Source organism: Saccoglossus kowalevskii, chromosome 21, assembly GCF_978046115.1.
Source record: "Saccoglossus kowalevskii chromosome 21, keSacKowa6.1, whole genome shotgun sequence".
In the NCBI taxonomy this organism is placed as follows: Eukaryota; Metazoa; Hemichordata; class Enteropneusta; family Harrimaniidae; genus Saccoglossus; species Saccoglossus kowalevskii.
In genome coordinates, this window is record NC_140661.1 from 6,160,376 (window position 1) to 6,286,422 (window position 126,047).

The window sequence follows — 126,047 nt, forward strand, 5'->3', positions numbered from 1 at the left end:
TTCTCTTGTTCGAAGTTTGTTTTTGATGAGTATTTTTTTCTATTAGAACGTTGCTGTAATCTTTTTTGTAATACACTAGTATGGTTAATGAGGCTATTATAGATCCAAATAAAAGAAACTATAATCGGGAACATAAAGATGTACGAGTTAAACATATTCGTGTACAACAATTTGAAATGGAAATTGTGAGGAAAACTGAAAAAAAATGTACACTCAGTTGAGGTAAATCATTAACTTGTTCCATAACTCATGTTTTATATTGTGTATAGCATATTATCTGTGTTCAAAATACTTACTTCAAATACTATATATGTCTAATATTATAGGGCATTATATGTACCTCACGAAATCCGTTATGGATGCCGGGTGACCGCCTAATCAATCAGGGACGTGTTTTTTTCTGCTGCATCTGATTACAAAGTAAACTTTTGGCTGTACCTTTATAGTATAAAAGTGAATACACTGAAATGCCATTGTGCAAGGTAATACAACATTGAACATATGGTGCACCTAGAAAAAAACGGCTGATCAAAGGAAAAATATAACAGTAGGACTCGGAAAGCAAATCACTCCTTTGCTAGTATTGTAACATATTCAATTCCATAAACAAGTACTAAAATAAATAGGTGATATTTTAAAAGAACGACATTCCGTCTCCTATATCGTATTACATTTGTCACAAATATGATGTCACTGACATATTTCAACCATCCAGTATGTATATACCATGTCGTGTAACATGCATTACATGTGCTACTATATTATTATACATTCACAAACACACACACCTTATATCTTTTCTGGAGAAAATCACCGCACATGGTTTACAAACAGTACATCATAAAGATTGCTAATATTATTTTAGATCGAATTCGTGACACAAAAATGTTCTTCATACATCTGGGAAATCGGCAATCAATGACGTTGAATTTGTGGATTGTGAGTTGCCAGAGTCCACTCAATCGTGTGACACTGGTAGTCATTTTTGGTGTACAAATGGTGCTTGCATTGACAAGGATTTGTTGTGTGATCTTGTAAACAATTGCGGAGATAACTCAGATGAAATTAACTGTGGTGAGTAGTATATCAAAAGTTGAATAGGTCTGTGTAACTAAAGATTTAGTTTGTGATATTGTGAATATTGTGGTTATACCTCAGAAGGAATGAACTGTGGTAAGTACGAAAGATTGTACATTATTTGTTTTTACGAGAGTCGAGTTGAAAGAAATAATTTTAATATAATATGAGGTTATTACGAGAATACCTTTTTATTATTAGAGGACGCTTACGCGTGTAAACATTCCATATTTGGAATTCGCATTTCCTTATACGGTAGAATGGAAATACCCCGTAAAATACTTACGGCGTTATTTGTTGCAGATGTATGATAATATAATATATTATGAAATAAGTATATGTGTTATGCTGTGTTCTTGTATAATAAATAGCTCAAGGAATAAAACAAATTCAGTGGCAATAATGATCAGAAGGCAATATATTAAGATGAAATAAATGTTCAAACAACTGTTATATGTATAACATTGCCTGCTCGGGTTTGAAACATTATTACTCTATTCAGATTTGCTCCCCTGCTGCCAACCAATACACCACAATTGGAAAAATTGTAAATATCATTAACAATGTACTATATGGTATGCACTACTATATCGAGTACATTTGTCGTTTTTTTTTTCACAATGATCACACGTATTACGATTACTTCATATTAGTAATATACTTCAATTTCTACAGATCCTCGCTATGACCACACACATAGTGTATCAGGTCAAAAACAGAATATAGATCATTCAGATTTCAGATTTGTTTGTATAATTTATAATTCTACTAAATACGATACATATATTGTATAATTAATTTAAGGACAAAACGAACGATAGGTGGGTGATGAATTATTTTTATAAATCTAGTGACGAAACAATTATATGGGATGAATGGGTTACACAAATGCATTAATAATGACTATTTTAGTTTGAGTAATTTTAGGTTAGAAATATTTCACAACTAAAAACGGTGGTCGATTTGAACTTTGCCGTCATCTATATCAGCTATTATGACGTCACATCGACGTTTCGTCAATGCAGAGTGCGATGTATAGTAATGAAGTATTATATATTTAGTTGATGTCATGCATATGTTTCATTTTAATGAACTGTTTGTGAATTATTATATTTTATTGTAAACGGATTATTATGCGTCAATTGAGGCTATGAACAATCAATGTGGTTACAGAGCTCAGCTCATCAGCCCAGTTTTGCACAACGTCTAGGTTATGCAAGGTACTGTATATAATTAGCTCAATATGTAAAACATCAAATATTATAAAAGTACACAAGCGCGAGTTTAGCAGAAAATATAAAATGGTATTTAATTCGAAAAAACAACTGAACAAATGAGGCGAAGAAGACAATTAAAAAAAACCTAACTTAAAAATCAATACAAATAAAAAAGAAACAAAAAACCACAATTTTGAGAATTCTGACCTATGTTATAAACTCCTTTTTACATAGATGCGTTTTACTATTACATGTTTAACCGCTATATTGGTAATCTGAATATTTCTACACGCATCTATAATAGAGAAACACAGGGACAAACACATGTATGGCAGAAGAATGAATATAATAGACCGTTCTGGGACAAAGGCGCAATTGTTTTTGATGTCGCTGTCGAATTTCAGGTAGGAAAAAAATTATAGTTATCTTTGTGGATAGTATGTATTCACAATTCACTAGAATGCCACGCTTTGAATCAACAGTAACGGAGAAGTTCTGGAACGTTCTATGTTTTAGGACAAAATTCTATATGTACAACCGACCGATGGACGAGCAAACTGTGTGGAAATGCTCTGAATTAGTGTACATTGTATAGATACTCACAACCAACACTTTTTTCAATAGCTTCATCAAAACGTTTACGGTGTATTGAGGTTCCTATTTTACAGTCTTTTATACACATCTCATAATATTCAAAATACTTATTCCTTCTAAATTCGGTTTCCTCATTTAACACATGCTGATATTCTGTGTGTTTAGGTAGTTATTGACGCAACAACAGGTGACGTTCGAAATGGAAACATAGCTATCGATGATGTAGCATTCACTGCTATGTGTATCTTTAGTTCTATCGGTAAATTTGGAGACAGTGTTGTGTATTGTTGTGTAACATGGTATAAAGCAGTGCAGTACATTGAGACAGTCGTTGTGTGACGTAGCGTAGTGTATAGTAGTGTGGTGCAGTGTGGTTTGCGACTTTGTTTATAATTGTTAATTTGTTTTCTGCAGATGAATTGCCCAACGCACCAAGAAAAATGCCACCACTAAGTCGTTCACCAGTGACACGCCACCCATGCAGTGGCAAAGAGTTCTACTGTACAGTGGATAACTAATGCATTGCTTCAGAACATATTTGCAACTTCCGTGATGACTGTTCGAATGGTGAAGAGGAAGCAGCTCGCTGTAGTGAGATTCACCAGAATGAACATTAATCACATATATCTCCAACCATACTAACTATACTAAGTATTCTTTATTGCATAACACGTTGACTTTACAATTGTTATATTTCTTTTAAAATGACCACACAATTTTACCATTTTACAGTGCATTACAGCTGTGATTTTGAAAGTGGTGCATGTGGATGGAATGGCGTATTTGCCTCGTCGCGTGAATTTTACGAGATACTAGTACCACAATTTCGATGGGAAATACAACAAGATCGTTCAGCTAAAGATTTTCGGCCACATGTTGACCATACAACATCTCCCGATAGTACATTAGTATTCATAATGTCATAATTATAATTTATGGTACTTGAGAAACATTAATCTGTAGACATCAACGTATTTCACATTAGCATTAACGGACTTTGAAAATCTATTTTATCTTAGGCTTTTACTTATTGGCTGACAACTCCCCCGGAGAAATAAACACAAAACACAATAACAACAACAATAATTGGACAGTCTGGTTCCAACTGCAATCTCGAATTCTGGTATCATGTGGGTAGTATCACTTCTGGCTTACTGAAAGTATTCACAATTTATGAAAATGAAATGTACCTGAAATTTGCTTTAATTGACGTAGTCATGAATGAATGGCAACCCGCATTGATCTTGATGTATAGATGATGTGGTATTTATAGAATGTGCAGCGTCAGATATGTCATATAGCATACATTATATTACTTAAGCAATAAACCACCGCCGGAGGCGGGTATAACAAGAAATAATGCACATTTCACGACATATATGCACGAGTGGTAGCGAGTGCATATATGGAATGAATTGTGCAATATCAATATCGAGCTATACCTATTATATCAACTTCATTTCTGTAGCATTTCCGGCACTCTCGACCTTTTTTACAAAATAAAAAAGAGTCGTTTTTGAACGACGTGTAATGCGCATCTGCTGGTTGACACGGTGATCTGAAGAAATGAGCCCTGGAACCAGTATTTAAACTCTTATCCAACACATTCGCGCTCAGTACACAGAAACGCACAGAAGAGCAAGTTTAGATATCATCACAATCAAAGGAAGTTTATTTCTACAACGCAAGAAACTAGCAAATAATTAGAAATTGAATAAACAAGCTCAACGCTAAATTTACATATGAATAGCTGTGAATAAATTATCGTCAGCAGAAATTACCGGCAGCGCGCACCGAGCGCCATTTTGCTGTGGACTTGTTATCGTTGTCGAATTTTCTATTTTGTGTTTGTTTTGCTGACATTAATTGGTCCACTAAAGGTACAGTTATGAAACAAAGCAGATGCTGCATGTGTACTTTGGTTGTGGGTATTAGAAATAGAAGCGGTGCCAGATTCTGCGGGAGTTGGTCCAGACGCTAATATGCCGGTGTTCTCTGAGGTACGGATGACGTTGTCAGAAACACCCGCTTCGGTCGCTACGATCACTTTTCTATCAGAGGATTTGTTTTTATACCCCAAACTGCGAGACAGAATACTGGACATTCCTTGACTCTGATTATTTGTGAGTTTGTTGGTGTAGGACCGAACACTAGCTTCGTTTTTATGTGCCGTGAAATACATAATGTGTCTGGTTTCAACTCCTGCCGAATCCAACACAGTGCACGCAGTTGCCCTAACACAACGATTTGTATAAACTGTCAACAAATTTGCTGCCATCAAAATCTCTTTCATCACAGACCCCAATTTATTTTTTGACCAAGGGGTGAATTACAATACCAGTTACAATTACAATGCAATTTGTCTATGTTGCAGACAACGAAATCATGTCGCAAAAAATAGCATTCAAAAATTGTAGGTTGTACAATTTTTTTTTATTTAACCACTGCTAAAATAAAATATGTATATAATATCTTTATGCTATCAATATTCAAAATGTCCCTAATATTTAAATGCCCTTCCTTTATTTGTTTACGCATTAAACTTGTATTCATATTCTGGGGCGTTATTTGGAACACCACAACTGTTCATTATGATCTATTTAACCATGACTTGCATAAATTAAAACAGTCTCCCAAGCAGTCACAATGATGCATTCATGGCAGTGATACACTGGTATAATATAATATATGTAGTTTGACATGAAGTTTGTTGCAATATCGTGACAGTACAATATGCACATTTTACCATGTTCATGAGGGTGCATTGATTATTGTTATTATGCTTACCGAAAAAATGGTAAATTTTGGAACGAATTATGTATTTAGTAATTCAAATACAATCAAACTATATCATGTATACTATCAAATATATCTTTTTAGTTGCAAGTAGTAAGACATGCACAGAGGCCGAATTCCGCTGTACTGTTGGGAACTGTATTGACAAAAAGAAAGTGTGTAATTTCGCTGATGAGTGTATGGACTCTTCAGATGAACAATATTGCGGTAATCACTCACGTATATGGGTTACAACTTGCTTGCATATAATTATGTATTATATCAATCCAATACTACATATATATGTGCTAATATATTGTATGGTGAACATTTTTGTATGCGTTTGAAGAGCAATATATTTTTATCAATTTATCAATCTACGAACACATTGAACTCAAATATGATATGTATCGCCATCATATGGTTCGAATACCCTATGTTAAATGTTTCATATTTTCGTTCTTAATATGCAAATATTATGTTAGTATATACCTTACGCCAAATGTTTCTTTAAAGCTGAACGGATTTTTTTGCGGGTAACCACTACCTTGCAGTATTAGAATTGTATATTCAATAGAAGCGCATATGAACATAAAATCGCATCAACTATATACTAAATCTCACTTATATATTTTTAACATTTAAGTTATTAAGGTAGCGGGAGTATTATTTGCATATTTGTTTTCATCTTATAATTGTGACTAAATGACTAAAAAGATCCAGGAACGTATATATTCTTGGAATCGCCAGACTTCAAGCTTTTCAAAAGTGTGTTGTTCATGCCCGTATCTGCATTCTACGAAGTGTTACTCAATCAAACGTAAAAAAATACTTCTTCTGTAAACAAAATAATTACGCATTTATGCTGGTGATATTTTTTTTCACTTTTCCTAGTTGTTCAATAGTTTGGTAAATTGAATGTGTCTTGTCAGTTTTATTCAAGCAATGCGTTTTAAAAAGTAGTGTGTTAAATTTTAATTTCCGTTTTAGTCGCATTGACCTCAACTCAAACCACAACAGGTTGATAAATAATCCAAGACATAGTTTGTCTGGACACATTCAAATTCTTCTCATTGTCATCTTAAAGCTGTGAAAATTTGGTCTTAATTCGACGACAATGAGTATACGTTATTTTTTGTTAAAGAGCTTGTATGTTGAAAGATATGAAGTCACAGCAGAGATTTTCAAGCTTGTTTATCGGCACAATCGGTTTGTTTTCCATTCAAGGTCTGTTTTAACATGTGTAGAGACATCCAAATGTGTACGCCTATTGGAAACCAAACAATTAAAGGAATAGTATAGTTATAATTCGATAAAATCGGCAGATGAGAACACCAAAATCGATGATTTTTTTCAGTGGCTGTGTGACCTTGTGTCTGACACATTCATATGCAAATGGACTAATCTGTGAATCAAACAGGGGCGGAGACAAACTACTCAAATGTTTGGAAACACTCATTGTGTGTCAGAAAGCTACTGATAACACATTCTAACATTGCTTTGTCTAGGCACACAGGCACACAGATTAAACCTGTGTTGTTGATTTTGGAAAACACGACTGAGGCTGCCTTACTTCCCTTCAGAAAATCAACGTTTTAACCAACTTCATCATATGCAATTTTATAGTGCATTTCATCAATTAATAAATAAATGTGAAAATCGTAATTTTCAACAGAAATAATAGTCTCGCTACCTTAAATTTGTTATAATATTTTCAAAAAACTGTTAGGTATTTTGAATAGATACTTAGGGCTTAGATATTATATGGCCTAAATGTATGCATGTCTGTCTTTTCCTGATATAAAGACGCATACTTAAGGCTGTGAGTTTGAAACAGTCGAGAGCACATTTTTTATATTAGACAATATGCATCTTACTTCACCATTCCTTGAAACTCTCGTTATTTATTTATTTATTTATTTATTTATTTATTTATTTTACATATATCATAGTAAAATGATTCTTTCATTACAAGTAAATTTGGGTATCACTTTAGGAACATCCTTTGACTTCGAGTTTGGTACATGTAGTTGGCATAACTCAACTACGCATGGCTGGGTAATTATGCAAGGTCGACCACCCAGTCGTTTCCTGCACAGGTTATTGATGGCACAATTTGAGATGATCTGTGTAAGTAAGCACAACACTTTTTCAATTATGCAAGTTCAATTAGCCAACATTTTAAATACTAAAATGCACACTTATAACAAGTCATCTCGTTAATCACCTGTCACTATAAGTTGAGTCACAGTGTAATGCACTAAATACTATCCAATGACGGACTAGTTATGGTATATTGCATACTGTATCTAGACTATATTCGATAAATTATTATCTAATTTTTTCAGGTCATTACGTGTTTGTGGCGAGTAACCATGAAAACATAGATTTACGAACACTACCATACCAACACAGCCATGACAATTTTCAATTACCCTTTCGGTACTACATTTATGGACATCGTCAAGGAAGTATATCTATCAGAATTAAATATAGAAACCACCAATCGAAACGACTTTGACATGACACAGGCAATCAAGAAATGAGTGGTATAATGGGGTTGCCATAATCGGTCGTCAAGAAGAGTTCTCCATCATTATCGAAGGGGAACGTAATGTCGCCCATATAAGTTGAATCGTAATATCATATTCATTTATTGGTCATTCGTGCGCATATTATAAGGTGCCTCTCGGTAATAAAGATCGAGTGATCATATGCATTCATTATAGTGCCGCTTATTTCGTTCTGTTTTTATTCACTTCTTGGCAAACTACATCAGGCCATGTGACAATGCTAATGAGCTTCAGTGTTTAAACGAAAGTCGATGCTTATTACTGGACAGATATTGTGACTATAGACCCGATTGTGATGATTGGTCTGACGTAGATAACTGTGGTAAACAATATACTTCTGCTCAACACCTTCAGTTGTTACTATTCACTGATTGTGCAAACACATTTAATTTAGATTAAAGTGACCCCAAGACTCCATATTGCTATATGTAGGACGGTGAACGTTGCAAAAATGTACACCAAAGGCAATTGTTTTCAATGATTTCATCACGTGTCACACTTGGTGACAGTTGGACACAAAAGTCACATCCTGGCCGCCATCATGCTTTATATACGATTTGTTTTATTTAGTTGTGAACGATGGTGATTGTCATTTTGATGAATACATGCCGTACTGTGATTATAGACAGCTGAATGATGACAATTTCAACTGGACAGCAGGTTTTGAGACGCCAAGTAATAATAGCGGTCCTGATTATGACCACACTGCAGCTATCACTACGCATAAAAACAGTAAGTTTCAAAGTTTATAAGACAGAACCGCATGTACCATACTTTGTAAAGGTTATGTTAAAGCGGCAATAGCTGTGATATCACTAAATACCGAAATACTGTTTTAGACGCAATTTCATGAGCACAGTAAGCCTATCACGATGTGAAAACTAACTAAGGGTCGATGAAATAGTAGCCATTTAGTTCATCATCTGTTTTGCGATAGTAAACTGCATTTTTTGCATGGCTTCTTTTACTTTTGTATTCTTAGGTATATTTCTATACATCAAGAGTAATGAGCAAAATACTGGAGATATTGCCCGCATAGCTACAAATACTACGTTCCCAGAAAGCAATGACGTCTGTCATTCTGTTTTGGTATCGCATGTATTTAGGTGTCTAGAATGGGTAGCCTAGAATTAAGTACAATATAATGAGTTATATACTATTATATCATGAAATGTGTTTTTGTCATATAGTGTTGAGGCAGTAATGGAGTCCTTGACACTTGCATGTTATTTTGTTTACATCAACACATGCATTTCAACAAATATATTTCAACCATGTGTGTTATAATGAAAGTTTTCAAAAATATAAATACGACTCATTTTTTGGATCTCTTATTACTTATAACCATGTTATATTGTATTTTTCAAACAAGTGTAGTAATTCTCATATCTTCCGAGAATGTTTATATATTCTTGACAGATTCCCTTTCACAAGTCTAATGCAAACTTAATTTTTGGTCAGCTGGAATTTTGACCATAGTTTATAATATCCAACAAAAATCAAAATGACCTTCATTACAATAAATAAATTGTTTGCGTGTTTGTTTTTTTATTTAAATTGGTAATTTGTACACCGGGTAACATGGTTTAGCTGCTTTGAAATTGTAATTATTTACCTTAGTCCAATATAACCAAGATAGCCAATAGACACGCATCTGACATACACAGCACACAGCAGTTCTGATCGGTCTATGCAATGAATTTCAGAATTATCATTAGGCTAACATATTCAGATATTTCAAATCAGACCACTTGATCATGTTAAAAATGCCAGCCACCATATCCAATGATATGTAACAGACCTGGTATATAGGATAAACACTACTGATGACGAGTCAGTAATAAAGACATTTGTCCTACTGGAAAAACAGGCCTTTTTGATTAGTTTAAATATACACAGAAACTAAAACTCTGGAACTATGCTGAAGTGGTCACTGGCAATCCATTCAGATATAAAGTCGTTTTTGAAGCTATTGAGGGCAATCCGCATTTTTCTGATATAGCCATTGACGACATAACATTTACACAGTCGTGCCCAAACTCAGGTGAGTGTAACACAGTAAATGCTATGAACTACAGCCTAACAGGACAACATGACTGCAAATATAGAAGTGAACACATAACAAAAGTATATATTCCTCATACTTCACGTCAGGGAAAATACTGTGCTAAGTCAAATAACCATGTACTACATTCACCAAAATGTTCGTTTATTAACCAACTAAAGTACATGTTTACTTAGATTTAACGTATCTATAACCCTGACGTCTCCACATATGTATTTACTTGGTTCACTTTTAGTTGCTACTACGAGTATACAAGCATACATACATGTATTTGTAGATGTATTTGTATATATGAGCTAAGTTGTTGACATATAGAAACGCGCAGTTGTAAAGTCAACAAGTTTAATAAAAGCCAGTTGAAACCAGCCTATAGATGTTAACATGACCTGACTGTAAAATGTTGGAAAACAGCATGCAAAGTTGAAAAAACGAAGGAAATGTTGGCGGAGTTTCTTTCTTTCATTGTCATGACGTCCCCGCAGTTAAATTTCGAAAACATTAAGTAAATGTATCAAGAATGCCTCATATATATACCAGCAGATTATCACAACAGCCAACAAACTGCTTACAAAGTTGTGAAAAGCGATAGCAAAGTTGCTAGTTACATTCGGGATTGTTAACAGTGATATCATAATAACAACTCCCATAGTTAAAAGTTCGAAAATGTGAATAAATATTTTGTAAATTGATGTTAAATTACCGTAGTGTTACTCCAAGTATGTAGATTATAGGTCAATTCTAGAAGGTACTTGTGCTAGCGATATCAATTTTAAAACATCAAAAAACATGAAACAGCCCCCAATTCGGCTTAATTCGAAAAAATCCATACAGCTGTGTAGTGGTTAGGTGACCGACAAATATTTAAAATAAAGCATGATAGGGCATGATTAGTACTTGCATGGGAGACTCCCTGTTGAATTTATTTTTTGTTGTTTCATCACATACATGGAAAAGATATAAGGCAACGTTTCTGCATTCTTTCTTACTGTGATGTCAATCATTTAGAGTAGAAAATAGTGAGATTTTTGTAACTATTTTAATTAATGAAAAGTTTTCAAATTCCTACTAATTTTCAAGAACAAGTTGTTCATGCTGTCGGCACGTACTGGGTTTTATGCTGCTAACACACCGTGGAAAGTTGTTCAAAGTGATTGCAAAGTTGGTAGATGTATCTGCATATATATACTAAGTTGTTGGCATATAGTAACGCGCAGTTGTAGAGTCGACATATTTAGAAAAGCCAGTTGAAAGCAGCCTATATATGTTCCCATAAGCTGACTGTAAAATGTTAGAAAACAGCGTTGAAGTTTAGAAAAAACGAAGAAAAAGTTGCGAAGTTGCTTGTATATTTAACCTAAGTCGTTGTCATGAAAACCCTGCAGTTAAAGTTTGAAAACATTAAGTAAATTTATCGACAATGTCTCATATATTAGCAGATTATCACAACAGCCAACCGAAAAATCGACAACAAACTGTTCACAAAATTGTGAAAAGCAATTGCAAAGTCGGTAGTTTCATTCGGGATTGTTACCGTACCGTAATGTTACTCCAAGTATGTAGAGTTCATAGGTCAATTCTAGATGGTACTTGTGCCAGCGATATCGAATTTAAAACAATCAAAAACATGAAATAGCCGCCAATTCGGCTTAATTTCAAAAAATCCATGCAGCTGTGTGGTTAGGTGATCGACACATTTTAAAGTAATTTCTAATTGTTAAGAACAAGTTGTTGATGCTGTCGGCACGTAGTGGATTTTATGCTGCTAACACATCGTGCAAAGTTGTTCAAAGTGATTGCAAAATTGTGCAAAGCTATTGCAAAGTTAATATATGTATTTGTATATATCAACTAAGTTGTTGGCATATAGAAACGCGCAGTTGTAGAGTCGACATATTTAGAAAAGCCAGTTCAAAGCAGTTTATATATGTTCACAAGAGCTGACTGTGAAATGTTAGAAAACAGAGTGCAAAATTGGTAAATACAATAGAAATATTGGCAGAGTTGCTTGTATATTCAACCTAAGTCATTGTCATGAAAACTCTGCAGTTAAAGTTCGAAAACATTAAGTAAATGTATCGAGAATGTCTCATATATCAGCAGATTATCACAACAGCCAATCGACAACAAACTGCTTACAAATTTGTGAAAAGCGATTGCAAAGTTGGTAGTTTCATTCGGGATTGTTACCTGTGGTATCATTTTAACAAGTCCCATAGTTAAACGTTTGATAATGTGAGTAAATATTTCGTAAATTACTGTTAACTTACCGTAGTGTTACTCCAAGTATGTCGTGGTCATAGGTCAATTCTAGAAGGTACTTGTGCCAGCGATATCGATTTTAAAACATTCAAAAAACATGAAATAGCCGCCAATTCGGCTTAACTTCAAAAAATCCATGCAGCTGTGTGGTTAGGTGATCGACACATTTTAAAGTAATGCATGACTGGGCGTGCTTAGTACTTTCATGGGAGACTCCCTGTGTAAACGGGCTGTTGATTGTTTTGTTTTGTTTCATCACACACATGGAAAAGATATAAGGCAACGTTCTCGCATTTTTTCTTACTGTGATGTCAATCATTTAGAGTGGAAAATCGTGGAATTTTTGTAACTATTTTAATTAATAAAAGTTTTCAAATTCCTTCTAATTTTTAAGAACAAGTTGTTGATAATGTCGGCACGTAGTTGGTTTTACGCTGTTAACACATCGTGCAAAGTTGTACCAAGTTTTCAAATTCTTTCTAATTTTTAAGAAAAGTTGTTGATCATCTCGGCACGTAGTGGGTTTTATGCTGCTAACACATCGTGCGAAGTTGTTCAAAGTGATTGTAAAATTGTGCAAAGCTATTGCAAACTTAGTATATGTATTTTTATATATTAACTAAGTTGTTGGCATATAGAAACGCGCAGTTGTAGAGTCGACATATTTAGAAAAGCCAGTTGAAAGCAGCCTATATATGTTCACATGAGCTGACTGTGAAATGCTAGAAAGCAGAGTGCAAAATTGATAAAAACAAAGGAAATGTTGGCGGAGTTGCTTGTATATTCAACCTAAGTCATTGTCATGAAAACCCTGCAGTTAAAGTTCGAAAACATTAAGTAAATGTATCGAGAGTGTCTCATATATCAGCAGATTATCACAACAGCTAACCGAAAAATCGACAACAAACTGCTTACAAAATTTTGAAAAGCGATTGCAAAGTTGGTAGTTTCATTCGGGATTGTTACTTGTGATATCATATTAACAAGTCCCACAGTTAAAAGTTTGAAAATGTGAATAAATATTTCGTAAATTGCTGTTAACGTACCGTAGTGTTACTCCAAGTATGTAGAGGTCATAGGTCAATTCTAGAAAGTACTTGTGCCAGCGATATCGATTTTAAAACATTCAAAAAACATGAAATAGCCGCCAATTCGGCTTAATCTCAAAAAATCCATGCATGTAAAGCGCGATCGGGCGTGGTAAGTACTAGCATGTTTGATTTTCCTTTTTGGGTTCATCGCCGACATGGAAAAGATATTAGGCAACTTCCGTGCATTTTCTTTTACTGTGATATCAATCATTTATAGTAGAAAGTCGTTGAAGTTTAAATAAAAGTTTTCAAATTCCCACTAATGAACAAATGACAAGTTTTTGATGTTGTCGGCTCTTGGTGGGCTGAATCTGTTAATACAACGTGCAAAGTTGTGCAAGGCGTTTGCAAAGGTGGTACATATTTCACCGAAGTTATTGGCATATCAAACCCCGCAAGTGTAAAGTCGAAAGCAATTTTCAAAACATTGACCAAATGTATAGAAAATGAAATACATATTTGTATTTTAACAGCAAACTGACAAATGGAAAAGATTCTGCATACTAAGTCATAAAAAGCTATTGCAAAGTTGATAGATTCATTCGGGAATGTGACCTATTATATTATATTGATGGGATCCATAGTGAAAAATTTGGAAATGTGAATAAATATTTCGTAAACTGCCGTTGCATTATCGTACTCGAAGCATGTAGAGGTCAAAAGTCAATTCAACAAGTTACTTACTTACAATACCAAACAACACATTTACAAACATGTAGCCGCCAATTGTGAACATGTATATTACTCATGCTGCAGTGTGGTTAGGTGATCGTCTAATGTTAAGAAAAAGCGAGCGTGCTTAGTAATTGCATGGGATTTTTTGTTGGTTTCATCACAGATATAGAAAAGACATGAGGCAACTTCCATGTATTTTTATGCAGTTCCGTAATTATGTTTAGCAGTCACATTGTTATGTTATTAGTCCGATCTTTATGTTTTTTATAGTAGCCTCGCATTCGGTCTGAATGACATATTTTCCTTAGTGCGCATGTGTAACGCATTTAGAATAATATGCGCAAGATAATACCAGCAACTATGATATTGTTGGTGTACTGTACTTATAAAATATTGACATGACATACTAATAAACGTTTGACCTCATGGAAAAATAAAAGCTGTTTATTCCAGGCAAATGTCTCATTCTTGGTAATATTCAATATCATGTTGATATGTATTTGTTGAATTGAAATCAGTATTAGAAAAACACAAATGTTGTTTTCTAGAATCCTGTAGTAAAATACCTTGTTTTTACATTTTACTTTCAACTCACTAAATAATCAGTGAAAATGAACATCATACACATCATACAGTCCACATGTAAATTATTTCCATAGGTTTTTCACAGTAGCGAGCCGATTTTTATTACGTCAGACACGTCTATTGCTTGGAAAGTATTTTGACTAAATGCTCAATCGATTGTAACTATAAATAAAATAACCATGGATGTCCTTTCATGCAGCTTGAAGTGTCTGTGATTAAGCTGCCCTGGTGATAAATATTGTGTTTCTATTCCCATATGTGAAGTAAGCGTTTTGGATGTAAAGGGTATGAAGCAATTATGCTGCGATGTATCAATGTGAAAAACAGCCATACTTGCAATGTATCTACACCGTCACCAATCAAAAATAATAAACACACTATTTTAAGACACAATAACTATGCTCGGATTTGTACAAAACATTTGTTTGTATAATAAATTGTAAACGTCGAGAAGTCAATGATCACATGGAATACCATCACTTTCTCGCCCAAACAAATAGCGACGGATGATTCCAAATTCTTGTCTCAGAACCATCATATGAAATGATTATGTCAAATTCATGTAGCCAGTCATGAAGGAAGTCGTCGTGTTGGTTTGGGGGTATAACAGTAAGCTGACCAAGAATTGGTTTAATAAAATCTAAAAAAAATATAGAATAGATAACAAGATAGGTTCAATGAATCCACTAGAAGTAGAGTTCAATGCTTTGGACAAATGTTTCCATTAAAAGAAGTCCAGTTGCCTCTCGTGATTTTCTCCTTGTAAATTATATGAAACTTATTGTTGAGCTAAATTATTTGTTGTATTTTATTTTTTACACATTTTTGCTGTTCAAACGTGTCCATCCTTAAAGCAAAATCCTACTCAAATATTTTTGAGAAGCTTGGTTGTAAATAATTTCACAATACTGTTTAAAACTAAAAAAAAACTATTTATTTTGTTTTATAACATTTTCATACATTACTATTTAATTCATAAAATTCACCTAGCCAATTGAAATATTGCCAAACTATTATAATGTATACTTGTTGTTACCTTTCACCGCTTCTGTAGAATGCATTTTAATTATTACGTCATCAGAGTAACACAGGACGTCAGTAAAGCCAATCGTCTTTACATTTTCAGCAAATTCAACAGGGCTTTCCGAATATAAATAAACTCCGCCATTGAAATTCTTGAACAAAATATAACACAAACAGTAATAAATCACTAGGTATCTTATTACCTAATTATCTTTGTGACCCTTATGTGTAATATGTTTTTGTGGAACACTTAACTATATATACCAACAGCGCTGTACTTTACACATAACAACAAGCATGGAGAGATGCAAACTATCACAGAGTACACATTGTAGTAATATGATGAATTATAACACATGTAATTTGTCAATCGATATACTAGAGTGCAATGAGAACATAAATAAAATGTCATACCCGTAGTAAAATTTTCCATTTTTCATGACAAGCCATCTTCAGATTAGTATCATGTACTGGGTTGCTTTTGTATTCGATATGGATTGCACATTCACCGCCATCACGTAAACAAGCGTAAATATTTTTAAGTACGTCGTTTTTATTTTTAAACCAATGAAAAGAACAGAACGAAACTACCTTTGTGAAACGATTATATAACTGTGGATGGTCTTCCACTAATGTGCATACATCTCCTCGTAAATACTCCATTTTTCCGGTAATCATGCTATGCGTCTTGGCATACTTAATCATTTGCGGTAATATGTCAACACCTGGAATAATTAAAGGCAATGTTAGTCGTTATAACAAAGAGGACTATTCATTCTGAGTCTATGTCTATAGTGGCTCGGGAGTTTTTTGTTATTATTTTCCGATTTTCCCATTCTTCCCATTGCTATTTGGGGACCAAAGCAAACAGTACACTTGGATATTTATTATGGATCTGATTCATGCTTGGTTGAAAAAGGTCGATTTAACATACTTACGGTGGTCTTACTGACGCAGAATTTTCTAGCATAAGTGGCATATTATATATAGAAATAGTCATCCCAGAATGTATCTTTGATTATAATTTACATTATATGCTTGGTCATAAAATCATGCGGAATCCACACAATGTGGATGAAAGTACATTTTGGCGACTTTATCGTTTAAAACCAATTGATACTAGGTATTGTTTATGTAGTAAACTATTTGCAGGTCGTATGACTCCATCATTATATAAATATTATGTGTCTATTCTAAATATCATTAGACATTAAAATACTTTGTTGTGAAAAAAGTGTGTCCCTAGTAACCATAAACAGCCACTCAGCTGTGAATTATCAGCATAATAACCCGTACAGCCAGTAAAATAACTGTGAAGGGAGCAATAGCAAGTTTATTTCAACAAGATGCAAAGTTAAATACTAATGTTATAAATAATGCAGAACCTGCAATTAAAGTCTTAACAGCTCAGTCTCCAGTGAAGCAAAATTCATCAAATATAAATAGATCAGATTATTATAGGGTACAGTGTATACATTTAGGTTATAAAAATGTTATGTTAATTGAATATACTGCTGTGTGTTATTTATTTGATATTTATTTTATCTACACAAACTCTATCCCGTCTGCAATATAAGAGAGTGGTTGTGCTTTTCACTCAGGTGGTGAGCATAGCTGTATGAGGTCGGCGAAAACGTAATTTGAGTGCACGACCTTCAGTATATAGAGCTCACATTTTCTAGATCTTAAGGGGCGTTTCCGGATCATAATGGAAAATGTGTAAATAAAAGTGATCACCTGACTAAATACCCTGTCAGAGTGAGTCAATACGCATCCAGTTGCTAGTTAATCATTAAAAAGCGTCACAGTTCCGCATAACCATTACCTGTAACACTGCTGACATTGTCCATTTCAGCGATCATTTTAGTTTCATTGCCAGTCCCACAAACAACATCCAAAACGGCATCCCCGGCTTTCCAGTGACCATCCAGTAAAGATAGGGTTTGCATGGCAATATCATGTTGCACGTGTCTGTGTTTAGAATACGAGTCTACCTTACAGTAATTCATGGTTACCCGAGTCTATAGCCTATATAGTGTGACAGTAGGAAGTGACATCACGACCTATTTGTTGAGATGGAAAATGACAGGGTTAGGGTAAATCCAAAACCATGAATAAACGAATCACGAATGAAATATCGATCATCAATATTGCAATTACTATTTTGTTTTGTTTTAAATATTTTTGTCGATTGCTAGTTATCCGCCGCAATTTGAAAATATACTCTACCTTGAGACCATGAACAGTACTTTTAAAATGAAGTGACATCACACGTCAAATGCTAATATCATATTCATATGAATTGTGTAGTGTGTTCTGTGGAGTATTTAACATTCAACTATCATCAGAATACTATAATTTCTTTTATCTGTGGTATTATAATTATTATTGGTATTAATAGTATTATTATCCAAATTTCAAACCCTTATCTAACACCCGCACCGAAACTATACACATGTGCCCCAGTGATACCGATAGAGTAGATGTACCTGGGTGATGTATAATAACCATAATTGTCTGTGATGACTTGTCTATATGTTTAGCAGTCCCATCACTAGGTTTAATTTTGCTTGACTTTCGGTCTGAAGGACGTTGTTCCAATAGTTCGCATGTGCAAGGTGGTTAGAGTAATGAGGGCATTATCATATCCACAACATATTCATCGAGGTCCTATTGAACCTTTCATACTATGTCTATGAACAATATTTACTGAATTATTGTATATCACTAATTCGAAAATGAGTAATATACCTTAAGAATGTATTTTTTGGTACAATACATTTCACAGGTCTACAAATTTCACTTGACCATTTTTTTCTTTATCCTGTTTTCGGTGAATTTCCTGCACCTGATATATTTGCGATGTCATTTCAAAATTAGTCTATCTGCCAGATTTAAAAAAGGCTTAGTTAGTGCGTAGGTATAGTTCGTAAGCTACCTAATTTCCATTGGTGCCATATGTTAGGCAGATATATGTAGGTCATCACGAAGGTGGATATAGATGCAAAAAATGTTTTTTTTTTATGACGTCATATGTAAAGAATACCGCATGTTGTGCCATTATCAGAAAAATGGAAGAAAATGCACAGCTCTCACTAATGTTGATAAATTTCAACAAAATTCTGTGCAAACCTGCCAAATATGATGGCTAAAGTAAATACCTACTAAAAGTAAATAAAACTCAGTAAGGCCACACTGATTTAATTTTATGGATGACATCCTTTGGAGATCCAAAACCTAATGAGAAGAGGGCGAGAAAAAAAATCCTGCCAATAAACAAATGCTGCTAAAACCACAGGACTACGGAGCTGGTATTACGAATTGAACCACAGAACAGAGTGTATCAAAAAAAACAACAAGAAGTCTTTATTTGTAGGAGGCACATGTTGATGTACACCTCTCGTACTGTATTACTGTCACACGTATACCCATTTCAGACAAGCTCTAGTACATGTAGTCATGATGAAGTACCTTCAGTCAGAAACACTGCATTCAAGGTACAGCATGAACACCATTTTCAGTACAAGTCAAGGCAGAATGTACACATGTACATATTACTACTTTATGACAATAACTAAGAAAACATTGCACTGTGTGTGCAAGCAAATTGTCCGAATCAGAAAATGAAAAAAAAAATAAGCAGAAAATTTTCTTCACCTCGAAAGCGGACTTCGGCCGAGGAACTTCCTCTGCAGTTTGTCGACTTCAGTGCTAACAAAACAACCTAACTGACTTGTCGCCTTACCAACGTTAAGGCCACCATACACTTCCACTCCTCTCCCATTTCTCTCATCGTTGCAGAACAAACGCGGGCTATCCACTGTGGACAATATGTCCTTAAAGTTGTCTGGGCGAAACTCGCTTGCCGCTACCAATCTCTCGTATAGCTGTGTAAAGCATCTCCCTGGCCGACGTCAATTGCGTACAAGTCTACAACAATCCCTCCGTTTTTCCTCTGAACTTTTATGCTCACGTATTTTGGTGGCGTGGTCGCCATGTTGGAATCATTTACGACACAATTGGCATGTTTTGAGGTAGTCCAAAACGAGTTTTACGACAAGCCGGCGTTTTGTGACAATATGAGTCGGCAAGTTCCGGACAGAAACCGATCTGTGGAGACTCGTCGTCAGCGAACAGGCGAAAACTAATGCGCGCGCGGATGTCATCCATAAAATTGAGTCGGTGTGGCCATAATAAAGAATAAAAAAAAATAGTGAAAAATTACTAAATTTGGTATAAATCGCATGTTTTACACTTGTAGTTTGAAGGAATTTCTGACCAAAAACTATGGAACTGCAAACTATGACACGTTACTGTTCACTAACATTGCAGAGGTTTCTATAAAACTTGCGTTTTTTATAATGATATTTACCTTAGCAAAACGCCAGGAGAAATTGAAAGTTATTCATACAAAATGTGGGATCATGTTGAGAAGTTCGGCGTCTACGGAGATTAGACGATCCAGACGTACTTTCGAGACATCGAATAATTGTGAAATGTTTTGCAATGCCAGCTTCTTGTCTTCTTGTTTATCGTAGTCTGCAATGAATGTTTCGATCTGTTTCATTATCGTGGTGAGTTGTCTCCTCGCCGTTGTTCTGTTCTTATTTTGTTGCGTGAGGTCGACAGCAACGGAATCTCGATCTTCATTGTCAGACATGCTGTTGGTCGATGGGAAACTGTCTCGATTAGTGTGCGTTGTAAGTTGAGTAGTTTGGAGTTGTAGAGTATCCTGGTCTCGGCACCAAAATGTGGCAGTCTATCGCACACATTCGATCAGGTCCAAAAATAACTGTGATTGTGTAATGGTAACACAAGTAAGAGACTATGGTAGACTGTAATACATCGTTTATTTCGGAAGAGAAGTCTGGCATCAAAGTACAATTAGAACAATCCACACTAAACATGCACTAAAACACCATTTATATGGGGTTAATAGGATTACACCGCGGATTATAAAATTGGGGGGAAACACTATGATTGGTGTGCCATGTGAGAAGGTCACTATAGAATAAACATTTCGGCTTAATCCGCTACAAAGTTGCGAGTTCTCTTGCTTCGATGCGATAAAGGCATGTTTGTGAACATTACGTAAATGGCTTACAATAAATTGATTTGTGCTTCTTTGTCATAGGAATACATGTATTGTGAGGTGAAATAAAGCATGGAACGGCTTCTAACAGACATAACTTAAAGAATAATGCTTGGAATCAAATGAAACGAAAACGAACAAATACAGAAAATGATTGTATATCGATACAAACTAAATACGAATGAAAAATAATAACTATAATTAAACAACAACAAATATAATTGAATCGAGAAACACATACGTGGATAAGCATCCACGATACATTTTCTTAACAATGAATAAACGAATATTGTTGTAATATAAATATATTTGCGAAACAGGAATAAAGAAAGATCTTGCATGATACACCATGTGGAATACAAAAACAACTTTTTTTATAATCACAGCAATACAATTATTAATTTTCGTCGTAATCGTCAGAGTCTGTGTCTGATACGTACAACACTATATTGCAGCACTCTTCATAGTCACATTTACATGCATCCGAGCATACCAAATCATTTACATCGCCTTGAAGAGCAATCGCCCTGACATCCGCATTGGACAAATGAGAGAACAGCATCTGGAGCTGGTGGTAATACCATCAATTTTGGAACAAGGTGTCCCAAATCATCTATCCCCCATCTATGATTGCTTCTTCATCTGTAAGTGCCATCCACTTTAAGCGATCCATTGCTTTATTCATGATCTTGTAGATGCGCACACCACGATTATATGTCTTCCCTTTCAATGTGTGGTTGACAACTGAGGCACCATATATGTTGACTTCTACAATGATGTCTTCAAACCCACTTATTTGCCACCCATGAAATTCATTGCACGATGTATACCTCCCATCTCTAGGTGGTCATTGGAAAATTCATCATGATTCCTCCATTTGATCATCTGTGTTTTGCAGTAGATTGCTTCATCATAGTAAACATACGTCCAGTGGAACATACTCTGAAAATATTTTATAATAGTGTAGACTGTGTTGAAATCTGTTGCTGGAGCTGGTGTCATTGGGCAGTATCCAATATTTGTCTTCTTTACATTAAATTTAGTTGTTACAATGGCATGATATGGTGTTCATCCAGGCATCTTCTGTGTTGTGTTTCCTCTGACAATAGTTTCAAAGAATTTTGATGGCAACTGTCGCAACAGAATAAGTGCCTGGTCAAGTGCTTTAGTACTCTTATACTCTTCTGAACAGGCTAGAAACCAATCCATGTTCATTTTCCCTAACAAATGATGGGATTGGGTTCTTTCCTTCAATATTAGGGCATTGTAAAATCTCTCTATGACTATCGTTATCATTAATATTTCTGCTTCTGGTCTGTGGAACCCTGCCAAAATTCTGTACTGGCTCACTGCCAAGGGATGCCTGGTATTGTACCATGTTTATCACATCATGGTGCATACCACTTAAACATTCTGTAGCTCTGTTGAAATTATCTCCAGCTGCCTATGTTACTCGTCCAGGAACCACATTGACAAGAACTCAATACTCATCTTGGAGTTGTTATCTGACCCAGCTAGTGTCAATTATGCATACCTCATCATAGCTGATTAAATGTAATAACTTATTAACAAGCTTTGCCACTTCCTCTGACAAATTCGTGCTGAAAGTGAAAGGGGAGCAACAATTGTTGTGCCAATTGAAATTAGGCACAGGCATAATAAATTCTAACTCATTGTTGTCATTCATTGTTATGAATGTTTGAAGTCGATCATATTGATCACAATGTCCAGCATTATATCTATAATATTATATCTATAATATGCAATTATATCTATAACATGCAATTACAATGATATAAGAAATAGTATACATGAAATATTCTAGTCTAATTAACGCAAATGTAAGGCTAAGTTAACTAGTAACTAGTAACCTGTAAATAAGAACATGTGGTATAATAAACATGTGTCCAATTATATCCACAGGATACATGAAATGTATTTTGTGATATGACGTCTATATTAGAAACTGGTGTTCCACAGGGCTCTGTTTTAGGGCCATTATTGTTCTCAATGTACATGCGTCAATTGGGCGAGTTATTGCGACGTCACAATGAAACACAGATTTATTTATCGGTTTCTGAAGATGATCAAGTTCGCGCCCGGGTGATACTTCAAACATGTATTCAAGATGTTAGCGATTGGATGTCTTGTAATTTCCTACTTTTGAATGTGTCGAAAACTGAATTTGTGTCCATGTCGTCTCGGAGTTTCTCACAAGACTCGTGTCCTTTGTCTAGTATCGCAATTGGTGAAGAATTGGTTAGTGCTTCGTCAAGTGCTAGAAACTTAGGTGTCTTGTTTGATTCGCAGCTATCTATGAAAACACACATTTCTACTATTTGTAAATCTGGCTATTCCCATCTAAGAAATACTAGTCGTATTCGTAAATCATTATCCCAATCTGATACTGAAAAGTTGGTGCATGCTTTCATATCTTCTCGCAAAGACAGCTGTAATTCATTATTGTCTGGTCTCCCTGTAACTAAGATAAAACCTCTTATTCGTGTAAAAAATGCAGCAGCACGCCTTGTCACTCGTGCTCGAAAATATGACCACATTACAGACATTTTTATTAAACTTAATTGGTTACCAGTTGTACAAAGAATCAATTTCAAATTACTTTTACTAGTGTATAAATCTTTGTATAGTTTTGCCCCAAATTATCTATGTGAGTTAATCGAATTTTATGTACCGAGTCGTAGTTTAAGATCAGAATCGAAGTTTCCTATTAAAACTCGTCAGATGAGTAGTAAAAAGTCCAAGGTGTTATACAAAGACCGTGCTTTTGAAAATTTAGGTCCTAAACTTTTTAATGAATTACTTCTGTCTGTTCGTTCTAGTCTTTCAGTAGACATTTTTAAATCCAGACTGAAAACGCACTTATTTAAATGTGCTTTTAATATTTGACTGATTGTTTATTGTATCAGCGTCTTTGATCTTCATATGTTGGAATTTTTGCGCTTGATTAAATAAAGTTATTATTATTTATTATTAAATTTTATTGAACATTGACTGACTGGCCGTGAGGGCGATCGCATACGTCTGTGGAACAGAGAGTCACCCACAAAGGGCCTATTTCTCGAGGGCACAAGCCAGAGGGAAATAGGCCGTTTTGTGGGTAACTCTCTGCCCCAAGGGATAAATAGATGTATGCCAGCGCCCGAATAAAAGCCAGTCAATAAGTGTTTTATTAAATACTGTCGTCTGTTTTTCTTTACATGGTTTGTATTCGCGCCGCCATTACGAAGCATCACTTGTACGCATGTACATCATTACGTTACATTACATCAGAGTACGAACTATCTCCCGGAGTGATGCCGATAGCTCGTCTGGTCGCGCGATAGTGCTATATTATCAAATACTACGTGAGAACGTATCTAATCACTGCACTGAGTCTGAGCATGGTATGTGATAAAGTATGTTAATTACCAATACTATAGCTGTAGTTGCATATATTATCAGCTCGGTACACAAACCAGTTCTAGATACTATTGTAAATTGACTAATACTACTCTAAGTAACACAAATCTAAAGTTAATCATAAACTATGCAATAAAAACTCACTTGTCTTATTATTTAAAAATTGTTGATTTTTGTAATGTTTTGTAAACTATGCACACTGTGTTTACAACTAATAAAAATTGTTTAAATATTATAAATGTATTTCAAATCGCAGAGTACATGTATTTTCGACCCATTTCGGTTATTTTCCTTTCTTATAGCTGGTAATGATATTCTCATATCTTTTTTTCAGTCCTACTCACAAAACACATATTTCTAGAATATTTTGACAAGTTGTTCACACTTCACATAATTCTGAATGTATAATTATTATAATTACAGATTATTGGAGCGTGTCATGTCATGACATCTATTTAACCTTGAAAATTGTGAATGTCGAGTTACTTATTATTCATTTTAAACATAAAACAAGTACATAAAGGTATTGTATCTAACATCAGTTCACCTAATTATATGATGATCTGTTGAGAATACTATGTTTTTTCCACAACTATACCTGTAGAAAATAAGAATACAAAATACAAAAGTTATTTTTTATTATTATATGTTTTTGAACCCAAGGAATTCACTAAAACCAACAAATATATGCTATTTTTTGACCAAAATAGCAAAACTACAATTCATTGTGATAGTTGGTCGCACTCAAAACCTGAAAACTATAAACATAATTTTATTACTTTTTTTCTGTTTTTGAACCCAAAGAATTCCAAAAGACTAACAAATATACATATACTTTATTATTTGCACTCTAGAATCATTTGAAATTGTTGAATAGCATATAGGTTGTAAAACACCCATTACAATAAAATAGATTATTCTACTATAACAGTGGTGAAGAATCAATGTCAAACTGATATTTTTCTACATGTATATCAGAGCGTGTTTTTTTTTTTATTTTCAGGGAAAAGTTCAAGTAAGTAAAGTTATCTCTTCTCTGATTCTAACACCAGTAGCATTGTAGAATGCTTTGCTAATACACATCTGCTAGTTACTCTAGACATTTTAACATAGTAGAAATGTCAAAAACAGTCAAGCTTGTAACCCACAAAATACATCTGCATTTCCAACAGCTGTTTTTTCTTTTGAAAAAACAGACTGGAAGCTGTGTAGCATATGTCAGCAGAATACGGTTGAGAAACTTGTTGTGCCTTCATTGGATAAATCTAGAGGGAGTAACAAACAGTGTGGCTATAAACTCAAAATCACGAAATCAACTGATTACCCCAGGGTGACAATATTGAGATTAGATAACGGCAATGGTATTGAAATTACGCTTGAAGTAAACAAAGCTGTGTGGCATAAAACATGTAGAAACAGATTTGATACACACAAACTCAAGCGTGCACAACAAAAGAAAGGATAAAGAAATGACAGAATTTAAACCAAAACCCGTTAAGACCAGACAGAGAAGTGCTTCAATGACAAGGTCAAACCGCTGTTTTTATTGTGATAATGATACAAAAGAAAGACTTCACAATGCTCTGACTGCCAAACTTGGTCTTCGGGTTCGTGAGTATGCACAAGTATACAAGTATGTACAAGGGTAGGAAACTCCTTGGTAAACTCTCAGAAGGTGATATGCATGCATTGGATGCAAGATATCATCTGAGCTGTATGACTGTATTAGCCGAGCTTGTTTTATATATATCGAAGAATTTAGTCAAGACGTGACATTACCAGTTTTCAAGCTTTCAGATTTAGGAAGACTATACGAGACCAGACTAAAAGAACAAGATCCATAATTTGTAGGAAACGTCAATATCACCAGACTCAAAGAAAAGTTACTAACCCTCGTTCGAGATTTAACAGCTTAACAACAGAGACGAGTTGTTGCCCTGATGTGTAATTCTGCTATCAAAATCGCTTAAAGTAATAATGATGATGACGAGGCCGCCCACTTAGCAGCAACTGCACGAATATTGAGAAAGGCGATATTGGCAATGGAGTACAATTTTGATGGGTCTATGGATTTTGGATGTGAAATGCATTGCTGTTCCAGAGACACTCCTAGCTTTAGTCAGAATGATTTTGCATGGACCAAGTATTAAGAAGCAGAAACATCCTTCAGAAGCATCAACAAAATTAGCTTTTCACCAGTTCGCCACACTAAAGCTAGGGAAAATCCACTTGTAATATACACTGGCCTTATGCACTGAGGGCACTGATTGACAAGTTGTCCAACCGTGGTCTATGTAATTCATATGAAAGAGTTCAAGAAATTAACACAAGTCTTGCCAATACCGTTTGTGCTCAATTCAACAGGGATGGATGTGTCTGCCCTTTTAGATTGAAAATTGTCGTGGATGCTTATCCATTTGTGTTTTTCCTCATTGATTCTATTTGTTGTTGTTTATTCAGAATTATTCTTTCTTGCTCGAAATTTATTTGTATTATTAGATCATGTTTTGCTTTATCTATTCGTCTTTATTTTGTTCAATTACAAGCAGTATTAGCTAAGAAATAGCCAGTAGAAGTTATTACATGTAAAGATTTCGCACTTTAATACATGTATCTCTATTATAGGGAAACATAGATTCGAGTTACATAAGCCATTTAATAATAATCAATAGACAGCACAAACGCAATAGGAATCAGTTGCAAGGGCGATTTTAAGCTGATGTGCCAATATTGAAAACCTATCACTGTGTTTCCCTCCTATTTTAATCCATAGGTGTGAATCCTACTGAACCCTATAAAAGGGACATTCTATCGTGTATTCATCAGTTGCCTTCTTGTTACATTGTACTTTCTTTGTTGTCACATCGCCATAATAAACTGTTAATTGTTTAAATGTACATTACGCTCTCTTTATTGTAACTCTACGATCCAATGCATGCAGTTTGAACCTGATCGAATGTGACCGAATATCACCCACAACAATTTCGCTATTTACAGTTGGGGCAGTTGATAATATAGAGCACAATCCCTCTGCCAGAAATGCTATGAACTCCTTCCATAGGATAGTAATTTCTCTCATCCATTTCCCAGAAAAAGAGAAAACGCAAAAGGGACTTTGTCCATTCTACCAGAAGACTATGTAGAAGTAGCACCTACGAGGGGCGTTCAATAAGTAATACCCCTGACCCACTTACATCTCTTACATCTCTATTGGTTATGTTGCATACGACAGCTTTGAACTAATTGTGGTTTCTGATTTACAGGTTTTTGAACTGAGTCAGGTGTGAAATGGAGCCAGTGATCCTATTTTTATATTTGAAAAGACGCACACCAAGGAGACTTTTGATGAAATAAAAGAAACTTATGGTGATGATGCCTTCATTTCAGCCAAAAGAAAAACAGCACCATGACCAAGGACTGGCAACTCAATCAAAATTTGTCAAACATTTTAAGTCAATGGTTGAAACATTTAAAGAACTATGAAACCCATTCAGCGATGACAGTAAAGATTTGATTGTGCTATAGACAATCCCACAAAGGAAATCATGGGAGCGAGAGCATTAATTTGCTTACAAAGCATCAAAACAAAGGGAGAATGCCAATATGAAAAATATGTTCATCCGCGTCTACAACAGCGAGTGACACTAGTTTCAGATATCATTTCTAAAAACAACATGTCTGTATTCCACAAAGTCACACGTTCAAAATATCCAAGAACTACGCACCAAATTAATACTTTGAAAAATAGCAATGAGTTATTTGGCAGGATGTACATCTCCTGCCAATCCAGAAACGAGGACATGAATGAATTTTCCCGCCATGAAAATCAGGGAAGTCAACCTTCTTTATCAGATATGGGGGAAATTCGTCAATGTACAAAGTCTGATCTGGTGGGCTGTTTGGAGAAGAGATTGAATTCAGCTTTGGAACTGGTTACATCAACTGTTGATGCTAAAATTCTTGATGGCTCTGTAATTGTCAACATGCTTCGCCCAAAATGCTGCACTAATTTTGATGAATATAAGACAAAACTATTCCTTCCATACCTTGGAAAACACAAGGCGAGTTCATGTTGTATTGGACTGTTATGTTAACAACAGCTTGAACTCCTCTCAGGGACAGCGAAGAGGAGCAGGGACCCGCATCAATGTCAAAGATTCTACCACTATTCCAAAAAACTGGCATAGTTTCCTTCGAGTAGATTGAAACAAATCCGAGCTGTGCCACTACCTGTCCAACAGTATCTCTACTCTGCAGATTGAAGGGAAGGAAGTCTATAGTACACTTGGTTCAAATGTTGTATAACCAAATGGACTTGGCAGAGATTCAGATCTAGCTCCATGTGACGATGAAGAAGCCGATAGCAGAATATTCTTGCATGCCCGTCACTGTGCAAAAATGGACATTGCAAAATATTAATACGACCTGTTGACACAGATGTTCATGACCTATTTCTTGACGAATTATGGATAGCCGTTGGAGTAAAAAAACACTACAGGATGCTACCAATTCATGTAATTGCACAGAATCTCAGAGACCAAAAGGCAAAAGAACTTCTATGTTTTCATGCATTTACTGGTTGTGACACATCTTCCTTGGAAAGAAAACAGCCTGGGAGACACAGGTTGCTTGTTCTGCTATTACAGACTCATCTGTGGCTCTATCACAAACACCTTCATCAATCTCAGAAGAGACAATGTGTCTGATTGAATGGTTCGTCATATTACTTTATGACAGATCAAGTGAATGTACCCAACTCAACCATGCAATAAAAGTAATGTTAATGCAATGAGAAGGCAGATTGAGCGCATACCACCCACAAGAGCTGTACTTGTAGAACACATAAAACGAGCGACCTTACAAGCAGGATATGTTTGGGGATGCGCGTACCAGGACAGCAGCTACCAAGTCCTAGTGACTGGGGATAGACATTGAATGCTGGACAACAATTGATTCCTTTCTGGACATGCCTTCCGAAAGCGGCCAGTTCATGCAAGGAATTTGTCAAATGTCGTTGCAAGAAAGCAGGCCGGCCTCCATGCAAATTTATCATGGCATCACTCACATGTACTGAACTGTGCAGGGGTCATTGTGTGTATTTTATTATTTTTGAGTAATAAAAACTTGATATATCATATATTTTCTGATCTTGTTGAATCCTTGGCGTTTGAAAACATGAGAATAGTGTCTAAAATTATGATTATAGGTTCCCAGAAGGGAAATATATTACATTTGTTGCGTATTTGCGGTGGCCATCTTGAAATCCAAGATGGCGGTCGTTCGTTGGTCCTGCTTATTTATGAACGAGCATAAAAAGCTGACGTAGTATGACAATTGTCATATATTTTTCATCTTCTGAACGATTTTATGATAGTCTACTGTACTAATGGTGTGTATATACCTAGTGTGAATTCATTGGGGTACGTTTGTTAGCATACAGGACATGTTGATTACGATTAATTAGTATGCAGAATAGCTTATTAATATGCACGGATTATTTTGAAACTGTTATTGGATATTATTCTACACAAACTTCATCCCTCTGCAATATAAAAGAGTATTTTTTTCTTTTCGCTCAGAAGGGAAGCATGTCTGAAATGAGGTTGCCTGAAGTGTGATTTGTGTGCACGACCTTCCAGTATGCCAATGGGCAACGACTGCATTTTACGTTTGCTGACACGAACACTGGACAAATGTACCCCGATGATCTATATGGAATGCCATAACTGTCATCTGTGATATTTTGCAGCCGCGTTAAGTAGTCTTTTTTTTATATTATGCTTTCTCGTCTTTATTTTTGTATTGTTTCGTCTTTGTGTTATACACTTGCTTCTTTATGTTAGGTAGTTCCGTGTTTATGTTATACAGTCCTTTCTTGATTAATGTAGACCCTTTTTGTTATATAGGTATTTCTTTATTTTATGTTTTCTCGTCTTTATGTTATTGAAAGTTTTTCATCTCTGGAAAATGTCTGCCCTCTGGATATGTTTGATTGTCATAGACATTTTACACAATATCCCATTATCTTAAACAATTGGTCAAAAAAAATCCCCTGCCCTCGTGTGATAGTAAAGTTTTCCACTCTTCTTTTTCTTTTTTGATGAAGAGTTCCATTGACTGTAACTGATATGTTTGCTACGTCATTTAAATTTTCCAACCTCAACTTCTTCGCTAACAGATATTTTTTTTATCCGTGTCTAGTGACAATTTTGATTCCAATTTAAACATGTTACAGTATTCTTGAAATATAGCACTGGATCCAAAAATAACAATATTTGTTATCGTGATTAGAACGACGGAATGGAAATGAAAACCGGTGTTTAAAAACTGTGACTTTTAGACAAATTAGAAGGAACGCTCTCCGATGTCTTGAATACGTGCTTGCAAAGTGCAGCCGTATTGATTCGAATTGAGCCAACGAGTGGTGTACCTTAAAATATATTGTATTCTTTTTTAGACGCAATACATTTCACAGGTCTATAAAGTTGACCACGCCAATTTAGACTGGACAGGGGAAATTAAAAACTGTTCCCCAACTCGCCTCCGGAATTGCACAGTATCCTGTGACCTTCGAAAATTGGAAAACTTCCCCCTGCAGATATAGAAAAGTTTTTCCTTCTCCTATTTCTTTTCTCCAAGAGCAGCTCCAGTGACTGCACCTGGTATGTTTGTGCCGTTATTTAAAATCGCCCAAACCTTAACTTATCAGAGCACAGAAATGTCTCCAAATTAGTAATTATGTTACATATGCATTTCTAAAATATAGGGATGGGTCCAAAAATGACCATAATTCTTAATCGCAATACAATAGTCGAAATGGAAATGGTAAGCGGTCTTCATAATCAGCGATTACTTAGTATTATTGCAGCCGCGTTTTAAGCATTTTGTCTGGAATCACTTCCTCGTGGATTTATGTCCATTCGTATATTTGCCGCAAGAGATGTACGTTGATGTTGCCATCTGACTGGTCACTTTGATCACTGGAGGCCACACAACAGTTGATGCCCACAGGCCAATAAAAAGCATGCGCATTGCAGCACACACGACACACGCTTATTACAGCACACGCGGTTTGCCACACACCACATGTCTAACATAAAGAAAAGGCTACGCAACATAAAGACGGGACTGCATAATACAACTACGAAAAGAATATATAATAATACAATAGGACAATACGTAATTACGCGGCTGCATAACATGAAGATGGGACTGCATAACATAAAGACGGGACTGCATAACATAAAGACGGGACTACATAACATAACATAACATAAAGATAAAACATCACATAAGACAACTACAGCATTTCATAGATACCGATATTGGACACATGTACTTATCGGAGACCAATATTAGGCACTCGTGCATGAACAAAACCAGGGTTGTTCTCTGTATGAGAGCAAGACTGCAAGTACTTTCTGTCACACAGACTGTTCACATGTGTCTGGGGGACAATAATCTTTAAAATATCTGTCTGGGTTACACCAATACTTGGCACGTGTACCTTGTGGCACAAAGACTCTTCACAGGTACTTTGTGACACAAAGACTCTTCACAGGTACCTTGGGACACAAAGACTAGACACAAGTGGCTGTCTGAAACAAAGACTCATGTCTCATAATAAAACCAAGAGTGTACATATATGGCGACATTATGTCTCGACACGTGTGCTGGGTGACACTAATGTTAGGTACATGTGAGTGACTCCCAAGGCTACACATGCAACTCTGTGACACCAAGACTTAATATGGGTGGTACAATACTGAAAACGTACGACTGGATGCCATTGGTACATTGGTGCTAAGGTGACACATGTATATGCTTGGGTGATACCAACAGTGGACACATGTACTTGAGTGACGCATGTGTCTGTGTGACAAAACTATATTATAGTGAGGTGCTGTTAGGTACTGCTTATTTAGTAAACCCAAATTAATATATCCAAAAATATAGGTCAATAATATGATTGTCGTAAAAGTTTTGCTGTTTCAGCAGAGTCTTGCAATATTAACGGCGTGCATAGTTACATCAGCATCATAGAGGGAAAGCAAATAACCTAAAAGTTGTGTTGACTTAAGAGCAATACATGCCCGTGAACAGGTCGACGCGACCAGTATGTCAACTCGACATGACGGGACTAAAGATACACTTCATGATAAGTATTGGTTTAAATATTGCTAGGAGATTTCACTAGACACACATTTTGAGAATTGTAACAGAGACACATTTTAAAATGTATTTACACTGATAACATGGTAAAATAAAAAATCATTGACATTATCATTTTGGAAAACAAAATGTATCAAATGATGCGTTTCATGATCAAGCACTTTGCATTATTGTACAGTAAACATAACATACGATAAATAAATCACATAATCAAGTATTTATTCCTAATATAGACATTAATAAGGTAAGTTCAACTATTACATTTAAAAACACAAACATATGTTGTAAATAATATTATCAATCGCATTAAGAAGTGTTCTTGACTTACATGTGCAGCTAATAAGTGTGTTTACGGGAATTCAAAACTTTTGTGAAAATGTAAATGCAACTGCCAATAATTAACACTTCAAAACAGATGAGTAATGAATTTACAATAACATTTTTAAACCCTTTCAACGCTGACATAAATGGAAGTGCCCGACCTGTTTTTATATGGTGTTGTTGTCTCTAATGCAGTCTCTCCGTGCACTTCAAATTCCTGGGAAAAACATAGTAGAACAAATAACAAATAATTTATTGCGATTACATTCAATTCTCGAATCTGTATATATACACTACGTTAATTCTATGTCATTATTCTTTCACTTTTCTATCTGGCAAATTGTTCTATTGCTCGTTTTCACCACTTTACGATCACCCCTAAAACGGGAAGTGTGGTACTTCAAAACCTAACCAGAGTTCTTTTGGCATAGAGGACTAGGGCACTGAACAAACAATAACAATTTAATTTCGAATATTAGCAATATCATCTTGTCCGCTTCGATCTCTTAAAATCTGAAAAGTGTAAACTTATAAAAAAAATACTCAGCGAGTAATGTTTTATTGATTATTATGTTGTTTCAAGCAATGCGTATTCGAATCAGAAATATGAGATGTGAAATATTCTTGTTGTTATAAACTAACGCACATGTGATGTGAAAATGAAAATATGACCACTCACAAATTTAATTGCATTTTCCTGTTAAATTCTGCAACATTTCTGTAATTTTATTTAGTAGCTCAGATCATGTCTCTGGGGATGTTGGCAAGAACGTTATGCAGTATGGAATTCTGTGTCCCTGTAAATGCATAAACTTGAGTTTAGTCAGTTGTGATGAAATTGTTGTATCTGTTAATCGACGAGAAAAGCGGGCCTAATGGTAGCCTTTCCCTTGTTTTTAGATTCATAACCGTTGATATTTGTGACTTTATAATCATTGTATTTAATCAGTGTGTTTTACTCTTTTGATTTATACCTTGTATTAGTATTGTATTTAACCCGTATGACGATGAATAGCTGACGGTATATTTGATTTATGAACGTGTTGTTCCGGGAGGCATGGCTCAGTTTGAGTGAAGGGATGTGTGATGAAATTGTTTGCGTGTATCTGTTAATCGACTTAATTAGCTGATTACTAGCGAATGGCTGTGTTATGTCTGTCATCGTTTCGGCCCATTTGAGGTTCTGGACGGAACTCGACTCAGTGATTTGGAACTAATTACGATGATATAACTGTCGCTATTCGGACTATTATTTCTGACAGTTTGGTATTCGCAGTTATTAATGTAGTGAACGATTAATCAAAAGATATGACGTGTTCAGTACTTAGTGTGATTAGTTGAATGTGTGAAGGCCACGCCTTAGAGTCGTAATACTTCTTTGTAATTGGTTAAGGTTTTGAAAGTGAATAAAGAGAGTTTTAGTTGGTCCTGGCGAGTACACGAGGAGAGACGCAGTCTTGGCACAGTCCTAGAGAGTCTTGGGGCGAGTCCAGACGCAGTCTTGGGCTAGTCTTGGGTCAGCCTTGCAATAGTGTTGGGGACTTTTCCCCAGGGCGCTGTGTCTTATAGAGTACTCGACTGACTGACTAAAGACGAGAGTTGAAACGTATTTTGTTGTGTGCGTCTATTTGACTGTAAAGCTTAAGTGACTTTCCCGATCCCGCACCTCAAGGGGACGCGATAGAGAGACGAGACGATATTCCCCCCTGACACGTGTGGAGAACCCCGAAGACAAGAATTACCCCGTGATACAGTTATCCCGCACATAAAGAAATGAATGGAGGCCGCTGCAAATATCAATGTAGTAAACAGCTGCCGACGCTGGCCCTATTACACAAATTACACTTTCCACTTTTTTCTAACAGAGTACAACAGTATGCTTTCAATTAAAACGGTGTGTTTTAATGAAAAACATGAAAGGTTTTGCATAGCAACATCATGTTGAACGTGTCTGTATTTGGAATACGAGTCTACTTTCGGTGGCCTATATTTTGAAAAGGTAATTGGCATCACACGTCAAATGTTCACACTCTGTATATGCATTGTGTTTACTTATTTTATGTAACACCCGTCCATAGTACTGGACACATGTGTCTGGGTGACACGAATACTGATGTCATGTGCCTTGGTGAAACTAATACTGAACACAGGATTGTGTCTTTGTGGCACGACAAGACAAGACCATGTGTCTGAGTGACACCAAGACTGGACACATGTACACCAGGGTGACACCAGGGGCGGATCAGGGAATACTCGGAGAGGTTGACCAACATTTTCAATATTCTAATTGGCCTATAGAGGGCGCGATGGCAATATTATCGGGGTCCAAAATCAAAGAGTACTTAGTGAAACAACAAGGAATCAGATTGTACATCTATATCCTTATTTAAAGATGCAATGTGGATAACTTTGATATTTGTTTATGATCTATGTAAACCATGTGTAAAAACAAAATGTGCTGGCTGCAACTTGGAACATTGAAATATTTTGTTTTCAATTACCTGTATGTATAGGTAAATTAGTGTACTTTATCCAACGAATACTGCTATTTTTATTAGGTTATTAATGTGTAGTATTTTGTTGAAAATGGTGTTCTGTTTTAATGCGAAATGTATAAAATGTAAACATGCTTCAAATACTTATTGCTATTGTCAACTGTCTCTTTCTCTGCTTTTAGGCCCTTGGCTTTCATTTTCTCCATTCTTTGTAGAAACAACTCTCTCAGTAAATGGTGGTCCTTTGACCTTAGCAATATTTACGTCATTGTACGTAAAGACGCACAACGCACAATCACCATCTGAGCAATGAATACTGGATTTATAATTACTAATTTATCGCAAATGAATGTAAACATGAACAACACTTTAATGAAAATATTCAGATGAATGTTTGATGTAAAATGTAAAAATTCGGGGTTTTACAATAATTACAGATTTGTAAATCACATCTGAAAGAATTCACATCTTGGTATCACTAAGACTTGACACATGTGCCTGGGTTACATGGCCTCAGAAAACTTATAAAATATGCTTAATAATGATAACAGTGACTTTTAGTGATTTCAATTGACTTGAAGTCTGGTCTCGTTTTCAAAGTAAACATTGTTTCTGGGTAGTAACGGTCATTATGTAACCATACAATAACATTTTTAATATATGTTTTGTTTGTCTTTGGAATTTGAATTTAGTAAATCAATCACATACGTCATGATAGTCTTAAGCAAAGATTTTTATGAGTGCTAGCAAATACTCAAATGTTTAATTATGATTTGTTTGACCAATGGTTATGTGTACGAAAAAAATTGTTTTAATTTTATTCCTCTATACGTCCATTGTCATGGGAATATAGGATTGAATTCTCATAGCATCATATTAAATATATCTCTTGAAAATATCCTAAATATTTACCTCACATTACTTTACTTGTTATCGTTGTCTACTTATTCTCCAAGACTTAAAAAATAAATCATGATTGTTCGACTTTCATTCACTGTTTAAATTTCATTCTTAGCTTTTGCAATGTACTTAACATAACTTTTTGAACTGTACAAGAAAACACATTCAAAAATATATTTGAAAAAAATAATTAATTTAATGGTTTTTTTTCATTGGAATGATAATTGACGTATTAATTAACATTGTTATTGAATTGGTCATTTCATCCACACGGGATAGTAACAAACCAACTTTACATAATTTATGTTGTAATGTAATGTTGCAAAAACTAATAAAATAATAATGATTTCATTTTTTGAAATTTTCTAATACTATCTGCGCCTCTGTAATGTGTTTGAGGTATGTGGTGGTTGTTGTTGTTGTTGTTGGCATAATTATAATAACAAGTATTGCTAAATATTTACGGGCAGACTTGAATAGATTAGTCAACAAGTCACTTTCTTGCCCAAACAAATAGTGAGGGAATATTATAAATCCTGGTCTCAGAACCATCATGAGAATTAATCTTGTCAAATACATGAAGCCAGTCTTGAAGGAAATCTTCGTGTTGATTTGGTGGTATAACATTAAGCTGACGAAGAATGGCTCTAAAGGAATCTGGAAAATATAGAATAGATAGATAATTCTTCTAGCTATGTTGGAAATATTGTCACAATATGACAATGTGTACGTGTGTTACCTTTCATATCTTCTGTCGAATGCATTTTAGTTATTACGTCATCAGAATAACACTTGACGTCAGTAAAGCCACATGTCTTTACAACTTCAGCAAATTCTGCGGGGCTCCCCGGATATAAATAAAGTCCGTCATTGAAACCCTTGACAAATAACAAAATATAAATGTAACCAGTACATCGAACTAGCAGCACTGTGTGGAATGTGGGTTTTGTGGAAAACTGAAATATATGTGTTCTGTAATTTACGCATAACAAAAAGCAACAGTGATTCATGATCAGTGATATTAAATGTCACCATGCACACATATAGCAGTAATATGGTGGATTACAATACATGTGACTTGTCAATTAACTCCTGGGTGATTCCTGTGACTGTCAGAACAAACATGATCATAAATAAAATGCCATACCTGTAGTTGGTCTTTCCATTGTTCATGGCGATTCATCTGCACATTAGCATCATGTACTGGGTTGCTTTTGTAGGACATATGGATTGCACATTCACCGCCATCACTTAAACACGCGGAAACATTTTTAAGTGCGTCTTTTTGATTTTCAAACCAATTAAAACAACTGAATGAAACAACCTTTGTGAAATGATTACTTAACTGTGGATGTTCTTCTACTAGTCGACATACATCTCCTTGTATGTACTCCACTTTTTTAGAAATCACGTGTTGCGTCTTCGCATACTCAATCATTTGCGGTGAAATGTCAACACCTGAAATAATAGTAGGCAAAGTTATTCATTATTTGCAATGGGGACTATTTATGATCAGTTGCCTTTTCATTAGGTCTCGCTCTGTCAGTTACTGCGCATGTCACTATGACAACGTGTAATTAGTCTGATAGATTGGATTTAGAGACACAAATTTAGCTAAGAGAACAACTTTCTACCCGCCATGAATTCAAAAATGCGAAGTGCTACCCTGTTATTTTAGCATTCGTTTTCACTTTCAAATTAGAATGTTATCAACTGAGTTACACAGCAGAATAATGACGTAAAATGAAAATCAACTGTGGCCCCGTGTGTTGTATTTTTAATGAAATATTTTTGCGGTCCAATATTAATATTCTGAATTACTATCTAATGAATACATGAAATCTTGTTCATATGTACCGGGTAATGTAGGGTGCGAGCGCTTTGTAAATATTCATTATCAGTGGGGTAAACCGACCTTCCATATTAACCTAACAGATGTGTATACTAGTATAAATCGTATAAGTCGTGTTTCAGGCCACCATGCGTTGAATGTGTGGAAAGTTAGAAATCGACTTAATTTAAATTGTTGAACGAAAAAAACCCTCTCTCAAATGCCATGGCCCACAATACGGCATAATCTTGCCTCGTGGCATTCCATCCATCATGGTAAAAGTGCTCTGAATGCTCTGATTTTTCCAAAAAGGAATAATGTCATCTTGTAGAATAATTAGCCGATTCTATTTGGTATACCGTTAGAGGGCGTTGATTTAAGCTCAAAATCTTTTTCACAAGTGTCTCAACTCGGGGTTAAACTCCAATAGTTGAGTATACGGGTATGCGCCGATGGTTTGACCCCCATTTTTACAGTCGAGCGGATCGTTTTGATAATTTAAAGAAAAAAAGGAAGTTTGGATCGAGGCAAGCCCTTTGTCTTTGAGCTAAACTAACCCGGATTGAGACCGTTTCATAAGTGTTGTTTAAAACAGTGGGTTAAAATCAATATGTGGCATTTTGCTGCACGGGTGAACACTGTACTAATATTCGAAACGCAACCACTCATATAGTGCATGGTCATATCAGATGAAGTGTTACAAGTGGTATGCACGTCTCACACTCTACTCCAGCCTTTTGGAGATGCAAAATAGCTTATTAATATGCACATAATAATTAGTGTCTTTTTAATTCACGCATGTACCACGTTTCATTGCTTTTATGCAAATAGATGCGAATACACAATATTCGTATACAGTGTTTCTATTGTGAATGGGTGTCCATCAATTTGTAGCTTTTGACTGATTCCTTCCGATTGCACTATAAAATAGTGTCTGTGTATTTTATATAAGGTAGCAACAGGGGAGATCTGGTAAAATTTTCATATATTTTTAATAATCGGGACATCACTTTTTAGTGTATTCGTTCAGTACAACGGATAAAAAAGGAGTACTAATGTTATTTTAGACGTAAATTGGAAGGAAAAAACTGAGCACAGCAAGCTGGCTTCCATTGGCCATTTAAATGCAATTGTGAACAATAGCATTACTTGCTTAAAGTAATCAGTTGTCTCTACAGCTTGGGTGTTTGTTATTGTAAATAAAAGCTCATCTTATCAGTTTCCGTTATATTGCCAGTGTCAACAGTTTCCGTATACACACAACCAACATCTATTTTTTTCGGCAAGGCAACATCATTTTAACACGAGAAAGAAGAGAGGTCATGCAAAAAAGTGTTTTGAACCCATGAGTGAAAATAGGCAGATTCTGAAGGCGATAATTATAAACGATAGATTACAAAGTCATCTACTAGTAGTTAGTAATGTGACCGCACGACCTTTACTATACGAACTGATGCATATAGATATAGTATGCCAGCGGGGTCAATTAAAAGAAGGCATCATAGGCCTTATGTTTACTAGGTCGTAAAAAGTATTTCTGGATCTGAATGGAGAATTTATTACAAACCCTACCAGAGAGGAGAAGGAGAGAGCCAGCGTGTATCCAGGAGTTAGTTATTCAATATCATGCCCTGGTAAGATAGTACCAAATGTCTGCATTGAATGGCGTATAGTCAGTGCTCGGCGCTGCATAAACATTACCTATCACACTGCTGACATTGTCCATTTCCGCGATCAGTTTAGTTTCGTCGCCAGTCCCACAACCAACATCCAAAACGACATCCCCGTCTTTCCAGTGACCATCTAGTAAAGATAGGGTTTGCATGGCAATATCATGTTGGACATGTCTGTGTTTGGAGTACGAGTCTACCTTAATGTAATTCATACTATGCTGAGTCCGTGGCCTACATTTTGAAAAAGGAAGTGACATCACACTCGCACACTGCATGTACATTGTGTTGTGTGTAGCTGTGTGTACTATCAGATATCATTGTTGTTTCAAGTGTGCACAAACATAAGGAATACCATTTCACAGTTCTTTCATCTGTGACATTATATTTCTAAATCCAACCCTTATGTAACACCCGCCTACAATACTGGACACATGTGTCTGGGTGACACAAATATTAGACACGTGTGTCTGGGTGACACAAATATTAGACACGTGTGTCTGGGTGACACAAATACTAGACACGTGTGTCTGGGTGACACAAATACTAGACACGTGTGTGTGTGTGTGTGTGGGTGGTAACAAAACATGTGCCTGGTGACATCAGGGGATCGTGGAAGGGGTCTAACATTTTAAATATTTTAATTGGCCTATAGAGAGCGCGTGGCAATAAAACAGAGTCCAGGGAATCGGATTGTGCGTGTATATCTTGATTTAAAGATGCAATGTGCATAACTTTGGATTTTTGTTTGTGAATGCATCTTTATGTGTATATTTTTTGTAACTGGAATATGGAAATATTTATCAATGAAATGCCGCAAACAGTAGTTTTTAATTACCTGTATCTTTCAGTAAATTAGCGCGTTCATCGAACACGTACAGCTTTTTTCACTAGTTTACTATCGCATGGAAAATGGTTTTCTGTTTCAATCAAGATGCAACATATAGCGTAATACCTTGCCAACTTTCTCTTTATACAAAATATGTTTTGAAAGTTATGTTCTTTGTAAAAACAACTCCCTAGGCCGATGGTGGTCCTCTGACTATAGCAATATTCACTTAATTTTACGTAAAGACGCACACTCACGATCTGGACAACGAATACAAGAAAGAGACATTACTAATTACATGTACTAATGTAGCGCGAATGAATGTAAACATGAACAGCACTTTAATGACCCAATCATTAGAAAATATTCAGATGAATGTTTGATGCAATGTGTTAAAATTTGGGCTTTTACAATAATTACAGATTTGTAAATCACATCTGAAAAAAATCACATCTTGGTGACACTAAGACTTGACACATGTGCCTCGGTTACATGGCCTCGGAAAACTTCTAAAATATGCTTAATAATTAATTAATAAATATGCTTAATAATTAATTAATAAATATGCTTAATAATTAATTAATAAATATGCTTAATAATTAATTAATAAATATGCTTAATAACAGTATTGATTTCAATTGACATGAAGTCTGGTTCCGTTTTCAAAGTAAACATTCCATTATGTGCTCATACAATCAATAACATCGATAATATAGTTGTGTTTTGTTTGTCTTTGGAATTTTAATTTAGTAAATAAATCACATACAATTTTCTGAGTGTCAGCAAATACCCGTATGTTTGATTATGATTTGTTTTGGCGATGCTTATGTGTTTTAATTCTATTCCGTTTTTTCTTGAAGTACAGTGACATTTATTTTCAGGTGAATATGGGATTGAATTATCATTATACCTTATAAAAAGAAGATATTAGAGATATTCTAAATATTTACCCCAAATTACACTATTTGTCAACCTTGCCTACTTTTTCTCCAAGACTTAAAAAATCAAGATGTCCGACTTTCAGTCACTGTCCAAATGCCATCCTTAATATTGGTAATGGATGCATAACCTTTGAACTGGTCGAATACATATTCAAAATATATTTTAAATAATGAATTCATAAATGTAAATGGTCATTAATTAATACTACTTTTGTTCATTAGAGTTTTAATTAACATATTATATAACACAACAGGTCATTTCATCCACACGTGATAGTAAAAACCAACTTTACATGATTAATGTTTTGCATAATGTAATGTTCCAAAAACTAGTAAAATATTTATGATTTAACATTCTTCAATTTTTAGATTGTTCTAATGCCATCTGCACCTCTATATTGTATTTAGGTGGGTATGTAGTGATTGTGCTGGGCATAATTATTTTTAATCGAATTGATATTGTGCGCCCAGAGTGCTTCATTATAACATGTCTCAAAAACGGAAGGAATAGTCGTGTACGGAGGTATTATGAAACCATTTTTCTTTCGGTGGTTGTATTACATTTATTTAAGAGCACGGTAACACAATAATAAGTATTGCAAACTATTCACTAGAAGATATTAATGATATATAAAATAACAAAATACAATACATCATGACTGGTGAACCTAATAACTTATTACCTAAATTATCTTTGTAACATTTGTATATAATATGTTTTTGTGGAAAATTAAACTATATATATATATCAACAGTATCTCATAACAAAAAGCGAGAGACAGTGACACTCAATATCGAAAACTGTCACCAGGCACACACATAGCAGTGATATGATTACAATTCACGTAACTCATCCATCGATATACTGGTTTATCTCTATATTATATTGGATTGAAACCTTATTTGGGACGGTGTGAACTCACCTAGTCACTTAGTGCGTGATTTGAACGCACGACCTTCAGTACACAGCATTAGTATACTATTATCTGTGTCAATGGGGTCATTGATACAGATAACTTAATTCACAACAATAGCAGTACTAGTATATACACAGTTATGTGTACGCGTTGCGTTTACTCGATTGTAAAGAGAGTTTGTGAAAATAAAAGGAGAGATTTCAAGGGAATTGATCACCTGACTGAAACCCGTACCAGAGAGAGCCAGCGTGTATCCAGATGTTGGTTGTTCAAAATCATGCCCTGATAAGATAGTACCAAATGTCTGCATTAATGGCGTATAGCCAGCGCACGGCGCTGCATAAACATTACCTATCACACTGCTGACATTGTCCATTTCAACTATCATTATCGTTTCATTGCCAGTCCCACAACCAACATTCAAAACGACATCCCCGTCTTTCCAGTGACCATCCAGTAAAGTTAGGGTTTGCATAGCAACATTTTATTGGGCATTTCTGTGTTAGGAGTTCATGGTAGACTGAGTTCATGACCTTTATTTAAATTATATCACAGGTCAATGGCTTATATGTTAAAATTGCATTCACGAATCAACGAAGCTCGAATCAACGAATCACCAGTCTCGGTGTCACCCAGGCACACGTGTTCCAGTTTGGGAGTCACCTAGGCACATGTGTCCAGTTTGTGTGTTATATAGGCACATGTGTCCAGTTTGAGTGTCATCTAGGTACATGTGTCCAGTTTGAGTGTCATCTAGGTACATGTGTCCAGTTTGAGTGTCACCTAGGCACATGTGTCCAGTTTGGGGGTCACCTAGGCACATGTGTCCAGTTTGAGTGTCACCTAGGTACACGTGTCCAGTTTGAGTGTCACCTAGGCACATGTGCCCAGTTTGGATGTCATCTAGGTGCATGTGTCCAGTTTGGGTGTCATCTAGATACATGTGTCCAGTTTGAGTGTCATCTAGGCACATGTGTCCAGTTTGAGTGTCACCTAGGTACATGTGTCCAGTTTGTGTGTTATATAGGCACATGTGTCCAGTTTGAGTGTCATCTAGGTACATGTGTCCAGTTTGGGTGTCACCTAGGCACATGTGTCCAGTTTGTGTGTTATATAGGCACATGTGTCTAGTTTGAGTGTCATCTAGACACATGTGTCCAGTTTGGGTGTCATCTAGGCACATGTGTCCAGTTTGTGTGTTATATAGGCACATGTGTCCAGTTTGAGTGTCATCTAGGTACATGTGTCCAGTTTGAGTGTCATCTAGGTACACGTGTCCAGTTTGAGTGTCACCTAGGCACATGTGCCCAGTTTGGATGTCATCTAGGTGCATGTGTCCAGTTTGGGTGTCATCTAGATACATGTGTCCAGTTTGGGTGTCATCTAGGTACATGTGTCCAGTTTGAGTGTCATCTAGGCACATGTGTCCAGTTTGAGTGTCACCTAGGTACATGTGTCCAGTTTGTGTGTTATATAGGCACATGTGTCCAGTTTGAGTGTCATCTAGGTACATGTGTCCAGTTTGGGTGTCACCTAGGCACATGTGTCCAGTTTGTGTGTTATATAGGCACATGTGTCTAGTTTGAGTGTCATCTAGACACGTGTGTCCAGTTTGGGTGTCATCTAGGCACATGTGTCCAGTTTGTGTGTTATATAGGCACATGTGTCCAGTTTGGGAGTCACCTAGGCACATGTGTCCAGTTTGTGTGTTATATAGGCACATGTGTCCAGTTTGAGTGTCATCTAGGTACATGTGTCCAGTTTGAGTGTCACCTAGGCACATGTGCCCAGTTTGGATGTCATCTAGGTGCATGTGTCCAGTTTGGGTGTCATCTAGATACATGTGTCCAGTTTGAGTGTCATCTAGGCTATTGTGTCCAGTTTGGGTGTCATCTAAGCAAATGTGTCCAGTTTGGGTGTCATCTAGGTACATGTGTCCAGTTTGTGTGTTATATAGGCACATGTGTCCAGTTTGAGTGTCATCTAGGTACATGTGTCCAGTTTGGGCACATGTGTCCAGTTGCACGTGTCCAGTCTTGATGTGTCACCCAGGCATGTAAAATTGGTTTGTAATAGTCTCGCCATATCAATTAAATTACATACAACACGGTGTAATAATTCAGGATTAGGTAATACCTGGAGAGAAATTCAAGGGTTGCGTAAGGTGTCATATAGTGAAAGGTGTCATATAGTGAAAGGTGTCATATAGTGAAAGGTGTCATATAGTGAAAGGCTTGTTTAGAGCCCGAGGTTTAAAGTATCGTTTATAAGAAAATTTACTATCATAAAAAAATATTTAAAAATGGTGGCGTATATTGAACTGCGCATGCTTGCTCTGAATGATCGACAGTAATAATTAAGAAAAAAATAGTCGTTGCAGTATATGGTGATGCACATTTCATTCGTGGTTTGTTGATTCGCGGTTTACCCTAACCCTGTCACTTTCTACCTCAACGTGTAGGCCGTTGAACTGTGATGTCACTTCCTACTGTCACACTATATAGGCCATCGACTCAGTTAACCATGAATTACAGTAAGGTAGACTCGTATTCCAATCACAGACATTTCCAACATGATGTTGCACTGCAAACTCTAGCTTTACTGGATGGTCACTGGAAAGACGGAGATGTCGTTTTGGATGTTGGTTGTGGATCTGGCGAAAAGACTAAAACGATAGCTGAAATGGACAATGTCAGCAGTGTGATAGGTAATGCATTGAAGTTATGCAACCCCGTGCATTCAACGCTATAAACCACCACTAAACCGCGATTTGCAATTTGGTTACGATTTGCGAATTGTGCTATGGTCGATTAAAACGCAACTTTTATTTATATAGGGTTGCAAATTAATTGAAGTTTAATTATACTCGATTAAAATTGCAACTCCACTTAATTGAATTGAATTGAGTTGAAAGGGCGGTAGTCGACGTATACACCGCGTGTAAAATACATTGTTTATTTACATGAAATTCGAACACGCGCTGCGCGACGACCACCGCGCTTTAATCGAATTGAATTTAAAGTAGTAGAAATAGCGGCATACAAATCGGAACTCAATTTATAATATTAGTAGTTTGTGTAGCTTGGGGTTAAAGGGCGCATGGTATGGTGAAGGTTCGATAACCTGTACCATACCATATTTCTTTCTATATCCGAAGCTACGCAAACTTGGATAAAATATTAATCAATCGCAAATTACGGCCGCGGTTGCCCTCGCAATACGCTATTCCACTGACGCTTGGTATCACCACACCAAAGTGCGTCATTTACCAATATCTGGATACAAGCTGTAACTCTTTAGTAGGGGTTTCAGTTAGGTGATTTATTCCATTGAAGTGTCTCCGTTAAGATTCCGAAACGTTTTTACGGTAGCGTGAACGCTAGGTGCAGGCACCGGCACTGCTGTGACCTATGTTATCTGTGTCAATGACCCCATTGACACAAATAACATTGTTTATATGTACAGTGTGGTGTACTGAATGTTTTTTTGATAGCATTTAATGCATCATAGTCGTCGCAACGCGTCTAGACTGATGTGGGACCCACGCGATGAATACAACGTGTGTACAATAATTGAATACATGAATATTGAATCTGTGCTGCACAATGCACATGAATGTGGCATTTTTAAGTTAAAATAAAAAAAATCATCTCTTGATTCAAAAACTGTTATTGATCAAACGAATTCCTATCATATGTAGGATTACAATGATAAAATAATAATTTAGCTGTTGCCATGGAAACGACTGATTTTTGGCCCCTGTGTGTGTAAAGCAAAAGATCCTACTTCTGCCTGTCTGTCTGTCTGTCTGTCTGTCTATCTGTCTGTGTCAAATCTTTTTCCTCCGGTATCTTAAGAGTTGACTGGAATATAACTTGGTACATATATACTAATTACACCAGAAACAAAAGACCTGATTAGAATTTGAAAACAATAATGTTTTTTATTTTCATTTTACCATACACAAGATGAGGAATTGTGTCTCAATTATGTCATATTTAGGGTTGACCATTATATGGGGATGGTAGTCTTTGCAAGTTACATTTTCTCTTCACCTAGTTTTGAGCTAGATTTGTTCTCCTAAATCCAATCTATCAAAAGAATGAATACATTGTCTTAGTTACATGTGCAGAAACTGTCAGATAGAAACTTAAAAAAAACAATTGACCATGATTTTTCCCTATTATTACCATTGCAAAGCAAAGAAAGCTTAGAAAGAACTCCCATGTGCTGAGAGTATTAGAGACACATTAAAAATAATTCGAAATTACTTGTACTTGTACCAAATATGCAAATCAGAAAATTAATATGAACAGATTTGGGTGTAAAACTAATGAGGTCCGTGCAAAGTAACAGACCATCTATGTACCAATTTTTATTGAAATGTGATTAAAACCGAGAAATTATGCTAATTAGGAATTAATATGAACAGATTTTAATTCCAAACTAATCAGGTTTGTACATTGTCCTAGAGCATCTTTGTACTAAGTTTTATTGAAATGGAATAATTAGTACTTTAGATATCAGTGTGATAGCTTAGAATTGGTTAATTATGCAAACTAGATAATTAATATGTACAGATTTTAACTCACAATTAATCAGATCTGTCTATTGTCCTATAGCATCCATGTACAAAGTTTCATTGAAATATGATGATTAGTACTTGAGATATCAGTGTGAAAGTTGAAAATCGATTAATTATGCAAATTAGGTGATTAATAAGCACATTCATTTACCCTGAAACTAATCAGGTCTCTGTATACTCCTTGGGTATCTATGTACCAAGTTTTATTGAAATGTAATACTTGAAATATCAAAAGCTGAAAATTAATTAATTATGCAAATTAGATAATTACTATGTACTGATATTACCCTAAAAACTATCAAGTCTGTGCAGTGTCCTATGATATCTATGTACGAAATTTAATTGAAATCTGATGATTAGTACTTGAGGTATCAGTGGAAAAAAACGAAAATTGAATAATTGTTATGCAAATTAGGTAATTAATATTTACGGATTTTTACCAAAAACTAATAAAATCTGTGCATAAGTTCAGAGCATCTATGTACCAAGTTTCATCAAAATTCAATGAGTGGTTGTTTAGATATCAGTGGAACAGTCATGGAACAGCTAAAAATTAGCTAATTATCATGCAAATTAGATAATTATTATGCACGAATTTTTACCAAAAACTAATCAAATCTGCGCATAAGTTCAGAGCATCTATGCACCAAGTTTCATCAAAAACTGATGTATGGTTCTTGAGATAGCAGTGGAACAGACGGTCACACATACACACACACACATACACACACACATACAAACTAACTGCAAAGACTCATATTGTGTGCTTCGCACATGGGAGTCAACAATGGATATCTTTGTTTTTTATTTCAGGTGTTGACATTTTACCGCAAACGATTGATTATGCCAAGACCCGTCATGCGATTTCTGAAAAGGTAGATTATATACAAGGAAATGTATGTCGATTAGTCGAAGACCGTCCCCAGTTAAGTAATCGTTTCACAAATGTAGTTTCGTTCTGTTGTTTTCACTGGTTCCAAAATCAAAAAGATGCACTAAATAATGTTTACGCGTGTTTACGTGATGGCGGTGAATGTGCAATCCACGTCGCATACAAGAGCAGCCCAATACATGATACTAATATGAAGATGGCTTGTCATGAAAAATGGAAACACCAACTACAGGTATGACATTTTATTTATGTTTTCTTTTGATGATCGTCACAGATCGTCAAGTAAATTGCTGGATGAGTTTACTGCCAAGTGTGTGCTTGGTGACAGTTTCAGCCATTTACTGTCACTGTTGTCTCTCGGTTTTTGTTATGTACACATTGCATCACTGTCAGTTCAGTTTTCCACACAAAAAAACATATTGCATATGTCACATAGATAAGCATATTGATAGTATCGGTAAGTGATCACAGTACATTTATATTTGTGATATTTTGTTTTGATTCAAGGGTTTCAATGACGGACGCTATTTATATCCAGGAAACCCTGCAGAATTTGCTGAAATTGTGAAGACGTGTGGTTTTACTGACATCAAGTGTTATTCTGATGACGTATTTAATACAATTAATTCGACAGCAGAAATGAAAGGTAACGACAATAATTTTTTGAAATATTTCTAACATGGCTTAGTAGTATTTATTAATTAGATAATGGGACGCACATGCTGGTGAATGGCGGCCATTTTGTCAGTAATTATAACATTTTACCATGATTATTATGGTGGAGTCGTGTCATCTCAAATTGTTGGCTGGTAAAGAACAACAAAATATACATTATTTCAAAAATCTGAGTTTTAAAAAGTGATAAAACAAAATGTTTTGCTTTAACCTTGTGCTATGTGGAACTTCTATAAAAACAAAGAATATCTGAATATATTAGAATATTTTTTTCATAATATGATTCACTGTACCACAAACCAGAATGGTGTTCCATAATACCATTAAACAGTAGCTTAACAACTGTATATAGTAAACCAATATTGTTAAGTGATTTACAATCAAGTTTCTCAAAAAAAAAATATATGAGTACTGTAAAACCATTTATTTTCATTAGTATTTAATTTCACTATTTTGTTGTTTTGAGCAATTTCACTGGGTTTTAAGTTCACAAGCTCGGCCGGAAAACAATGCATTCTGTAGACTTAATTTAGTGAGTTTTACCTATAAATGAAAATAGAAAAATAAAAAACCAGCAATTAATTAATACATTTACAGTACATTAACAATGGACGTGGAACAACAAAAATGTGGAAAACTTAAAAACTCAACAAATAGTTGATACTATGTTGAGGAAAATGTTCCATATAAATGACAAATAAATTAACTAGTTTTCATGGAAACAATATTTTTGCAATTCCTCTATTGTATTGAATCCTTTCATAGTAGATTTTCAATCTTGATATTTTTACTCTATTGTTCTTTAATTATAGATTACATTAAACCCATTCTTGGTCAGCTTAATGTTATCCCATCAAATCAACACGAAGATTTCCTTCAAGACTGGCTACACGAGTTTGACAGAATTATTTCACATGATGGTTCTGAGACAAGGATTTATAATAATCCTTCGTTATTTGTTTGGGCAAGAAAGTGAAACTATTCCAAGTGAGAATTGACTTTTTTTTCATTTACGTCCACATGTTAATATTTCGTGATACTTATAGCACATGTACTGTTTTAGAAAGACATGTGATACAATCACCAAAAGTTAAAAATGATTCATAACATCTCCCTACATAACTGGTCCCTCTGTTCTTTTTGCAATGTTGCATGGTAAAACTTAGTTTTGTGTATATAGATTTACATCTTAATATGGCTGCAGTTTTTATGCAAGTTAGAATGTTGACTTTTTCGTTTCAGCTCTTATTTATGCCAAGACCGTCATGTGATTGCTGAATTTTTTATTAGGCTTTTCTTCTTTCTTTTTGACTCATTTTTTATTTATTTTTTTTATGACAGTCATATTTTTTTTAAACTTATTTTCTAATTTTTTATAATTGTGGAAGCTCATAGGTTAGAGCCACCTCCATAGAAAACTCCACTCATGAGATTTCAAATAACTAGATTACTCAACTAATCAGAGAAGGTCTTGTATATATTTGAATTGTGTCCATTGTGCACAAGTGTCTAAGTGTAATCATTGAAGTTTTCAAGAGTTGAGCAAGATCTTCTATGAGGTTATTCATATCTTTGTCCACTTAGATTGATTTTTTTCTCTTTTTAAAATTATTAGTAGTTCGTGCTCGCAGGGAAAATTGAAATTGGAGACTTATGGGTTAGTCTGTGTTTTTTTGCATCCAGAGCTGTATCTCAGAATGGCTTGGCTGATTTCTTTTAAAGCTTGCACATCCTCAACACCTAGTCAATGTACTATGGTTTCAAGATTTGGTCGAAGATGGCCATTGCTTTCATAAAATTTTATGATATGCATTTTCCTTTTTTTTTCAAATTTGGTATGCTGGTTAAACATGCTGAGTTACTGATGTACATTCTGTTTCTTTTAGGTTTAAATTAAAAATGGCCGACTGATGGCCATTTTGTTTTTACACCTTTGGAGTCATTTCCCAAACATGTTTTGATCGTTTTGTTTCAAAGTTGGTACAGTAACAGGTCAAAATAGTTGACATGTGCAAATGAATTGATATTATGTAAATTATTTGTTTTTAATTATATATATGTTGATACAATAGTTTGATCATATGTATACTGTTTTGAAATTAAATAAAGTAAAATTATGTAAAATGCTTTGAGAATTTTTAAGACATGATGCTAGAAAAAGAGAATGTTTAAAATGTGCAGTGCAAAATGCCTTTGTCTCAGCTGATTATGTTGATTTAAACTTTGTGTACTTTTACTCCATAGCATAAGATCATGGTCCATGGTCACATGTTTTAACAAGCAATGACTAAGTTTGTACAATTGTTTACTATAAAACAAATCATTACAACTGGTGTTTAATTTCTCTATATTCAATAGGTTTTAAGTTCACAAATTTGACAGCAAAACAAAGAGTTAAATTGTTCATGTGAATTTAATTTATTAAGTTTTACTTACTAGGGAAAATAGCGAAATTAAATATCAGCAAATTAATATTGCATTTACAGTATATTTTGTCTTTTGTATACATTTATATGTTTTCATTGTTATATTTTGTTATTTTTTTTGCCATTGAGAAAAAATAAATGTTCTTTAATACTACAATCCTAATGGACAAATGCACATTCGTAAATTCAGTTTTTTATCTTTTTAATATGATTTTGTACACTTACGTGAGTAAGTTTAAGTTATGTAAAGTACATTACAAAAGCTAATGTCACATTACAAAATGTTTCAGTCATGTTAATAAAATAAAATGAAGCGTAATTAATGTAATCTTAACATGAATTAAAGACTGAATTCTGCGCAATGTATATTTATTATCTTTGTCATTCTTTGTAAGAAATTGTGTTGTGTGTTGTTATGCAAATGTTTGTTTACTGTATTGAGGAATTTCTAAAACATGTAAAGTGTGGAGAGTATGAAGTAGACTCCCTAAGACTGTTAAAAACATTAGTTTCTAGGCAAGAATCGAATTCAATTTTTTTTTTTTAATCAAATGTACTCAAATGTATCAAATGTGCATTTTCAGTTCATGCCTTTCAACTCACTGGACATGCCTGAATGAGGGCTGTAGTTTTCTTTTCCTTTTTGCTTAGCTTTTATTAAATAACTTGTTAAATGTTAAGTTACCGGTACCTTAACATGCTGGGTTGTGCTAGTTGAGAATATACGTCACTCACTACATCAAATTTGTTAGCATTTAGCATTTCTATTGAATGAAATAAAAATAAACTCAATAGACAATCATCTTATAATATATCTAATTATATTTTTACTTTCAATATTACAATAATACTTTTGAGCTACTTTTTATCACTTTTTCTATCTTAACTTTTTATACTAATATTAATTTTTCACTTTCACAAACTTTTGATCAAATTTCTTAGCCACCTTTCATAACTTTCCAACCCAACTTTTATAACTTTCTCGGAAAACTTTACAGCATTCATATCACAATTTACGATATTCCATCAATATTTTATGACTCTTCCATCATGTATTATCTACATTCTAATCAACTTTTACATTTCTTTTTTAGAGTACCAAAGTTTTAGGACTTTTCATTTAACTTTTTTCACCTTCCACTTTACAACATTTCAGCTGAAAGTCCCAACCAATCTAACTTTTCTACCAATTGTTACAGACAGGAGCATCAACATTAAACAAATCATAACCAGCAACCCTACAACATATGACATTTCCAGCAATACATTCAGCAGTTTTTCTAGCTGCCATATTTGGATTATACATATTTGTGCGCTACATATCCGTATACTCCAAATATGGCAGCTAGAAAAACTGGTCCCCATTTTCATGGTTGAGCCAATCTTTCTAATTCTATAAATTTTTAAACCATTTTAGAAAAACTTAGTTTTTTGACAAAAAAACATTAATGAGCCAAAAAGCACCCTCAATGTCAATTTTTTGGGTCCAGTTTAAAAGAACATGAATCCACAAACAATTCACCCAGAATTTAGTTTCTACCCTCTGCACCATTGAGGGCGCTGTTTCTGTGGGGTAGATTATATTTTAAGTTTCAAGATTATTCATTTATTTAGGGAATATAGGATGGCATACTGTCCTTTATAGTGCGTTATAAATCACCAGTATCAGAATTAGAGATTTTTACAACACAATAATGTAAATTTGTCATCACCAGTAAATTTATTTCAACAAAAAGCCCCAAATTTGTTTTATTCTGCTGATGGTTATTTACAAATAACAATAATGCCCCCCCCCCTCCCTGGTAATAGCCTTAAAGAAGGGTAGAGACAAAATTACATGTTTGGCTTTGCTTCACACAACATTTTGCCATAGACCCTTCTCATTCAATATGGCTCTGTGGAGTGATTCATTCTTGTTTGAGTTGTGCACAAATAGGAAAACGCAATCAAGTCTATTATTAAAGCAAACATCCCTGTCCATTCCCAGTTACTGTAGAATACTTTATTTTTGCTTGGAATTTATTTTCGCTATTTTCGCTGAAGGGATGATTCCTTGAAAATAAAATCCAGCGAATATACTTTTTTTCTTATATTTCACATTAAACTCATCAAAAATCAGTGAAAATAAATTCCATACAAAATGCCCAAAAAGCCTTTTCAGTGAAAATTAATTCCAGCAAAAATAAAGTATTCCACAGTATTTAATAAGGGGTAGTACTTTTAATACTCTGAAATGCACAAAAAATGTACACTGATATACATCAGAGTTACTCCACTGAGTGAATAGCATTTCAGTTGAACAAAGAATCTTCACACCCGCTCACAATGCATGTGACAAAGTAGTACAAATCTACAACAGTATTTAAAAAAAATGAGAAAATTTCATCCACATTTTTTGAAAAATTAATCCAAGTACAAAAACCATATACCAAGTGTTATTTATGATTACTATATTTATTTCACAATTAAATTTTTTATTTTGTTTTACATAAAGCAAGATTAAAATTTGACACTATTCCCAGGTTTACATATGCATACAAACACTATAATGCTGTTGAATTTTGAGATCTTTGGCAGTTACATTACTAATGAAGAGAATGTATTGTGACTAGAAACTTGTTGCAAGACCATACACATGATGGATTTTACTACAATAGATTATACGAGAATCACTTCCCTACTACACGGATAAAGGTATATTCCCACTTTGCCAATATTTATTTGGATCAGTGTCAATATTCAAATTTGTTCTTGTTCAAGAACCATAGGAGAACCATCAGTTTGATCAATAGGAACCCCCACTTTGATATTCAGAGCAGTGGGAAAATCATAAATTTATAAGCACCCACATGTTAAGTAATAAGATTACTGATCCTGCCCAGAAGGTGGTATCATACATCTCTTTAAGCTGTTTGATTCATTATATCAATAACAAATGACATAAAAAACAACAGTCTTCAGCCAGTTTTGTTATCTCAATAATTTTCAATAATAGTTTTTAGAATGCCTCAAAGAATATTCCAATAGCTAAAATGACTCACAAAAGCGATTGAAGTTTCTCTCGTCAATCAACATGACTCAGTCTAGACATACTCAATTTGTATAAAGTGCTGTTGATCAAAAGTTTCATTGAAGTCTCCACAAGAAACCATACTTCACGGCAGTAACACTCATGAACAAGGAAAGTAGTTGCAATGTCTTATTAGCAGTTTCCAGACATCTGGGTTAAGTACACCTTAACATTCCTCTCCGGTAACAGATGATGGTCCTTTCATGTCCCACTGGTATTAAACTCAACATACACTAGTGGCCATGTAAACACACTTTCCAGTAGTACAGAAGATTTCATTATCTGAATGATTGAATGCCAAATATGTACAATCTGCTCTTCTGCATTGATCCCTACTATAGTAACAAGTGCTTCTTAAACACTGAACATTTGATAAATTTATTATTTTTTTTTTTTACATCTTGGTAAGAAATCTGAACAAGAAAGACTACATATAGAATATCAAAGTAATTAGGGTAACTGTTTTCAACAAGTCGAAAATAGCAAAGTCAACAGGGAAGCTAAAAATTCATCCATTGTTTTATTATATTTTGGTAAGAATTCAATTATTTATTTATTTTTCAATTTGATAAGTGCAAGTTTTAGGAAGCACTTGTTTGAACATAATATCATTTGTGTTTTGGACAGTTTACTGATTTTGAAGAATAGCTACAGGGAAACATTTTCAACAAACAGGGAAATATTTTCACCAATATTTGTTCTCCCCTGATGAGTTTAATTAAGCTTTATTTCAGGTTCAATTCATTTGCACTGAAAACTGTATTTTTGTATTGTGAGTACTGGTAATGTATTTTAGCCACTTAGTGCAATAAACTATGTAAAAATAAAACTATTTAACATATGCAAAAGTGATATTTTGTAGTCCTTAAAAACATGCATGCATGGCTTAAAATTACTGGGTGGCCAAAAATTACCAATTTCAAGCCAGCATTAGAAAGATCAGAAGTTATAAGGTAATAATAGTGAATGAGTAAAATTAATTTTAAAGAATGTTACATCACTCTTTGGTGGATATTTCTGTGAATTGTCAGTATCTCAAATAGGAAAGTGTGAAACTTCAATAGGTTCCCATTTTGTGCATTGCATCATGGGGAAATACATCATCTTGAAACAAGAATTGGCAAATCAACTTTGTAAATGAAATTTGTATATTTAAAACTTAACTACACTTGTATTTATGACCGATAATTTGTTATTCCCTTAAGTTTCACAAGCCTTTTTCAGCAACAACACAAGTATCGTACACCAGGGTTGTTAACCCTGAAAGTTATGTGATTATTGCTGAATTGAATAGATAGTTTATTCAAGATAATGAGAATTCATGAGATAAGATTAAGATTAGCCTAATCCTTGTAACAACTGGATACCAAGGTACCAGATTACAGGATATTCAAATTTCCCTTCTTTGAATAAATAGAATAAAATATTATTTTTTTTTCATATTGAATAAAATAAAACACATTTTGACAGAATTAATAACTGTACACCTCGATCACAGACGAAATAAGACAACACCTAAAAATTTAAAATTTAGTCAAGTTCATACACAGTATCCTAAGCGACCCTTCCATTATACATTGCAAAAACATTTTACAATTAATCAAAATTTTGGAATGTTTGTTTTTTGTTTATGTCTGTATGGTAAGGTCACACTGCAACAAATACATGTACATCATGATGTGAACCCCGCTTGTCTTTTTCTTTCACATCGCAGGATTCTTAAACATCACCGCCTGCAAGCATTACGATATGCACAAATCTGCACACATTACTGCTGTTTTATAACAAACTTGACTAATGCATTGCAGTAATACTGAAGTTCAAGGCTTTCAATTCACTGAGGGTAAAAATACAGGTCTGGGGGTAGAGACCATGTATAAAAAAATTTTATGTAATGTAAAGAATTTATTCATATGGACGTTGAGGGCGCCAAACACAATAAAGTGTGTTCCTGGAGACCAGTATATGGACTTGCCCAAGACAGTTAAATATGTACCTACTTTTTTTTGGGGGGGGGGTGGATTCTATAGAGATTGTTCAGTCTTTCTGCAACTTTGAGGGTTAATACGGTTACATAATATATTTCCCCTAAATAAAAGTTTTTTTTATAGAAAATATGCACTTGGAAAGTTTTTTTGTCGTTTTTTGTTTTTGTTTTAAATATATGTTAAAAAAACTTCTTTGCATTGACTTCTTGTTTATGTCTGAAAGAGAAACAAAGAAACAAATTTTAGTAACATATTTGATATTGATTTTATTGGAAAGGTCATAAAATGTAACTATGCTTCTGGTCATTTTTTGTAAGTTTGTGGTCAGAAATTTAAAAAAAATTAAATTTTCATGAATAATCAAATAAAAGATCAATTTTTACATTAAAAAAATAAATAAATAAAAAAACATGCATATGCACACATCAATATTGGAAAACAAATTGAGCAAAAACTTTTCTTGACCTAATATTCCAATAATGAGTATGCAGTTAGATGTGGTAGCAGAGTAAATATCATTAGATTGATTTGTACAAGTATGTACAGTGGATTCGGAATAAAATATGGCGTCACAGGACAACAAATATGATCAGATATCAAAGTTGGTACTCACTTATATGAAATATATCCTAGAATAACTACGATTTGTAATATCATAAAAAAATAGAAATGACCAGCACTCAAGCAGTTAGGTAATTCTGGCAGATCTGGACAGGTTGGTAGTCTAGGCTGTAGAAAAAAAAAGGTTATTTCTGAGAAAAAGCAAGACAAATTAACAATATGTCAAAATAACATACATAATTTGTACATAATTTGGTGACAGTTGATAGAATTGCTTGAGACAAAACAGCCCAAAATGCCAATGAAAAATGTTAGGACTCACAAATAACAAAATGAGACTATTTAATTAGCATGCAAAGTAGTCAAGTAATGTGTGAATGGAAATTTTGAACTTTTACCAGACATCTAAGTACTTGAGCAGCAAGCATGTAACAAGTTCATAGATCAGCCTGTTAATGCTATATATACACAATAGATATTTTCCTTACTTCTGGTTTACTTGTTAAATATGATATATCTTTTTTCACTAATTTTAAATTATCTTGTAGTTCATTTACTAATAATTTAAAATCTAGTCCATCTCCTGCTCGGCCACCCTGGCCTTGATTCAAGTGAATTGCACCAGTTTTTTGCTGGACATCATTGACTATTGACCTGTGGAGAAATTAAATGTGCTACATATCATCTAAGAAAAAGGCTTGAAATGTGACTTTAAGTGTACTACATGATTTTGTACAAAAATATGACAAACAAGCTTCAGTCTGTAAGTTAGGTCACCCGAGCAAACAAGTCAATTAACTTTTTCGTTTGTCATTTTGAAATGCGACCTTCCATTTTTCCCAAGTATAACCAAATTACAAAAATAATTTAATTTTGTTAAACTATATTTAACTAATTTCCTGAATGTTACTGGTTTAGTATTAATATGAGCTCTTCATTTTATTCTTATTGAGAACACTATAGCAATGCTATATCGTGAAAGTGTATTGGTCACAAAGGATCTTTAAGGTGAAAGATAATTTACTACCGAGTACCGGTACATACTCTGACAACTACGGTACAATAAAGTCAGCAACATACTGTATCAAAACAACAATACCGTCAATTACATGTTCTCATCCATATTGCATCTTTAAACATTTGATATTTCACCACAGCTTACCTAATATCTCTAACACTTTGTGATATTTCTCTCTGTGTATTGAGTACATTATCTACTTCATGGCGTTTAATAGTATCTATCATTTGAGGTGTACCACCTCCACCTCCCCCCATATGTGTTCCACCACCAGATTGAACAGATGATAAAGTTGAAAGTGTACGCTCCTGACGCCCAATAATTTCATCTAGTTTTCGGTTCAATTCTCTGTCAAAGAAGGTGATGAAAAATATTAATAAATTCCATAATTAGTTAGAAAATGAAGTACTACACAAAAGAAAGAAAAAAAACAGTGAAAAGAACCAGTACACCAAGTGGTTATTTTTCATGTAAGCGTTCACACAAGACATTTTATAAGAAGGACAGTATTTACCTACATTTCCTGAGAAGGCTAGGTATGCTTTTACATACATGTACATTTCCTGAGAAAGCTAGGTATGCTTTTACATGTGACTACATTTCCTGAGAAGCCTAGATGTGCTTTTACATATAAGTACATTTCCTGAGAAAGCTTTTACATGTGACTACATTTCCTGAGAAGCCTAGGTGTGCTTTTACATGTGATTACTTCCTGAGAAAGTTAGGTATGCTTTTACATGCGACTACATTTCCTGAGAAGCCTAGGTGTGCTTTTACATGTGATTACTTCCTGAGAAAGCTAGGTATGCTTTTACATGTGACTCCATTTCTAGAAAAGCCTAGGTGTGCTTTTACATGTGACTACATTTCTAGAGAAGCCTAGGTGTACTTTTACATGTGACTACATTTCTAGAGAAGCCTAGGTGTGCTTTTACATTTGATTACTTTCTGAGAGAGCAAGGTACACTTTCATTGTTGCATTGTGTGGCATAGATTACCTGATTGTTTGGTGAATTCCATGCTGTTCCTCATAAATTAATCTTAAATCACGAACATTAGGATCTTCAAACTGGAAAGCAAACAAACAGAAATACAGATTACAATAACAATATATCACTACCAATAATCAAGTTTTGCCATTCAAATAAATTATCAAATAGTTTCAAGCAAATAACTTACATCTTCAACGCCTATTCCTGCAACTCTTTCTGGATGAAGTTTTCTGAATCTATAAAATAAAACCATTTATAAATACATAAACATATTACTAACTATATTTGTATAACAAACCATACACTCTTTATTACATGATATGTGATAGTTATGTATGATAGTTACTGTAAAATCTGTATTAGAAACCATGGCTTCTATTAAAATGTTACAATACAACAGGGGGGATGCGGCTTCTATTAGAGCATCTACATATGAAAAACAGTGAATTTGTGGTTCACAATTATTCAAAAAGAATGGATGCAACTTCTATTAGGGGTGTGGCTACTAATACAGATTTTACGGTAATTCAGAGAACACAATCACACTGACACAACATACAACACAAGTGAAAATAAAATCCAGCAAATGTACCTTATATATGAATATGGAATGACTCAAAGAGTTATTTCATCAAAAATTAATTCCAGCTCAAATAAAGTATTTTACAGTATATAGCACAACACATCCAGAACATCAAAACATACATTGTATACAGTAACACAACTTAACTGAGACACAAAACTTGCACAACATGTTACATAACACCCTTGACTCTTGTATGACATACAACCCACATGATAAAACATCATACACGCAAGTTACATGTATGTGTATGAAGGTTAACGCTTTGGGCAGGACAATCTTAAACACTGGCTATATGTACCGGTATACAGTCAGACTTTACAATCACAAAGGTAGTGAACCATAATCTATAAAAATAATCAGCAGTATATCGTAGCTAACTGTTATATAATATAGTGAAATTAAGGTATACAAATTAAGATTGTTTTGCAAAGGGGTAAAATACCAGGAGAAAAGAGAAAATAATTTGAGTGATTAGAGGCGTATTATTTTCACTGGCTTGACACTGCCCTCACATATCTTGCATGCCATGGACATGCAACCATATCTATCTGAAAGATCACTCTGGGTCATGTTTTGGCACTTTTTTCTCAACATTGTTTGCACAATCAACTGTTTTCACATCCACGCCCAGGGTCAACACGTCAGTTTTATCATACACTAATTCGATGTACAATTACTATCATCAAAATTATTAATTGACAAATTTTTAAAAACAAAAGATATATATTAAATATGTTCTACTTCAAGGTGTTCAAAAAAAGTATAAATTTGTATCCTTTTCATTTGCACTCAAATTTTTTAACAAAACATAGAATGGAAATCCTTATTGTCAAGCAATTTAAAATTAAAAAATATGAATTGTAAAATGCAGCATCACTTTTCATCACTGTTGATTCCTATCAGATCTCAATGCCAGCGACGATTTCAACAAAAGATGAATGTCAATCTTTTTTACCCACATAAACATAACTACAGGCATGTAGCAATGAATTAATGTGCATTAAAGCAGTGCATATAGATCAGGACATGTCTTCAGTTAATGTGAACAGAATTAGAAAACATCACTATTTGTGAATTCATGTCTTTCATTAGATAGCTAGCTTGACCCTGAGTCACTACAAGCTGGCCAAATCGACAATTCAGTTACGTAGTTTTGAATTTTGATGCCGATTTGCAGCACCAAAAGATCACCCAGGTGCAGAAACATCGCATCGCCTGACTTTACAGTGGGAGATTTTTCAGATAAATGCGATACTATTAAAATCACCATAGAAAGTACACATTATGAATACAATGTAAAAATATACATACTCTTCTTTCTGTTTCTGTAATTTTTCATAGTACTCGTCGTATTCTCTGGTGAATTTTTGTCTTTCTTCCTCAGTAATACGACCATCTGGTTTGGGCTGCATGGAACATAAAAAAATAATAATATAATAACATGTTCTGTACCAAGGAATAATTATTTATGTGTTTTACCAGCATTGCATTAGTAAAGAAAAGCGAATAATTCTTTGTTTCCATTTTGGCCGTAACAAATGAATGACATGTATTGAAGGTCGGAGGTTAATATTTCAAGATATGTATTATAGATGTGATTGCGATAATAAAGTGTATCTATTCTTCATTTTCATTTTAATTTAATTAAAGTAGTTAAATTGTAGTAAGATGGCAAAATGAATACTGTGCAATACTTTATTTTTGCTGGAATTAATTTTCGCTGAAAAGGCTTTTTGGGCATTGTGTAAAGAATTTATTTTCACTGATTTTTGACGAGTTTAATGTGAACTATATGAAAAAAAGTATATTCACTGGATTTTATTTTCACGTAATCATCCATACAGCAAAAATGGCGAAAATAAAGTATTCTACAGTATTAATTAGCGACCAGCACTCGAACCAGGCTGGGCAGAACTCTGCATAGGAATATATGCAAAATGATATAAAAATTTGTATGCAGATTTATGCAAATTATGCTGCCCGGACACATGTATCCCTGACAAGTAGCACAGCAGTTTTTCAATGGTAGCATTCAGGACTGTGAATGTTGTCAGTCTATATTCAACTGAGTTATTCTCTCCATGGCTATTCAGGCCTGTTTATTTATAGCTATTTGGAATGTGAAATAAAAGTGGAGGGAATATGGAACAAACAAAGCACTGTGTATGTATAACTTACCAGTTCACTAGCAGGTACTGTAAGACTATGTGTCAGTAACTTCAAAGCATCATGGTCATCTGAAGGCAAAGAGGAAGAAAATGTATACAAAATGTTTTGACTACTCAAATCACTCGTAATATCAGTTTTACTTTAATGATGTGAGACAAGGAAATCAATGAAAGTGACGACAAGAGACTTGAAAGCATTTCAATTCAAATGTCTGGGGAGAATACATAAAGTCAGATGGCCATATGCATGGTGTCATACTCAAAGAACACAAAATAGATTTGCAATGAAGTCAAATGCAGGAGATCAAAATGGATTGACCATCTGCTAAGAATGGAGGATATCTGGCATTGCATGAAGGGCATTACTTGGGCACCAGAGAGCAGAAAAGTAGAGTCTCCTAAAAACAACATGCAAATGGTAGACAGTAGTTTTGTCATATTTTAAAAATCCAGCTTACATACAGTAAACGCAATTTTTGAATTATGTGTGTTGCTACCGTTAAAGTCCTAATATAAACCGCATACGTAATAGTAACCGCACCCCCAATTCCGGCTTCGGGGTTAAAGAGCTCATAACATAAATTGAAAACTTGAAAAGTACCTATTACTAACCGCACCCCCAATTCAACAAGACCGTGACTAACTTCATTGTTTCAACGAGCTGTTCCAAAACGGCATTGTTCCTAATCCTATTCTTTGTTTCGACAACATGCCTAAAAATATTCACACCTATTTATTGTTCAGCGGTGATAAGATGTCAGACAGGCAATGAAACTGCTTTTGTTCTGGCGGCGACCTCTGTCAATACTCTTTCTGAATACGTCTGTGTTTCGTAAGTTTTAGACAATGAGCTTTTATCACCGTAAAAGTGTTAAACTGAGCATTGAAGAATAGTTTATCTGTCGAAAACAAATAATTTCTTGATTTAAAAAAAAAATCATGCCGTTTTCCCATGGAAATCAAAGGCAAAAGATCGCACTACATTATCGGTAAATCGCTTCCGTGCTGCGTTCACCATGAGGTCGCTGAACTGTCATTAACATATTTAAATGAGCTATGTAATTTAGACACGTGGGCACCATCCAGCATTTTGATTGGTTAATTAGCGACTTGACCTATCCGGTCAATAATACGTCACATGAGCATCCAAAAGCATGGCGGATATCGTATCAGCTGTTTACATGTGACTGAAATCATTCGCTTACGGGGAAACTAAATTGAATTTTACTTGCATTTTATAACAATTCAACGAATTTATTTTTCGTGCGTTATTGTAATCACTACTAAATAATAATCACCAATATCAACACTTCGAAAACAAGTAAGTTATTCACTTGTGACCAGCAGCATGGCCGGATCGAGCTACCGTTATGTGATCATTTGCTACTAAGCAGTGCATTCGTGTTTTTATTTGAAACTTCTGTTAGAATATACTTTTCGTTACCAAGAAAATTAAAAAAATAAATGCATATTACATTAAAAATACTGAGTATTTTTTGTATCATGTGGAATTTTTTTTTGATTGACTGTAATTTTTCAACATTTCGTAACGCCTATTTTAAAACCAAAATAAGGCCTTTCACTCTTCCCCGACGCCTATTCAAGAGATTGTACGGTGTATTGTTTGTTTTGTGCATGTGTTGTGGACAAAAAATGACCACGCCCATTTAGTGATTGCAATATGTACGTAATAGAAACCGCACCCCGAACTTGAGCTTTTGATCCCAATTTTTAAATTGATACAATGTAATATAAACCGCGGTTTATAATAGGACTTTAACGGTATTAGAAATTAACTTGTAATAGAAAAAATACAGTAACAGTCTAATTGTTTCTTATTTTATTTAGATAATCAGTGATACATTGAATATGTGTATTAATTTGTTTGAAATGTTTTAAACTTGTGTGTAGTTGCATCGCTCTTTGAGCAATAAGTTTTGTAAGTAAATAACTGTCAACCATCAACCATCACAAATTATGCAAATAATATGCAAAGATTAATCAAACTAGTATGGTAGTATAAATTTCAATAAGAACTCACACAAAATAGCTTACCTGCTAGCCCACCAGTGGCAGCTGATATTCCAAAATACCCATTAGCAGGTAGAATGACATTTTCTGCTCTCATGCATAGCTCATAATTCATATCACTTTCAGTCATACCATTGTTAAACCATAACTACAAACAAAATACCAATGTCATGATGGTTCTTTGACAATTGATCAAACAAATTATAGTGAAACTGGTCTAAACCCAAATCCTGTGAAAACCCTAAAGTTTTTCAGTCTAAAATCCATTTGGTTTATTAATTCACTGTATTCTGTTACTTTGCTTTATGTTCGGTTTTAATTTTGCTATTTTCACCGATAAGTAAAATTCAATAAATGGAATACACATGCAAAATAACATTAAAACCTAGTTAACTTGTTCAAAACATCAAAATAGTGAAATAAATGATTTTACAGTAACATTAAAGAAAAAAATACAGACTTACAGTTAGTGTATTTTTATAGTATTCAACTTTGGCTCTGACTGGGTATGGTTTATTTCTGAAATCTCGCAAACATCCACCAAGTTGTTGTGTCTGGCCATCAGAGTTATGGTCATAGTTTTTGGAGCCATCATTAAGCATTGTTAAGATAAAAGGATTATTTCTCTGATTGTCATTATCAAAGGAATCAAAGAAGACACCAAGACCATTCCATCTATCAGTACTACCATATACAGGACCTTCTCTGCCTTTATCTGTTCTATACCAAAATGCCTACAGAAAGAAAGACGGTATAACAAATTTATAATGAAAGAATCTAAATATATCACCATAGAGGGTGCTATACCATTGTTAGAAGAAGAAGGGAAATGTAAACTTACCAGTCCATCAGCGCCAACTCTACCCCTTCCGGACACTCTAAATATAAGCTCTACTTCCCAATGTGGAAAAGGAACTACATTTTTAGTCCATACGTAACCTGCAATTAAAAAATAGCACAATGTTTAAGATATGAAACCACCAAGCTATGACAGTCTTCATTCCATTCACCTAGAGACAGACACGTGTATGGACTACGGCAAATAATTGATAAGAAACTAAGAAAGATGTGATACAAAATATAACCTTGGCCAAAAAAAATTACTTCTACCAAGAAAATCAAAAGCAAATTCACACCCTAAAAACAAACATCTTTTAAAAGTGATTTAATTTGCAGAAGAGTTCAGACTTTAAATTTCTATACTCTTATTGATCCAAACATGCAGGCTTCTCGGCGCTTTACTTTGGACCTCGGCGCTATGTGTTCCGATCTCGGCGCTTGATTTCATATTTGACATGCCAATATCAGATGTAAAAAAGCTTTGTTCGCCAGGCTGGTCAGCCCCGACCGTCACTCAAAATTAGTGACCACAACCGAAACGCTACCGACCAGGACTATTGTCCGATTGTTATTATAATTATGTACTATGCATTTTTTCTGGGGAGAACCCTGACATGTAGATCACTTTTCATAACCAGTGTATCCATGTTTCCATAGTTTTTTTGTTTTTTTTCATTCACAGAGCTACATTGAACCTTGCTAAAGTACAATATATCAACCAAGTCGCATTATGGCTATTTACATGTACTTGGTAGTCTCCTTTCATCAATATGGTGGTGACATTTGCATAATCTATTGCCGCAAGTGAAATAAGCTTGTACATGCATTAACTGATTACATTTAAAAAAAATTTCATGATTTGAAAATCATGATGGCACGGCTTAGGATAATACATCCATATAATCCCCCTCAGAGTACTGTAATCAAATATTGCTACCGACAAGTACATACATGTATAAGATATTTTTGAGGTATTGGTGTGACAGTACAAATTATATGTTACGTATTCATGAACAGACATGACACAACTATTATAATAATAAGTCATACAAATCACTAATATTTGACAGCATCACATCATATATATTATTATATTTATTTAGTATATGGGAACTCATAGCCATTTCTTGGTATTACAACGGGGAATCTTGTTGGACATTGAACCAATGTATATGTTATTTCAATGTGGAAACCAGGCTTGTCTCCAGCAAAAGACAATCTACATAATCTATATAGACAACCTATATAGACCACTCCAAAAATGTATGTACATGTAATATTATTTTAATAGGGGGATATAATATCCGAGTGTGACACAGGAAGTTAAATATTATACACATTATTTTAGAAGAAGTATTAATTTAGACTGACTAACAATATTTTCAATAGGATTGATTACTCATACATGTTTATATGTTACATGTATACTCCATTGATATCCCGACCAAAATGGTCATTACTGCGACCACAATTCAAAAGAGAGGACTAAAAATGATTCTTGAGTCACCAAACAGGAAAAGTGAGAAAATAACTTGGTGAATGTTGAGTGTTTGTTTAAACATTTTTTTTTTCAAAATGTGTAGGTACATCTATTTCAACATTTGCATACAGTCTGAGTTACAGTCATTTGCATACAGTCTGAGTTACAGTCATTTGCATACAGTCTGAGTTACAGTCATTTGCATACAGTCTGAGTTACAGTCATTTGCATACAGTCTGAGTTACAGTCATTTGCATACAGTCTGAGTTACAGTCATTTGCATACAGTCTGAGTTAGTCATTTGCATACAGTCTGAGTTACAGTCATTTGCATATAGTCTGAGTTACAGTCATTTGCATACAGTCTGAGTTACAGTCATTTGCATACAGTCTGAGTTACAGTCATTTGCATACAGTCTGAGTTACAGCATTTGCATACAGTCTGAGTTATAGTCATTTTCATACAGTCTGAGTTATAGTCATTTTCATACAGTCTGAGTTATAGTCATTTTCATACAGTCTGAGTTATAGTCATTTGCATACAGTCTGAGTTATAGTCATTTGCATACAGTCTGAGTTATAGTCATTTGCATACAGTCTGAGTTATAGTCATTTGCATACCGCCTGAGAGAATCATTTGCATACAGCCTGAGAGAATCATTTGCATACAGCCTGAGTTAGTCATTTGCATACAGCCTGAGAGAGTCATTTGCATACAGCCCGAGAGAGTCATTTGCATACAGTCTGAGTTAGTCATTTGCCAATCTGATTAAAATCTGATGTAGTGTACGGGCTTTAATTATTTTGGCTATAAACTTATTTTAATTTTATTTTTATTACCTTTGTTATTAATGCCCTTTTATCTCATTATTTTACTTTGATTTTGATTTTGTGATTTTTTTTTAATTCCGCCCTACCTACATCTGATCCGACGCCTATGTAACGAGATTTCAACGAGACCCACTATCGACGATTTTAGTCAACGAATCACATACCTCCTTCTATAGCGTACATGATGACGTCACCGGGTGGCAAACACACTCAAATAAAATGGCGGATTATACCGACGTTAGCGACCGTGAATAACACGGCTTTTCGGTAAGTTTATCATTGTCAAATGCAACGAAAGTCATTTTTATGTTAATATTGTGACTCGAATGGTTCGACTTTAGATCGTTATTCCGCATAGTTATTCTGGGAGTGTTGATTTTGTTTCCACCGGTTCGACCGAACACCAGTGTCTTTTTCCAGTCGCCTGCCCTGGAGACGGGTGATGTTTTGTTGACGATCGGGCCAAAATCGTCTACGGTATTGAAGCTGTAAATAGTCATCAAATTGTATCAACATTTTGTACATTATACAATAACTCTTTATTAAAGTAATTGAGCTGATTTGGACTGGAATAAAATATTTTTTATTTGGAACACATCGCAATTGATCAGGAAATATTTGTTTGCTCCAATTTTCTGCGTCGATGCCGTGGGCCGGTGACCGTTATACAATTTAAAATCAGTTTGCATTGTTTACTATAAGCTGTTTACAGTGTTCTAATCATTACGATTTACTTATTTTTTTGCTTCCATTCTAGATAATTATGCTCAGTGATGTAAAATTGAAGCGATGACTGAATGAACGAACCTTGGCTGGCGAAGATGTATCTGGAAGTGTACACATTTGTTGGAAGTGAAAAAAATATTCAATGTAATGACAAAAATTGTAAAATGCTGTGGAATTTCTTTTGCAAATAAAAATATACTAGCAATTTTCTATTAATGGTTTATTCAAGTGGGCAAAATATAATGTACAGAAAGATTGCCCGTATACACTGAAAAGTAAGCAACCGACAGCCTGTATAAAAGGGGGTCTGTGATTGGCTGTTACTTACGCGAGATTTGAACGGGACATACATAGGCGTCGGATCAGATGTAGGTAGGGCGGAATTAAAAAAAAAAAAATCTCAAAATCAAAGTATAATAATAAAATAAAAGGGCATCAATAACAAATATAATAAAAAAAAATTAAAATAAGTTTATAAGCCAAAATAATTAAAGCCCGTACACTACATCAGATTTTAATCAGATTGGTCATTTGCATACAGTCTGAGTTAGTCATTTGCATACAGTCTGAGTTAGTCATTTGCATACAGTCTGAGTTACAGTCATTTGCATACAGTCTGAGTTACAGTCATTTGCATACAGCCCGAGAGAGTCATTTGCATACAGCCCGAGTTAGTCATTTGCATACAGCCCGAGTTAGTCATTTGCATACAGCCCGAGTTAGTCATTTGCATACAGTCTGAGTTACAGTCATTTGCATACAGCCCGAGAGAGTCATTTGCATACAGCCCGAGTTAGTCATTTGCATACAGCCTGAGAGTCATTTGCATACAGCCCGAGAGAGTCATTTGCATACAGCCCGAGAGAGTCATTTGCATACAGCCCGAGTTAGTCATTTGCATACAGCCCGAGTTAGTCATTTGCATACAGTCCGAGTTAGTCATTTGCATACAGTCTGAGTTATAGTCATTTGCATACAGTCTGAGTTATAGTCATTTGCATACAGTCTGAGTTATAGTCATTTGCATACAGTCTGAGTTATAGTCATTTGCATACAGCCCGAGAGAGTCATTTGCATACAGCCAGAAAGTCATTTGCATACAGCCGGAGTTAGTCATTTGCATACAGTCTGAGTTACAGTCATTTGCATACAGTCTGAGTTACAGTCATTTGCATACAGTCTGAGTTACAGTCATTTGCATAGTCTGAGTTACAGTCATTTGCATACATATATTTTTTGTCTTTTTTGCACAATTGATATTCACTTGTCCTAGAGAAGGGCAATACACATGTTGGCATGGGTTGTTTTATCTACAAACTAAAGGTAAGTATGTTAAACCCTCTTATCACATGACCTTCAGACTGTCAAAACAACATGTTTTCATTTTCTTTGCAAATTGAGAGAATTGCACTTATAGGTGAAAAACAATTGTACAGCCATAGGTGACACTTAAAGATATCAATCTAGTGTACATACAAGGTTGCACACAAATAATCATTCCTGACAACATAAATGACTATTTCAATTCCCCTGGTAATAATGGTATAGCCTATTTAACATACCAAAGGTCAAAGGTGAAAACAGACCCTGGATGGTACTGGGTAATAGTTTATAATAAACAACTGTGACCATATTGCATCTACATGTACAAACGTAGTCTTTTCACAAAGTGATTGAAAGTCAGCATGTAAAGTAAATTGTTAAATTTTTATCAATGCTAATTGTTTGCTATTCTAAAGCGCTGAAGTCGTCACTCTCAATTGTGTGTGATATACATGTAGGTTTCATGCAATACATGCTGTCTGTATAAATGACATTCAAATGGCACAAACGTGGCACTTTAATGGTGTTCGCAAAAACTATTCACAGAAATTATTAATACAAACTCCTCCGGCTTAACCAGTGAAAGGCTCATTAGGTTAAATTTGATGATTTTTTCCTGATTCATGAAAATATGTGAAACGAAAGAGATTTACTGAGTTTAATATAGTAACCACTGGTCTCAATTCTATGTTTCTAAGTGTACTTGCGTCTGTGGACGACACTGCTACAGAAATTAACACCACTGAAGTTCATCAAAATGAACAATATACACTTTCCATCAGATGTTGATGAGATTAATATTCTACAAGAGATTCAGTACTTTGGCAATTTATCATTACATTTATAGAATGCGACAACATGTAATTTTAATCATGGTTTGCTAAATATTACATGTCAAAATATTGTGCAAGTTGGAAGGGATAATACAGGGAATAATACAGAAAATGATACATGTAGATGGGAGTATAACACATACTTGGCTGCATATGGCATCAACTGCATCAGCACAGCGGGTTAAATTTTCGTCTGACATTAGGGTGACATTAATGTTATTCATTGAATGGGACTGAATGCGGTAAGACTTGTCTTTCACAGGATGTAAATCAAGACATCAATAGCCATGGAAAAAGCAGGTGCAAATATATAACAATTTACTTCCTATTAAAACTGACAATAGCTGTTTAGGAAACAATTTGACTTTTTTACTGTAATTTTGATTCACTGTAATATGCATGTCAGACAGCATATACATGTATACCTGTATATCATGTATCACACAGACTCAATAGAATTTATTACATGGAGAAATGAATGAATGAAATTATTAGAATCTAATACTGTAGACCACTTCAATTTTGTGAGAAAAGTTCTCACGTACTTTTGTAGCAAAGAAATCTTCTCTGGGGTCCTACGACAATGTATCAATCTCAAAAACTTCCAGCAGCGAGAATTGAACAGTTTACAGTACTTTAGAATGACTAATTTTCACTGGGTTTAAATTTCGCTGATTTAGCATTTCAGGCATATTCAATGGGTTTTAAATTCACGGTTTTATCATTCAGATAATGTGTTCTATGCTAAATTTTACATATTCAATGGGTTTTAATTGAGCGCATTTTCCAGTCAGTAAAATAAGCAAAATTAAAACCCAGTGAATAATTAACCCTTTTACAGTATATTAAGTATACATGTACGATGTAGTACCGATGGTACACTTCTTTAATTTCACATAAACAAATTATCGTTTATTCAGCAATTTTTTTGCAAAGATTTGTCTACACAAATGTCATCAAATCATAAATAATTTTTGGTAGCAATAATGTTTTGCACATGCAAAGTTAAGTTTATTTGGCAAGTTCTCTATTCTCAATAAGTCTACATCCTTGAAAGTTTAATTCATTGGTGGCCAAATATGTGAAGAGATGTTTTCAAAATAATATGTTACACTTGTAACACATGTACACTTATATTCCTGTATACAATAGTATATTTACTGCCAATCACTGATGACCACGTCATCCTATACATTTAATTGCTTTGTTATATACTAGCATTTTCAAACCTTGGATTTTAAACTAGGGGGTACACAGAGTATAAAACAGTGATTTCAAGGATCATGGATTTTTCATGAAACAATTCTATTGCAATTTTAAATACTCAAGATTTAATTCAGCAGCAAATAAGTTACTAATATGGCCGAGCTTGTTTTCATCAATCAGATCGGAAACATGCCCATGCCATAACCAATATATCAAGTGGAATGCAAACTTCGACATTTGGAATAGGTGTTGCAACGCATGAAACTGCTTGGAACTTCATTTTATTTTTCGATTTTCAGAAAATGTCACAATGATAATACAACAATTTGGCTATCAGAATCCACAGATAATAAAAATAACAGTGTCAGTATTAAGATCAATAACTAAGTAAAGATTATGCAACAATTTCAGAAACCAGTTATAGAATGATGCCCTGAGTGATTGATGTCATTCAGCTCATGTGTTGTAATCTCAAAACCTTGTATGCATGTCAGTCCCTTGTTATTCTAAACATGTACTTAAATGTACATTGCACAGAGAAACATGGAGCCCAACAACAACACATGACTAAATTAAACGCACATGTAAGTAAGTGCATATCACACCCATCACACAAATGTTCAGACAATTGATAGCAATATACTAACATGACTTCACTGACCTAAGAGATGGGGAGAGCATTATGGTAGAGATGGGGAGAGCATTATGGTAGAGATGGGGAGAGCAATATGGTAGAGATGGAGAGAGTAATATGGAAGAGATGGAAAGAGCATTATGGTAGAGATGGGGAAAGTATTATGGTAGAGATGGAAAGAGCATTATGGTAGAGATGGGAGAGAATTATGGTAGACATGGGGAGAGTATTACGGTAGAGATGGGGAGAGCAATATGGTAGAGATGGGGAGAGTATTATGGTAGAGATGGGGAGAGCATTATAATGGTAGAGATGGAGAGAGCATTATGGTAGAGATGGGGAGAGCATATGGTAGAGATGGGGAGAGCAATATAGTGGAGATGGGGAAAGCATTATGGTAGAGATGGGGAGAGCATTATGGTAGAGATGGGGAGAGCATTACGGTAGAGATGGGGAGAGCATTATGGTAGAGATGGGGAGTGCATTATGGTAGAGATGGGGAGTGCATTATGGTAGAGATGGGGAGAGCATTATAATGGTAGAGATGGAGAGAGCATTATGGTAGAGATGGGGAGAGCATTATGGTGGAGATGGGGAGAGCAATATGGTAGAGATGGGGAGAGCATTATGGTAGAGATGGGGAGAGCAATATGGTAGAGATGGGGAGAGCATTACGGTAGAGATGGGGAGAGCATTATGGTAGAGATGGGGAGAGCAATATGGTAGAGATGGGGAGAGCATTATAATGGTAGAGATGGAGAGAGCTTTATGGTAGAGATGGGGAGAGCATTATTATGGTAGAGATGGAGAGAGCTTTATGGTAGAGATGGGGAGAGCATTATTATGGTAGAGATGGGGAGAGCATTATTATGATAGAGATGAGGAGAACATTATGGTAGAGATGGGGAGAACATTATGGTAGAGATGGGGAGAACATTATGGTAGAGATGGGTAGAGCATTACGGTAGAGATGGAGAGAGCATTATGGTAGAGATGGGGAGAGCAATATGGTAGAGATGGGGAGAGCATTATAATGGGTAGAGATGGAGAGAGCATTATGGTAGAGATGGAGAGAGCATTATGGTAGAGATGGAGAGAGCTTTATGGTAGAGATGGGGAGAGCATTATGGTAGAGATGGGGAGAGCAATATGGTAGAGATGGGGAAAGCAGAATGGTAGAGATGGGGAGAGCATTATGGTAGAGATGGGGAGAGCATTATGGTAGAGATGGGGAGAGCATTATGGTAGAGATGGGGAGAGCATTATGGTAGAGATGGGGAGAGCATTACGGTAGAGATGGGAAGAGCATTATGGTAGAGATGGGGAGAGCATTATGGTAGAGATGGGGAGATCATTATGGTAGAGATGGGGAGAGCATTACGGTAGAGATGGGGAGAGCATTATAATGATAGAGATGGAGAGAGCATTATGGTAGAGAGGGGGAATGCATTATGGTAGAGATGGGGAGAGCAATATGGTAGGGATGGGGAGAGCATTATAATGGTAGAGATGGGGAGAACATTATGATAGAGATGGGGAGAGCATTATGGTAGAGATGGGGAGAGCATTATAATGGCAAAGATGGAGAGAGCATTATGTTAGAGATGGAGAGAGCATTATGGTAGAGTTGGGTAGAGCATTATGGTGGAGATGGGGAGAGCATTATAATGGTAGAGATGTAGAGATGGAGAGAGCATTATGGTAGAGATGGGGAGTGCATTATGGTAGAGATGGAGAGAGCATTATGGTAGAGATAGGGAGAGCATTATGGTAGAGATAGGGAGAGCATTATGGTAGAGATGGGGAGAACATTATGGTAGAGATGGGGAGAGCATTATGGTAGAGATGGGGAGAGATTATTCTGAAGGGTACACATTATATCCCAAGGCATAAATAAATAACATAACAAAGCACACAATAATGTATACATTCAATTCTACAATAATAATGTATTTATATTTAAATTGATATTTGCATAAATTTTGTATAAATAAGAGCGTAACATTGTACTTTGCCCTCAGGCATTATAGACACCATTATTTTTTTCACATGGTAAAATAGAAACATGGCATTTTTTCAATCTCATGCCGAATTAACTGCTTTATAAATGTACATTTCTAAAAGTCAAGGATAAAGACATCAGTCAATTTTTAAAGATACATAAAGCACTAAAACACGAGTATAACACTGATAATTTAAAAGTAGTCTGTTTTATATGGGTATAAAATTCTTTGTACCAGACTGAAACACTATTTACTTTCCTAGAATGGCATTTGTCTGTACATCACATGACAACAGCTGTATTAACACATTGCCTGCAGACAACACTTTTTTTCATTCATTTTGGCAGATGATATGTCAAAGTTATAATCCATCATCACAAGCAATCAATACTAACACTCACTGATTCCAGTAGACACACATGTAGCTAGAGTCTGAATCTCTGCAATAAACTGATTTATTATAATGATAATTTATTATAATTCCTATTAAACAAAACAGGTCAGTTTTGTAGATATAAGAAAATTATGCCGTATGTTGTTTTAAACAGAACAAACAGAGATTGCAACCACCTGTAGGAAGCCAATAAACACAGAATAGATGCACTGGAAAAACTGACAAAGTATTGTTAATATTTAAATAATTATCTAACTAGAATACTTAAAACTACCATCAAATGAACCATTTTGGAACCAAACGAGTGTACACATGGAGGGTAAAATGGTTTTCACACTGAGCACAGCAGAACACAGATAGACAGCTGTAAAATTTATTTCTACATATTTGCATGCTATTATAAATATACGGCATGTTACATGACATCTTACGTATTTTCACATCCTTATTTTGCTATCACAAACTAAGGTAATTTATAAAATACATTAGCATATTCGTTTTATTCGTAGTGCATGTGCTCATGTATATACTAGTAGCAGACGTTTGTGGTCAGAATAAATATTATTTTAATGATTCACTATACAACAAATATGATTTTTTGGCTGATACAGTTAAATGACAGCTGAATGCATGAAATTAAAACTCAGTGAATATTAAAATTTAACAATAAAATGTATTGTTTTCTCCAGTGAATTTAAAACCAAGTAACTAATCTGCAACCTAAAATCCAATTAAATGCAGTGCATATTTTCCCCTTTTCACAGTGGGTACTTCTATTTGAGGTGTGCCTCTAAACATTGAGGTACTTATACCTCCATGCTCTAAAAGAGCAAATTTGGTAATATAAATCTCTTAGCCCTTTAACAAATTCTGCACTACTTTTGCTATTCTAAGATACTGCCCTTGACTCGCACAACTCTTAGGTAACTGCCTCTCATGCCAGCATGTCCTCGCGCAATAGCAACATTTCACATCGTCTAGAGGTGGAAAGCAAGACACCCGTCACAAATTAGTGAGGTGAGGTCCTTACATGGCACAAGCTACATGTATTTGTCACCAGTGTTGATGAAAATAGTATGTATTGTGCCAGCTGTAGAAAACGTGCACATTGAATTGTCATTCAAATCAATAAATATTCATGTCATTATTATTAGTGAACAAGTCCAGTTCCAGGCACAAAATAGTTACCATGGTAACAGTTTAGTTATCTTTTATCCTCAAACAAAGATGGATTCATCACAGACAGTACATAATGTATATGGACCCAGCTATATAATTGTCATTGTACAATGTATTATACATGTATGGTGAATAATAAATACATGTATATATCACTGCTTATTTATATTTAGTATATAGTATTGTGATATATTATAGTTATACATATTACTGTAAATAGATATTAAGGGAAGCTGGCCTAGGTTGTTGAGGAATAAGCATGATGTGTTCTATTGCACTGCTCAAAATATAAAAATATGTAATTTTGTTTATTCATAAGTTCATTTCATGTTAAAAGGATAAAAATATGTAAATAAATATTTAGAGTCACTAGATGCTATACAGATTGTCTCTGAGGATGGATATATAATAGTTAAATAAAAAAAAAACAAGTTTTTGTTGTTTTTAGGACATAAGCCATGTTTTTTATATTAAGTACAAACCTCAGTATCTCAAATAGTATGAAAGTTACATATTATATCACATGGTTAAAAAAAAAATTAGAAAAAACAGTGAACTGTCACCTGCATTTAAACTAATGACAACTTGTTCATGTTGCTATTTTTATAAAGTTTTGAATAATACAGGAACACATTATTATAACTATTTTGACATTACATATTATCAGCTAGAATTGATAAAATATGCGCATATAAAACCAAAACCTTGTTAAACCCTCTTTAACTACACTTCACATAATGTGTAGGTGGCACACAAACCTTGACGTCAATATATTGAACAACGTCAGAAACACAGTACACTTAGATACAGACTAATTGTGTTTAGGGCAAGATGAATGAATAAATGTACATGTAATCACAAAGCTTATATTTAATTTATATATTTTTCACATTCATTTATTTACATTTCTCAGAAGGAATCAGTTTTTATGACACATTCGGTGTGCGATTTTAGCAAATATAGCAGTCACAATAGATTGTGTCAAATATGTCTATAATTAAGTAATTCTTTTAGTATATTAGTGAACACTATGTGATTTCATCATCTATCAGGGTTTTTTTTAAGAAAAACTGCTGAAATACATGCATAAAATTACAATTTAGCAGCACTTCCATAGCCCACAATGAAAACATTTCTTCATTAAACATAATAAAAAATAATGTCAATTTTGTAATCCTTTTGTAATACTTATAAAGTACAAAATGTTATGATGCAACACAAAATGTTAATTTGACTAATTTTTTTAGGTTACTAACTACATTTGTACATTAGGCAAATTGTCTGACAATTCTAAAAAAAATCAGGATATGTAACAAAATCAAATATTGTTTTATCACTTTATTACCCAAGCATTGTAGCAAAATATTTGATTATCTGATGGGTATATTCTACTGGTACATGGTACCTGTATATTTAATATAATTAAAAGTAAACTGAATCTGACATCAACCATCAACATTGCTATAATAGCATTAAGATACGCATACTGTCACATGAAAAAAGTAATTTTCCTTTTCCATGCTACATTCACCAAACAATAACTGAATAATAACTACAATGCATCCATGTACATATTAAATATCAAATATAAATGTTTTTAAATGATACACTAATAATGCTGCAACACACAAAGCGACATGCTACCAATCTTAGCATGATTTGATTGCTTGCTTGGATCAATGAGATCAAAATTGTAATTTTGAATTGCATAAAAAATGGCCTCTCATAAAGAAACCGTTTAATATTCATAGCTGCTTAAAAAATTATTCTTAAGCACTGAAATGGTTTATTCACTGGGGGTAATTCAGATGGTAATTTATTTACTGTTGTGTAATATAATAAAGTATATTTTGGCGGCTGGTTGAACTGAGCATGTGGCTATCGAATAAATTGATAATCTTCAGAATACTCAATGGACACTAACACAGATGGATTAATTTTTTGTATCACAGATGGTTTCTAAAATTGCAATTACAATGTGGATATATGTATAAACAATATACTGTGCATAGTGCACTGTAGAGGGAAAAATATTCCCTGGGTGTATTTTTGTGTATTTGATGTTTCAGGAACATACACTAGGTTTTAAATTCATTGCTTTGTGAAGCAGACATTCTGTTGTTTATTGTACATATTCTCTGAGTTTTAAATCAGTGAAACAAATGACAATAAAACACAGCGAATAATTAAGCCCTATACAGGATAAAGCAATAATGAATGAGAATAAAAAATGGCAATCAATGCATGTGTGTGTGGTAATCAATATAGATAACAGGTGGGAAGGGAAAATATAACAGGTGTCAGCATAACCAATAGGCATATATTTCTATTATATCACACATAAAATAATAACCATGACTGTTAATTATAATGACAAATACGATGTGCTTTTCATATTTATTAAGATATTCGGTAATTGACCAACAAATATTATAATTCTCTGATAATTAACATATGACAATATTTATATTTGTAACTTGTATTTTAAGAGACTTTGTGTCATAAGAGTTTAATATCTTACTTAATCCAGTCCATATTAGAGCTTAGCTGAAGGCTAGTCAGATGCAGTGACACAAAGGATAGGAAACGAGGTATAATAACATATTCAGAGTAGCCCACATAATGCTTGCTGTGTCAATGACAATATTGTGTATTATTAATAATGTATTCCCATTTCTGCAAGTTCCAGTAACAGTGTTCTAATTGTCATCATCATTTCTCAGTGTATAATTTATATTCAGCGAGGCAATTTTATTTTTTAAATAATGATAAAATACAAATATAAATAATTTTATTTTAAATATTATGGTGCCTTTTTTTTAAATAATAGTTTATTATATATTATATTGACAAACTGGTAGTTTTTTTTTTTTAAAAAGATCACGAAATATTTCAAATTAAATTAAAGACAATGTATTTTATTCGTCATTGTATGATAACACATGCGGGTTCAGAGGTGGTGTTAGAATAGATAACACATCATAGTCCCTGCTCAGTTCCACGTGTACCCTATATTATTAGGTTACGCACTACAGCTGTACATATACAATACACACCCGACGTGTTGCGTGTGCAGTCAGAATAAAAAAAAAGGTCCGATTTCGTGATAAGCAAAAAGACATAACACGGTTGATGACACACTCAGCTAAGAGGCGACATTTATTTCTAAGATGTTTAGAAGTGATAGCTAAAATAACCTCTCCCCCGTGAAGTGGGGAACACGTAACATATGGCACCCAGAACACTTACCTCTTTTGCTTCTCAGTGATGGTGTGACACGAATCTGATCTTCACTGGCTAAGGCGCCTGTTGGTAGTAGTAAAACAGATAATTTTTCAGTTTGAATCACGTTTAAATCAGCGATCGATCGAATATACGCTGGACAATGGAGGAGAGAGCGATCACAATAAAAAAACAATACTCACTTCCGCCAAATTCAAAGAATGGCACACTACCATCTTTCTGTGCCATATGAGGTCCCTTAAAACTAAACTTATATTCAAAACGCTTCAAGGGAAGCTCGGCTCCGGAGTCGATAACTATGAAGGCCAAAAATAATACGATGACTGCTATTCGACTACACACCGGCGACGCCATATTCGATTCTCGCACAGGAGTTAAATGACTTCGTTCCCAGATGTGTTGAGGAGAGCTCCGCCCTTTGGTACACTCGATATTAAAACAAACGATAACTTGTCTGAAACCGGTACTAACAGAGTCAAATATTTCCAATGATCTGCAAAGTTACCTGAAACTGGTCGGAATATGTTTTCCCAAATAAATGTCACAAAATATCGTTCGAAATCGCTAGAATCGACTAATAGGAATGCTGGGTAATTTGACTAAATAGGGTATGTGGTAATATGACGTTGGAGAAATGAATTTACAAACTCAAGATTTGCAGACGATGCCAACTTGGCGATTTGTGATTGGCTTAGCATGTTGATTATTTTCACAATGTATGTTTACAAACCGATAAACTTACAACGAATAGTTTATTTTGATAAGTGTCATTTGATTTGTTCAAAGCAAAACTTATCCAAACCACACTAGTCGTGTTGCAATGTTTTTTTTTTGTTTTTTTTATTTCGTAATACAACGTGTATATAATAATACAGCATAAATTGCCAATCAGTTGTTTTGTATCTTTGAAATTTCAATAAAAAAAAATTGTCAGTTTTGCAATGTTTAAAAAGTACAAATACAAAAAATCAAGAAATTATGCATACGGTACTGGGAATGTAGATCACACCAAAGACTTTTTCTAGTGTCTTTGATCACACGCAGTAAACAAATTCCTAACTTTAATATTGTTATTTTTTAAGCAATCCATTATTGAAGAGTAATTATGTTGAAAGGTCGGTGGTCGTTGCGACGCGCCGCGTTCAATGCGTTTTCTATACAAAGTGTATACAATAATAACCTTCGCAAACACGCATGCGCATTGAAGCATTAATACGTACCAGTAAGTGAAAACTCATGTTACAACAAACTGTCATGCATCACGAATCACATGTTTAATCATGGGAATCAACCTCAGAGAACTAATTAGGTATATATTAAGACATTCAGTTACTTGTAACTCGCCTAAATGTTGGTCGATTCATAAAATTCTTACACAGCTGCAAAGGTCAAAATGTTCAGAACGCATCTCCCGTTGTTTTGAAAATGTCTAGATTCGTTTTACGAAGAAATACGTAATTTCCGAAGAAGCGCCGCGAAGTGTGCAGAATATCCTGTGTTCGGTAAACTTCGACGGTGTCTACGTCAATACCACTGAGCGTGGCACACGTAGCATATACAACTAAGCTGATTAACACCTTAAACAATGGGCGTTGCCAGTCTGTTGTATTAGTTGTCTGAGTATCAACGTATACATGCGACCACCGTGACAATTTCATGAAGTGAGCAAATGCCCGAACCAACTTGCCAGGTAAACGAAGATACAAAGTGTACAGCAGACAAAATAAAACTGGTCAAATAACGATAGTTATAAAATACAAGTCAATCATCATAGTTATTGAATATTATAATCTTCATGTCGAACTTAGCATTTATTCATATTTTAGTCATGTTCTCGTATATGTCGGTTAATTCCATACCCTAACTGACGTGAATCATAGCGTATTTGTTTTGTTTCGACGTCTCACATGTGTACTCTCTCATATTGATTCTGGCTGTGCAGAAATAATTCTCTTTTACATGTACCATAGTGACATACAAATGAAGGAAAGCGGCTTACAAATAACGCGAATCAACGTTATGTTGAAAATGATATTTCAAACACAATACATTGTTGAATATCGAATATTCAGTGTTAGTTCCAATCGATTATGTATATTATTGTTAACAGTTTTGTTATCACAGTTTTCATTTCTTAGATTGAGTCTTGTTTCCAACACAACGGACGTAGAGACCAGTACATTTTCTTCATTTCAAAACATTAATGCAAATACAGAAAAAATGATTGTTTGTTTTTTTCTCATGCAATAAACAGAAAAAAATGTCTTTAAATTTGATGCATAAACATACTTGACAATTCGTTCGTTTACCCTGTATGACCTATTTTGCATTGTCGCTGAATTGGACGGAATTCCAGGAGTACGATGAAAGGCTGGACAAGTAAAAAGAACATTTACCAATAGAGGGCGTAACGCATCCAACATGCTGAGCTGGCAATCGACTACACTAAGCCACGTGAGGTTCGGCTATACTTACGATTTCTATAATCAGTGTATACTGAAGTTGTTGTTAGTTTTAATACACAGAGAGTTTTAATTTTCTACATTGTATGTGTATTATGATTACCAAGTGTTATCAACATAAGTGTGATGCACCATGGGAGTACCGCAATACATATACGTTATCATTTAATACATTATAGATTCAGATCTACATTTTTTTTTAAATTTACCCTAACCACCCTATACCATTGTAGCACAAACTTGCTGACTTATTATAACTGCATGCACAGTAAACAGAAAACACAGTAAATGAAAACGACAAATTATCATTAAAGCATATTTTGATTGCATCTGATATCCAAACATGTTGCAATATATATACGCAAATAAGCCATCGAAACAGTTTAAATAGGTCGTTTGATTGAATCATTTTTGCGTATTGTCTCCCGCTGCATTTAAAAAAAAATCTTTTAAAGGGAAATTCGGTTCAAAGATTGCAGATCAATTTTAGCTTTGAGCATATTCACCAGAACAAACAGAACTCACATTTACTGGCTCAATATCGTTCTGTGTGTTATTGAATATATATTATTGAAGTTCTAAGTGAGCCTGAGAAAAAGTCACGTCGCGAATATGTACGTTTTACCGTTATCGGATAATATTATATGGATAATCCAGCCTAATGAACTCGTCAAATATATATCTACTACTAGTTAATCAATTCGTCGCTAATTCGTTCTTTTTAGATCTAATAGAGAATTTTGTGATTTTTGTGATATTTTCAAGTCGCCCAGGGCAGATATTTTTTTTTACATCAGTTAGAGGGTATTATTAGAGCCATTTTCCAAATAAGGCCAGACTTTTTTTATTCCTTGTTTTTTTAGTTTTATAAGGCAATTTTTTTGAGGGAGCGGGAAAAAAAATAAAATTAATTCTTTTTTTCCCGCTAGATTTGTGTGATTCTCAAAGAATTGTAAGTGAGATCATTGATCTGAGAGAAGAAATGAAATAACATTTTATTCCATGTATAACCTTGTTTCTCATCTGTGCCAGACTTCGGTACTTTGATCATGATACTCCCACAAAAATGCAACTTGGATTTGGTATGCAGCGGGCGTTAAAAAAATGAAGATAAAAATAATATTTTTTTAGCAATTTTTTGCGCTTACAAGTCGGCGGGCGCGAGAAATTACGCTGAAATAAAATTTTATTTTTATTTCATTTTCGGCTCCTGTTCATTTGGCGGGTTCGTGAAACAAGGAATAATAAAAGTCTGGCCTAAACAATGGCAGTTTAATAGATCTAACAAAAAAACATTAGATTTATATTAATTGGTATTGGATATTAACGGATAATAACTACCATAAACGACTTGACAATAATTCTTATAAAGGTGTCTGTCAGAGTCCATAAGATTTATTAGACTACTGGTAAAACCAGTAACATCCGATAATATAACTTATAGTTTCTATATTAGATCTAATATACATACACAATTAGAGTGTGCCATCAATTTTCAGTTTACTAGTAAGATAATCTATTATCCGATAATGAGTTTAATGGCAATGTTGATCCTCCATGGAGCTTTAACCATCAGATTACGTGATTGTTTCAATGTCGTATAAATATATGTAGTGCCAGTCTCAGTTACTACCACATTTGCATACTTAATTGATATTAAACTTCAATATCTCGAAAACTATTGGACCAGGTGGAATTGAACATTATAAAACAAACATTTGACCTTGTTTCTGAGGGATTCAGTCGGTTAATTTTAATATTATGGTAATTTTTGTATTTGTTATTATTAGTATTGGATATTTGTAAATCCTTCTGTAATTGTGTTCATTATTTTACTTGGATAACAACACTTGTTCAGACAGACAGACAAACAATTATTCTCTAAGAATACCAGTTTGTCTCATTAGTTTGTATAAACAAGGTCTGGGTGAGATGATATTGACCTGCTAGCGAGATCAAAGACTCTTTGCATTTCATTGCTGCATTGTTATTGGTTTCTGATGTCACATCATTATAATGACAAAGATGTTTGCCAATCAAAGTATACTATTCATATTTCAATTTAGAAAGCGTGATTATGTTATTTCATTTGTAGAATAGTTTCTTTGATTTTTTACTTTATATTGCTTAGAGTCTCAGCTTTACTGGAAGACATTTAAATTCTGTTGTGGAAGATTATAACATATTAGCACAATGCACATTTCACCTGAGGTCTGCACAGTGAAAACCACCAGGATTTGTCAATGAGATTACTTTGTTGTAAGCTAACAACTGATTACATACAATGTTTTAAAATATTGTTGTATACAAGCAGATCTTTTCTACAATCTGTATACATGTATATTTACCGTATTTCTGTGTGAAATATGTCGGTACTGCAGACAAAGTTTGCCATTACTTGACAATATTTTGAAACAAAATAGTTAATCAGTTGTGCTATACCAGAGTAATTTCAATGACAAACCTTGGTGGTTTTCACTAACACATTATGCAGGCATGATTATTAAGGACATAATTATATGCAATGCATTATGGGAGACAACTTCCAATTGTATATAATTGGAAAATATTATCACTCTGGAAACTCATTAAATTAAATGTTTCAACATGTTGAGTTAAGAAGAAGAAATTTTACCACAGAAACCAGTGTAAAAATACAAACTGTAAACATTATTCATGACATTTCAGACTCAAACAATTCTTTTTTTTGTAAAAAATGCAATTTTTGTTCTTTTATTGGAGACAGCCTGATTGCTTGAATATTTTATATGTAGGTACTTTGGGTGTATCAGATTTGTTTATTTTGTGATAATAACTTCAATTTTCCAAATTTAGTGGATATGTTTGGTTAAAAAATGCTAATATTAAATCCTTAAAAATTTCCAGTTTTATTGCTCGATGGAAAATTGATATGTACACCCATATCAACAACAACACAGTATCTATGTTCAGGGATTATTCTAGAAAAAAAAGTGCAAGAGGGAGCACTGCAATTCAGCGGCGCCACCAAGTGGGGAAGAATGGGTTTTCCCTACCAGGGTGTGGAGCACTGCGCCCCTGTTCTCTTGTTTAAAAAAATCTCTATGTTGTTTGAAATATAAAAGAATAAAAGGTGAATTTTCGGCATTGAGTATTTCATGACTTTATTTGTATTTTATCGATAATTTATTTATCCAGTGCGCCTACCTCCATGAAGTTGTTCACAAAATTCAGATAAAAAATACTTTTCACACAGAAAATTTTTCAAATACTCAAGGATTTTTGGGGGCCATTTACCATTGGTTTCTATGGTACAAATGTTTCGTCATATCTCAGAATTTCGTTTTTATGTAGTTATAAGACTGGTATTCCAAATAGACCCATTTTTGCTGACAGATTTTTCCAAAATATTCCATACTCCAAAAGGTGTGCCTAATTGAACAAAATCTGATAACTTTTCTGCTTTCATTTAATATGTTGAATGGTTGCCAATAACCTTAAATACCTCTTGAAATAATGTAAAAAAAGTTTCTTTCAATTAAACATTTGTACAAAATGTACATAACTATATTCAATATAATGGAAAAAGTTAGTGCTGAATTTATTTCAAGTTTGTATTTGTAATTGTTTGGACTGTTATTGAAGAGATAAATGCAAAATTTAATTTTGCATATTCCAAGATTTAACAATGCATATTACAAAAAACAATAGTTTTTTTTGCTAGTTTACATACCATAGTTACATACCATAATTATTTTATTAAAAGTGCATCTATAATAGAAGCACATAATACAACCCAAAATGAATCAGTATATAATCATAAAAATATTACTTATTTTGACCATCAAATTATGTAAGCACTACTAACAAAGCCAATAACTGTTTTTAATATTACATTTCAGTTTAATGAATATCAATCCAAATATTTGATTAACCTAAATACCGTACAATCCATAGTCCCATTATTAATTGAAGCTTACATAACTAAGTGATCAATTATTCAAATTATGATCAGCCAAGTGTTGAGATAATTGAGATTTGAATGATATTTTTGCACAATTACCAATTAATTTTGAAAAGTAACTTAAAACTTGTATATTCTAAACATGTAACATATCACCTGCAAGACTTAAATCGTTCTGTCATGTTCAAATTTTGAATTACCGGTAAGGTACAGGTATCATTTATAATGCTTGGTGAATTATTCAGTCACTTATGCATATAAAACCAGTTCAAATGAAATAAAATTTGAACTGATTAGATAACCTGAAGTAAAAATACAACAAACTAAATCAAAATGGAAACATGTCATTGCATTCCCGCAATCTGTTTTCTATCCACTCCATTAATAAGTAATAAGTATACTGGAATTTCAGCAAAAACAAAGTCTATATAATTTCTGTAAGACTTGTAAAGTAAGATATCACTACATAATGAGTGCAATGTTTTAAAAATAGTCTGTAATTATTTTTTTCATAAAATTGCTTATTTATAGAATCCATCATTTTCCCATTACATTCATAAATTACAAAATACATTGTACCAACCAAGAGCCAAGCACATTCCAAAAATAAACAGAAATAAAAAAATGTGAAAATGTTTATTGTTACAAATTATTCTTGGTGAACTTGTACACTGGTCAGTATTCTGCTGATTGTTGTCACATGATTAAAACTAACCAATAAGACTGAGGCATGAAGACACCAGCACCAGCTATTGGCCAATCAAAGCTTGGTATAGAATTTAACCATTCAATATTTTCATCATATGATCAACTGGACAATAACAATTCTACATCAACACATGTCATAATATGTGGAGACTACTGTTACTCTGATTTTTTCTCTCGTAGTTCTTTTGCAGGTCTGGCTGTAAGCTGCCGTTCATGTTCTAATTCTCGTTCTTTCTGTTGTTCTTTTTTTAAATTCTCTTTCATCTTTTCATTCTGCAACTTCAAAGCTCTTCTCTGAAAAAAACATGACGAATATTGAAAATGTTAAACTATCACAATTCATGTTGTCAAAATAGTGCTGTAAAAAACTTTCTGACCAATCACACACAGAAAGACAATATTTGTCATGTGATACATTCTGACCAATCACACAACTGAAAGACAATATTTGTCATGTAAAAATAAAGTGCAATCAAACAACTGAAAACTGACCAATGAGAATTTACTCACCCGTAATTTTGTAGATTTTTCATGTAAATTAACCATTTCTTTTTTTACAGCTACTAACTTTAGATGATACCTCTTTGCTGCTGCAAACTATAAATAAATATTTATTGTGAGATGTAATTTTAATAGAATAACACAAATGTACTCATTTGCATATTGATGGAGTGGATTACTCACCAAGTCTAACTCATTTGCATATTGAGAGAGTGGATTACTCACCAAGTCTACTAACTCATTTGCATATTGATGGAGTGGATTACTCACCAAGTCTAACTCATTTGCATATTGAGAGAGTGGATTACTCACCAAGTGTACTAACTCATTTGCATATTGATGGAGTGGATTACTCACCAAGTCTACTAACTCATTTGCATATTGAGAGAGTGAATTACTCACCGATTCTACTAACTCATTTGCATAATGATATTGATGGAGTGGATTACTCACCAAGTCTACTAACTCATTTGCATATTGAGGGAGTGGATTACTCACCAAGTGTACTAACTCATTTGCATATTGATGGAGTGGATTACTCACCAAGTGTATTAACTCATTTGCATATTGAGGGAGTGGATTACTCACCAAGTGTATTAACTCATTTGCACATTGATGGAGTGGATTACTCACCAAGTGTATTAACTCATTTCCATATTGATGGAGTGGATTACTCACCAAGTCTACTAACTCATTTGCATATTGAGGGAGTGGATTACTCACCAAGTCTACTAACTCTTTCATTGAGTCACATTCATTAAATTTAGCATTCTCTTGTTGTAATGTCTCTAACAATGTTCCTTGATTTCTTCTGTGGAAACATAAAATAACATTCACAATACTATGATAGTTGTTTACCTCAAACATCTCACTGTGATGGACAATGTTACTGTAACTATTTAATTAATTTTTGTTAGCAAAGATTATCACTATTTTATGACTACTCTGTACTGGTGTATAAACACAGTCATAGCACAGCGGTGCAGGCTTTTAGTCAGTCATCTGTCAACCTTAATACCTGCCTCACCCCACATTTTAGACTGGTAGAAAATTTCATTTGACAAGTTAAATCTTTACAAACCTGTCATTATTAATTGAAAATTACATGTAAATTACAAAATAACCATCAATAATCAACAAAAAATAGACTATAAGTCTATGGATACAGACTAACAACTGCTATTTTTTCATTTTGATGAAGTTTTTAGACAGGCACTTTCAATTTTCAGGCTATAATCCTGCTGAGGTATACTTTACAACTTACGTAAGTTCACTGAGAAGCTGTCTTGTACTTTGCATTTGTGGCAAAAATGCTTGCACAACTCCTTGAGTTAGTTTATCTTTGGCTTGTGGGTTGAATTGTATTGTATTTTCTGCAAAGGAAACAAAATCATGGGTGAGCAAAACAAGTGTTATATAATGAAATACCAGGTACTGTAATGTACTGTATTGATAACACAATGCGTAGATAAAGGTGACAGTCAAGTTTGATGTCTATACCTACAGGCAGTGTATATCATGCAAATACTAATTTTTGAAAATAACGAATTTGCTCTATTATTTATGCAAATAATAATTTTTGAAAATACAGTATTTGCTCTATTAGTAGTGCATGTGCTTACGTAAATGACATAAGCGCTTCTATGGACAAAATATGTAATATTTTAAAGATTAAGTTTACAACAAACGCAATTTGGGTTTATATGGGATTCCAATTAGAGATGCGCTTCAGAGCAAATATGAGCTTCAACACAAATGTCAACAATACACATACAAATTATGACAATTTGAGGAAGTTGACTGGTGCCTGAAAAATGGTATACGCACAGGAATATGGGGCAGTATTCAGTTTAATATAGACTAGAATCAGGAATCAGATTTATAACTATGTCTATCACCCACCTAATTCTTGTAATGTTATTGTAGCCACAGCATCATTTCCAATTTCTATGGAAGCTTCAGGAAGTTCACTTTGAACAGATTCCTGGCTATTCAGCTCCTTTGCTGCAACTGTTTCCTCCTTTGGTGTTGTATCATTGACAACTGAAGATGAGAGATCACTATTTTTCTGGATCACTTCTGGTTCAGCTGTTGCCATGGCGAAAAATAAAAAAAAAATCCTAGAAAAGATGGATTTTATATTAACTAAATGTGCAAATGTAACATTTATAACCTGAGACAATAGAATATCAGAAAAAACTTATAAGGACTGAACTATTTGAAAACTGGAGAAAGGCTTCAACCTTTCATTGTAAAATTGAAAAACAAACTGTAGCTTAGAGGTATATCTTCTACATTAGCAGGATTTCAATTTTCTACTATAAAGTCTAGGTTTCAGATAAATTTAAATATCTAAAAACTGAACCTAACTAATAATGTTATAAAAGTGATATTACTAACATAATTCAGTGCTTTTAATCATTATCATCCGGTATGAACTGTATTTTTAGTTTTCATAACATCAAACAAAACAAACAGGAGATTATCTATTACTCAAATTATTAATTAATTTACTAATTATAAGCGACAAACACTTAATTAACGGTGAAATACTAATTGAAAATGAGCATGAGATATAGATTAGGAAATACAGGACTATAAAACCGACCTGGTGCTGGAAAAAGAAAACTCAATGTAGCATATTAAAACAACAGTCCAGGGACTGTGATAAAACCAACTATTGTATTGGTCAGTCTTCGGTCTTCTTATTCACTCAGACTACGCATTAGTGACGAAAACTGTATCTACGTCACACTGTAATGTAATTCGTCATTTGTATAAAATCCATGGTAACTACAATTGTTTGTAGAACCCAAATTCACTGTGAAATCAATAATAACTTAAACTCCCGATTCCTCCTGTTCCTTGTTTGGCCTCCTCTCACATGACCAGGTGACCTATGACCTACCGGAAGTTACCCTCGACCTTGAGAATTCTTCATTCCCTTGAAACACGGAAATAAGTCGCTACTAAATGCTCAATATTAAAACAAAAAAGTATCCATATATTTCAAAATAATAGTTTTTCAGATTGAATCAAAACACATATACCAATAAAATTGAATAAATGTACTCTAAAATGATATTACATTTTACAGGGAATTGTGGGTGTTTAGGTTTGCAGTCAGGTACTGCCATATTGGAAGTTACCCTGTCGCTTTCGTAGGTAAAGTTTACATCGTCAATGCAAGTTGCAGCTGGGCGTAGACGGCTACGATTTTCGACAGCGATCGTTTGTTATCGGTAAGTTCGATTACCCGGTATTCGATAGCGTGACAGAGACTGGGTCGCAGTCATACTCACAATCTCATAAACAGTAGACTCGTCTAGACGATGTCAGTTTGCAAAGTACTGCATGATCACATCGCCATCACTGTGATGTCCTCCATGCTAGTATTTGAGTTGGCTTCACTCGTCAAACTAACCTTTTGGCCTGCGACCCGTCCAGGGAAACACGGCAAGCGAGTAAGTTGCGCTTGGCTTTTGTTTCAGTTGTTGGCAGTCTTTTAAACGGCTTCCAAATGCTGAGCTTCCGGTCTCGTCGATCTGCGCTTCTTCAAGTTGATGTCGGTGGGTGGGATGGGATGGGATGGGTTGAATACGTGAGAACCGGGCACTGATTAAAACTAGAACTGTTTTAGATAATAGAAAATAGAACGTAATTTGTCTACTATTTATGACAAATATTCCGCCTTGGTGTCCGCCCGGACTGTGGGGCGAATGACCAGCGGAAGGACTGTACTCAGGGCTAGTTCCAAAATATAACAATCGCATCAATATCATTATAATATAAACTGATTAAGGGTTGAAAATCCAAATAAGTTGATCAATCAGTTTGCTATTTATTGTAATATGACATTTGTGTTTTGTGATGCAAGTGTTTTACATGTTAATTTGTAGGTAATGTCTATTCTGGGTGTTCACCATAAAGTATACAAGCATACTCGACTGCATGCTCACATGCTTTTATGGTACATGTACTCTCAGTACAACAAAAGAATTTCCTTCATCTTTATAAATATTTTTGATTTTCAATGGAAGTTGAATCCAAACAGCTAATTGTTCCAGTTTGAATTGTGAATTTTTAAGTATTTATAAAGATGAAGGAAATGCCTAAATGTTATGTCGACAGTACAAACATGATAGACAAATAGGTTTGTACAATTGTCACTCTTTCAAATATCAAATTTAGTATGAGACTGTTACTGTCTTATAGCCAAGACTGTTTGGATAATAAAAAGTAAAAAAAAAATTTCACTCCCAATTGCCCACGAACCTGCATCTATACCTTAAGGAATTCAGTTTATATTTGAGGCACTAAAGCCTATTTCTAATGTCTTTTCATTGAGTATAATCAATTAGATTAAATGTATCTAAACTAAAATTTCTTTGTTTTATCCAGAACAATATTTGCTGTTTGAATGGCTGGTTGGTTTTTTAGTTGATACACATCATTCATAAGTGGAAATATATTCTTATTCTGAAGCTGTCAGAACTGGTACACTCAGGTCACTATGGCAACTGGGCCAGGCACTACAACAGTCCCCCCTGAGTCAGACATATTTGATTTGCCAAAATCAAGCAATCCAACAAAAAAGTCATGGACAGAATTGAGAACTGCAGTTAGAAACACAAGGCGCATGCAGACATCATTTGCAAACAAGGTGCCTTCAGAATTTGCTTTCCGGACTATACAGACTGAGAATGCTTCATTTTCGCGATTGTATTTTCTTGGTGTTTACTCCACGGGAAGGGAAAATACATTGCTGTACACGGACATAACAGACCACGGTTGCATGGATACGGATGTTGTGCTTCCTTGGCAGCCTATGCTGGAATCGTTTCAGGCGACGCCACATCTTGGATTGTTTTCAAAAGAAGAACAGTTGTTGCGAGAAAGAAAACGTCTTGGTGCTTTCGGAATAACATCGTATGACCTTGATCTCAGTAGTGGTCGATTTCTATTTCCTGCTTGTAGTAGTTTATTTACATTTACAGATTCATCACTTGTAAGTACATGTTTATTTCTAAACTCACTCATGAAGACACTGCGACATCACAGAATATTGTAGCGCAATTACCTTCAAAGTACTGTTTTGAAATTTTCACTTGCTAAATTCCTGACATAAATAATGAATTTTCCAGTCACAAAATTATTAGGAAAATTCATCTTACAAAATGGAAGCAGCTGGAAATGTAATAATTACCGAGTGTAGAAATTGCACTGTTTATATGCATATGTTTGGAATTTGCTTGTGTTTCAGAATCTACCTGTATTTCCAGATGAAATCAGTAACCACTGTAATGGTTCTAGGATGGATGCCAAACTATGTCCAAGTAATAATAACATTGTAGCGTTTATTAATAATAGTGACATATGGGTTGCTAATGTGGAGCGTGGAGAATCAAAAAGACTTACATTTGTACATAAAGGTAAACTCAAACAATTCTGTATATGTACAGCATTCACATCTATATTTTGAACATTGGAATTGTGAGGGCACTCATTTTTGAGGTGAAACATTTTGAAAATGCTTGTCTGTTTGAAACTGTGTATAAACACCAATGCAGCCAGGTAGGACAAAAAGGGAAATTGCCTTTCCTCTGTGAATTATACATACAGCCATCATTTTTGCGTTCTAAATTAAGGACTAGATAAGTAAATTTAAGTTGAGATTTTTCACCAATGTTTGGTATGTGTTACCCTTGCGTTAAAATGCGATAAAATACCTTAATTTAGGTGGAATTTATTTTGTGTTTTTTTTTTTAATAGAGTTTATTCTCACTGATTTTTAATGAGTCGAATGTAAAATATAGAAAAAATAAAAGATATATTCAGTGGCCACTGAATCCCTCCAGTAAAAAAAATTGAAAAAAAAATTCCAAGTGAAAATATAATATTTTTATCTAACAGCTGCTGACTGATCTCAGACTTTTCCTATTCTTGTGACTGTTTATTTATCTGTGTACATGATGTATTGTTGAGTAATGTTGATTGGTTTGTACATATCTCCAGGTCAATGTTCTTTATCAGAAGATCCTAAAAGCGCTGGTGTCGCCTCGTACATTGTACAAGAAGAGTTTGATCGTTATACTGGTTACTGGTGGCAACCGCAAATGACAAACAACAGTGACGGATCACAGACGATTCAGATTCTTTATGAGGAAGTTGACGAAAGTGGAGTTGAGATTTTACATATTAGTTCCCCAGCTAGCGGTGACAAAGATGTAGATGAATACCGATATCCTCGAGCTGGTTAGTCAAATATACACTCCTTTAATGACATGACACTGTATATCCAGTTACATTAAGTGCCAAGTTTCTGTTTCTCTGGTTCTTTGGCTTTGTGTAAACAAATGAGAGTTGATGCATTTTTGGTCAGAGAGACTAGGCCGTATTAGACTGAAGTGTGATTAATTGAGCTTCAATTTTGTATGAACATGTTGGTTTTGTGTTCAGGTTGCTTTTGAGAATTTACTGAATTCTATTCATACATGTACCTGAAGCAGGAAGACAGATTATAATTCCTGACATCATGGCATTCATACGTACAATGTAAGATATCTCTGAGGGACAACACACAGGGATCTAATCAATTCGCGCATACAGTAACTCAGTAACTTGCAGCTTGTCTATTGAATATCTCCTGAACCTTGGTGACATCAGAAGAGCATATTATGTAATGAGCAAAGCAACATTGATGTACTAACTCTTGATGAATGTACTAGCTGTGTTAATTTCACTGGTTGGTCTATTTTTAGCTTTGCTGTTGACTTTGTTGGGCAGAGCTTATCATATGAGTGATTGTCCGTTGGTGTCCGCATCAACGTTTTACCCTTTTTGACTTGTTCTTGAAAACTACAAGTTTGATTGCTTTCATACTTGGTGTATGTGTAGCTTGGATAGACCTCTTTTAGATTTGTTCATTTCATGATGAATATTTTTGTCATTTTTGGTAGAAAGTGATATTTTCAACTTCTTGTTGAAAACCACAAGTCCAATTACTTTGATATTATATATATATATATATAGGTACTACAGGATGACCTCTCTCAGATTTGTCCATTTTATTATATCTTCAATTCTTTAATTGAAATACGAAGCATTAGGCCGAGAGGATGCTTGTGTGTTTCAATGAACAAACTTTAGAACCTTTTTTTTTTCTCCATCAGGGACTGCAAATGCAGATTGCTTATTGAAACTAATAGAAGTAAAAATAGAACAGAATGGCAAAGTAAGTTATATTGATGTCCTGATTTAAATGAATTTGCAGGCAGCCATAGTGAGAAAATACACTGGCTGCAGTCTTTAATAATTGTGATGGTTTCTATCTATAGATTGGTACCGTCATAGATAAATATTTATCTGAATCCCTGAATAGTCTGTATCCATGGTTGGAGTATACTGTGAGATGTGGTTGGACTCCTGATGGTAACAAGTAAGTATTGCTTGTATATACATCTGTCACCGTAATGCCATAAGTTACAGCATGTCATAATTTTACGGGGTATTTTCATTCTACAATATATGGAAATGCGAATTCCAAATATGGAATGACTACGTCCTCTAATAATGAAAACAAACATGACTTCCATCAGGGTTTGACCTGACTCCACACAAACAAGTTCGCTGATTCTGTTCTAAACTTTTTGAATTTCGGCATTCCCATGATGTATCCTTGGAAGGAAAAGATGTATAATAATAAGGTTATTACGAGAATAACTCAAAGTATGCACTCGGGCAGTACACGGCGCATCAATCTCCACTGTGCGTCTGTGGATACTCCAGCTGTACTGTCTTTGTGCATACTTTGAGGTTTTCTCATAATACTGTAACCTCACATTATATATTATGGCAGTGAACTATACTGTTACAGTCTACTCTGTTTCCCTTCCAGTGTGTGGGCTCAATTATTAAGCCGAAACCAACAGAGGCTAGCATTAGTCTTGATACCATTGAATTTTTTTGTACCAGTTGATTTGGATGTAGAGATGAAAGCACCACATGCTGAGGAAACCAGCATCAAAATACTATTTGAAGAGGAGTCTAACGTGTGGCTCAATGTAAGTAACTCACTGTAACCACATCTGATTTTGTGAGAGACAAGTTTTCTGAATTCAGGAAGAATCATGATTTGTTGTAGCAATGCAGGAAGTGCTGCTACCATGTCTGTACATGTTATATCAAGTCTCTGAAGTATTCAAACAATAAGTTATTAAACTTTATCTCTAATTTGTTGATTACCTACAATCAGAATATTATGTAATCATAGTCACATGAGTTACTGTGATGTACAGTCCCATTTTGAAAAGATACATGGCTCCTACTATTTTTTTCCATTTTTTATTTAAAATTTTATTCAAGTTTCACTGTATGACCTACCAGTTACAGCAATAAGAAATAGATTATATAGTTTTAACCTTTCCATCACCAGTTCACTCTTTTAATTACAAATTCACAAAATAGTCTCATTTATAGAGTGACAAAAATAGCCAAATTGTTTAGGTAAAAAACTGAAAATTTATTCAAATTTTGTCTGCTGGCTTCAAAATTAGGGTTTATTTCCAGAAATATTGAAGAATATACCTAAGGTAGGAAAAAATGCAGAAAAATTTGAGCAAGAAAGTTTGGTGGTTGAAAGGTTAAAAATAATTGTGGTTGAATTGCATTACCTGCTGCAAATAGTAAATTGATTTACATTTACTTTGACCACATGTTGACACCAGCAAGGATGGTTTGCCATCTGCTAAAACAAAGTTTGTGAGCAAAATAGTTTGCCAACATGTTAAAAATATATCTGAATACTTCTAAGATGTATAGTATGTCATTAAGAACAATTCGGATGGCAATAATTCAGTTTATGGTGCTTGTACCAAGATAAATATTTGTTTGTATTCACTAACTTTTTGCTTATTCATTTAATACTGTAAAATACTTTATTTTAGCTGGTATTAATTTTTGCTGAAAAGACTTTGTGTGTGTTTTGTATGGAATTTAGTTTCACTGAGGTATATTCGCCGGATTTTATTAGTCCCCGTTCGAACGAAGTCCGAAAACGGGGACTTATAATTTGGTCTCCGTCCATCCGTGCGTCCGTCCGTAGTCATATCTCAGAATCCCTTGGACCGATTCCGTTCATTCTTTGCATGTGCCTAGTACTTTATGTGGGACATATGCACATGCAGTGGTTTAGCGTTTCGATTCAAAATGGCCGACTGGCAGCCATCTTGTTTTATGAAAATGTTGTATTTTGGACATGCTTTGTCAGTTTTCATTCAAACTTGGTACATAGATTATACATGTTAGGATACATGTCCATGATGATTTATTTCACAATTGGATCAAAGATGGCCGACTGGCAGCCATCTTGTTTTTTGAAAATGTCGGTATTTTGAACATGCTTTGTCAGTTTTCATTCAAATTTAGTACATAGATCATACATGTTAGGATACATGTCCATGATGATTTATTTCACAATTGGATCAAAGATGGCCGACTGGCAGCCATCTTGTTTTTTGAAAATGTCGTATTTTGGACATGCTTTGTCAGTTTTCATTCAAATTTAGTACATAGATCATTCATGTTAGGATACATGTCCCCGACCGTTCGTGAGTTCCTGAGTCTGTCCGTCCGACCGTCCGTGTGTCCGTCTGTCCGTGCGTCAGTCTATCCAACGTCATATTTCAGAATCCTGTGGAACGATTCCGTTCATTCTTTGCATGTGCCTAGTACCTTATGTGGGACATATGCACATGCAGTGGTTTAGCGATTCGATTCAAAATGGCCAACTGGCAGCCATCTTGTTTTCTGAAAATGTTGTATTTTGGACATGCTTTGTCAGTTGTCGTTCAAACTTGGTACATAGATTATACATGTTAGGATACATGTCCATGATGATTTATTTCGCAATTGGATCAAAGATGGTCGACTGGCAGGCATCTTGTTTTTGTTGTTTTATGCGGTATCTTGGACGTGCTCTGTCAGTTTTCATTCAAACTTGGCACATACATGTACTTTATACATGTTAGGATGCATGTCCATGACAATTTGTTTCAAAATCTGGTCAAGGATGGCCGATTGACAGCCATCTGACTTTTTGGCCTTACAACTATATTTCCACAATTTATGTACCATTTTCATTCGTATTTGGCACATACATCATACATATCAGTGTGTTTCATAATCAGATCAAAGATGGCTGAATAACGGCTGTTTTTATTTTGGCCATATTACTATGACACGAAACATGTGTTTTGATGTAAATAAACAATCTGTTGTATACGCCACTTGGAACTCAAGTTTCAAGGACCCGCTCGCGACAACCCCTCCGCTTTAATATGCCGAGCACAAAGAGAACTTAACGGGGACTGTGTCATTTTCAATGACTTGTTTTCACTGAATCATTCTTTCAACGAAAATTAATTCCAAGCGAAAATAAAGTATTCCACAGTACATGACATCCAGTCTATACATACATACATACATTCACAGTTCTTGTATTTTGTTATTGTTTACATTACAGGTACATGATGTGATGCATTTCTTTCCGCAAACCAGTGCGAGTGAGATCAGTTTCATCTGGGCAAGTGAAAAGACAGGATATAGGCATCTCTATTACATTACATCATCGTTACAGTCGTCTGACAATTTGACGTCTGATTCGCTCTTAGATACGAGTCATTGTAGTGAGTATGTCAGTCTGTCAGAGCCTAGATGTGGTATAGTGGTTTGCATGTAGGTATGCCTTGCAAGACAATGTACAGTGGTTTGCGTCTTTGCTTCACTGAGCGTAGTTAGTTCATTTGTCTCACAGGGCTTATTGCAGTGGTTTATGTATTTGCCTCGCATGCATGATACAGTGGTTATCTTGTTTGCCATGCAGGGCAGTACAGTGATTAGGGTGATTAGTATAACGTGCAGTATTTGGTTTAGGATAATGGCGTCCTACCGGATAGTGACAAAGCTGTTCAACCAGTGTACTTTCTTGTCTTCAGTACATGTAAAAAAATATCACAGTATTTTTGCAATGAGTAGCACTAATGAACCCTGTAAATCTGATTATCGCTGGTCTTTTAAGCACACAAACAAATAAATTGAAAAAACATGTCTAATCGTGGTGGTGACTTGTTTGTTTTGGAAATCTTGAAATTCACACACACCCACAAAAACAGTTTTATTACATACTGTTAATTTGTTGTTACAGATCAACCAAAGGTGTTAAAATGTCTGCCTCTCACATCGGGTAACTCATCAGTAGGTGGTAAACAGGTGAGATAGTAATGGTGTTGTTTTCTAAGTGTGCGTTACATTATTTAATTACATATACGATTATAGATCAATCACACCATGGCTACGACACTCAGAATGTTTATTAAACCAAATGGATTCTGGCATTAGAATTGATTTTTGTTTAAATCGATCCTCTTGTGAATGTAAATATTATATACAAAGATGAAAAAAAAGTATTTTTAAAGTACAATTCATTATAAATATTTGTTAGTAGTATCATAAATGTCATGTGGCTATCACATCACCCTGTTTGTAATACAGAAATCACTGTTCTCTCTAGTACAATAAAAGACTACTAATGTGTATATTTATTTTGTCAAAATACATGCAAGTATGATAAAACATTAAAGGGGCATAAAATGATTTAATTTTCTGGTTATCTGTGTACTGTGTGTGAATGCATACCATGAACACCCTAACATTTTCCACAATGTATTGTTTATTTAAAACAACAAAAGTCAATATAGTATTAAATGGATTAAAAAATGCAGCTCAGACAGGCACATTAAAAACACCTACCGTACACATACCGCACATAAGAATGTTAAACTTTTATGTAATTCAAATCTCTGTATTTGTTGTTTGCAGATATGGGTAGATGAAGTAAAACATTTAGTCTACTATATTGGTTTACATGATACACCATTGGAAGAGCATTTGTGAGTATTGTATTGTTTCATACATACCGTTAAAATCCTATTATAAACCGCGGTTTATATTACAATGTATCAAATAAAAAATTGGGATCAACAGCTCAAGTTCGGGGTGCGGTTTCTATTACGTACATATTGCAATCACTAAATGGGCGTGGTCATTTTTTTTCCCACATCACTTGCACAAAACAAACAATACACCGTACAATCTTTTGAATATAAGGGTAACTCCAATTTAGATGTCAGGGAAGAGTGATAAGCGTCACATCACAAAAAAATTGTTCACATGAAAAGACGGAAAGTATATTCTGACAGGAGTTTCAAATAAAAACAAGCACTAAAAAAGTACGGTACCGTAGGTACGGTAACGCAATCCAGCTATGCTTTGGCTCACAAGTGAATAACTTACTTTTTTTCGAAGTGTCGAAATTGTTGATTATTACTCAGTAGTGATTATAAGAATGCACGAAAAATAAATTCGTTGAATTGTTATCAAATGCAAGTAAAATTCAACTTAGTTTCACCGTAAGCGAATTATTTCGGTCACATGCAAACGATCGATGCGATACGACTTTCGCCATGTAGTTTGAATGCACACAAGATGTTACTTGACCGGATAGGTCAAGTCGCTAATTAACCAATCAAAATGCTGGATGGTGCCCACGTGTTCAAATTACCTTAGTTTATTTAAATATGTAAATGACAGGTCATCGACTTCAAGGTGAACGAAACGCGGAAGCGATTTACCGATAATGTAGTGCGATCTTTTGCCTTTGATTTCCATGGGAAAACGATATGACCCTTTTTTAAAATCAAGAAATTAGTTGTTTTCGAAAGATAAACTGAGCATTGAAAAAGAATTTAACAGTTTTTTCGGTGATAACAGCTCATTGTCGAAAACTTGCGTCACACAGATGTATTCATAAGGAGTATTGACAAAAGTTGTCGCAAGAACAAAAGCAGTTTCACTGCGTGTTTGACATCCTAACACTACTGAACAATAAAGAGGTGTGAATATTTTTAGGCAAGTTGTCGAAACAAATGAATAGGATTACGAACAATGTACCAGCTGGTTGAAACAAAGTCAGTCACGGTCTTGTTGAATTGGGGGTGCGATTAGTAATAGGTACTTTTCATGTTTTCAATTTTTCAACACTGAAGCCGAAATCGGGGGTGCAGTTACTATTAGGTATGCGGTTTATAATAAGATTTTAATGGTACACTCAAATGTATCACACATACAGTATAATGTATTATGCATATAGTATGAAGTATCATGTGTACAGTATGATGTATTATGCATACACTATGATGTATCATGCATACACTATGATGTACCATGCACACACTATGATGTATCATACATGCACTATGATGTATTATGCATGCACTATGATGTATCATGCACACACTATAATGTATCATGCATACACAATTCTGTATTAGGCATACACTATGATCTATCATACATGCACTTTGATGTATCATGCATACACTATGATGTACCATGCATACTCAATTCAGTATTATGCATACACTATGATGTATCATACGTGCACTATGATGTATTATGCATACACTATGATGTATCATATGTTTACAATGATGTATCATGCACACACTATGATGTATCATGCACACACTGTGATGTATCATGCATGCACTATGATGTATCATGCATACACTATGATGTACATAAATACTGTTGTGTACCATATTGTATCAGGCATATGCTGTATGACACATGTTGAACAGGATGTGGCACGCACTAGTATTCTGGACATGTTTTAAGCTTTCCTTAGTTAAGCCATGTACATTTCTTATCTATTCCAGGTACGTAGTGTCTTATATAAATCCCACAAAACCTATAAGATTAACAGAGTTAGGATATTCCCATAACATTGCTATGAGTAAGGTGAGTGTTTACTTAAACAGATATAGCAATTGATTTTGTGAAAATCACAACTGAAATGTTTTTATGAATTACATTTGTATATTGAAAATTGTCTGTTATAAGTAGGCATAGCATAACATACTAAACTAATAAAAATGTTTCAATTTAAAAAAAAATTCATCATATAAAAATTATTTGAACCTGGACATTAATTATATTATTTCAGAATTGCGATTTATTCGTCAGTGTGTTTAGTAGTATTGCATTGCCACCAGCAGCTAAGGTATACAAACTAAGAATAGATGATACTGAATCAAGTGAACCGTTAGCATGTCTTGTCGGCACACTGCTATCAGAACCTACAGGTAAGCAAGTATGCTATGTCATTATTACAGCTTGACCATACTATAATTCAGAACTGCTGAGTCTTACCAGACCCTGTAGACTAGTTGAAAAGAATACAATAAAATTTGTTGTCTATTGATCCTGAATTTGATGTATTTTTTTTTTTCTGTATTGATAATATGAGGTTATTACGAGGATACCGCAAAGTATGCACAATGACAGTACAGCAGGGAAATCGACTGACGTGCAGAGGAGGTCAATGTGACTATGTACTGTCTGAGTGCATACTTTGAAGTATTCTCATAATAACCTTATTATTATACATATTTTCCTTCCAAGGATACATCATGGGAATGCCAAAATCCAAAAATGTTTACAACAGAATTAGGAAACTTCTTTGTGAGGAATCAGGTCAAACCCTGGTGGCTGCTATGTTTGTTTTTATTGTTAGAGGACACTTAATTACGCACATAGTCATTCCATATTTCAAACTAACATTTCCTTATATGGTAGGATGCACATACCCAGTGCAATACAACTTTTATTTTAGGTCCAAAGATGTATTTGTTTCATTAGAATCACATGTGATGTCGTACCACAGTAAAATTGTCACTGCTACAAAATTCCATGATTTTCATCTCATGAAATACACGACAATGTTTTTGTGAAATTGCAGAGGTTTACTGTATGTTAAAGACCCATGACTTGTTGCCATGACAACTAGGCAGTCCCTATAGTGATGTGATGTACTGTGGAAAGTGACATGGGTCTTTAAAGTTTCATTTCTACTTTACATGTCTTTGAGATACCGTGCGCTTTTGTTGAACATAGATTTTTCGGGAAAGGATATAATTACCTGTAGCTGTTGTTTTAACATATGTACATCTATTTGTTTGATTTCCAGGTTTATATAATCAATACCAACCTCCAGAACTATTTACATATGAGAGTGAGATGAGTAAATATTGCATGCATGGAATGGTGTACAAACCACATCATCTTGTCGCTGGAAAGCGGTATCCTACTGTGGTGTTTGTGTACGGTGGGCCACAGGTACAGTTAGTGTCAAATTCATATAAAGGAGTCAAGTTGCTACGGTTACATACATTGGCCTCGCTGGGTTACGCGGTGGTCGTCATCGATGGAAGGGGATCTTGTAATCGCGGTTTGGATTTTGAAGCTGGGCTGAAGCACAGTATGGTAGGTTGCGATATTTACAATGTCAAAACTCTGAGAAATAAATACATTTCACCCTCGATGAATACTTTTTTATCAATATATCACTGCTTTCTATGGTTGTGTATCAATGTCTATATTATTCCAAAAATGAGAAATTTGAATTGGTTTGACGCTATGCTGATGATGATGTCCGTTTCTTGTCTTGTATATTTCCTTATAACACTATCCCTAAATATTAAAATTGAAAAGTCAGACTTTTAGACTAGGTGCATGTAGTCTTTCAAACATTAATTCCAACTGAATCAGAACAGTTTTATGAGTGATACATTATTAGCCCTGTACACATATCCTGCCAACCCTATCTCTTCACAGACCCTAATGTTGTTAACTCAATTTATTACTTTACCCAGGGTACAGTTGAGATAGATGACCAAGTGGAGGGTTTACAGTGGATAGCTAATAACACAGATTTTATAGATTTGAATAGAGTAGCCATACATGGATGGTCCTATGGTGGATATCTGTCTTTAATGGGATTGGCACAGAGACCAGATGTCTTCAAGGTATGTACAATGGATGATATGAAACAATACAAAAATATGTATTTAGGATAATTTCCAGAATTGAAAATTGCAGCATTTTCATTTAAAATAAATGTCTTGTGGTGAAGATGACTTCCATGTTTGAATCACTAAGTATTATAGTTTTCACTCAAAATCTAATGTGATGTGACTTATACTTTTAAAACCAGCAGTTATCACATCACCAGCCTCCATAGATAGCCATTATGAATGGTACCGAATTCTGCCGTAAATTTGCCCTGGGCCGTTAAACGACAGTTTGGGTTTAAAAAAAAAAAATTGGGACCAGGGCAATTTTTCGGCAGTTTTTTAACATGTTATTTTAATCTTTTCTGATGCCTAAAAGTTTCACCGTAGTCATTGATGCCTATTCAAGAGTATGATGTTTATTGCGACTAGCGTGAATGGGTATAGCCTCGTTTCGACAATGAGCTGTTATCACTGTAAACAATATTAAATTATTCTCAAATGCTCAGTTTATCTTTTGAAAACAACTATATTTTTTTATTTGAGAACAAATCATGTCGCTTTCCCATCAAAATCCAAGTCAAAAGATCATACAACAACATTGTCAAATCTCTTCTGTGCTGCGTTCAATAACATTTGAACACGTTGGCATCATCCATTATTTTGATTGGTTAATTAGCAATTTGACTTGTCAGGTCAAAGAACAACATCCAGGTCAAAACATGGCAGATATTAATTTCTACAGCATCGAACGTTTAAAGTGCGACCGGAATCATTCGCTTATGATGAAATAAGTTGAAATATATTTTCATTTCAACACAATTTATTGTTTGCACGTTATTATAATAATTATTAGGTAATAATCAACAATTGTGAAACGCACATGACCGAACTGCGCTATTGCAATCATTTACTAATGCGGTTGTGTTCGTTTTTATTTGTAACTTCTTTTAGAATACACTTTCGCTACTAATTAAATGAAAAAAAAAAAATAATTGTATTTGGCGCATGAGGTTCATTAATATTTTTTTTTTTTTTTTTAGAAAGATGCGCTGGGTGACACTGTAATGAAATTTTAGGCGGTCTACTTTTAAATTCAGCAAGAAAAAAAATGTATAAAATTTTTTGTTTTGGGTGTTCCAACTGCCGGCGTTGAAAGTCGGCGTAGTATGACAGAAAAAAGTCATCTATTTACCTATTATGGTTTATATTGAATTTGTCATTTATGCTTTACAGGTAGCAATTGCTGGTGCCCCTGTGACATCATGGCATATATATGATACTGGATATACAGAGAAATACATGAACACACCAGACGCAAACTCACAGGGATATAAACAAGGATCCGTATTACAGTATGTCAATAATTTCCCAAATGAGTAAGTATTGTAACATTTATTAACAGTTTATGTAGAACAGGTGATTTTAATAAAAACAACAGATTTTCAGAGGACTTTTCTAGAGGGCGCTCACACGAAATGTACAAATGTTTCAACTTAGTGATTCAGAATAATGATCATTATACATTTTTCGAGTATCACTGTGAGTGAACTTTTTTAGAAATTAGATTTTACAAAATTATTTTAGGCTCTTGAAGTTAAAGACAATGATGAAGATATTCACAATTAAAATATGCATATATTAGTGATCAGGTGAAATATATAGAGTACATTCTATGGTGGTCATTTTGCTCATATTCAAGGATGAATGTGAAAAATTATGAATTATTAATTGTTCATCTGATCTATAAAAGTAATGAAGTAGTAAATGTCAGAAATGAAATCGATGATAATGTACATTTTTATCGCATACCGTAAAAGTATTTAATTTTCTGTTGTAATTTTACCAGTTCACATAGATATCACTTACCAGTCTAACAAAAATTTAAATCTAGTGATTAATGAATTTGTGTTTTTAGCTACAGTGGAGCTATTTAGGCTGCTTGTCGCTTCCTGGTATTTGTGACTTTCACACGTTTGTAGTGAAAGTGGAAGAATATAGTTTGTTGTAGGAATCTGTAGATATGTTTAAATACAACAAAATTGTAGTCTAGTTGTCTCTGGTTGATTTTCATAACCTCGGTGAAGCTACATCACTAAAGTAACGTTTTCTGAGAGTTTTCAGCCTTTGTTTTTACCATGATGGTTGTCAGGCATGAAAATGCCCGGATGTCCGCCCCGAGAATAACCATAAAAATGATGAATAGTGCCACCAAGAGGTCATTAGCAATACAGAGTAGCTTCTCCATGTGAATACCATTAGTTTAGATAAATCCCAAATCAAGAGACAACCGTGTGTTCGTTTTATTGCAATCACGTCCAAATTATTTTTGACCCCCCCCCCCTTCGAAATGTGCAAGACATATATACATCTTTAAACACGTAAGCTACTCTATGGTTCTAAAGGAGACAATACAACCCTTGGGAGACTGAATGGATAGTGTAGGATTTCCATTTATTTTGTGGTGTTTAACACTCCTAGCATCACTTCTTTGATACATGCCTAGAGGTCCATGTATCTTTCTTGTTATGATTTGATTACATCTGTATGTACTGTAGTGTACTTATCAGTCGTTTATCATTGTGTAATATATATGTCAATTTGGTGTTTTAATTTTGCTTATTTTGCTGACTGAAAAATGCGCTAAATTAAAATCCAGCGAACATGTAAAATTTAGCATAGAACACATTATCTAAATGATAAAACCGTGAATTTAAAATCCACTGAATGTACCTGGAATGGTAAATCAGCGAAATTTAACCCACTGAAAATTAGTCATTTTACAGTATTGCAAAACACACTTTTATCATCAAAAGAATTCTTACTCTGCACTTTTGTTAATATACAACAAACTTAATTGCTGAGAGAATTCCACTAAGGTGAATGCTTCATCCATCATCCATGATTTGATTCTTCATTTTCCATCTTCATCAAAATTTTCTGAATTGTTACTCATTTTTGGAACTATTTTGTCAGTGACTAAAAGAACCGCAATTCATCCTAGCCATGATTTATTATATTTTATATATTTACTGATCGTCCATCTCTCCCAATCTTAATTTTTTTACTGCTTCATCCATTCATAAGTAATAAAATTAATAAATCATCATTCCCATGTCTAATTATAATCATTTCCTGTATCAAGCCTCCTATGATTAGTGATTGTCACATGGTGTGAAGCATTTATCAATACTGCCTAAGCAGCCTTTGTCGTAAATAAATTTTTGCTCTGACATCACACTCTGGTGTCGTCTAAATCTAGTTGTCACTAAAATTTAAAAACAATATGGCAGCTGCCAAATACCGCAGATCTCAGATAAGTTGGATAACTGAGATATCCACAAATTTGATGACAATAAACACGCCAAGAACACCACTAATGGTTGATAGTATTTTGCAAAGCGAGAAAACTATTTCCACCTTGGTCTGCAATATAACAATAGATGTAATTAGCTTTGATATCCATTACTGTGTGGTCAGTATGAATAATTTACACTTCATTAATATATTATAAATACTGTTTATTAATGAAATGCCAAAATTTCTGTTTATTATTATTTTGTGTTTATTTTAAACTACATTAGATGTTTAAAAACTAATAAGATTTTTCCTTTGAATATATTGCTATTTTCTCTGACTTGCAAAATTTTCTGAATTTGGTTTCTCATAACATTAAACCAGTTGTCTGTGAATTGTTATTTAAAGTATTGTATTGTTATTTTGTCATTGTACTAGGTTTATTGATAGATTAGTTAATGATTGATATGGCAAGATTTACTTGGTGCCGTACTGACCATGTCATAGCACTCCCTGGATGTTAACCCGTGATATGAAACAATCTCATTCTGATTAATACTCACTGAAATCACTAAAACCTTGTGATTAGTATTCCCATACACAATCCTTCTGTCATCCACGGGGAGTTTTAGTCGAGTCAAATGAATTGTGAAGGAGCGAGGAAGAGAAGGCTGTCGCCAGTGTTCACGATTCAATGCTGTGTATGTGTCAGTTATTGGGGTAATGCAGCCAAATTGTCTGTTGTCTCTTGATTTGGGATTAATAAAATGTCAGGTTGTACAAACTCAATATTAAAAGTAAACCAGACGTGACATGTATTTGTAGCTAGGGATTATGCAATTTAATTTTTCGAATATTTCATAGAAATCAGTCTTAAATCTTATGAATAATTTACAGTTGCTATGAAACAAAAACAACAAATATTGAAATGACTTGAACATGTGTCATATATACATGTATTTCATGAATATTTCTGGGAAAACAAATTTTACAATTTATTAAAAATAATGGTTCATGCTAAACCTGTATTACAATACTGTGTTGTGCTGAATACAGTGCATATAACACCATATTAAAAGTTTTTAGTCCCCGTTCGGATGCAGTCTGAAAACAAAAACGAGGATGTTTTGACCTCCGTGTGTTCGTGCGTGCGTGTGTGCGCGCGTCTGTGCGTGCGTCCGGACCTGTATCTTAGAAATGCTTCGACCAATCACAATCAAACTTCACAAATACATCATACATGATATTATACATATGCACGTCAATTTGTTTCACAATCTGATTCAAGATGGCCGAATGGCGGCCATTTTCGTTCTTAAAAAGCCTAAAAATCAAGCATTTCTCGGCTGTTTACAGATGGATTTTGTTCAAAACCTTGTATATACGTTGAAAATTATAGGACTTTGATGCACATCATTTTGTTTTATGATCTTATTCAAGATGGCCGAATGGCGACCATTTTTGTGCTAAAAAATCCTAAAAATCAAGCATTTCTCGGCTGTTTACAGATGGATTTTGTTCAAACTTGGTATATACATTAGACATTATGAGACCTTGATGCCAATAATTTTGTTTTTCAGATAAGATTCAAAATGGCCGACTGGTGGCCATTTTGTTTTAATGAATGTGGTTCTCGTGCCATATCTCTGACTTGCTTTCACTGATTATGTTCAAATTTTAAATATTCATTATACATCATTTCATAGATAGACAGATATATTGGTTTGACGAGCCTATTCAAAATGGCCAAACGGTGGCCATTTTTGTGCTTAAAAATCATCAAATATCAAGCATTTCTGGCATTTAAAGATGGATTTTGTTCAAACTTGGTACATATATTAGACATTACAGGTTCCTGATGCACATCATTTATTTTTCAGATCGGATTCAAAATGGCTGTCTGGCGGCCATTTTGTTTTAATGAATGGGCTTCTAGACCCATATCTCCAACTTGTTTTGACTGATTATGTTCAAATTTTAAATATTCATCATACATCATGTCATAGATAGACAGATATATTGGTTTGACAATCCTATTCAAAATGGCCGAATGGTGGCCTTTTTTGTGCTAAAAGATCATCAAATATCAAGCTTTTCTGGCATTTATGGATGGATTTCGTTCAAACTTGGTACATACATTAGACATTACGGGTTCCTGATGCACATCATTTTATTTTTCAGATTGGATTCAAAATGGCTGACTGGCGGCCATTTTGTTTTAATGATTGGGCTTCTAGAGCCATATCTCTTAAATGCTTTGACTGATTATATATTCAAATTTTATATATTCGTTATACATCATGTTATATCTATACATGTATTCAAAATAGCTGATTTTGAATGCTGTTCCAGAGCAATATCTCTCAATATGGACAAGTACTTGTTTGACGATCAGATACAAATTTCAATCATTTTAATGTTAAAAAATCATATTCCTGACATGGTTATATTCCAGCTATATTACTGTAAATAAAACTATATATCTTAAATTTGATAACTAACGGGGACTGTGCCATGCATGGCTTGTTTCTATTAGGGCATTTGCAATTTGTCAACACTAATCAAATTATGCGACTTTTTTTACATAGCATTTATATATATTAAGGGGCATGTGCATCTACAAACAAATAAAATATTTGTTATATAAACAAATGTGATATATTGTAGTATTCCATCAACACCACAAGATATATTTTATCAGCATACAGAGCATCTTTGCGAAAACTCATCCATGGAAAACTTAAATTTTTTTTCTTGTGATATTGGTATTTTTTCAACATTGTTTCTTGCAATATCACGCATTATCAAACATTATCTCCCATATTAGCCACGAATAATCTCTAATTATCATGCAATCTTCACAGAACTATTGATAGAGGGCAGCCTTTACATTTCTTGAATTTAGAATTAGGCCCACCTCGATACTGTATCATCGTTATTCATTTATATGTTAAAATTACCTCTCACACATACTACATGTAACTGTTCGGGTCTTTAAAAACAACATGCATTTTCTTGAAAAATACTGCCTTTGGCAAATATACCTACTTATTATTCATTGAGTTGATGGTTATGACTACAATTATTGAAATTGTATATTTGACCTTGACATGAGTACATCTGGTGCATTCTGTGTCCCCCCCCCCCCATCCCACAGTGCTTCAACATGTATGAATTTCCTTTAAATGCATTGAATCTAAGTATTGCTCACTGTGGTAACGACTGATATTAATTTATCCTTCCAAACAAAGATTAATTACGACCAGGCATGACATAATTTTGGCGATTGTTTGATTTCTAGCTTGCCAGTTGTGACAGTGTGGATTTAGGTGGCAGTTAGCTCTCATACATTTGAAAATTACGATCTTTCTCCACATCTGAGCAGGTAGTCAACCCATGACATTTTAATACGTAGACTAAGCAATAGAGTCTACTGGATTTTGTAAAGCTTGTGACTACTGTACCTGCAACCAAACAACTACTTCACATTTCTGTGTGCTTTTTACATTTCACAACAACCCAATAACCATGAAATCTCATCTACCCCATCGTCATGGGGATGTCTTCCCTAGAGATTTGCATCCTGATGCTTCATCATAGCAACATGATGTGGCAGATAAAAGACACCAGTAATGCTTCAGGGAATCATGCTTATTTAACGTCTTCGTTCTTTTTCTTGATTAAACTCGCCTCATTTGCATCTAACACATACATGGTTTTTTTTCTCGGCAAGAAATTTGTATTTGCTTACTATATTTAGTTTCAAATGTTGAGAGAGAGAAAAGCCAAAATAATAGTTTTGTTTTTCATCGCGTGAAATTTGATCCCTAGCTTTGGGTATTATTTTTAATTTATGTACAGATATATACATTTAAAGTGTGTTACATACGCTAGAATAGGGGAAATGTTTGTTTCTGTTTTTTTTTGTCAATCTGATTCAACTTTTAATGGATGTATTGGAAAGCATCATTTAATAAATATTACATGTTGAGTGTATATTTCATTCTTCTAGTATTAAATGATCATGACCGTACAATTTTATTTTTCTCTAGAGTGAGAAGCAAAACTTGTTTTTGGCATTATTATCATGTATGTATCATTTTTATACAGAGCGAGTGATGAATTATCCTCTGTCTCTAATATAAAAAAAATATCAATCTTCAGAAAGTACTCTACGCAACCACGTTAATTTGATGGCTTGTGAATTTAATGTACCAATAAAATGAACTCACTTTGTACAATTACCAAATGTGAAGTCATGCGATACAATGAAATGTTTCTATAAAAAAACAAGAATGAATTACCCATAATAGAGCAGCTCCCAACACAGCAAATCAGATATAATTCCATATGAATCAAAATTTGCAAAAATAATATAAAAATGTGCGACAATACAATTTTACTGAGACTAAATATCCAAAATTCACTGAATTCGTGGATAATTCTTTGTCAGCATTGGTCTTAATCAAATTATAGCTATAACTGATCACATGCATAGCATCGTCTTATTTTGCAATCTCATTTGCCAGTATTCAAATCCAACTTTGAGATAAAAAAAAAAGGACCACATTCTGGGTGAGTGGTTTAACCACTGGCCGAGATTTATTAATCAAGGTCACTTTGAGAGAACCGTGATCAAGATCAGCATATGCTAGAGAATGCGTCATGCGAAAGTACAGTGTTCAGTGTTTTCAAACTTGTCATGACAGTTCCTATATTTAATTGATGTTAGATTGACTTGACTGACCTCATGACCCACCAGTACCCAAGGCTTGACATAAGCACTATAGGTGTATTAATTTGCAATGTACAAGTCTTGCTGGATTCCTTATCAGAGATACACTCAGTCTTATTTATTCATGCACAGTTTCCCTGTTAGATTGTACTGTCATTGATTTTTGAAATACCAACCTGTAAACATTTTTCTGACTTCTGAGAGATCCACCTAAAGGTCATAGGTCACTGCATTGAATTCATCATGACATGTATACATTGAGTAAGTACAGGAACATTTTAGTGCCAAAAATTCTTTTACGATCCAGCATTCTGTCATTCTGAATCCAGATCTCAGTCATGAATGAATTTTGTTGAAATTTGGTTTATACGTTAGACATTGATGCATGGCATTTTCAAAATGGCTGACTGGTGGACATTTTTTTTTTTAACAATTACAGAGACATATCTATGACATACCTTGTTATCATGTGACAATTGTGTAAGCACTTCTGTATTGACTTACACGTGTTGTGTCATGACTTGTAAAATGTTGCTGAGAGCAAAATGTGTGAATTTGAGAAAACATCCTTGATGGGCTACATGGCTATGCAATTTATCAGTGCACTGTAATAATGAATCCAGTCTGTGAGAGAATACTTTGTAAAATACTGTCAACCGCTTAATTTTCACTGATGGAATTTTTCGCGATTTGATAATTTTGTGGCATTCTTGAAGACAAAATTTCATCAAAGTCAGTGATTCCCTGTTATATCACCCAGAGAAAAGTTCACTACTACAAAATTCACTGCCTCACGAAATAGGTTTTCAGTATATCACTAGAAATGCGCGGTAATGAAAATTACTGTTCTGTATGGATAAGTTAATTGTGAATATATCCAGATATACTGTAGTGGGACCTCTGCTAAGCTGTTAAATATTTTTGATAAGTAATTGAAGATTTAAATTCTTTCAGATAATTGCATAATATGAGGTTATTACGAGGATACCTCAAAGTATGAACGAAGACAGTAGTATCGACCGACGCACAGCCGAGGCGATGCGACAGCGTACTGTCTGAGTGCATACCGTACTTTCAGGTATCCTCATAATAACCTTATTATTGTACATCTTTTTCTTCCAAGGATACACCATGGGAATGCCGAAATCCAAAAAGTTTAGAACAGAATCAGCCCAACTTATTTGTGTGAAGTCCGGTCAAACCCTGGTGGTAACCGTTATCATTTCATATTTAGAATTTGCAAAATTACGGCACGCTGTAACTTGTGGTGTTATGGTGACAGATGAAATTGAATCAATAGAGTGCGGCAATGTATATCCTAGAGGGAACATCAATGACTTATCTTCTCATTTCCATACACTGATTAATTGATTTAAATCATTACACAGTGATGTGGAACCATATCGGATGACTGCCCATAGAATACAGATGTCATTCATCTAAATGAATTTGACATACTACACCTGTGTACAGAAATGATCAGGGGTTGAAGCATAGTAAACTCAACATTTGTCCGAGGGAGTGCAAAAGTTTAGTCTTCTTGGTAACTTGTATAGTTTCTCAGCTTGTATAAAGTTTGACTCGAAGACATTAAAACTTTGAGGTTTATTGATGTTTTGGCACTATTATGTGACATAGTTAGTGGTATATGTGGGAATTGTAGGAAATAATGTAATGTGTCCGATTGGTGGCACTGTTGTGATGGGTAGGTAAATAATTTAGATAAATGGTCTGTGTACCATTATAATTACATATATAGTCCTTGAAAAATATTCAAATATCTGAAACTGTATGTTGATTGGCATCAAGAGAAAAGATTTTAATTTAAAACAAAATTAATACTGTGATAAAGCTGTCAGTTTGTGCTGAGATAACCGACTAGTGGCTGATGGGTAATTGCCTCCCACTGGGATGATTGCTGCATTGCTGTTTCTCTACTTCACAGAGTTTCTTGTAATAAATAGGATGGTGATTTGAGTTAATTTAATGAAATCAACAATAACCTTGAACTTGATTCATAGCTTCTTATTAAAATTATATTGTGTTCGGTATTTACCAGGAGACGAAACCTCTGACATAGCAGACTTGCCCTGACATAGCATGCTACCAGTTTTGAGACTTAACTCTGCCATCAACAGTAATTTCCCAACTGACTCCAAGTGAAGGACAATTTCCAATATAGGAGTGTGGATTAGTTCATCCGGTTCTGTGTTTTTAAAGTGGAAATAGCTGTAAGGATGGCAACTACTCAATCATTAGTTTTCGCTCGTTTTCTCACATTTTATGGGATATAGCCCTGTGTAGATTAATTTTTTTGTCAATGCAATTGTGTCTAAAACAATATATTGATAAGATTTGGTCGTCTCTGTGGTTATATTTAAGCAAATGTTCGAAATCACAGCTATTGTCGTGTTAATAAAGATGCACAGGATTTCAACACACTGTGAACCAATTTTTTAAATGTAATAAATATGCTTATTAAAAGGAAATTCATCGTACGATACACTGCGGCGGTGTGATCAATCAGAATTACTGATCATAGGATCACTGGGTATGAATAAAAAGTATTGGTCCCTTGGGACAGCGTCCCCTAGAGGGCATGCAGGGAATTGATTACAAATGAGTGCGACTTTGAACTCTAAATATTACAAACTTGACAGTGATAAATTAAAACATTGATAAATAAATTCTAATCAATCATTTAGGTTAAGTTGTATTCATCTGACAGTGACTGACTCAAATATTGGATTGCTGTGGTGAAAGTTTTTTAACAACTAAGTTAGAGGGTCTATCACACTTTATTGCAAATATTTTAGAAATGTCCCAGGGGACAGGACACTTGGTCCAAAGGTGATGAACATGGGTGTTTTCATTCAAGCTAAAATCAAGTAAAGCATCACATGTTTAGGGATACCAAAACAAGCATTTTCAGAAAATAATATTCAAATATAATGAAATATGAATATATTCTATCAGATTGATATTGCAACGACTTTACTACCATAAAATGCAAATTTAATCCCATTCTTTAATCCGTGAAAATGCAAATACTAAACACTCATGGAAGAATAATGTGTATAAAAATTCTTAGGTTGTCATTTCAATTTACACGTACAAAGTGGTTTTACAAGTGTGACTCGTCTTGGGAATAGAAGAGGAAAGATTTAAGATCACATGGTCTTGGAAAGGGTGTGAAAAATACGGGATTCATAAACATCTGCTGTAGCCGCCATTTCCCAAATCTAGTAACATACATGCCATCCCATGTTTTGACATAGTGGACTCTAGAATAAATGCAATGGATGCCTTTATGTTTTTGAAATGATATCGCAATGATAAAACCGTGAATTTAAAACCCACTGAATATGCCTGAAATGGTAAATCAGCGAAATTTAAACCCAGTGAAAATTAGTCATTTTACAGTAGTCGTATTTGCTCTATTATAGTGCATGTGTTTTTGTACATTACAGAGGAGTTCCAGTGTTTAAAATAAGTAATTCTTTAATAATTAATTATACAACAAATGTGATTATATGTACCTTTATTGGAGACACGCTTCTAACAGTGGAAATGCAGTACAGGCAATGAATGAAAAAATGAATTCTTGATATCAAAAAAATTAAAATTTTTAAATCATATAATTTTATACAAAATTTAAACCAAGGAATCATCTAGGTGTATTTACCTATGTTTATTGTAACCACTACTTGAAACCAAATTACAGGAAATGACCTCTTATGTTATATATGTTTACGGTTTTGTCATGACAACTTGCCTAGGACCTTGTTACACCAACAGTATACTGAGCTATAATGACAATTCATATATCTATCACACCTCAAGTGGTCATTCTCTCTTTTCGGTACCTGTATAATCACCAGGACAAGAATTACCTATGCCATAAGAATTACAGTAGTATTTTCATGTGAAGAAGGAACGATTCAACCTCCTTTCTCCAGACAGTCCCCTCTATTAGTGGGAGGGGGTATTGAAGCCGAATTTGGGGTTCCCACAATGCCTTTTGTGTTACCTGTATCCGTATTGCTATCTGCTGACACTGATTTATCTGTGATATTTGTATTTATACAGAGAGAATCGACTTCTTATAGTGCATGGACTGATAGATGAGAACGTTCATTTCCATCATACCACTATACTTATCAATGCACTTGTCAAGGCGTGTAAACCTTATCAACTACAGGTAAGTAACGATCACTTGTCAAGGCATGTAAACCTTATCAACTACAGGTAAGTAACGATCACTTGTCAAGGCATGTAAACCATATCAACTACAGGTAAGTAATGATCACTTGTCAAGGCGTGTAAACCATATCAACTACAGGTAAGTAATGATCACTTGTCAAGGCGTGTAAACCATATCAACTACAGGTAAGTAATGATCACTTGTCAAGGCGTGTAAACCATATCAACTACAGGTAAGTAACGATCACTTGTCAAGGCGTGTAAACCGTATCAACTACAGGTAAGTAATGATCACTTGTCAAGGCGTGTAAACCGTATCAACTACAGGTAAGTAACGATCACTTGTCAAGGCGTGTAAACCGTATCAACTACAGGTAAGTAACGATCACTTGTCAAGGCGTGTAAACCATATCAACTACAGGTAAGTAACGATCACTTGTCAAGGCGTGTAAACCATATCAACTACAGGTAAGTAACGATCACTTGTTAAGGCGTGTAAACCATATCAACTACAGGTAAGTAATGATCACTTGTCAAGGTGTGTAAACCGTATCAACTACAGGTAAGTAACGATCACTTGTCAAGGCATGTAAACTGTATTAACTACAGGTAAGTAACGATCACTTGTTAAGGCGTGTAAACCATATCAACTACAGGTAAGTAATGATCACTTGTCAAGGTGTGTAAACCGTATCAACTACAGGTAAGTAACGATCACTTGTCAAGGCATGTAAACTGTATTAACTACAGGTAAGTAACGATCACTTGTCAAGGCGTGTAAACCATATCAACTACAGGTAAGTAACGATCACTTGTCAAGGCGTGTAAACTGTATCAACTACAGGTAAGTAACGATCACTTGTCAAGGCGTGTAAACCATATCAACTACAGGTAAGTAACGATCACTTGTCAAGGCATGTAAACTGTATTAACTACAGGTAAGTAACGATCACTTGTCAAGGCGTGTAAACCATAACAACAACAGGTAAGTAACGATCACTTGTCAAGGCGTGTTAACCATATCAACTACAGGTAAGTAACGATCACTTGTCAAGGCATGCAAACTGTATCAACTACAGGTAAGTAAGGATCACTTGTCAAGGCGTGTAAACCATATCAACTACAGGTAAGTAACGATCACTTGTCAAGGCATGCAAACTGTATCAACTACAGGTAAGTAACGATCACTTGTCAAGGCGTGTAAACCATATCAACTACAGGTAAGTAACGATCACTTGTCAAGGTGTGTAAACCATATCAACTACAGGTAAGTAACGATCACTTGTCAAGGCGTGTAAACCGTACCAACTACAGGTAAGTAACGATCACTTGTCAAGGCATGCAAACCGTACCAACTACAGGTAAGTAACAATCACTTGTCAAGGCATGCAAACCGTATCAACTACAGGTAAGTAACGATCACTTGTCAAGGTGTGTAAACCGTATCAACTACAGGTACGTAACGATCGCTTGTCAAGGTGTGTAAACCGTATCAATTACACGATCACTTGTTAAGGCGTGTAAACAATATCAACTACAGGTAAGTAACGATCGCTTGTCAAGGTGTGTAAACCATATCAACTACAGGTAAGTAACGATCACTTGTCAAGGCGTGTAAACAATATCAACTACAGGTAAGTAACGATCACTTGTCAAGGCGTGTAAACAATATCAACTACAGGTAAGTAACGATCGCTTGTCAAGGTGTGTAAACCGTATCAACTACAGGTAAGTAACGATCACTTGTCAAGGTGTGTAAACCGTATCAACTACAGGTAAGTAACGATCGCTTGTCAAGGTGTGTAAACCGTATCAACTACAGGTAAGTAACGATCGCTTGTCAAGGTCTGTAAACCGTATCAACTACACAATCACTTGTCAAGGCGTGTAAACCATATCAACTACAGGTAAGTAACGATCACTTGTCAAGGCGTGTAAACCATATCAACTACAAGTAACGATCACTTGTCAAGGCATGCAAACTGTATCAACTACAGGTAAATAACAATCACTTGTCAAGGCGTATAAACCATATCAACTACAAGTAACGAGCACTTGTCAAGGCATGCAAACTGTATCAACTACAGGTAAGTAACGATCACTTGTCAAGGCGTGTAAACAATATCAACTACAGGTAAGTAACGATCACTTGTCAAGGCGTGTAAACCATATCAACTACAGGTACGTAACGATCACTTGTCAAGGTGTGTAAACCGTATCAACTACAGGTAAGTAACGATCGCTTGTCAAGGTGTGTAAACCGTATCAACTACAGGTAAGTAACGATCACTTGTCAAGGCGTGTATACAATATCAACTACAGGTAAGTAACGATCGCTTGTCAAGGTGTGTAAACCATATCAACTACAGGTAAGTAATGATCACTTGTCAAGGCATGCAAACTGTATCAACTACAGGTAAGTAACGATCACTTGTCAAGGCATGCAAACTGTATCAACTACAGGTAAGTAACGATCACTTGTCAAGGCATGCAAACTGTATCAACTACAGGTAAGTAACGATCACTTGTCAAGGCGTGTAAACTGTATCAACTACAGGTAAGTAACGATCACTTGTCAAGGCGTGTAAACCGTATCAACTACAGGTAAGTAACGATCACTTGTCAAGGCGTGTAAACCATATCAACTACAGGTAAGTAACGAGCACTTGTCAAGGCGTGTAAACCATATCAACTACAGGTAAGTAACGATCACTTGTCAAGGCGTGTAAACTGTATCAACTACAGGTAAGTAACGATCACTTGTCAAGGCGTGTAAACCATATCAACTACAGGTAAGTAACGATCACTTGTCAAGGCGTGTAAACAATATCAACTACAGGTAAGTAATGATCACTTGTCAAGGCGTGTATACAATATCAACTACAGGTAAGTAACGATCGCTTGTCAAGGTGTGTAAACCATATCAACTACAGGTAAGTAATGATCACTTGTCAAGGCATGCAAACTGTATCAACTACAGGTAAGTAACGATCACTTGTCAAGGTGTGTAAACCATATCAACTACAGGTAAGTAACGATCACTTGTCAAGGCGTGTAAACCATATCAACTACAGGTAAGTAACGATCACTTGTCAAGGCGTGTAAACTGTATCAACTACAGGTAAGTAACGATCACTTGTCAAGGCGTGTAAACCATATCAACTACAGGTAAGTAACGATCACTTGTCAAGGCGTGTAAACCATATCAACTACAAGTAACGATCACTTGTCAAGGCATGCAAACTGTATCAACTACAGGTAAATAACAATCACTTGTCAAGGCGTATAAACCATATCAACTACAAGTAACGAGCACTTGTCAAGGCATGCAAACTGTATCAACTACAGGTAAGTAACGATCACTTGTCAAGGCGTGTAAACCGTATCAACTACAGGTAAGTAACGATCACTTGTCAAGGCGTGTAAACCATATCAACTACAGGTAAGTAAGGATCACTTGTCAAGGCATGCAAACTGTATCAACTACAGGTAAGTAAGGATCACGCACCAACTCTTGTGTACTTTGCTTTCTTGAAACGTAAATTTCATGAGTCATAGTCAATTGTGTAGCAATGAACATTTCACTGAGAGGCAGGGGGTTGTAGCATGTCAGTTGATGATATACTTGCAAGACCAGATATATTACTCTAAAATCATTCATTTTCACTGACATTTAATGACAATATTTTGATGTTTTGAGCATATTCACTGTGTTTTAATTTTATGAATTTGTCAAAGAAACCAGAAGTTTCATTGTTGTTTCACATGTTCACGTAAATTTAATTTAACAGATTTTACTTATCAGCAAAAATAGCGAAATAAAAACCCAGTGAATAATTAATGCATTTACAGTATAAGAACTGACGATGTGAATAATTAATTCATTTACAGTATAAGAACTGACGATGTGAATAATTAATACATTTACAGTATAAGAACTGACGATGTGAATAATTAATACATTTACAGTATAAGAACTGACGATGTGAATAATTAATGCATTTACAGTATAAGAACTGACGATGTGAATAATTAATGCATTTACAGTATAAGAACTGACAATGTGAATAATTAATACATTTACAGTATAAGAACTGACAATGTGAATAATTAATACATTTACAGTATAAGAACTGACGATGTGAATAATTAATACATTTACAGTATAAGAACTGACGATGTGAATAATTAATGCATTTACAGTATAAGAACTGACGATGTGAATAATTAATTCATTTACAGTATAAGAACTGACGATGTGAATAATTAATACATTTACAGTATAAGAACTGACGATGTGAATAATTAATACATTTACAGTATAAGAACTGACGATGTGAATAATTAATACATTTACAGTATAAGAACTGACGATGTGAATAATTAATACATTTACAGTATAAGAACTGACGATGTGAATAATTAATACATTTACAGTATAAGAACTGACGATGTGAATAATTAATGCATTTACAGTATAAGAACTGACGATGTGAATAATTAATGCATTTACAGTATAAGAACTGACAATGTGAATAATTAATACATTTACAGTATAAGAACTGACGATGTGAATAATTAATACATTTACAGTATAAGAACTGACGATGTGAATAATTAATACATTTACAGTATAAGAACTGACGATGTGAATAATTAATACATTTACAGTATAAGAACTGACGATGTGAATAATTAATACATTTACAGTATAAGAACTGACGATGTGAATAATTAATACATTTACAGTATAAGAACTGACGATGTGAATAATTAATACATTTACAGTATAAGAACTGACGATGTGAATAATTAATGCATTTACAGTATAAGAACTGACGATGTGAATAATTAATGCATTTACAGTATAAGAACTGACAATGTGAATAATTAATACATTTACAGTATAAGAACTGACGATGTGAATAATTAATGCATTTACAGTATAAGAACTGACGATGTGAATAATTAATACATTTACAGTATAAGAACTGACGATGTGAATAATTAATACATTTACAGTATAAGAACTGACGATGTGAATAATTAATACATTTACAGTATAAGAACTGACGATGTGAATAATTAATACATTTACAGTATAAGAACTGACGATGTGAATAATTAATACATTTACAGTATAAGAACTGACGATGTGAATAATTAATGCATTTACAGTATAAGAACTGACGATGTGAATAATTAATACATTTACAGTATAAGAACTGACAATGTGAATAATTAATACATTTACAGTATAAGAACTGACAATGTGAATAATTAATGCATTTACAGTATAAGAACTGACAATGTGAATAATTAATGCATTTACAGTATAAGAACTGACGATGTGAATAATTAATACATTTACAGTATAAGAACTGACAATGTGAATAATTAATGCATTTACAGTATAAGAACTGACGATGTGAATAATTAATACATTTACAGTATAAGAACTGACGATGTGAATAATTAATGCATTTACAGTATAAGAACTGACGATGTGAATAATTAATACATTTACAGTATAAGAACTGACGATGTGAATAATTAATGCATTTACAGTATAAGAACTGACGATGTGAATAATTAATACATTTACAGTATAAGAACTGACGATGTGAATAATTTTCTATTCATTATTATTTACTAGGTTTATCCATTAGAAAGACACGGAATACGTCAACTTGAAGCGAGTGAACATTACGAAACTATGATACTGAGCTGGTTACAACAAAACCTATAGATTGGCTATGTTTAAACTGTAGTGAACTGTGAAGTGCCATCAACAGGTGTTATAGTCGTATCTTTTGTTTTCATAGTTTTTATATGTGTCAGCCTTTAATATGAATTATAGAAATGTCAGTCTAGATGTAGTATATAAGGTGATCTCCCATGAATGCAAATGATTTACATTTACTTTGAAAAGTCAACAAAATGGTTTTGTAGAAAAACTGAAACCTTAAAAATGTCTTTGCTGTGACTTGTGTATATGTGAAGACAGTTTGTTCTGGTAGTACATAATAATTAACAAAAATATCGTAGAGGTAAGGTGATGCGAAGTGCTCTGATCAAGTCCAGTATTTAGCGATTTCTTCACCAATCACATTGCATTTCAATGACTGAAATTGACGTATCCTGTTTCCTAGTTTCTTCAATAAGTACTGTGCTTTTGCAGTGAACATGTATACTGTATTTGCTCAATTGTAAAGCTGACATAAAAAACAGAGGTGTGTCTATTGTCAAAATAAATCAGAAGTTAATGGTACAGCATACAATTAAATGCATTGTGTTTCTATTGGACATCTTTCAATAGAGCATATATTGTATATAGTTACTGAAACAAACCATTGAGAGATACTCTCAATCTGCATGTATTTTGATGTGGTTATAAATATTAATAAAAGTCCACTGCCCATGCCTCGTGTATTTATGGCTAACACCAACAAATTTGTTAAATGTGGTTCCAACTCAGCATTAAATCATTCATTTCATGTGAATTTGAACATCGCTCATTTCAATTTTGACAAAACAAAAGTACATAAAAGTGAGAATCCCGAGTCTGTATTTTGTAAGTTCCTTAGTAGTTCAATATTAATACAGAAAAACTGAATTAACTGAGGCCAGTAAATCTGTCTAGTAAAGTTAAACCCTGTGAAAAACTGAACTGAGCCCAGTGTAAACTGTAAACCTGTCTAAGTCCATAAACTGAACATCTCTCATTTTCTCAGATCTGACAGTGTTCTGTTTAGACATATATATAATGTTAGAACTTTAGAAATTGTTATATTATTGTTTTTTCCTTTTCTGTGTTTATGATTTAATGTAATACTTATATTTTGCTTCTGATGAATCTATTTTATACACTCTTTGCAAGCAGTCATTTACTTTTTAATTTTAAAATTATAACAATTTTAATTAGCATCGGAATGCAAGGTATTGAAATATGATGGGATATTACCATGGTAACCATAATTGTCTAGAAATTCAGACAATTTATCTTTGAATTATAACTATAATCCCTGAATGTGTAGGTTATTATTGCTTGCATTGTAAATATGAATTATGTATTATTTTAATATTTCTGAATGTTTTTAATTATCAGAAAGTGAATAGAAATAACTTATCTGTAAATTCATTTTGAAGCTTTTCCTTTTTCATCATTTACTGTCAAATTGTTTTCTTATTGTCCAATTTTTGTCATATGGAATTAGGTGCGTCACATTTGCTGTATTAAAAATACATCTCCTATAGAGAGGTGATATGTCTAATGTTATTTGTGTTTTTGTGCTATTTTATGTCATGTTCATGTGTCAAGATTGAAATGTGTTGTATGACATGTCATCTTACTATGTGCTTTTTATGCCATGTTCACGTGTCAAGATTGAAATGTGTTATATGACATGTCATCTTACTATGTGCTTTTTATGCCATGTTAATGTGTCAAGATTGAAATGTGTTATATTATGACATGTGTCAAGATTGCCATGTGTTGTATGAAATGTCATGTGTCAAGATTGAAATATGTTGTATGACATGTCATCTATGTGCTTTTTATGCCATGTTCATGTGTCAAGATTGACTTGTGTTGTTTGACATGTCATCATACTATGTGCTATTTTATGTTGTGTTCATGTGTCAAAATTGACTTTTTCTGTATGTCATTTTGTGTCAAAATTGGGATATGTCAAGACATGTGCTATATCATGACTTGTTACTATGCATCAATATTATGTCATGAGTGATAAGATTTCATGTGATATGACATGTCAAGTATTATGTGCCAAGAATGACATGTGTCGAGTGATAAGATGTTGTGTCTTATGAAAAGTACAATTTTTCTAGTGGCATGTTGCTCTATTATGTCATGTCATGTTACTATATGTCAGAAGTGTTGACATGTCAAGTACTGTGTCAAGAGTAATGTGCTATATTGTGTTCAATATGTACATGTATTGTGCTATGTCATATTGATAAGACATGTGGCATATTACAACTTGTGTTACTATGCGTCATGACACATCATGATGTGTCACATGTTATTATGTGAGGAGTGATATATTTCATAAGTAATTAAAATGGTATTTATCTTGAAGGCATTAATTTAAAATAATTAATTCATCTTTTTTTGTGAACAGTGAATATGAGTTGTTCGACATAACTATAAGTATATTGTCTCAAAATTGTTATTCTGCGAACTTGTATTTCATCAGTATGTGTTTAAGAAACTCTTAACAATCACTCGCATGTATCATTCTTATGATTATGAGTTTTGGGTACTTTAGAACACGCTGAAAGACTTTTGTAACAAAACTTAGATTTCATTCATAATAATTATTATTACAATAAATCAAATTTACCAACAAATTATCAACATCTTAGGCAAATTATTTTAAGCCATCTAAATTTTACACAAGACTTATTTGTGTGATATGCGAGTCATGGACAACATATCCCATGTATTTTACACTGCAATTGGGCCATGCGTTCAAACGATCAGTTGCTATTGGGGGGAGGGGAGGGGTGCTGATGTACAAAATGGCAATTAGAGATTAACGTTTTTAATTTACAATGTAATTATTTCTTTGTGTGTTTAATACTATCTGTGAAATGAACACAGGCTGATTTCATCTTGTCCTATGTACAATTTACATGTCTTGAATAAAAATTAAAATAAGTCTTTAATTTTTTTTTTTTGCTGCCAAAGTTATCAAAAAAAGTATTCAAATCCATCGTGAGAATTTTTTCTCAAGTAGGTGGATTTTACAATAATTTACATATTGGTTGTTTCTGTAATGTCCATAACATGCATTTAAAAAAACAAAATGGCCGACAGTTGACCATGATTCAAAATGGCAGGCATATGTGATATTTCATAAGAGTACATGGAAGAAGTACTATTCATAAAGGTCTTCCTCCAAAAATTCACATCATGTCGTTTTCTAAGACACCACAAGTAATTTTTTACAGACCTCCTCATTACTGGGCAAGCAATAAATGTAAATAAAAGTGAAGAAGTTTTTATTGCATTCTGTTCTTCATTTCAATACTGAAAGTAAATTCCTCATAACATAGAATTTCAATACAGAGTTGTGAATCATTTTGAGGTCAAACGTTCTATCCAATTTTTGTCGTTTAAAAGCCTTCATAACAATAGAATATAATTACTATTGTTTTGACAGCACATGCACCAATACACTTTGCATCTCCTGCAGTTTGTTAGAGGTCAAAGGTCAGAACATTGAATGATATCACAACTTAGTACGACCACATGTGATCAATTTTCATCACACGTACTTGTTTGAAATTAAAGATGTTTTCAAATTAACTTGTCAATGCAAGTACAACTACTAGTAATCGTGTTTAATAAGTAAACTCAAAATGGCCCTTTTTGAGTGCTTTTATCACCGAAAAAGACAATTTACGTGAAATTAATCTTTCTTTTCCACCTTAGCCGTGGGTGTTCTTTCAGGTCGGCTTTCTTTTTAGCGTAATTTGTGAATCCAAAAATTAGCATTTAAATGGACACAATCTTGTCTAACCTTCACGTAACAAAGCGACTGATGATATTCCGATGGAATACACAAAACAGTAATCAGGTAATTGGATTTGAAACATTCGTTCCATTTATTAGATTGGGGGGGGGGTGCAGTCAAATGTTTCCAACTGGTGGCTGTTGTCATTCATGTCTCATTCAAAGCACCATAGCGATTGTTTGTCACAATTCTTGTATCCTGAGCAGAACAAAGAATTTCTATTTTTCATATTCTACCAAATGTCTAAAGATAAGTACTTCGATGTGAGACGTTTCTAGCTAATTTGCATACAAATTAAATTTCATCGCATGCATTTTGTACAAAGCAAGTTTGAGGCCTAAATGGTTGCATATTAATAAACAAAGAATTTGCTTCGTTTTGGCATCTTTTTTTTTTTTATGAGAGTACAGAGGACACAAGCCTTGATGTCAACACATCCTAAAACATACGTGGTCGAGACAAATGTGTTCTAGATTTTATTTCCACATTCCCCAGACTAAAAAGCATGCTTTCATTTTGTCACTATCGTACTGAAACAGACGAAAGGTGATTGCCATGAAATGCCACTCTTGTTTCTGCTTGTTCATACAATTACTGGGTATATTATTCATGATACTAGTTTGGGACAATGAAGCACATACATTGCATGTTCAATTTGTGTACGTGAATGCGACCAAAAGTTGTGTTCTTAGTTTTATATCAATGTGATGTCTGCACTGTTCCAGCAATTTGTGAGTCCTGAACAGATATTTTTTTTAAATGTTTCTGTTCCTGGCGACAGTTCTGGACATTGAATGTCACTGTTGTCTCTGCGGACTTTTTTTTTTGCAAGTGCTAGTGCTGACATAGTGCATTTTTTGCCACAGAAGTCGTACAATGTATTCATGTTTGAGACTACATGGCAGGGCTGTACAGTCGTCTCTCTATCAAATGGCAATTTAATGCGCTATCCTGGCATAAACCAGGCTCTGTTGTACACAAGCACCTGCGAACCTTAACCAAGGTTCCCTCACATATTTTTCCATTAACGATATCTCTTAAGTACAACAGCTAAACCTGGAAATCCGGAAAAGATCTAACTCCTTAGGGAAATAGAGCACAGAAAGATATTACATTTGTGTCCAAGCCAAGATGTTTTAGAGTATGGTTACCATAGTTACCTGTTAATATGCATTTAGCACTGTAGTTTCAGAGAAGTTAATTACAAAAGAAACATTTTGATTATAAATATTTATTTGACAAGACTGCTGAAAAAAGCAGAGAATACTTGTAAATGGTGTATTAAAACAATTATACAGTTTAGTAAAACAAATACTAGTAATTTAAAAAAAAAAATAATGGGTGGGGGGAATTTGTGATACTTGGTGGGTAATATAAACAAATGAGTAAATAAAACTGGGTGGGAGAATCAGTGATAATTTGTGGGTAAAATGATTTCTTCCCAAAACACACTATACATGTTGTGACGATGGTACAAGTCCACTGATTATCTGTGTCAATTAGAATACCATATCTGGTGATTGTTAATTTTACAGCCGTTGTAAATGCACGTCTAATGTGAATATTTGTAATATAATTTACTGGTATAAATAAAATGAGGATAAAATCAAACAAAATCAAGGGCCACAACAGATTTAATGTTGCATGTTCAGTCAACACAAGTGTGTGTGTGTGGGGGGGGGGGGGGCATGTCTCCCAACCCCATTGTGTGTACATTCAAGGTATTTAGAAATTGGTGGCCATTTTTTCATTTCAGATACATTATGCTATTTAGAGATTCTGCATGAATAAGTGAAATTTGAAAACAATTGAATCCATGTGAACAATTTCACCATAACAATAGAACATGTCAGTGTAAAATCCCAGTGAATATGATTAAAAATAAAAATAGTGAAATTATACACCAATGACAATTACCTAATATACAGTATTTCAGGCGACCTGTCCAAATTGTTTTTATTTATTAGATATATTACTTTTTTTTATTATTAAAATATATTATTGTAATAGGACTGAAAAGGACAATAGACAAAATCCTCAATTATTAATATAGTCCAAAAACTTATTTTCACCTTTCAAACAAAAATGAATTTGTTATATAGTTATAAATATGGGTAGATAAACAAAGTTGTATGCAATTCAAAATTTGAACAGTAAAATGTTCAATAGTTAAAAACTTTGATTTGTTGAATGTCAAACAGTGATTGGTTCCTTTGAACCAGGTGTAGTCATATCAGAGCCAATCATAGAGAAAGATACCAAATTCACAAGTTCAGCCTCAAATCGATATTTGTGATTATGGATCACAATGAACAACTTTTTCATTGAAACATAATTTTGTAGCAAGTTATTCAGCTTGACAACTGCTTAAGCCACAAATATTTTGATGACAACTCAACTCAGTAGCCAATGAGCAGGATTGATATTAGGGACACCTGGAAAATTGACCAATCACAAGAGTTTTTTACCAATTCAAACATCAGAATGAGTTGTATGTATTGCTATTACTGAATAAAAAACAAAGCAAATAAATGGATTAAATACAG

At 34.3% G+C, this 126,047-nt stretch overlaps 6 protein-coding genes and 1 long non-coding RNA gene across 8 annotated transcripts; 3 read left to right on the forward strand and 4 right to left on the reverse strand.

The window, feature by feature from the left end:
- Positions 1–15,310: 15,310 nt before the first annotated feature.
- LOC144342125 (juvenile hormone acid O-methyltransferase-like) lies at positions 15,311–17,893 on the reverse strand. Its single transcript, XM_085495208.1, has 4 exons — positions 17,760–17,893; positions 16,349–16,659; positions 15,948–16,086; positions 15,311–15,551 (listed from the first exon to the last, which is right to left on the reverse strand). Exons 1-4 carry the CDS (start codon positions 17,881–17,883, stop codon positions 15,388–15,390), a joined length of 738 nt encoding a protein of 245 aa, XP_085351334.1. The 5' UTR covers positions 17,884–17,893; the 3' UTR covers positions 15,311–15,387.
- A 17,893-nt stretch (positions 17,894–35,786) lies between these two features.
- LOC102803287 (juvenile hormone acid O-methyltransferase-like) lies at positions 35,787–42,952 on the reverse strand. 2 transcript variants are annotated; one of them, XM_085494892.1, is made up of 4 exons: positions 42,874–42,952; positions 37,482–37,792; positions 37,074–37,212; positions 35,787–36,991 (listed from the first exon to the last, which is right to left on the reverse strand). In XM_085494892.1, exons 1-4 carry the CDS (start codon positions 42,908–42,910, stop codon positions 36,828–36,830), a joined length of 651 nt encoding a protein of 216 aa, XP_085351018.1. In that variant the 5' UTR covers positions 42,911–42,952; the 3' UTR covers positions 35,787–36,827. The 2 variants fall into 2 exon arrangements, with proteins under 2 accessions (XP_085351018.1, XP_006824517.2); XM_006824454.2 differs by lacking the exon at positions 42,874–42,952 and adding an exon at positions 39,867–40,163.
- Positions 42,953–45,032: 2,080 nt separating this feature from the next.
- LOC146729596 (juvenile hormone acid O-methyltransferase-like) lies at positions 45,033–51,907 on the forward strand. Its single transcript, XM_085494778.1, has 4 exons — positions 45,033–45,229; positions 47,921–48,231; positions 48,507–48,645; positions 49,487–51,907. Exons 1-4 carry the CDS (start codon positions 45,046–45,048, stop codon positions 49,648–49,650), a joined length of 798 nt encoding a protein of 265 aa, XP_085350904.1. The 5' UTR covers positions 45,033–45,045; the 3' UTR covers positions 49,651–51,907.
- A 1,628-nt stretch (positions 51,908–53,535) lies between these two features.
- LOC102802334 (protein ERGIC-53-like) lies at positions 53,536–78,635 on the reverse strand. Its single transcript, XM_006824449.3, has 13 exons — positions 78,388–78,635; positions 78,212–78,268; positions 64,356–64,453; positions 63,979–64,248; positions 63,539–63,662; positions 61,494–61,552; positions 60,627–60,721; positions 58,917–58,965; positions 58,736–58,806; positions 57,882–58,085; positions 57,208–57,373; positions 56,772–56,887; positions 53,536–56,374 (listed from the first exon to the last, which is right to left on the reverse strand). The coding sequence occupies exons 1-13, from the start codon at positions 78,557–78,559 to the stop codon at positions 56,338–56,340; spliced, it is 1,518 nt and encodes a 505-aa protein (XP_006824512.2). The 5' UTR covers positions 78,560–78,635; the 3' UTR covers positions 53,536–56,337.
- LOC146729597 (uncharacterized) lies at positions 66,728–67,595 on the forward strand. The gene is made up of 2 exons (XR_014928046.1): positions 66,728–66,931; positions 67,422–67,595. It is a non-coding gene; the product is annotated as an uncharacterized LOC146729597 (long non-coding RNA).
- Positions 78,636–83,784: 5,149 nt separating the features above from the next.
- Positions 83,785–88,712, reverse strand: LOC100368007 (biogenesis of lysosome-related organelles complex 1 subunit 6-like). Its single transcript, XM_002741087.4, has 6 exons — positions 88,428–88,712; positions 87,722–87,939; positions 87,084–87,192; positions 86,543–86,630; positions 85,829–85,915; positions 83,785–85,612 (listed from the first exon to the last, which is right to left on the reverse strand). The coding sequence occupies exons 2-6, from the start codon at positions 87,915–87,917 to the stop codon at positions 85,475–85,477; spliced, it is 618 nt and encodes a 205-aa protein (XP_002741133.1). The 5' UTR covers positions 87,918–87,939; positions 88,428–88,712; the 3' UTR covers positions 83,785–85,474.
- A 246-nt stretch (positions 88,713–88,958) lies between these two features.
- Positions 88,959–122,994, forward strand: LOC100367852 (dipeptidyl peptidase 9). The gene is made up of 17 exons (XM_085495339.1): positions 88,959–89,061; positions 90,221–90,827; positions 91,083–91,251; positions 91,835–92,074; positions 92,992–93,053; positions 93,157–93,257; positions 93,717–93,882; positions 96,342–96,504; positions 97,023–97,087; positions 97,697–97,767; positions 99,595–99,676; positions 99,882–100,020; positions 100,905–101,200; positions 101,590–101,742; positions 102,964–103,106; positions 113,849–113,960; positions 119,619–122,994. Exons 2-17 carry the CDS (start codon positions 90,333–90,335, stop codon positions 119,709–119,711), a joined length of 2,550 nt encoding a protein of 849 aa, XP_085351465.1. The 5' UTR covers positions 88,959–89,061; positions 90,221–90,332; the 3' UTR covers positions 119,712–122,994.
- The last annotated feature ends 3,053 nt before the right edge of the window (positions 122,995–126,047 follow it).

Coding starts and splice junctions, on each gene's coding strand:
- LOC144342125 (XM_085495208.1), bottom strand. CDS start 17,883: ATGCAAACCCTATCTTTACTGGATGGTCACTGGAAAGCCGGGGATGCC. Junction 16,660..17,759: donor CAATGTCAGCAGTGTTACAG/GTAATGGTTATG, acceptor TAATTATTCCAG/GTGTTGACATATTACCGCAA. Junction 15,552..15,947: donor TTCTACAGAAGCGGTGAAAG/GTAACAACAAGT, acceptor TATTTTTTTTAG/ATTTTATTAAACCAATTCTT.
- LOC102803287 (XM_006824454.2), bottom strand. CDS start 40,119: ATGTACATGCAGTGTGCGAGTGTGATGTCACTTCCTTTTTCAAAATGT. Junction 37,793..39,866: donor CAATGTCAGCAGTGTGATAG/GTAATGTTTATG, acceptor CTATTATTTCAG/GTGTTGACATTTCACCGCAA. Junction 36,992..37,073: donor TTCGACAGAAGATATGAAAG/GTAACACACGTA, acceptor TATATTTTCCAG/ATTCCTTTAGAGCCATTCTT.
- LOC146729596 (XM_085494778.1), top strand. CDS start 45,046: ATGAATTACAGTAAGGTAGACTCGTATTCCAATCACAGACATTTCCAA. Junction 48,232..48,506: donor AATGGAAACACCAACTACAG/GTATGACATTTT, acceptor TTTTGATTCAAG/GGTTTCAATGACGGACGCTA. Junction 48,646..49,486: donor TTCGACAGCAGAAATGAAAG/GTAACGACAATA, acceptor CTTTAATTATAG/ATTACATTAAACCCATTCTT.
- LOC102802334 (XM_006824449.3), bottom strand. CDS start 78,559: ATGGCGTCGCCGGTGTGTAGTCGAATAGCAGTCATCGTATTATTTTTG. Junction 63,663..63,978: donor ACTATAAAAATACACTAACT/GTAAGTCTGTAT, acceptor TTTTGTTTGTAG/TTATGGTTTAACAATGGTAT. Junction 58,086..58,735: donor GGAATTCACCAAACAATCAG/GTAATCTATGCC, acceptor CTTCTTTGACAG/AGAATTGAACCGAAAACTAG.
- LOC100368007 (XM_002741087.4), bottom strand. CDS start 87,917: ATGGCAACAGCTGAACCAGAAGTGATCCAGAAAAATAGTGATCTCTCA. Junction 86,631..87,083: donor CAGCTTCTCAGTGAACTTAC/GTAAGTTGTAAA, acceptor ATGTTTCCACAG/AAGAAATCAAGGAACATTGT. Junction 85,916..86,542: donor TGAAAGAGTTAGTAGACTTG/GTGAGTAATCCA, acceptor ATTTATTTATAG/TTTGCAGCAGCAAAGAGGTA.
- LOC100367852 (XM_085495339.1), top strand. CDS start 90,333: ATGGCAACTGGGCCAGGCACTACAACAGTCCCCCCTGAGTCAGACATA. Junction 90,828..91,082: donor CATTTACAGATTCATCACTT/GTAAGTACATGT, acceptor CTTGTGTTTCAG/AATCTACCTGTATTTCCAGA. Junction 91,252..91,834: donor ACTTACATTTGTACATAAAG/GTAAACTCAAAC, acceptor ACATATCTCCAG/GTCAATGTTCTTTATCAGAA.